The 111,166-nt window shown below is 41.2% G+C and overlaps 1 protein-coding gene and 2 long non-coding RNA genes across 4 annotated transcripts; 2 read left to right on the top strand and 1 right to left on the bottom strand.

Moving 5' to 3' along the window:
* Window positions 1–768: 768 nt before the first annotated feature.
* Window positions 769–106,134, top strand: LOC117516321 (gamma-aminobutyric acid receptor subunit alpha-5-like). Its single transcript, XM_034177310.1, has 10 exons — window positions 769–808; window positions 5,731–5,734; window positions 21,112–21,236; window positions 33,074–33,141; window positions 35,686–35,906; window positions 54,496–54,578; window positions 74,752–74,895; window positions 99,292–99,444; window positions 99,630–99,841; window positions 105,171–106,134. The coding sequence occupies exons 1-10, from the start codon at window positions 769–771 to the stop codon at window positions 105,468–105,470; spliced, it is 1,350 nt and encodes a 449-aa protein (XP_034033201.1). The 3' UTR covers window positions 105,471–106,134.
* LOC117515114 lies at window positions 12,257–12,779 on the bottom strand. The gene is made up of 2 exons (XR_004562059.1): window positions 12,508–12,779; window positions 12,257–12,439 (listed from the first exon to the last, which is right to left on the bottom strand). It is a non-coding gene; the product is annotated as an uncharacterized LOC117515114 (long non-coding RNA).
* A 721-nt stretch (window positions 106,135–106,855) lies between the features above and the next one.
* On the top strand, window positions 106,856–107,293 carry LOC117520586. Of its 2 annotated transcripts, none has more exons than XR_004563696.1 (2): window positions 106,856–106,866; window positions 107,128–107,293. It is a non-coding gene; the product is annotated as an uncharacterized LOC117520586 (long non-coding RNA). The 2 variants fall into 2 exon arrangements; XR_004563694.1 differs by lacking the exon at window positions 106,856–106,866 and adding an exon at window positions 106,874–106,905.
* The last annotated feature ends 3,873 nt before the right edge of the window (window positions 107,294–111,166 follow it).

Raw genomic sequence — 111,166 nt, forward strand, 5'->3', positions numbered from 1 at the left:
TATAGATTTTTATTATTATTATGAATACTGTTTGTTCAGGCATATATTGCAGTTTTATCCATGTAACGAATACATGGCTTTTCAATAAACACAATACCATTTTTGAACCATCCTGTTCATGAAATGCGCAACACAGAAGAAGGTAAATATCCCCCAACCTTCAAAAGTCTAGCCAAAACTAATAAATAGTTCTGTCATTGTAAATTTCAATTTATTAAATTTTATATAGTGCCAAATCACAACAAATCTGTCTCAAGACGAGTAAGGTCTAACTTTACCAACCCCTAGAGCAAGCATACAGACAACAGTGGTAAGGAAAAACTCCCTCTGATGATACTGAGGATGATTAGTGATAATGATAATGATAATTAATAGAATCATCATATAGGCCAAAAAATGCAGAAATAAAATAACTGTCGAAATAGGCTTTTAAACACTTCCTATGGTAACTAACAAAACCATTGTCTGAAATACTGTGGACTAATGTGCTTTTAGATGGTTGCCTTGATCCAATGATCATGAACAATGAAACACTGCCTAAAGTAATGCTGAGGACTATTTAGATAGCTGCCATGGGAACCAAGGAAAACATTGTTAAAAAATAATGACGCTGAAAAATAGTATTTTAAATGGTTGCCATAGTAATCAATCAATACAGCAATATAGGCTTTTAAATTGTTACCATGATAACCAATGACAACATTTCCTAAAGTAAGCAAATAGCCTTTTAGATGGTTGCTGTGGGAACCAACGAAAACAGCAATAAAAATGGTTATGCTGAAAAACATAATTTTAGGTGGTTGCCATGGTATCCATGTAAAATATTGTGAAAAATACAACTGTACTGAGAAACATGCTTTTGAATGGTTGCCATGGTCTAACCAACTCGTGATATTGCCAAAAGCAATGTGGACAAGCTGGCTTTTAAATATTTGCCATGGAAACCAACAAGAGCTTTGCCAAAATAATTTCTCAGAAATGGGCTTTTAGGTGGTTGCCATGGAACAAACAAAAGCATCATTGAACATAATTCAGCAAATTTGCTGTTAGATGCTTGATATGGTAATTATGGAAAACCTTGATAAAATGCAGAGAATGCAGAGAATAAGGCATTTGGTGTTTTGTAAAAACACAACAGATTAGGACAAATGATGACAATAACAATGACATCAACAATAACAACAATAATACTACTAATAAAATACATCAGGCCTCTAAGAAATCATCTCTTTCTGTGAGTGCTGTCAGATTTGTTGGCCTTCATCATCATTTAACATGAAACTCAAACTTAAAGGCATCGGTGAGACATCTGCATCAATTTGACCACTTAACGATTAGCCTAGGCTCGTGTGTTATACATCATACAGACAAAGTGAGGAACCTTGGGGTAATTTTTGATCCTATGTTGTCCTTTCATCTCCACGTTAGAGATATTACGAGGACTGATTTCTTCCACCTGCAAAATATAGCGAAGATTTGTCCCATCCTGTGTATGGCTGATGCTGAGATCCTGATTCATGTGTTTGTCTCTTCTAGATTGGATTATTGCAATGTTCTATTTTATGGGTTGCAGTCCAGCATTAGGGCTCTCCAATTGGTTCAGAATGCTGCTACCAGACTTTTGACACAAAGCACAAAGTTTGACCACATTACACCCATTTTGGCATCTCTTCACTGGCTTCCTGTCCCAGTGAGATCAGATTTGAAGGTTCTACTACTAGCCAATAAAATTGTTCATGGACTGGCACCTCCCTACCTAGCTAGCTGAATTAATTAAACCCTATGTACCTGCCCGGGTTTTGCGTTCGCAGGATGCAGGACTACTTTGTGTCCCTAGGGTGAATAAAAGGTCTGTGGGTCATAGAGCCTTTTCTTATTGTGCCCCTGTTCTGTGGACTGATCTCCCTGTATCAATAAAGGAGTCAGACTTGGTGGAGACTTTTAAGTCCAGACTCAAGATGCATTTGTTTTCTCTTTATATGGTTAGCTTCTTGAGTTACTATGTTTTTATGCTTTTTATGCTTTTTTCTTTTTCTTTTATTCTTTTATTGTGCTTTTTAATCTTTAATTGTGCTTTCTTGATCTTTCTGTTCATTAATTTTGTTTCTGAATTGTTTTTGTGAAGTGCCTTGAGGTGACGCTGTTGTGATTTGGCACTCTATAAGTTAAATTGAAGTGATCAAGTGATAAAATAGTACAGTATAGTTACGTGTCAACTTAACTTGTTGGATCAGCACAAATTATTCATGTAACTGTATTATTTAAAAAAGTAGTTGTAACTACCCTATTAAATTAAGCAGCTCATAATCATATCAAACAAGTTTAAATGGTCCAAGAAAATTAGGCAGAGGTGGGTTAGGGTTAGTGGTGGCCAAGTGGTTAGTGCACTTGTTTTCAGTGCTGAAGGTTCCCGGTTTAAATCCCACCCCTGCCACATTTCTCCATGTAATGTGGAGTTGCGCCAGGAAGGGCATTCGGTGTAAAATCTGTGCCAAATCAACATGCAGATCCACCTTGGATTTGCTGTGGCGACCCTGACTGCAAACAAGAGAGCAACTAAAGGGACTTACTTTTTTGTTACACTTACCCTTACAAATCTAGCTGACCTGAACCTGGCCTGAAGTAAAGGTAACACAAATTCATCATGTTGACTCAATAAATTTACATTTAGATCACTCGACAAAATTGCTTCTGGATAATTTGACTCATTTTACTTGGGTGGAAATACTTTCCAGAATTTTATTAAATTCACTGAGCAAGTTTTTTTTTTTTTTTTTTGAGTGTGCAAATTTGGAAAATAGATCCTTCAAGCTCCACCCTAGAATTGCTTATACAAAAAGTTCTCCAGTTCTATGAATATGCAGATGGAAACTTCACTGCTAAAATTGACAGAATTCCATATGTTTGCTGCGTGTGACACGTCCCCAAGCCACCCTGCCCCCTGTGTGACATGTTGTACTGTCTGATGGAGAGATGGAAGAAATATGCTTTTGGATGAAGATGGGGTGTGACAAACATCAACTCCTTTCCATTTAAAGATTCTGGCCAGTTCTTGGAAACATAACAGTGTTTTGTATCACCTGAACACCTATAGGATAATTTATGGCTTTAAAATGTCATATAGTATCTGTTTTTAAAACCTGTATTAGCTTGCACAAAATGCATCTAACAGTATGACTGTGTGATGCTGTGTGAGGCTCATTTCAAGCTGTAATTTCATGCACTGATTCATGGGAAACGCTGCGAGGCTGACACATACAGGGGTCGAAAACTGTGAGAGCAAATTTGCTGACGTGTGAGTGGAAGGTGAACGCACGGGCGCACGCTGTCAGACGTGACGTTTCGCTCCGACTTGTGGCAACGATCATGAAACTGATTTGCCTTGTATGCTGCCACGGCACAGCAAATCAAGCGAGCTGTCCTCGGCGTGGTGTGAGTTCGCTGCACTGTGCTGGTTTATTCACTCTCCTCACCGTGGCAACAGAAGATAACCTTGAAACTCAGATTTCTATTCAAAGGAGATATTTTTTCTTTCTTTCTTTTTTTTTTTTTTTTTTGCTATTGGAATTCATGTTTTTTATTATTATTATTCATTTTTTCCAATCCCTGCCTCTGCAGTGCTTTTTAGCTGCTTTCATTTTATGCCTTTATTTGGCCCCGTGTCACATTCGCCTCATCATTTCATTTTATGATCGATGTAACACATTGTGTTGTCCTGTAAGTAACCCCCCCCCCCCCCCCCCCAGCTGAAAGCCTCCTCTCACATCCTGGTAACTGTTGCTACCCTTGACAACTGGCTTTCAGAGCAAAAAAATAAATAAAAAACATGTCTTTATTCACCATTCAACAAGCTGTTCGCCAGTCACTGCCCACCAGGACCATATTTCCATGCGTAGCGGAGATTTATTGCTCTGCCAATGCAAATGATAGAAACAAAGTCAAACTTTGCTATTCTTTTGTCTTTTATTGAACAAATATGTGGCTTTTTATGAAGCGTAGTTTCATTCTGCACCCAAAGCATTGTTTATGGTGCAGGTTTGTGAAGAAAAAGTAGTTGTTAACACCATGATTTTTTTAATTGGTGGGTTCTATGTCACATGACATTCATTATTTGTCCCATTGGACAGTGAAATATTCCCTTGTATGAATCACATCATGTCCCGTGCATTTTGTTTCTATTTGCTGTGCATTTTTCACTCTATTGAAAGACACTGTTAGCTTTCCTCAAAATGCGCCCGTGTTATTGATTCATTTCATCCATTTTCTGCGTTGTCTGGATCCAGGTTGCAGACTAAACAGCTCAACCCACACTTCCCTATCCTTGTCCAAGTCCTGTGACTGTTCTCATTTCCAAGACATCTGGGAAATATAATCCCTCCAGCATGTCCTGGGGCCCCCCATTCCAGTTAGACATGCCTAGAAGACCTCCTAGGGAGACAACCAGGAGGCATCCTCACCAGATAACTGAATCACCTCAACTGGATCCTTTCGATGCGAAGAAGCAGCAAGCTCTACTCTGAGTCCCTTCTGGATAGTCACTCTCTCCTGGAGTGGAACTCAGATACCCAGCGGAGGAATGTCATTTCCGCCACTTGTATCCGCAACCTTATGCTTCAGTCATTACGCAGAGCTCATGGCCAAATGTGAGGATAGGAGCATAAACTGACTGTAAGTTCAGATCATCACCTTCTGGCTCAGCTCCCTCTTCACTATGAGGGTTTGTTACAACATCCTTAAAACATCAGACACAATCTGTCTATTGATCTCACGCGCCAACTTACATCCACTCATGAACAAGTCCCTGAGATACTTAAACTCCTCCACCTGGGGCAGATCTCTCCCCTGACCCAGAGGGGACAATACACCCTTTTCCCGACAGAGGACCATGCTCTCAGATTTGGAGGTGCTGATTCTCATCCCAGTCACTTCAGACTCAGCCTCAAACGCTCACTGCACATCGGAGGTCACTGCTCCGATGAAGCCAAAAGAACACATCACCAATCAATGAGCAGAGATGCAGCTCTTATGTCACCAAACTGGACATCTTCCAGTCCTTCACTGCCTTGTAATTCCAACCATGAACATCATGAACAGGACTGATGACAAGGGGGGTGCCCTGGCAGGAGTCCAACACTCAGCTCCTACTTTGGTCATATAGATACCGGATCATGTGTTGCACAGGTTCCGGTACCACATGCTCCCACAGTGTCCCCGACTGGACACTCCGAGAGACCCTTCTCTCACATCCCGAGGGATATGGAAGCGGAGTGGTCCACGTTCTCGGCCTCCATTGCTGAGGTGGCTGCTTTGAGCTGTGGCCAGGCGGTTGTCTGTGCTTGACATGGTGGCAGCCCAAAAACATGAAGAAGGAGGCACAGAGGTCTCCGGAATCAGAGAACAGGTACCAGCAGACCAGAAGGACTGCCACATCAGTGGTGCTAAGGCAAATACTGGGGTATGGGAGGAGGAGAGGCCAAGGAGAATGACTTTAAATCAGTCTCAAAGCAGAACACATCCTGAGCCCAGGATGAGTTCAGCAGGAGAGACGAGCTGCTCAGCTGGACTGAGAATATCCTCAGGTGGTGGAAAGAACTCCTTGAGGATCTCCTCAACCCTACTATTGAGGAGGGCAGGGATGGAAAACTCAGGTGGATCTGGTGCCATCACCCTAGTGGAAGTCATCAAGGTAGTTAAAAACTCTTCGGCGGTGAGTCGCAGGGGGCAGACGAGATTGGTCCAGAGATGCTGAAGTCTCTGGATGTTGTTGAGCTGTCATTCTTGACATGTTTATGCAATGTTGCATGGAAGTTGGGGACAGTACCTCTGATTAGCAAACTGGGGTGGTAGTCCCCATCTTTATAAAAATGGGCTGGAAAGTGTGTTCCAATTATAGAAGCCTCCTGGAAAGGCCTATACCAGGATACTAGACAGGAGGCTTTGACCATTAGTCGACCCTCAGATTGGGATGAGCAATGCGGGTTCCGTCCTAGTCTGAACGGTGACCCTTCCTAATCCTGATATGAGGAAGCTAAATCCAATACACCATAAACTGATTAGCTTGATTTACTTTTTATATTTAAATGGCATAAACACTTAAAATGTGTGAAATACCAAGGGCTGAATACTTTTGCAAGCCATCTATAAAAACAAATAATAAACAAAAACAAAAAAAATTATAAATGTTAAAAAAAAATTGGTTCAAATGAATGTAAATGCATGTTTTATGTGGTACAAGTGCACTTGACTCTCACTGTATCTCAATATGTCTGCAGCAAGGAGCGCAAATTTAGACCTTAATTAATCAGTTAACATGAGTTTCTGTTTTTTCAGTTCTGCATGATGATTGGCCTAAAAATTACTTTTGATTCCAAGTTCTATTTGAGCCAAATTAATATTTTTGCTGAAAATGAAAAATATGTTTCCTTTTTAAATTACAGCAATTATACATAGTGCAATTTATATGACACCTAAATACAGTGGCTTGCAAAAGTATTCAGCCCCTGGGTATTTCACGCATTTGAGCTTGTTTATGGCATTTCAAATACAAAAGTAAATCAGGCTTCTCAATATAAAAATTTATAAAATTATCTTCCTTAGACTCAAACTGAAAGTTTGAAGTTTGAAGGTTCCATAAATAATTAGCCTCTTTGTATAATACCTGTAAATAATCAGCTTTATTGCCAGTTTTTCTCAGACAAGTCAGGGGAGGATACATGAACATTTCCAAGTCACTGAATATGTCTTGAAGTTTATTGTACATCAGTTTATGAAGAAATACAAACAGTATGGCACTCTGTGGTAAATCAGTATGAAGCAGACAGTTCTCAAAAACTGAGTGACTGTCCAAGAAGGAGAAGAGTGAGGAAAGCCACCATGACACCCAGACAACCCAGAAGAAGTTATAGGCTTCTCTGGCTGTGACTGGAGAAATTGCGCATGGTGCAAGTTTTGTATTTTGTATCCCCAGTTATACAGCTTCATGATGAAGTGATCTAGAGGAGGGTCTTCTTTCACTAAAACATCAAATGTAGGCTTGCATCTCATATGTACCTTCTGGCAATTTGTAGCTAAAATTTCAGGTCTTCTTTTTACAAAAATCCTCCTCTGTATGTTTATGTATCCATCCCCAGACTTGTCTGAAGAAACTGGCAATTAAACTGATTATTTACAGGTATTATACTTATGCAACCTATCATCTTTGACTTTTATATTTTTAATTAATTTATATCAAGTTGGAGAGATTTTTTTCAGTTTGAGTCTAAGAAAATTATTTTAGAATTTTTTATATTGAGAAGCTTGATTTACTTTTTGTATTTTAAATGCCATAAACAAATTAAAATGCGTGAAATACCAAGGGGCTGAATACTTTTGCAAGCCAATGTAGATCTTTGTCATTTGACTGGTAGTTTTATGTCACATGACATTCACTGCCTGCATAGCACCAGCCCATGCTCCCAGACTTAACTTGACTTGAACATGACGACAAATTTCAGTTTTGACTTTTGGACCCTATGAAAAAGCCGATGGCTCTATCTTAGTAATCACTGACGCTAGAGAACAGTTTTCGAGGTTAAAATAAATGAGGGAACCCAACTTGACTTGATCCAATTTTTTTCTGAAATTACTTCAGACACCAGCTCTTTGATTTCAGTAGCATGGCCTATTGCAGTATCTTAGTAACAGCTGAGTCTAGATAGGACATTTTGTGCTTAAATTACTTAGGGACCCCAAGTATCTTTGAGTCAATTGAGCAGGATTCCTGAAAATAACTAGAAACATGTTTTGACATTCGACTTTGACAACACAGCCTACAGCTGTACTATATCAATAACAACCACGATAAGACAGGAGATTTTGAGCCTAAATTATTTGGGCACCCCAAGTATCTACTTCAGCCAATTCAATCACAAACAACTGTTTTGAGCTTTGACTTTGATAACATGGCCTGCAGCTGTATATTGATAACAGCTGAACCCAGAGGGGAGGTTTTGAGGCTGAATTTCTTAGGGACCTCAAATTTCTATTTGATCCAATTGAACAGTTTCTTTTTCCTGAAAATAACCAGATACACCTGTTTTGTGCTTTGACTTTGATAACATGGCCTGCAGCTATATATTGGTAAAAAGAAAATTTTGTGCTTATATGACTTGGGGACCCCAGGTGTCTATTTGAGCCAATTGAGCAGGATTCCTGAAAATAACCATAAACAACTGTTTTGAACTTTGACTTTTGCAGCGCCCTTCCCTTTCTTTTATCCCAGCTTTCTGCTTAGGGAACGACTTTGACATCACAATCAACATGTTCACTGATGGATGAAACCACATTTTCATCATTGCTGCTCCGGCTCTCTTGGGAGTCATGTGGCAAACGCAGCTGTATCTTGATAAAAACCAAGGCCAGAGTTGATATTGATCCAGAATTCCTCAGTGACCCCATGTTTCTGTTTGAACTAATTTAACAGGTTCCTTTTTACTCGAAATAATCAGATACACCTGTTTTGAGCTTTGACTTTGATAATATGGCCTGCAGCTGTTTATTGATAACAGCTGAATCCAGAGAGGAGATTTTGAGGCTGAATTTCTTAGGGACCCCAAGTTTCTATTTGATCCAATTGAACAGTTTCTTTGGCCTGAAAATAACCAGATACACCTGTTTTGAGCTTTGACTTTGATAACATGGCCTGCAACTATACCTTGATAACAACCAAGGCCAGAGGAGATTTTGAGCCAGAATTTCTTAGGGACCCTAAGTGTCTGTTTGATCCAATTGAACAGGTGCCCCCCGAAATAATCAGATACACCTTTTTTGAGCTTTGACTTTGATAACATGGCCTGCAGCTGTATATTAATAACAGCTGAACCCAGAGAGGAGATTTTGAGGCTGAATTTCTTAGGGACCTCAAGCTTCTTTTTGATCTAATTGAGCAGTTTCTTTTTTCCTGAAATAACCAGATACACCTGTTTTGAGATTTGACTTTGAACATGGCCTGCAACTATACCTTGATAAACACCAAGGCCAGAGGATTTTGAGCCAGAATTTCTTAGGGACCCTAAGTGTCTGTTTGATCCAATTGAACAGGTGCCCCCCGAAATAATCAGATACACCTGTTTTGAGCTTTGACTTTGATAACATGGCCTGCAGCTGTATTTAATAACAGCTGAACCCAGAGAGGAGATTTTGAGGCTGAATTTCTTAGGGACCTCAAGCTTCTTTTTGATCTAATTGAGCAGTTTCTTTTTTCCTGAAAATAACCAGATACACCTGTTTTGAGATTTGACTTTGATAACATAGCCTGCAGCTATATACTGGTTAAAAAAAAACAAAACAAATTTAGTGCTTATATGACTTGGGGACCCCAAGTGTCTATTTGAGCCAATTGAGCAGGATTCCTGAAAATAAACATATGCAACTGTTTTGAGTTTTGACTTTGACAACATGGCCTGCAGCTGTATCTTGATAAAAACCAAGGCCAGAGGAGATTTTGATCAAGAATTTCTTAGGGACCCCAAGCTTCTGTTTGATCTAATTGAACAGGTTCCTTTTTACCCGAAATAATCAGATACACCTGTTTTGAGCTTTGACTTTGATAACATGGCCTGCAGCTGTTTATTGATAACAGCTGAACCCAGAGAGGAGATTTTGAGCCAGAATTTCTTAGGGACCCCAAGTTTCTGTTTGAACCAATTGAACGGGTTCTTTTTTTACCCAAAATAACCAGATACACCTGTTTTGAGCTTTGACTTTGACAACATGGCCTGCAGCTGTATATTGGTAACAAATAAAATGTTATGCTTATATCACGACTTGGGGACCCCAAGTCTCTACTTGAGCCAATTGAGCAAGATTTCTCAAAATAGCCGTATACACTTGTTTTGAAATTTCACTTTGATAACATGGCCTGCAGCTGCGTAACAGTATCCACTGATGCGAGGGAGCATACGTTGAGATTAAATTACTCTTGAACTTCAACTTGCATTTGAAAAAATTTGCATAAATGAACTTTAATGTCTGTTTTGACCATTCCTGTGATGCCATGGTGCTCGATGTACCTCAGTAAATATGGCAGCAACACAGCAGGTCTTGTATTACTCAGGAAGCCAAGTTACTACATAATGTCATTTAATATTTTTCCTTAAAATGTCAGATATAATTCCAAATGTCTATCTTCCCATGTATAAGAGATAAATGTAGCAGAATGCTTAAGAAGGCCTCATACTTATAGTTCAGTTTCTGTTGATGTAATGTAGATGGGAAATGGTTTTGTTTGATGGGGATAAAGTGACTCCAAAGTCAAGAATGTAAATCCAGTCCCAAAATATGATTCTGGAAGCAGTGTTGGATATAATATCTTGTGCAGTCCAGAGCAAATATGCAACCATAATATCTTGAAATTGGGTTGTTTTAACTGACCATTTTATCATCTGTGGTGTATCTCTCACTCTCTCTTTCTTCCTCTGCAGAGAATGTCACAGAAATCAAGACGAATATTTTCGTTACCAGCTTTGGCCCGGTTTCCGACACAGAGATGGTGAGTTTGTGCTGACGAACGCTGATATAAGCCGCTACAAAAATAAAATAAAATTAAATTAAATTAAAACGAAAGATCCCAGCCAGATGTTTATTAACATTACATCAAGGTTGTAAAAGGGCTCCAGAGAGCTGCAGGCATACATTCATGTCCCAGTTACGTCTTTAGAGGTTGGCAATAATTTTTAAATGAGCTGGAATAAATGTGGATGATTTGCAGCTTGTAAGAATTTAATGCGACCTGGCTGGCCCTTCCCAACCTTTCCCAATCTATTCTTCTGTGAAGGATAACTTTCCACCTGGATGGCATAAGACATCCAAACCTCTTCTTTCATGATATCAGCTGTCACATCCAAGCACACTTCATTGCTGATGCAATCAAAACTGCCACTTTCTTATAATTGACTGGAAAAAAGATATTGACAAGACTGCGTGATTGATGAATGAAATGTGGCAAGAGATTTAGATGGTTTTGCAGTTCATAAAAGCTTATGCCACTCTGTTAATCATGTTATTACTCTGTTTTCCTTTGTTATTTATTCTTTTGAGCTCAATGCTACAAGGTCAATATGTTGCTGAGTGGGATGGATGATGTATTTTTGGACTGTAAACCCGAATGTTCAAATTAATTAAAAAGATTAAGTCCTGCAAACTCAAAGGTTTAAGAAATGTTCTATCTACTTAAATATTTCAAGTTTGTGTAGCGTGGTCTTGCTTTTTCAGTAAATTAAACTCAGAATTTTTGATTGATTAGACTAATTGTATATTAAGTAAGAAAAGCACAACTTAAAAGAATTAAGTAATCATATTTGAAAATATTTGAGTTGACTTAATGAACTTAGTGTGCTTGGTTTCAGTGCAGAAGGTTCCCAGTTCAAACCCCACCCTGCCACATTTCTCCATGTAATGTGGAGTTTGCATCAGGAAGGGCATCTGGTGTAAAACTTGTGCCAATTAAAAAAATGCAGATCCACCTCAGAGCTGCTGCAGCGATCCCGAGTGAAAAACAAGGGAGCAGCTGAAGGGACTTATTTTACTAATTCAATTAAATTGAATCACGAGGTACAAGTAGCACATATTCAAAACTTTTCAGTTCCAGGAACAACTGACTTTTAAGCTTATGAACTCAAAAATTTTGTGGCAATTGATTGCCTCAATATTTTTGAGTTGTGCTAACGTTTTCGGATTTACAGTGTATGTTTCACTGGATCCTCAAATTAATACTGGAATTAGGCAAAAAAGAATGAAAGTCCAACAAGCAAGTGCAAACTGTAAAGAAACAAGGTAAATTAGGATATATATATTATAAATAGTAATAGTAATCGGCATTGGCCAATAATCCCTCTAGGTACTCAGTAGGGATACACCAAATTGGCTGGGCTGATAATTGCATTGCCCGATAATCCCTCTGGGTGCTCTGTAGGGACAGAGCAATAATCGGTTGGGTGACAATCGACATTGGCCGATAATCCCTCTGGGTGCTCTGTAGGGATAGACCGATAATCGGCATTGGCTGATAATCCCTCTGGGTACTCTGTAGGGATAGACCGATAATCAGTTGGGTGACAATCAAAATTGGCCGATAATCCCTCTGGGTGCTCTGTAGGGATAGACCGATAATCGGTTGGGTGATAATCACAATTGGCCAATAATCCCTCTGGGTGCTCTGTAGGGATAGACGGATAATTGTTTGGGTGATAATCGACCAATAAGTCCTCTGGGTACTCTGTAGTGATACACTGATACTCAGTTGGGTGACAATCGACATTGGCCGATAATCCCTCTGGGTGCTCTGTAGGGATAGACCGATCGGTTGGGTGATAATCGACATTGGCCAATAATCCCTCTGGGTGCTCTGTAGGGATAGACCGATAATTGGTTGGGTGATAATCGACATTGGCCAATAATCCCTCTGGGTGCTCTGTAGGGATAGACCGATAATCGGTTGGGTGATAATCGACCGATAAATCCTCTGGGTACTCTGTAGGGATAGACCGATAATCAGTTGGGTGATAATCGACATTGGCTTACAATCCCTCTTGGTGCTCTGTAGGGATAGACTGATAATCAGTTGGGTGATAATCGACATTGGCTTACAATCCCTCTTGGTGCTCTGTAGGGATAGACTGATAATCGGCTAGGCCGATAATTGGCCAGGGGTGATTATAGGCCCCAGCTGATTATCGGCCAATGCCAATAATTGGAATGGCCGATACACAGCCAGTATCGGCCCAGCTGATTATCAGCCTATCTCTAGTATACAGTATACATTTATTATAAATGTATTTACCCTACCACTAAATAATCATACCTCCACCTGGTGTCACCCACAAACAAATCTACAGAGATGCTGCTAAATGGAAGAATGAATGTAACCTGTGAAATGGCCCATCTCTTGGACACAAAACATTCTTTAGCATAATTTCAAAATTCATCTTTGCTTTTTGTAACGCTTCATTGTTTAATCTTCCAAGTTTGAGCAAAAATGATACAATGGACCCTGAAGCCAAATCCTTTGTGTTTTGCTGTTGTCTCAGGAATATACCATGGACGTGTTCTTCCGTCAAAGCTGGAAAACGAACGTCTGTGCTTCAAAGGGCCCATGGGGAAGTTATCCTTAAATAACCTCCTGGCAAGCAACATCTGGACCCCTGACACATTCTTTCTTAATGGCAAGAAGTCAATTGCCCACAACATGACCACGCCCAACAAGCTGCTGAGGCTGCAGGACGACGGCACATTACTTTATACCATGAGGTCGGTGTTCAGTCTGGTACCTGAAAATGCCATTGAAAAAAAAAAAGCAGTACAACATTGAAGACCCTCAATGCTTAGCTCTCTCATATTTCAATTCCAGGCTTTTAGACCTAGTAGTTACCACACATTATTTTAGCAAAAGTCAGCCTGATGTGAAGACTGATTCACAGTAACCACTTCAATATCTGGATATGCATTGACATGCACATTAAGATTCTAATTATTCCATTTTTACCCCCGTTTTATTAAATACACGACTTAACAGATAAACTGCGACCGTGAGGCAGTCTGAGTCTGTGGACATTTTAAGTCAAGACTAAAAACCTATTTTTATTCTCTTTCTTATGGATAGGTTTTATTTTTATTTGTTTTATTCTTTTACTTCTGTTTTTATTATGTATTGAATTTTGTATTCATTTTTAATTATTTATTCAATTTTATGTTGACTTGTTTTATGTAAGGTGCCTTGAGATGGCTTTGCTGTGATTTGGCGCATTATAAGCTAATTAAATTAAATTAAATTAATTAAACCATTCAGACTGTAACATCTTGAATAATTTCAAGTAAGTGTAGCATAAAAAAAGAACTAAGCATTGGAAATTCAACACAATGACAAGTTAATTCATACAAAACGCATTGAGTGGGCTTGTGACAGTGTAACTTGAGTTTTAAAATAACCTCTGGGAAAACACAACAACCATACATCAATCGAAAATAACACTTTATATGACTGATTGAGTAAAGTTTGATGCAAACATGCAAACAGTCACAGGTCTTTCTCTCTCTCTCTCTCTCTCTCTCACCCCATTTACTGTGTACCCTACTTGACTACAAATTTATGGTTTTGGAGATACTGGGTTTTGCATCTGAACTCTTGTGTGTATATATATATATATATATATACACAATATGAACTTCAGGTTTTTTTTAGATTCTGTCAGGCACAGTGTACCTGCGATAAAAATAACAGACCTCTGCATTCTTTGTAGGTGGGAAAACTTGCACAGTGAGGCAAATACGTATTTGCCTCACTATACACACACACACACACACACACACACACACACACACACACACACACACACACACAATGGTCAGCAGCAATGCTGGACCAGGCAGAGGTTGATGTTGCAGGCAATGAGGGACTTCTTTAAGCAGTCTTTATAGCGTTTCATAGGTGCCCCTCTGTTGCGGTGGCCAGTGGACAGCTCTCCATATAGAACAATCTTGGGGAGGCAATGATCCTCCACCCTGGAGACATGACCTGCCCAGAGCTGGGACTTCAGTAGCATTGTACACTGCTAGCCTTCGCCTGTTCCAGCACTTCAGTGTTGGTGATGAAAAACAGAAAACTAAGAAATCACATGTACATAAGTACTCACATTCTTTCCTCAATACGTGTTGATGCACCTTTGGCAGTAATTTCAGCCTCAAGTCTTCTTCAATATGATGCCACAAGCTTGGTGCACCTATCTTTGGGCAGTTTTACCCATTCCTCTTTAGAGCACCTCTCAAGCTCCCTCAGGTTGGAAGGGGACTATCGGTGCACAGCCATTTTCAGATCACTACACAGATGTTCAAGCGGATTCAGGTCTGGGCTCTAGCTGAGCCAGTCAAGGACATTCGCATATTTCTGCTGAAGGCACTCCTTTGATATCTTGGTTGTGTGCGTAGGGTCATTGTCAAAGATGAACCATCAGCCCAGTCTGAGGTCAAGAGCGCTCTGGAGGAGGTTTTCATCCGGATGTCTCTGTATATTGCTGAGTTCATCTGGTGCCTGGTTTCCTCCAAACATGACACCTGCTATTCACACCAAAAAGTTCAGTGTTGTGTCATCAGACCAGAGGATTTTGTTTCTCATGGTCTGAGTGTCCTTCAGGTGCCTTTGGGCAAACTCCAGACAGGCTGCCATGTACCTTTTACTAAGGAGTGGCTTCCATCTGGCCCCTCTACCATACAGGGCATTGCTGGATTGCTGCAGAGATGGTTGTCCTTCTGGAAGGTTCTCCTCTCTCCACAGAGGAATGCTGGTGCTCTTACAGAGTGACCATTGGGTGCTTAGTCACCTCCTTGACTATAAGGTCCTTCTCCCCCGATCACTCAGTTTAGATGGGCAGCCAGCTGTAGGAAGAGTCCTGGTGGATGTGAACTTCTTCCATTCATGGATGATGGAGGCCATTGTGCTCACTGGGACCTTCAAAGCAGCAGAAATGTTTCTGTACCCTTTTCCAGATTTGTGCCTCAAGACAATCCTGTCTCGGAGGTCTACAGACAATTCCTTTGACTTCTTGCCTTTGTTTGTGCTTTGACATGCACTGTCACAGGTGCATGTCACATGTAGATAGGTGTGTGACTTTCCAAGTCATGTCCAATCAATTGAATTTACCCCAGGTGGACTCCAATTAATCTCTAGAAACATCTCAAGGATGACCAGTGGGAACAGGATGCACGTGAGCTCAATTTTGAACTTTATGGCAAAGACTTTGAATACTTAAGTACACGTGATTTCTTTGTTTTTCTTTATTTTTAATAAATTTGCAAAAATCTAAAAAAAAAACAAACTTCATCACATTGTCATTGGGTATTGTGTGCAGAATTGTGAGGGGAAAAAATACATCCAGTTTGATATAAGAAAATGTGGAAAAAGTGCAGCACTGTGAATACTTTCTGGATGCACTATACACACACACACATATATATATATATATGTGTGTGTGTGTGTGTGTGTAGTGTCGTGTAGTATACTATACACATACATATACTACACCACAGTATAGTATTTTTGTCCCATGCACTTTACTCTGCTGGCTCCATTTAGTTTTCCTAAAAATGCTTCATTGATATGAGGAAGCTTAATCTAGTAGCAGCAGTGTTTGTGGGAACATTTTAGGAGTGTACAAGGGCTATTAGATCAAGAATTGGACAAGTTTTCACTGAGCTCCTCAATGGCTCTTGATTAGCTCACATTAAGTCAACACCCAAACTGCCTCCTACTGTGAGTAACGACTGTAAATACAACGTATATGCGTGTGAGAACATGGTGTATTTGGATGAATGTGAGAAAAGATATGTTTGACATTATTATGGCCCATGATTTCTACAGACAGATTTTAAAATATGTTCAGAAATAAATGTGAAATAACAAATTTTGTTTTCTTAATATATTCAAATTATTATACAACAACAACATATTGAGGCCCCATTTATCAGAGTGTACAATGTGTTTAAACTGGTGTTGCAAAAGTTTCAAAAACATTCTGGAGATGTGCTTCAAATGCATAATTGCTAATTTGCAAATACAGATGAAAAGTTTTGGTACCATCCCCAGGCACACATTCTATCTGTTGTTTCTTTCTGGTTTTACTTTCCCGTTCTGGATTATTATTATTATTTTTTTTTTTTGTACTGTTTCTGCATACACAGTGGACACCATGTATCTCCCTATGGTTGCTAACTTGTTCGCTAGGTGGATTGCGTCACATTTTTTCCTGTGGTTGTCACTTTGTTAGTGTCAGGTTCTGTCCCGGCCAGGGCTCATGTCATGGTTTGTCCCCTGTCTGTGTTAATGTCCCCTCTCTGCGTTCCGCTTCTTGCCCCAACCTTGTTGTTATACTTTAGCCATGTGCTGAGTTCCTCTCTAGTTTTTGTTTCAGCCTTTAGTTTCTTGATGATCTCTTTTCAGTTCTTACCTTTTGTTTCCTGGTTTAATTCTTTGTTCTTTTTGTCTGGGTGTTTTATTTGGCCTTTGGTTTTGCTTATCCGTGTTTTAGGTATGTTATTTTGATCACTGTTTGGCTCAGTCACTGTCACGGATTTGTCTTACCTCTGCTCCTGTCTGTCACGCCACCTTTGTCACTGAACTCTCGTCTCCTGCACAGTCTTTCCTCATCTGCGTCTCGTTCGTCTACGCCCCCTTCCTGACATTCCCCGCACCAGTGTCTCATTTACCCACCATGTATTTAAGCCTCATGTGTTTTGTCTTTCACTGCCAGTTCAGTGTTCCTTGCATCTTCGTTCCAGCATTTTTGTCATCTCCCCTTTTTTCCTTACTGTGTGTTAACCTTGCTCTGTTTGTTGGATTCCGCTTTTGTCTGTGTCTCATTGTATTTTGTCTCTCAGTGTTTTTAAACCTTGCTCATTTTTTGGGTCACACCTGTGCCTCACGCCTGTCTGTAAATGCCGCATCACTGTCTTACTGTGTATTGAACCTCTGCCTGTTTACAATATAAAGCTTTTTTTGATTACTCCAACTTCTCAGCCTACAAGTCTGCATTTGTGTTTACCTATTTGGTCTCAGCACCTTGACAGATAGCTGGGTTAACTGCATCATATTTCTCCTCTCAGTTGCTAGCTTGTTAGCTGGGTGAGCACATTATGTTTCTCCTTTCTCTTGCTAAGTTGTTAGCTAGGTGGAGCGCATTTTTTTCTCTTTTCTGTTGCTAAATTGTTAGCTGGGGGGAGCGCATTATTTTTCTCCTTTCAGTTGTTAGTTTGTTAGTTGGGTGGATTGCATTCAGTTTCTCCTCATAGTTTTTAACCTTTTAGCAGGAAGTGACATATTTTCCACCACAGATGCTATCTTTTTTGCTGAGTGGAGTGCAGCGAGGATCACATGCCATGTCCAGTGTTCAGGAAGCAGACAAACATACACATTCTCACTCCAAACTTTTTTATGCTTTGGTGCAGACAACTCTTTGCTTCATTTCCACCTTATTACGTCCTAATTTGCAATGCAGACTGCCCCCCCTACCCCAGATACCCCTACTACGGCCCGTATAACCTCCACCATTTTAAGCATTTTTCTTTATTTGCATCTCACATGTCTGGAAAGTCCTCACCAGCTCATTTAGGTCCTTCAGACTTTATTTCAGCAAATGCTTCTGGGCAGCATTAGCATGGCTAAAAACACTCACCTTCTGGGAAGCTTCGCCCCCAAACACCCCAATTACGGCCCTCATAACCCCCGCCATTTTAAGCATTTTTCTTTATTTGTGTCTCACATGCCTGAAAAGTCCTCACCATCTCATTTAGGTCCTTCACACTTTATTCTCAGTAAATGCTTCTGGTCAGCATTAGCATGGCTAAAATACTTCATGCAATTTACACACTAAATAACCACTCAGGTGCTGTCAAGGTGCGCTGCCTCCCACGTTAGCAGTCCCGGATTCAATGTCGACTCAACATTTAGCATTTCCCGTTTCAGTGTTGGCTGTGCACTGAATGCCCGCAAAATCTCCTCTATTCATGGAGATCTCCTCTTCCCTCTTTTAAAATTTCTTTTCTTTTTTTTTTCTAAATGAGACAAACAAACGTTACACAAAAACTTTACAGAGGATAACATAACAGCGCAAAAACAAACATAATGAACAACAGGTTAATATCCTCTGCTGGTAGTTCAGGAAGTGTTCGACTTTTGACATTTCCGGTTTCACTGTGGCTCCAAGACTTGGCACTTCCTGTTTCAGTGTCAACGTGCACTTAATTGCTGCAAGCTCCCACAAGATCGCATCTATTGACAATCCAGAAAGTGTTCAACATTTGAATTTCCTGTTTCACTGTAGATTCAAAACTTGGCACTTCCTGTTTGTAACATAGTGTAGCACAAGGGAGCGCTGCACTGCTGCATGGTGCATCATTCATATTAATAATAGAATAAACTGTGTGAAAAAGATTCTGTAATACTGGCCATGCCTGCTGATTTTAGATGTGTGTGGTGGGCCTGCATTGGTGTCAAATTAAATATCATGTGATATAAGTTTTGATGCTAGCAGCATTAGCATTTTTTGAAGCTATTGGTATCTTCATAACATCAAGTTATTAATCCCTGATAGTATCATAATTTATGATGTCCACACCAAACCAAAACAGTTATGAGAATCATTGCTCAGCTCCCCAGAATACAATGCAATAAGCAACTGAGGTTAGCTTGTTAGCAGATCTTTGTAGGAAATATGCTAATGGTATTAGCATGTGTATCCAGCTACCGGGAGCTGAGGGTGTTTTTCCAGTTAGTCCATCAGTACTGAGGAAATAAAGCAGGTCATAATTTTTAATGCCAACACCAAGCAAAAACCATGATGAGAACCACTGCTCAGCCCCCAAAAATGTGATGTAATAAACATCCAAACTGATGTCAGCCTGTTCGCTGAGCTTGTTAGTAATTGTTAATATGGGTGCATGTTCGGGGTCTCATTTGTCCCACCATGGTCAGAGACGATTCTCACCCATGCTCTACCTCTTTACCCATAAATGAGCTGCAAGCTCACAAATGCATATGCATGCATGCGCGTGCACGCACACACAGAATGACATAGGCACACACACAAGGCACATTATATAAAGGATTCTGCAATATTCATGCTGTTTAATCATCACATTGACATGCTACACCTGTTAGCTCGATGTATTATCCTGGCAACGGTGACATGTCCACTAGAGGTGCGCAGATCAATCCTAATATCGATAATATTGATACCAACGCTGGTATTGATATGGAACGATCCTCGTGTAAAAAGATACGATACTCAAGCTTTTTCTCTCCCGCACGCACTGACTGCTGCACACTCAGATTCATCAAAGTCTACGCTCTGTCTGTAAGAGCAGCGCTGCGCTGTGTCACACAACACGGTGCAGCGCACCCTCCCCCCTCTGGTCTTTTGTTGTTGCACCATCACATGGCTCAGTGGCGCCAGCCAACAGCCATGCAGGTAGGCTCAGCCTGGCCGCTAAGTTGATTGTGATAATAAAGTATTTTGTTGTCACGTACAATATTTGGCGAAATTCTATCCTAGGTCTTTTGGATCTATGAAGCTTAAATATGAAAAAGTATCGGTATTGGTACTGACGATACTGGGCCTGTATTTACTTGGTATCGGCTCAAGAACAAAATTTCTGGTATTGCCCACCTCTACTGTCCACTTCACATGGATTTTAACAAATTTGTGTACAAAATTCAAGAAAAATAAGCCTTTTGTGTGCACAGAAGAAATCATGGATCTTTTACTTCAATGCATTAAAACATGGAAAGCAAAAATGTTGCATTTGGGGTAATGTTTGACACTGAGACTAAAGAACTGAAAATGCATGAAAGTAGAATGCATATATGTATGTTAAGCATAAGATAATGAATGTTTGGGAGTAAATGCAAAATGACTAAATGTTATTTTTAAACCACAACGTATGTCCGAGAGGCCCACAGCCCCCTTCGATGAATACACACATATACATTCTGTCGTATAGTCAAACATTTGCCATAAATATTAGACTGCCTCATGCTGGTTTGTAAATGAAATCTGGCATATTCATTTTTTTATTTTTGTCGGGGAATGCCGCCAGCTCAGCCTCCTCCCTGTGACTGATTGCACTGTGTTGCAATACTACTGTAGTGCACTTAGGAAATGCACAAAGCTCTTTGACAGGAAATCCACTCTCATCTGAGCAGATCAAACAACAACTTCTGCAGTGTTGCACAGTCAAATCTCGACTGAAGCCTTTACTGTATGTCTCCTATACTGCGTTCTTCGTTGGTAATTTCTGTGCATTACCAGCAAGAGTAGCGGAAGCCTTGTGTTTATATTGAGATAATGTTACCATCCGTAATTATCTCTACTGGTAGTTGTAAGCAGCACTCTTGTTGCATAATTAACGGCAACTAGCCCGTTGTAAAGACAGAAGGCTAATTAATCATAGCACCCCGGCCATTTTTTGACGTCTCGCATCAGGGTTCTTCAGCTTGTGCCAGGATGCTCTGCTATCATTTCTCCTCACTGAATTTATTATCCTTTCTTTCCTTCCTTGCTCTGTCCCCTCCACCTCCCCCCCTACCAGTCTCTGCACCTCCTCCTCAGAGGCTCAAAAGGAGACCAGCGCCAACGACGACAGCATCGTTTTCACCAGGATCCTGGACGGGCTCCTCGACGGTTATGATAACAGGCTGCGACCGGGCCTGGGAGGTTTGCATGGTTTGGGAGGGACACAGAAACTGAATGTCGACTGACGCATCATTAAAAAAAAAATGACAACAATCAAACATGAGTCATAAAATAAAATTTTCTTTCAAATGTTACGTCTGCTGCTATTACACTGTCAAAGTCATATTCCACTGCTCCCTTTTAAAGAGGACATATTGGCAAGCTAACAATGCCAGGTGTCCTCGAGGTGAGTCATCCCACAAAACAATAATAGTTTTCCTCGTGCACTGCGCTGAACAATTTGCTTGCAAGAGGTTTCAGTCTCAATGGAATTCTACCTGGTTGAACAAATCATGTGCAATAACAACTCGTTTACAAATCCCTGCACTAATGTCACCTTACCACACCTAAACTCCATTTCACATATTGTAAAGAAGATGCTCCTTTTCAATCCCAATCACGTTTATATATATATGCATATGTATGTGTATGTATATGTGTATATGCATACACACACACACACACACACACACACACACACACACACACACACACACATATATATATATATATATATATATATATATATATATATATATATATATATATATATATATATATATATATATATATATATATAATTCTATTTCTACCTCATTTCTTATGTCTTGTACTGTTACAAGTATTATTATTATTGCTTATCCTTGTACACACTGTTTGATGAACATTTTCCTCTACTTGCACCCGTCTTGTGTGTTTTTTAAGAGCTGACGTAACATGTGAATTTCTCTTCTGTGAGATCAATAAAGTTTATCTTTATCTTTATCTTTACAGGTTATTATTATAAATTTTTGTAAAGAACATGTAGAGAATGATGCTGTTTATTTGTGAAGATGTCCAAATGAAAGAGAATTTGGATTTGGATACACATAATAAATGAAATAATGAATTGACTCGTGCACTAATGTGCAACAATAATCATATTCACAAACAAATTGAAATACAACAAGAACCAAAGTCATCTGCTTGTGATCTTCAATCTGTTGCACCAAGACACTATTTTCTCATTTAACAGGTGCCTTGAAAAGACCAGAGCTAAGGGTCATGACTGAAACGTACATGACTATTAAATATGTTATATTTTATTGAAAATAAACATCCTAATTTTAAAAAAGAAATTTAAAAATGGGAAAAACACTACTCTTGTGTCTGCTTAATAGTGAGTTAGTAATTTGCATAGTGCTTGTTACTTGCCATGGCAGACCAAATCTAGGTAAAATGTAAGCTCATGGGAATACCTGGTTTCAAACCTGTTTGTATATTTCTTTTTCTAAAGAAAGAAATATTCATCCATTTGTATTATAGATTTTTTATTATTATTATGAATACTGTTTGTTCAGGCATATATTGCAGTTTTATCCCATGTAACGAATACATGGCTTTTCAATAAACACAATACCATTTTTGAACCATCCTGTTCATGAAATGCGCAAACACAGAAGAAGGTAAATATCCCCCAACCTTCAAAAAGTCTAGCCAAAACTAATAAATAGTTCTGTCATTGTAAATTTCAATTTATTAAATTTTATATAGTGCCAAATCACAACAAATCTGTCTCAAGACGAGTAAGGTCTAACTTTACCAACCCCTAGAGCAAGCATACAGACAACAGTGGTAAGGAAAAACTCCCTCTGATGATACTGAGGATGATTAGTGATAATGATAAATGATAATTAATAGAATTCATCATATAGGCCAAAAAATGCAGAAATAAAATAACTGTCGAAATAGGCTTTTAAACACTTCCTATGGTAACTAACAAAACCATTGTCTGAAATACTGTGGACTAATGTGCTTTTAGATGGTTGCCTTGATCCAATGATCATGAACAATGAAACACTGCCTAAAGTAATGCTGAGGACTATTTAGATAGCTGCCATGGGAACCAAGGAAAACATTGTTAAAAAATAATGACGCTGAAAAATAGTATTTTAAATGGTTGCCATAGTAATCAATCAATACAGCAATATAGGCTTTTAAATTGTTACCATGATAACCAATGACAACATTTCCTAAAGTAAGCAAATAGCCTTTTAGATGGTTGCTGTGGGAACCAACGAAAACAGCAATAAAAATGGTTATGCTGAAAAACATAATTTTAGGTGGTTGCCATGGTATCCATGTAAAATATTGTGAAAAATACAACTGTACTGAGAAACATGCTTTTGAATGGTTGCCATGGTCTAACCAACTCGTGATATTGCCAAAAGCAATGTGGACAAGCTGGCTTTTAAATATTTGCCATGGAAACCAACAAGAGCTTTGCCAAAAATAATTTCTCAGAAATGGGCTTTTAGGTGGTTGCCATGGTAACAAACAAAAGCATCATTGAACATAATTCAGCAAAATTTGCTGTTAGATGCTTGATATGGTAATTATGGAAAACCTTGATAAAATGCAGAGAATGCAGAGAATAAGGCATTTGGTGTTTTGTAAAAACACAACAGATTAGGACAAATGATGACAATAACAATGACATCAACAATAACAACAATAATACTACTAATAAAATACATCAGGCCTCTAAGAAATCATCTCTTTCTGTGAGTGCTGTCAGATTTGTTGGCCTTCATCATCATTTAACATGAAACTCAAACTTAAAGGCATCGGTGAGACATCTGCATCAATTTGACCACTTAACGATTAGCCTAGGCTCGTGTGTTATACATCATACAGACAAAGTGAGGAACCTTGGGGTAATTTTTGATCCTATGTTGTCCTTTCATCTCCACGTTAGAGATATTACGAGGACTGATTTCTTCCACCTGCAAAATATAGCGAAGATTTGTCCCATCCTGTGTATGGCTGATGCTGAGATCCTGATTCATGTGTTTGTCTCTTCTAGATTGGATTATTGCAATGTTCTATTTTATGGGTTGCAGTCCAGCATTAGGGCTCTCCAATTGGTTCAGAATGCTGCTACCAGACTTTTGACACAAAGCACAAAGTTTGACCACATTACACCCATTTTGGCATCTCTTCACTGGCTTCCTGTCCCAGTGAGATCAGATTTGAAGGTTCTACTACTAGCCAATAAAATTGTTCATGGACTGGCACCTCCCTACCTAGCTAGCTGAATTAATTAAACCCTATGTACCTGCCCGGGTTTTGCGTTCGCAGGATGCAGGACTACTTTGTGTCCCTAGGGTGAATAAAAGGTCTGTGGGTCATAGAGCCTTTTCTTATTGTGCCCCTGTTCTGTGGACTGATCTCCCTGTATCAATAAAGGAGTCAGACTTGGTGGAGACTTTTAAGTCCAGACTCAAGATGCATTTGTTTTCTCTTTTATATGGTTAGCTTCTTGAGTTACTATGTTTTTTATGCTTTTTATGCTTTTTTCTTTTTTCTTTTATTCTTTTATTGTGCTTTTTAATCTTTTAATTGTGCTTTCTTGATCTTTCTGTTCATTAATTTTGTTTTCTGAATTGTTTTTGTGAAGTGCCTTGAGGTGACGCTGTTGTGATTTGGCACTCTATAAGTTAAATTGAAGTGATCAAGTGATAAAATAGTACAGTATAGTTACGTGTCAACTTAACTTGTTGGATCAGCACAAATTATTCATGTAACTGTATTATTTAAAAAAGTAGTTGTAACTACCCTATTAAATTAAGCAGCTCATAATCATATCAAACAAGTTTAAATGGTCCAAGAAAATTAGGCAGAGGTGGGTTAGGGTTAGTGGTGGCCAAGTGGTTAGTGCACTTGTTTTCAGTGCTGAAGGTTCCCGGTTTAAATCCCACCCCTGCCACATTTCTCCATGTAATGTGGAGTTGCGCCAGGAAGGGCATTCGGTGTAAAATCTGTGCCAAATCAACATGCAGATCCACCTTGGATTTGCTGTGGCGACCCTGACTGCAAACAAGAGAGCAACTAAAGGGACTTACTTTTTTGTTACACTTACCCTTACAAATCTAGCTGACCTGAACCTGGCCTGAAGTAAAGGTAACACAAATTCATCATGTTGACTCAATAAATTTACATTTAGATCACTCGACAAAATTGCTTCTGGATAATTTGACTCATTTTACTTGGGTGGAAATACTTTCCAGAATTTTATTAAATTCACTGAGCAAGTTTTTTTTTTTTTTTTTTTGAGTGTGCAAATTTGGAAAATAGATCCTTCAAGCTCCACCCTAGAATTGCTTATACAAAAAGTTCTCCAGTTCTATGAATATGCAGATGGAAACTTCACTGCTAAAATTGACAGAATTCCATATGTTTGCTGCGTGTGACACGTCCCCAAGCCACCCTGCCCCCTGTGTGACATGTTTGTACTGTCTGATGGAGAGATGGAAAGAAATATGCTTTTGGATGAAGATGGGGTGTGACAAACATCAACTCCTTTCCATTTAAAGATTCTGGCCAGTTCTTGGAAACATAACAGTGTTTTGTATCACCTGAACACCTATAGGATAATTTATGGCTTTAAAATGTCATATAGTATCTGTTTTTAAAACCTGTATTAGCTTGCACAAAATGCATCTAACAGTATGACTGTGTGATGCTGTGTGAGGCTCATTTCAAGCTGTAATTTCATGCACTGATTCATGGGAAACGCTGCGAGGCTGACACATACAGGGGTCGAAAACTGTGAGAGCAAATTTGCTGACGTGTGAGTGGAAGGTGAACGCACGGGCGCACGCTGTCAGACGTGACGTTTCGCTCCGACTTGTGGCAACGATCATGTAAACTGATTTGCCTTGTATGCTGCCACGGCACAGCAAATCAAGCGAGCTGTCCTCGGCGTGGTGTGAGTTCGCTGCACTGTGCTGGTTTATTCACTCTCCTCACCGTGGCAACAGAAGATAACCTTGAAACTCAGATTTCTATTCAAAGGAGATATTTTTCTTTCTTTCTTTTTTTTTTTTTTTTGCTATTGGAATTCATGTTTTTTTATTATTATTATTCATTTTTTCCAATCCCTGCCTCTGCAGTGCTTTTTAGCTGCTTTCATTTTATGCCTTTATTTTGGCCCCGTGTCACATTCGCCTCATCATTTCATTTTATGATCGATGTAACACATTGTGTTTGTCCTGTAAAGTAACCCCCCCCCCCCCCCCCCCAGCTGAAAGCCTCCTCTCACATCCTGGTAACTGTTGCTACCCTTGACAACTGGGCTTTCAGAGCAAAAAAATAAATAAAAAACATGTCTTTATTCACCATTCAACAAGCTGTTCTCCAGTCACTGCCCACCAGGACCATATTTCCATGCGTAGCGGAGATTTATTTGCTCTGCCAATGCAAATGATAGAAACAAAGTCAAACTTTGCTATTCTTTTGTCTTTTATTGAACAAATATGTGGCTTTTTATGAAGCGTAGTTTCATTCTGCACCCCAAAGCATTGTTTATGGTGCAGGTTTGTGAAGAAAAAGTAGTTGTTAACACCATGATTTTTTTTAATTGGTGGGTTCTATGTCACATGACATTCATTATTTGTCCCATTGGACAGTGAAATATTCCCTTGTATGAATCACATCATGTCCCGTGCATTTTGTTTCTATTTGCTGTGCATTTTTCACTCTATTGAAAGACACTGTTAGCTTTTCCTCAAAATGCGCCCGTGTTATTGATTCATTTTCATCCATTTTCTGCGTTGTCTGGATCCAGGTTGCAGACTAAACAGCTCAACCCACACTTCCCTATCCTTGTCCAAGTCCTGTGACTGTTCTCATTTCCAAGACATCTGGGAAATATAATCCCTCCAGCATGTCCTGGGGCCCCCCATTCCAGTTAGACATGCCTAGAAGACCTCCCTAGGGAGACAACCAGGAGGCATCCTCACCAGATAACTGAATCACCTCAACTGGATCCTTTCGATGCGAAGAAGCAGCAGCTCTACTCTGAGTCCCTTCTGGATAGTCACTCTCTCCTGGAGTGGAACTCAGATACCCAGCGGAGGAATGTCATTTCCGCCACTTGTATCCGCAACCTTATGCTTCAGTCATTACGCAGAGCTCATGGCCAAATGTGAGGATAGGAGCATAAACTGACTGTAAGTTCAGATCATCACCTTCTGGCTCAGCTCCCTCTTCACTATGAGGGTTTGTTACAACATCCTTAAAACATCAGACACAATCTGTCTATTGATCTCACGCGCCAACTTACATCCACTCATGAACAAGTCCCTGAGATACTTAAACTCCTCCACCTGGGGCAAGATCTCTCCCCTGACCCAGAGGGGACAATACACCCTTTTCCCGACAGAGGACCATGCTCTCAGATTTGGAGGTGCTGATTCTCATCCCAGTCACTTCAGACTCAGCCTCAAACGCTCACTGCACATCGGAGGTCACTGCCCGATGAAGCCAAAAGAACCACATCACCAATCAAATGAGCAGAGATGCAGCTCTTATGTCACCAAACTGGACATCTTCCAGTCCTTCACTGCCTTGTAATTCCAACCATGAACATCATGAACAGGACTGATGACAAGGGGGTGCCCTGGCGGAGTCCAACACTCAGCTCCTACTTTGGTCATATAGATACCGGATCATGTGTTGCACAGGTTCCGGTACCACATGCTCCCACAGTGTCCCCGACTGGACACTCCGAGAGACCCTTCTCTCACATCCCGAGGGATATGGAAGCGGAGTGGTCCACGTTCTCGGCCTCCATTGCTGAGGTGGCTGCTTTGAGCTGTGGCCAGGCGGTTGTCTGTGCTTGACATGGTGGCAGCCCAAAAACATGAAGAAGGAGGCACAGAGGTCTCCGGAATCAGAGAACAGGTACCAGCAGACCAGAAGGACTGCCACATCAGTGGTGGCTAAGGCAAATACTGGGGTATGGGAGGAGGAGAGGCCAAGGAGAATGACTTTAAATCAGTCTCAAAGCAGAACACATCCTGAGCCCAGGATGAGTTCAGCAGGAGAGACGAGCTGCTCAGCTGGACTGAGAATATCCTCAGGTGGTGGAAAGAACTCCTTGAGGATCTCCTCAACCCTACTATTGAGGAGGCAGGGATGGAAAACTCAGGTGGATCTGGTGCCATCACCCTAGTGGAAGTCATCAAGGTAGTTAAAAACTCTTCGGCGGTGAGTCGCAGGGGGCAGACGAGATTGGTCCAGAGATGCTGAAGTCTCTGGATGTTGTTGAGCTGTCATTCTTGACATGTTTATGCAATGTTGCATGGAAGTTGGGGACAGTACCTCTGAATTAGCAAACTGGGGTGGTAGTCCCCATCTTTATAAAAATGGGCTGGAAAGTGTGTTCCAATTATAGAAGCCTCCCTGGAAAGGCCTATACCAGGATACTAGACAGGAGGCTTTGACCATTAGTCGACCCTCAGATTGAGGATGAGCAATGCGGGTTCCGTCCTAGTCTTGAAACGGTGGACCCTTCCTCATCCATGATATGAGGAAGCTAAATCCAATACACCATAAACTGATTAGCTTGATTTACTTTTTATATTTTAAATGGCATAAACACATTAAAATGTGTGAAATACCAAGGGGCTGAATACTTTTGCAAGCCACTATAAAACAAATAATAAAACAAAACAAAAAAATTATAAATGTTAAAAAAAAATTGTTCAAATGAATGGAAATGCATGTTTTGATGTGTTACAATTGCACTTTGACTCTCACTGTATCTCAATAATGTCTGCAGCAAGAGCGCAAATTTAGACCTTAAATTAATCAGTTAACATGAGTTTCTGTTTTTCCAGTTCTGCATGAATGAATTTGGCCTAAAATTACTTTTGGATTCCAAGGTTCTATTTGAGCCAAATTAATATTTTTGCTGAAAATGAAAAATATGTTTCCTTTTTTAAATTACAGCAATTATACATAGTGCAATTTATATGACACCTAAATACAGTGGCTTGCAAAAGTATTCAGCCCCTGGGTATTTCACGCATTTGAGCTTGTTTATGGCATTTCAAATACAAAAGTAAATCAGGCTTCTCAATATAAAAATTTATAAAATTATCTTCCTTAGACTCAAACTGAAAGTTTGAAGTTTGAAGGTTCCATAAATAATTAGCCTCTTTGGTATAATACCTGTAAATAATCAGCTTTATTGCCAGTTTTCTTCAGACAAGTCAGGGGATGGATACATGAACATTTCCAAGTCACTGAATATGTCTTGAAGTTTATTTACATCAGTTATGAAGAAATACAAACAGTATGGCACTCTGTGGTAAATCAGTATGAAGCAGACAGTTCTCAAAAACTGAGTGACTGTCCAAGAAGGAGAAGAGTGAGGAAAGCCACCATGACACCCAGACAACCCAGAAGAAGTTATAGGCTTCTCTGGCTGTGACTGGAGAAATTGCGCATGGTGCAAGTTTTGTATTTTGTATCCCCAGTTATACAGCTTCATGATGAAGTGATCTAGAGGAGGGTCTTCTTTCACTAAAACATCAAATGTAGGCTTGCATCTCATATGTACCTTCTGGCAATTTGTAGCTAAAATTTCAGGTCTTCTTTTTACAAAAATCCTCCTCTGTATGTTTATGTATCCATCCCCAGACTTGTCTGAAGAAACTGGCAATTAAACTGATTATTTACAGGTATTATACTTATGCAACCTATCATCTTTGACTTTTATATTTTTAATTAATTTATATCAAGTTGGAGAGATTTATTTTCAGTTTGAGTCTAAGAAAAATTATTTTAGAATTTTTTATATTGAGAAGCTTGATTTACTTTTTGTATTTTAAATGCCATAAACAAATTAAAATGCGTGAAATACCAAGGGGCTGAATACTTTTGCAAGCCAATGTAGATCTTTGTCATTTGACTGGTAGTTTTATGTCACATGACATTCACTGCCTGCATAGCACCAGCCCATGCTCCCAGACTTAACTTGACTTGAACATGACGACAAATTTCAGTTTTGACTTTTGGACCCTATGAAAAAGCCGATGGCTCTATCTTAGTAATCACTGACGCTAGAGAACAGTTTTCGAGGTTAAAATAAATGAGGGAACCCAACTTGACTTGATCCAATTTTTTTCTGAAAATTACTTCAGACACCAGCTCTTTGATTTCAGTAGCATGGCCTATTGCAGTATCTTAGTAACAGCTGAGTCTAGATAGGACATTTTGTGCTTAAATTACTTAGGGACCCCAAGTATCTTTGAGTCAATTGAGCAGGATTCCTGAAAATAACTAGAAACAACTGTTTTGACATTCGACTTTGACAACACAGCCTACAGCTGTACTATATCAATAACAACCACGATAAGACAGGAGATTTTGAGCCTAAATTATTTGGGCACCCCAAGTATCTACTTCAGCCAATTCAATCACAAACAACTGTTTTGAGCTTTGACTTTGATAACATGGCCTGCAGCTGTATATTGATAACAGCTGAACCCAGAGGGGAGGTTTTGAGGCTGAATTTCTTAGGGACCTCAAATTTCTATTTGATCCAATTGAACAGTTTCTTTTTCCTGAAAATAACCAGATACACCTGTTTTGTGCTTTGACTTTGATAACATGGCCTGCAGCTATATATTGGTAAAAAAGAAAATTTTGTGCTTATATGACTTGGGGACCCCAGGTGTCTATTTGAGCCAATTGAGCAGGATTCCTGAAAATAACCATAAACAACTGTTTTGAACTTTGACTTTTGCAGCGCCCTTCCCTTTCTTTTTATCCCAGCTTTCTGCTTAGGGAACGACTTTGACATCACAATCAACATGTTCACTGATGGATGATGAAACCACATTTTCATCATTGCTGCTCCGGCTCTCTTGGGAGTCATGTGGCAAACGCAGCTGTATCTTGATAAAAACCAAGGCCAGAGTTGATATTGATCCAGAATTCCTCAGTGACCCCATGTTTCTGTTTGAACTAATTTAACAGGTTCCTTTTTACTCGAAATAATCAGATACACCTGTTTTGAGCTTTGACTTTGATAATATGGCCTGCAGCTGTTTATTGATAACAGCTGAATCCAGAGAGGAGATTTTGAGGCTGAATTTCTTAGGGACCCCAAGTTTCTATTTGATCCAATTGAACAGTTTCTTTGGCCTGAAAATAACCAGATACACCTGTTTTGAGCTTTGACTTTGATAACATGGCCTGCAACTATACCTTGATAACAACCAAGGCCAGAGGAGATTTTGAGCCAGAATTTCTTAGGGACCCTAAGTGTCTGTTTGATCCAATTGAACAGGTGCCCCCCGAAATAATCAGATACACCTTTTTTGAGCTTTGACTTTGATAACATGGCCTGCAGCTGTATATTAATAACAGCTGAACCCAGAGAGGAGATTTTGAGGCTGAATTTCTTAGGGACCTCAAGCTTCTTTTTGATCTAATTGAGCAGTTTCTTTTTTCCTGAAAATAACCAGATACACCTGTTTTGAGATTTGACTTTGATAACATGGCCTGCAACTATACCTTGATAACAACCAAGGCCAGAGGAGATTTTGAGCCAGAATTTCTTAGGGACCCTAAGTGTCTGTTTGATCCAATTGAACAGGTGCCCCCCGAAATAATCAGATACACCTTTTTTGAGCTTTGACTTTGATAACATGGCCTGCAGCTGTATATTAATAACAGCTGAACCCAGAGAGGAGATTTTGAGGCTGAATTTCTTAGGGACCTCAAGCTTCTTTTTGATCTAATTGAGCAGTTTCTTTTTTCCTGAAAATAACCAGATACACCTGTTTTGAGATTTGACTTTGATAACATAGCCTGCAGCTATATACTGGTTAAAAAAAAAACAAAAACAAATTTAGTGCTTATATGACTTGGGGACCCCAAGTGTCTATTTGAGCCAATTGAGCAGGATTCCTGAAAATAAACATATGCAACTGTTTTGAGTTTTGACTTTGACAACATGGCCTGCAGCTGTATCTTGATAAAAACCAAGGCCAGAGGAGATTTTGATCAAGAATTTCTTAGGGACCCCAAGCTTCTGTTTGATCTAATTGAACAGGTTCCTTTTTACCCGAAATAATCAGATACACCTGTTTTGAGCTTTGACTTTGATAACATGGCCTGCAGCTGTTTATTGATAACAGCTGAACCCAGAGAGGAGATTTTGAGCCAGAATTTCTTAGGGACCCCAAGTTTCTGTTTGAACCAATTGAACGGGTTCTTTTTTTACCCAAAATAACCAGATACACCTGTTTTGAGCTTTGACTTTGACAACATGGCCTGCAGCTGTATATTGGTAACAAATAAAATGTTATGCTTATATCACGACTTGGGGACCCCAAGTCTCTACTTGAGCCAATTGAGCAAGATTTCTCAAAATAGCCGTATACACTTGTTTTGAAATTTCACTTTGATAACATGGCCTGCAGCTGCGTAACAGTATCCACTGATGCGAGGGAGCATACGTTGAGATTAAATTACTCTTGAACTTCAACTTGCATTTGAAAAAATTTGCATAAATGAACTTTAATGTCTGTTTTGACCATTTCCTGTGATGCCATGGTGCTCGATGTACCTCAGTAAATATGGCAGCAACACAGCAGGTCTTGTATTACTCAGGAAGCCAAGTTACTACATAATGTCATTTAATATTTTTCCTTAAAATGTCAGATATAATTCCAAATGTCTATCTTCCCATGTATAAGAGATAAATGTAGCAGAATGCTTAAGAAGGCCTCATACTTATAGTTCAGTTTCTGTTGATGTAATGTAGATGGGAAATGGTTTTGTTTGATGGGGATAAAGTGACTCCAAAGTCAAGAATGTAAATCCAGTCCCAAAATATGATTCTGGAAGCAGTGTTGGATATAATATCTTGTGCAGTCCAGAGCAAATATGCAACCATAATATCTTGAAATTGGGTTGTTTTTAACTGACCATTTTATCATCTGTGGTGTATCTCTCACTCTCTCTTTCTTCCTCTGCAGAGAATGTCACAGAAATCAAGACGAATATTTTCGTTACCAGCTTTGGCCCGGTTTCCGACACAGAGATGGTGAGTTTGTGCTGACGAACGCTGATATAAGCCGCTACAAAAATAAAATAAAATTAAATTAAATTAAAACGAAAGATCCCAGCCAGATGTTTATTAACATTACATCAAGGTTGTAAAAGGGCTCCAGAGAGCTGCAGGCATACATTCATGTCCCAGTTACGTCTTTAGAGGTTGGCAATAATTTTTAAATGAGCTGGAATAAATGTGGATGATTTGCAGCTTGTAAGAATTTAATGCGACCTGGCTGGCCCTTCCCAACCTTTCCCAATCTATTCTTCTGTGAAGGATAACTTTCCACCTGGATGGCATAAGACATCCAAACCTCTTCTTTCATGATATCAGCTGTCACATCCAAGCACACTTCATTGCTGATGCAATCAAAACTGCCACTTTCTTATAATTGACTGGAAAAAAGATATTGACAAGACTGCGTGATTGATGAATGAAATGTGGCAAGAGATTTAGATGGTTTTGCAGTTCATAAAAGCTTATGCCACTCTGTTAATCATGTTATTACTCTGTTTTCCTTTGTTATTTATTCTTTTGAGCTCAATGCTACAAGGTCAATATGTTGCTGAGTGGGATGGATGATGTATTTTTGGACTGTAAACCCGAATGTTCAAATTAATTAAAAAGATTAAGTCCTGCAAACTCAAAGGTTTAAGAAAATGTTCTATCTACTTAAATATTTCAAGTTTGTGTAGCGTGGTCTTGCTTTTTCAGTAAATTAAACTCAGAATTTTTGATTGATTAGACTAATTGTATATTAAGTAAGAAAAGCACAACTTAAAAGAATTAAGTAATCATATTTGAAAATATTTGAGTTGACTTAATGAACTTAGTGTGCTTGGTTTCAGTGCAGAAGGTTCCCAGTTCAAACCCCACCCCTGCCACATTTCTCCATGTAATGTGGAGTTTGCATCAGGAAGGGCATCTGGTGTAAAACTTGTGCCAATTAAAAAAATGCAGATCCACCTCAGAGCTGCTGCAGCGATCCCGAGTGAAAAACAAGGGAGCAGCTGAAGGGACTTATTTTTACTAATTCAATTAAATTGAATCACGAGGTACAAGTAGCACATATTCAAAACTTTTCAGTTCCAGGAACAACTGACTTTTAAGCTTATGAACTCAAAAATTTTGTGGCAATTGATTGCCTCAATATTTTTGAGTTGTGCTAACGTTTTCGGATTTACAGTGTATGTTGGATCACTGGATCCTCAAATTAATACTGGAATTAGGCAAAAAAGAATGAAAGTCCAACAAGCAAGTGCAAACTGTAAAGAAACAAGGTAAATTAGGATATATATATTATAAATAGTAATAGTAATCGGCATTGGCCAATAATCCCTCTAGGTACTCAGTAGGGATACACCAATAATTGGCTGGGCTGATAATTGCATTGCCCGATAATCCCTCTGGGTGCTCTGTAGGGACAGAGCAATAATCGGTTGGGTGACAATCGACATTGGCCGATAATCCCTCTGGGTGCTCTGTAGGGATAGACCGATAATCGGCATTGGCTGATAATCCCTCTGGGTACTCTGTAGGGATAGACCGATAATCAGTTGGGTGACAATCAAAATTGGCCGATAATCCCTCTGGGTGCTCTGTAGGGATAGACCGATAATCGGTTGGGTGATAATCACAATTGGCCAATAATCCCTCTGGGTGCTCTGTAGGGATAGACGGATAATTGTTTGGGTGATAATCGACCAATAAGTCCTCTGGGTACTCTGTAGTGATACACTGATACTCAGTTGGGTGACAATCGACATTGGCCGATAATCCCTCTGGGTGCTCTGTAGGGATAGACCGATCGGTTGGGTGATAATCGACATTGGCCAATAATCCCTCTGGGTGCTCTGTAGGGATAGACCGATAATTGGTTGGGTGATAATCGACATTGGCCAATAATCCCTCTGGGTGCTCTGTAGGGATAGACCGATAATCGGTTGGGTGATAATCGACCGATAAATCCTCTGGGTACTCTGTAGGGATAGACCGATAATCAGTTGGGTGATAATCGACATTGGCTTACAATCCCTCTTGGTGCTCTGTAGGGATAGACTGATAATCAGTTGGGTGATAATCGACATTGGCTTACAATCCCTCTTGGTGCTCTGTAGGGATAGACTGATAATCGGCTAGGCCGATAATTGGCCAGGGGTGATTATAGGCCCCAGCTGATTATCGGCCAATGCCAATAATTGGAATGGCCGATACACAGCCAGTATCGGCCCAGCTGATTATCAGCCTATCTCTAGTATACAGTATACATTTATTATAAATGTATTTACCCTACCACTAAATAATCATACCTCCACCTGGTGTCACCCACAAACAAATCTACAGAGATGCTGCTAAATGGAAGAATGAATGTAACCTGTGAAATGGCCCATCTCTTGGACACAAAACATTCTTTAGCATAATTTCAAAATTCATCTTTGCTTTTTGTAACGCTTCATTGTTTAATCTTCCAAGTTTGAGCAAAAATGATACAATGGACCCTGAAGCCAAATCCTTTGTGTTTTGCTGTTGTCTCAGGAATATACCATGGACGTGTTCTTCCGTCAAAGCTGGAAAGACGAACGTCTGTGCTTCAAAGGGCCCATGGGGAAGTTATCCTTAAATAACCTCCTGGCAAGCAACATCTGGACCCCTGACACATTCTTTCTTAATGGCAAGAAGTCAATTGCCCACAACATGACCACGCCCAACAAGCTGCTGAGGCTGCAGGACGACGGCACATTACTTTATACCATGAGGTCGGTGTTCAGTCTGGTACCTGAAAATGCCATTGAAAAAAAAAAGCAGTACAACATTGAAGACCCTCAATGCTTAGCTCTCTCATATTTCAATTCCAGGCTTTTAGACCTAGTAGTTACCACACATTATTTTAGCAAAAGTCAGCCTGATGTGAAGACTGATTCACAGTAACCACTTCAATATCTGGATATGCATTGACATGCACATTAAGATTCTAATTATTCCATTTTTACCCCCGTTTTATTAAATACACGACTTAACAGATAAACTGCGACCGTGAGGCAGTCTGAGTCTGTGGACATTTTTAAGTCAAGACTAAAAACCTATTTTTATTCTCTTTCTTATGGATAGGTTTTATTTTTATTTGTTTTATTCTTTTACTTCTGTTTTTATTTATGTATTTGAATTTTGTATTCATTTTTAATTATTTATTCAATTTTATGTTGACTTGTTTTATGTAAGGTGCCTTGAGATGGCTTTTGCTGTGATTTGGCGCATTATAAGCTAATTAAATTAAATTAAATTAAATTAAACCATTCAGACTGTAACATCTTGAATAATTTCAAGTAAGTGTAGCATAAAAAAAGAACTAAGCATTGGAAATTCAACACAATGACAAGTTAATTCATACAAAACGCATTGAGTGGGCTTGTGACAGTGTAACTTGAGTTTTAAAACATAACCTCTGGGAAAACACAACAACCATACATCAATCGAAAATAACACTTTATATGACTGATTGAGTAAAGTTTGATGCAAACATGCAAACAGTCACAGGTCTTTCTCTCTCTCTCTCTCTCTCTCACCCCATTTACTGTGTACCCTACTTGACTACAAATTTATGGTTTTGGAGATACTGGGTTTTGCATCTGAACTCTTGTGTGTATATATATATATATATATATATATACACAATATGAACTTCAGGTTTTTTTTAGATTCTGTCAGGCACAGTGTACCTGCGATAAAAATAACAGACCTCTGCATTCTTTGTAGGTGGGAAAACTTGCACAGTGAGGCAAATACGTATTTGCCTCACTATACACACACACACACACACACACACACACACACACACACACACACACACACACACACACACACACACACACACACACACACATATATTGTTGTGTGGGCCGCTGAAGAGGAGGTACTGCTGGCCCACCACCACCAGAGGGCGCCCTGCCTGGAGTGCGGGCTCCAGGCACCAGAGGGCACCGCCGCCTCACGGGAGCAGCCAAGGTGACAGCTGTCACCCATCACCTGAGACAGCTGACAGCAATCATCAGTGGGGTATATCAGCAGGACGGCATCTCTACCTCATTGCCGAGATATCGTTTCTACCTGAGAGGTAACGTATCAAAGCTGACGGAGTGTATCCTTTTGGATTTGTGCTTAGTTTGTGGATTACTGTTCCAACGAGAGGTGGAGGTAACTTCCCTGCTGTTCGGAGTCCTGGGTGCAAACGCGCCCCCATTTAACTGTTCTTTGTTCCTCGCCAGCAGTACCAGGTCCGACACGCGGAGGCAGTGGCCACCTGGGAGTTCGGGACTTGGCGGCTCCAGTATTCCCGGGGTCCTGTGGCGGAGGAAGCCGTGTGGTTCCGGTCTTACCTTGGAGAGGCGTCTCCTATCTTCGAGCCTGCCCACACGACACTTTTGTGAATTGACTGTTGTCCATTTCTGTGATTGGTTGTATTCGTTGTGCACATTCACAACAGTAAAGCGTTGTTATTTTGACTTACTCCATTGTCCGTTCATTTGCGCCCCCTGTTGTGGGTCCGTGTTCCTACACTTTCACAACAGGATATCTCGGCCAGCGTCATGGATCCCGAGGGGCGTCAACCGGCTGTTGAACGGCCAATGGAAGAACAGGGCGCACAGGCGTCCGCAGGAGGGGTAATCGGTGAGTTGCAGCGGATCCTCACCGCTTTCACGACTCGGTTGGATTTGATGACCGAGCAGAACGTCCTCCTGAACCGCAGGGTGGAGGCTCTCGCCGCGCAGGTGGAAGCGCGCCCTCCGGGCGCCGCTGCGGCTCTCCCTCCCGTCGACCCTGTGCGTAACAGCGATGTTCCACTGGTTGTCCAACGACCCCTCCCACCTTCCCCTGAAGCATACATAAGCCCCCCAGAGCCGTACGGAGGCTGTGTGGAGACGTGCGCGGATTTTCTTATGCAGTGTTCGCTCGTCTTCGCACAGCGTCCCGTCATGTACGCGACCGACGCTAGCAAAGTAGCTTATGTGATAAATCTGCTTCATGGTGAGGCACGCGCTTGGGCTACAGCGCTCTGGGAGCAAAGTTCACGGCTCCTTCTGACATATGATGGGTTTGTGAGGGAGCTCAGAACAGTGTTCAATCACCCTAATAGAGGAGAGACCGCTTCAGCCGTGCTGCTGTCAATGAGACAGGGGCGCCGGAGCGCAGCTGCCTATGCAGTCGACTTCCGCATCGCGGCTGCGAGGTCCGGCTGGAATAGCGCTGCCCTCCGCGCCGCCTTCGTAAACGGACTGTCGTTGGTCCTCAAGGAGCACCTGGTGGCTAAGGACGAACCGCGGGATTTAGATGGGCTCATCGATCTTGTCATACGATTAGACAATCGGTTAGATGAGCGCCGTCGGGAACGAGACGAAGGGCGTGGCCAGGCACGCGTCGTCCCTCTCCCTTCCGGTTCCGACCGCGTTCCGCCCTCCCCACGCTCCACGGCCCCTGCGCTCCGTGCGGTTACAGCCCCCCCTGCTGACGAAGCTATGGACACGAGTAGGGCAACATTTAGGGCACCGGGTACACAAAGGAGGCTGGCCCGCGGGGCGTGTTTTGTTTGTGGCTTGATTGAGCATCAATTAAGAGACTGCCCCGAGCGGTTAAACACCAACGCCCGCCCCTAGAAACTGGGCTAGGGGTGGGCCGAGACATTCACGTGGGACACACCCACATCGCCACACGACTCCCAGTTACAATCGTTTATGAGGATTTAACCCTGAAGGCCCCAGCACTGGTGGACACGGGCTCAGAAGGGAATTTGCTAGACAGCCAATGGGCCAGGGAGATAGGGTTCCCTCTGGTGGCGCTTACCTCGCCTGTGCAGGTACGGGCGCTAGATGGCTCCCTACTCCCTCCAATCACTCACAAGACACCACCAGTAACTCTGGTGGTGTCGGGGAATCACCGGGAGGAGATCGAGTTTTTCGTGACTCCGGCCACCTCCCGTGTGATTTTAGGTTTCCCCTGGATGTTGAAACACAATCCCCGGATCGATTGGCCGTCCGGGGTAGTGGTTCAGTGGAGCGAAACCTGCCATCGGGTATGTTTAGGTTCCTCGGTTCCTCCCGGTTCCCAGGCCAGGGAGGAGGTCAGAGTCCCGCCCAATCTAGGGACGGTGCCGGTGCAGTACCATGACCTTGCAGAGGTGTTTAGCAAGGATCTGGCGCTCACCCTTCCCCCGCACCGCCCGTATGATTGTGCCATTGATTTGGTTCCAGGCGTTGAGTTCCCGTCCAGTAGGCTGTACAACCTCTCACGACCTGAACGCGAATCAATGGAGACCTACATCCGGGACTCTTTGGCTGCCGGGTTGATCCGGAATTCCACCTCCCCGATGGGTGCGGGTTTCTTTTTTGTGGGGAAAAAGGATGGCGGATTACGTCCATGCATCGATTTCAGGGGGCTGAACAAAATCACGGTTCGTAACCGATACCCCTTACCCTTGTTGGATTCGGTGTTCACGCCCCTGCATGGAGCCAAGATATTCACCAAGCTTGATCTTAGGAATGCGTATCACCTGGTTCGGATCTGGAAGGGAGACGAGTGGAAGACGGCATTTAACACCCCGTTAGGTCATTTTGAGTACCTGGTCATGCCGTTCGGTCTTACCAACGCTCCCGCGACGTTCCAAGCATTAGTTAATGATGTCTTGCGGGACTTCCTGCACCGATTCGTCTTCGTATATCTAGACGACATACTCATCTTTTCTCCGGATCCTGAGACCCATGTCCGACATGTACGTCAGGTCCTGCAGCGGTTATTAGAGAACCGGCTGTTTGTTAAGGGCGAGAAGTGTGAGTTTCACCGCACCTCTTTGTCCTTCCTGGGGTTCATCATCTCCCCCAACTCCGTCGCTCCTGATCCGGCCAAGGTTGCGGCGGTGAGAGACTGGCCCCAACCCACAAGCCGTAGGAAGCTGCAACAGTTCCTCGGCTTTGCGAATTTCTACAGGAGGTTCATTAAGGGCTACAGTCAGGTTGTTAGCCCCCTGACAGCCCTGACCTCACCAAAAGTCCCCTTCACCTGGTCGGATCGTTGCGATGCCGCGTTCAAGGAGTTGAAACGGCGCTTCTCGTCTGCACCCGTTCTGGTGCAGCCCGATCCTAGTCGCCAGTTAGTGGTTGAAGTGGACGCCTCGGACTCAGGGATAGGAGCTGTGCTGTCCCAGAGTGGGAAGACCGATAAGGTCCTTCATCCGTGTGCCTATTTTTCCCGCAGGTTGACCCCGGCTGAACGGAACTATGACGTCGGCAACCGAGAACTCCTTGCGGTGAAAGAGGCTCTTGAAGAGTGGAGACACCTGTTGGAGGGAACGTCCGTGCCATTCACGGTTTTCACTGACCACCGGAACCTGGAATATATCAGGACCGCCAAGCGGCTGAATCCCAGGCAAGTCCGCTGGTCACTGTTCTTCGGCCGTTTTGACTTCCGCATCACCTACCGGCCCGGGACCAAGAACCAGAAATCGGATGCCTTGTCCCGGGTACACGAAGATGAGGTCAAAACGGAGTTGTCGGATCCACCGGAACCCATCATCCCGGAGTCCACTATCGTGGCCACCCTCACCTGGGACATAGAGAGAACCGTCCGGGAGGCCCTGGCACGAAGCCCGGACCCCGGGACTGGACCAAAGAACAGACTTTACGTCCCACCAGAAGCAAGGGCTGCAGTCCTGGACTTCTGTCACGGCTCTAAGCTCTCCTGTCATCCAGGGGTGCGAAGAACCGTGGCAGTTGTCCGGCAGCGCTTCTGGTGGGCGTCCCTGGAGGCCGATGTCCGAGACTATATCCAGGCCTGTACCACCTGCGCCAGGGGCAAGGCCGACCATCGCAAGGCTCCGGGACTGCTACAGCCGCTGCCCGTGCCTCATCGCCCCTGGTCCCACATCGGCCTGGATTTTGTCACGGGCCTCCCGCCGTCCCAGGGAAACACCGTCATCCTCACGATAGTGGACCGATTCTCCAAGGCGGCCCACTTCGTGGCCCTCCCGAAGCTCCCAACGGCCCAGGAGACAGCGGACCTCCTGGTCCACCACGTCGTCCGCCTGCATGGGATACCATCAGACATTGTCTCCGATTGCGGTCCCCAGTTCTCCTCGCACGTCTGGAGGAGCTTTTGCCGGGAACTGGGGGCCACGGTCAGTCTCTCATCCGGGTATCACCCCCAGACCAACGGGCAAGCAGAGCGGGCCAATCAAGAAATGGAGCAAACACTACGTTGTGTGACAGCCGCGCACCCGGCGGCCTGGAGTACTCATCTGGCCTGGATCGAGTACGCCCACAACAGTCAAGTGTCATCAGCCACCGGCCTCTCCCCCTTTGAGGTGTGTTTGGGGTATCAGTCCCCATTATTCCCGGTGGTTGAGGGAGAGGTCGGTGTGCCCTCGGTCCAGGCCCACCTGCGGAAGTGCCGTCGGGTGTGGCGTGCCGCCCGTTCTGCTTTGTTGAAGGCCCGGATGAGGGCGAAGACCCATGCAGACCGGCGGCGGACCCCGGCCCCTACGTATCGCCCCGGGCACAAAGTGTGGTTGTCCACCAAGGACATTCCGCTGCAAGTGGCCTCCCCAAAACTGCAAGACAGATACATAGGTCCATTTAAGATTCTCAAGGTCATCAATCCCGCCGCAGTGAGGCTTCGGCTTCCAGCCTCACTGCGGATCCATCCAGTATTTCATGTGTCAAAGATCAAGCCCCATCACACCTCGCCCCTCTGTACACCCGGTCCAGCACCACCTCCTGCCCGGATCATCGATGGCGAGCCGGCTTGGACAGTGCGCCGGTTGTTGGACGTCCGACGGATGGGCCGGGGCTTTCAATATCTGGTGGACTGGGAGGGGTACAGTCCCGAAGAACGCTCCTGGGTGAAGAAGAGCTTCATCCTGGACCCGGCCCTCCTGGCCGACTTCTACCGTCGCCACCCGGACAAGCCCGGGGGGTCCTGTTGTGTGGGCCGCTGAAGAGGAGGTACTGCTGGCCCACCACCACCAGAGGGCGCCCTGCCTGGAGTGCGGGCTCCAGGCACCAGAGGGCGCCGCCGCCTCACGGGAGCAGCCAAGGTGACAGCTGTCACCCATCACCTGAGACAGCTGACAGCAATCATCAGTGGGGTATATCAGCAGGACGGCATCTCTACCTCATTGCCGAGATATCGTTTCTACCTGAGAGGTAACGTATCAAAGCTGGCGGAGTGTATCCTTTTGGATTTGTGCTTAGTTTGTGGATTACTGTTCCAACGAGAGGTGGAGGTAACTTCCCTGCTGTTCGGAGTCCTGGGTGCAAACGCGCCCCCATTTAACTGTTCTTTGTTCCTCGCCAGCAGTACCAGGTCTGACACGCGGAGGCAGTGGCCACCTGGGAGTTCGGGACTTGGCGGCTCCAGTATTCCCGGGGTCCTGTGGCGGAGGAAGCCGTGTGGTTCCGGTCTTACCTTGGAGAGGCGTCTCCTATCTTCGAGCCTGCCCACACGACACTTTTGTGAATTGACTGTTGTCCATTTCCGTGATTGGTTGTATTCGTTGTGCACATTCACAACAGTAAAGCGTTGTTATTTTGACTTACTCCATTGTCCGTTCATTTGCGCCCCCTGTTGTGGGTCCGTGTTCCTACACTTTCACAACATATATATATATATATATATATATATATATATATATATATATATATATATATATGCCTAATTTTTTCATGTACTATTTATTGATAAATTGATAAATTGATAAATTGTCTTTAAAAAATCATTTTAATCCTTCTAATCCTGCTAAAAATCAACACCTCTCCATCAAAGGTAAATAAATCCCTTTTATGTAAATACAACCCCTGGCAAAAATTATGGAATCACCGGCCTCGGAGGATGTTCATTCAGTTGTTTAATTTTGTAGAAAAAAAAGCAGATCACAGACATGACACAAAACTAAAATCATTTCAAATGGCAGCTTTCTGGCTTTAAGAAACACTATAAGAAATCAGGAAAAAAAAAAGTTGTGGCAGTCAGTAACGGTTACTTTTTTAGACCAAGCAGAGGAAAAAAATATGGACTCACTCAATTCTGAGGAATAAATTATGGAATCACCCTGTAAATTTTCATCCTCAAAACTAACACCTGCATCAAATCAGATCTGCTTGTTAGTCTGCATCTAAAAAGGAGTGATCTCACCTTGGAGAGCTGTTGCACCAAGTGGACTGACATGAATCATGGCTCCAACACGAGAGATGTCAATTGAAACAAAGGAGAGGATTATCAAACTCTTAAAAGAAGGTAAATCATCAACCTAAAGCAATATGTCTCAAAAATCGAAAATGCACAACAAAACAAATGAGGAACGAATGGGAGGAAACTGGAGTCAACGTCTGTGACCGAACTGTAACAAACCGCCTAAAGGAAATGGGATTTACATACAGAAAAGCTAAACGAAAGCCATCATTAACACCTAAACAGAAAAAAACAAGGTTACAATGGGCTAAAGAAAAGCAATTGTGGACTGTGGATGACTGGATGAAAGTCATATTCAGTGATGAATCTGGAATCTGCATTGGGCAAGGTGATGATGCTGGAACTTTTGTTTGGTGCCGTTCCAATGAGATTTATAAAGATGACTGCCTGAAGAGAACATGTAAATTTCCACAGTCATTGATGATATGGGGCTGCATGTCAGGTAAAGACACTGGGGAGATGGCTGTCATTACATCATCAATAAATGCACAAGTTTACGTTGATATTTTGGACACTTTTCTTATCCCATCAATTGAAAGGATGTTTGGGGATGATGAAATCATTTTTCAAGATGATAATGCATCTTGCCATAGAGCAAAAACTGTGAAAACATTCCTTGCAAAAAGACACATAGGGTCAATGTCATGGCCTGCAAATAGTCCAGATCTGAATCCAGTTGAAAATCTTTGGTGGAAGTTGAAGAAAATGGTCCATGACAAGGTTCCAACCTGCAAAGCTGATCTGGCAACAGCAATCAGAGAAAGTTGGAGCCAGATTGATGAAGAGTACTGTTTGTCACTCATTAAGTCCGTGCCTCAGAGACTGCAAGCTGTTATAAAAGCAAGAGGTGGTGCAACAAAATACTAGTGATGTGTTGGAGCGTTCTTTTGTTTTTCATGATTCCATAATTTATTCCTCAGAATTGAGTGATTCCATATTTTTTTCCTCTGCTTGGTCTAAAAAAGTAACCGTTACTGACTGCCACAATTTTTTTTCCTGATTTCTTATAGTGTTTCTTAAAGCCAGAAAGTTGCCATTTTAAATGACTTTAGTTTTGTGTCATGTCTGTGATCTGCTTTTTTTCTAAAAAATTAAACAACTGAATGAACATCCTCCGAGGCCGGTGATTCCATAATTTTTGCCAGGGGTTTTAGTAACAGAGACACTTCTGATCATTCAAAGGATGGAATCAAAAGATTCTTATTTGAATCAATGTTTTGTTTACTGATTTATTACAAAACTGGAGTCATTGAATCAAACACAAACCCTTAAAATCTCATTCATACAATAGAAGAATTTAATTTATTTATTTCAATTATATAGCGCCAGTTACAACAAAGCTGCCTGAAGGCGCTTCACGCGAGTCAGGTCTAACCTTACCAACAGCAACAGCGACGTCTAGTGGCCAATCATAATTATTAGACTTGTCCAACAGAATCCATATTCAAAGCAAATATGTTCCTTTAATTTGTGTGTGTGTGTGTGTGTGTGTGTGTGTGTGTGTGTGTGTGTGTGTGTGTGTGTGTGTGTGTGTGTGTGTGTGTGTGTGTGTGTGTGTGTGTGTGTGTGCGTGTGTGTTTGTGTGTCCAAGGACATTTGTTATATCTCAGTATTTCTGGTTCATAAGGTTTTAATTTTGGTGTGAAATTATTTGTAAGACATACGTTTGTAGCGTATGTTCCAGAAAATGACCTGAAATGTATATCTTAGCCCTCAACTAGTGGGAAATCACACTTCACGCTATATCAGAAACCTCTGAGGCTTGGAAACAGATTTAGGTCTGCATGAAACATTATTCCTGAAAATGACCTGAAATGCTTGTTTTAACCTTCAGCGAAATCCAGCCTCACTGTCACAGTGACCTGAGGGTAGAGAAGATTTTGTGCATCAATGACTCACAGATGACTGGTTTCAAGTAATCTAATTCAAAGTGACTGTACATGCATGGTTGATGTCTTGTTACAATCATGATTCTTCCTGTAGCTCAGTAACCACTGAGGAAAGACCAGATATTTGGGGGTCACATTAATCAGGGACCCCAAGTTACCAGTTGTTGAAAGCAACCAGTTAAAAAAGGGAATACACAGTGCATCCAGAAAGTATTCACAGTGCTATGCTTTTTCCACATTTTGCTATGTAAAAGCCTTATTAAAAAGAGTAAATTCATTTTTTTTCGCTCAAAATTCTTCTCACAACACCCCATAATGACAACATGGAAAAAGTTTTTTTTTTTTTTAATTTTTGCAAATTTATTAAAAACAAAAAACTATGCATATACCTATTAGCACCCAATGGTCAATACTTTGTTGATGCACCTTTGGCAGCAATTACAGCCTCAAATCTTTAATATAATGCCACAAGCTTGGTGCACCTATCTTTGTGCTGTTTTGCCCATTCGTCTTTGCAGCACCTCTCTCTACTTTATCTGCATTAATGGTACATGTCCACCAGATGGAGATATTGCTCCATTTCAAGAACCTTGAGTACAGGCTGCTGTGGGACACATTGACAAACCTATTGCTTATAGCAGTAGATACACAAGACTTCTCAATCACAACACCATGACTACATCAGATTATATAGTCATCAAAAAGGAACTATGCACACTCTGTATGGTGTCTGAATACTCAGTAAGAATTTAGTAGTAGGCAGACAGTATGTGGATGGTGTACTACCTCCATAGTTTGCAAACGGACTACACTATGCTATCCTATGTTGCAGCTGGAGTCTGGTAAGAGAACAAAAACATCCCATGAGAATTCAATGAAGACAGTGGACATACATTAAAATGTAAGCATCTGACGAGCCATGGGATTATACAAAAGTACATCAGGTGCCATTTTAAAAAGTCTACCATTGCAAAATAGAAATTTTCACCGCATACTTATGCATATGCATCATCTGCAAACATGCAGTGCGTTCAGGAAATACAAGTTCTATTAGAAAAGTATCCGACCTTATTTTTTTTTTTCAAAAACCATATGGATTTGAATCACGTGTGATTACATCAGACATGCTTGAACCCTCGTGGGCATGCGAGAGTTTTTTCACGCCTGTAGGTTACGTCATTCGCCTGTGGGCAGTCTTTGAGTAAGGAGTCGCCTCGTCGATGTTTTCATTGTTTAGGAATGGCTCAGAGAATGCTGCTTTGTTTGATCAAAATTTTTTCAAAACTGTAAGGCACAACTGAGTGGACACCATTCGATAAATTCAGCTGGTTTTCGGTAAAAAATTTTAACAGCTGATGAGAGATTTTGGTCTGGTAGTGTCGCCGTAAGGACGGCCCACGGTGCCTGAGGGCGATCTGCGCTTCGAGGTGGCAGCATCTCGCCGTTTCAAGTTGAAAACTTCCACATTTCAGGCTCTGTTGACCCAGTAAGTCATCAGAGAACAGAGAACTTTCAGAAGAAGTCGGCATGAGGAGTTTATTCGGACATTCCATTGTTAACAGACAATTTGTAATGAAAGAACGTGCGGGCAGAGTCGCATGTCGGGCCGGATCCAACCACGGGGGGTCGCGACAGGAAAAACACCTCCGTTGGAAACCTTAACGGGCAAGTTGGAACATGCCCAAGCTGTTAAACAATTTCTCAGTTACTCACTTGTTGAAAGCCATCAAAAGCTGCCTGAATTTTACAAATGGTTTTCAACATGGAGGTGTTTTTCCTGTCGTGGTGCACACAGATTTGCCGAGTCATCACGGAAACGACTCGGCGAATTTGCGCGCACGTCTTTCATTAAAAAATGTCCTTAAACAGTGGAATGTCCGCATAAAGTCCTCATGCCGGCCTCTTCTGAATCTTCTCTGTTCTCTCACGATGTCCTGGGTGAATTAAGCCTTAAATTAGGATGTTTTCAGGTCGAAACAGGCCGACGACGGCGCCTGGAAGCGCTGCAGGACGTCCCGCTCCATGGGAAGTCCTTACACCGACAGAAACACCCCATAATCTCTCATCAGCTGTTAAACTTTTCACCGAAAACTAGCTTAATTTCTCGAATAGTGTCCACTCGGATATTCCTCACAGGTCCAGAAAAAAATTTGATAAAGCAACGCGCGCCGTCTCGAGCAGCGTGTGAAACAAAGGAATTCAGCCGAGAGGGCTGAACCACATCTTACTCAAGGCCTGCCCACAGGGAAATGACGTCACCGACACGCGTGAAAAAACTCACGCATGCGCACGAGGGTTCAAGCATGATTGGTGTAATCGCACGTCATTCAAATCCATATAGTTTTTAAAAAAATAAAAAGGTAGGATAGTTTTCTAAGAGACCTCATATTCACAGCGCTTCAGTTTTTCCCAAAAATTGTTATGTTACAGCCTCATTCCGAAATGTAGTAAATTAATTTTTCCCTCAAAATTCTACTCACAACACCCCATAATGACAACATGAAAAAAGTTTTTTGTTTTTAATTTTTGTAAATTTATTAAAAAGCTCTGGGGTTGTGGAACATCACCTCCTCGCTCTGGTGGAAGGAGCCAGAGCTGGTTCTGGAGGTGGAGCACCACCAGTTAGATCTGGTGAGCTTCGCCTCCACACACAGGCTCGAATCCGGAACCACTCTCCCTGATAGGGGCTGGACCTTATTCTTCTCTGGAGTTGCCCAGGGTGTGAGGCGTCGGGTGAGTGTGGGATACTCACGAGTCCCCGACTAAACATCGCTATGTTGGAGGTTACCCTGATAGATGAGAGGGCCACCTTCCTGAGCCTTTGGGTGGCCGGGGGGAAAACTCTGACTGTTGTTTGTGCGTATGCACCAAACAACAGTTCATAGTATTTGGCCTTCTTGGAGTCCCTGAATAGAGTCCTCTCTGGGGCTCCAGTGGGAGCCCCATTGTTCTGCTGGAGGACTTCAACGCACATGTGGCAATGACAGAGACACCTGAAGAGGTGTGACTGGAAAGAACGGCCTCCCTGATCTAAACCCGTTTGTTATTGGATTTCTGTGCTAGTCATGGGCTATCTTTAACAAACACCACATTCGAACATATGGATGCTCATCAGTGTACATTGTACCAGAGCACCCTAGGCTGAAGGTTGATGACTGATTGTGTGATTGTATCATCTGAATCAGATGATACAATCACACAATCAGTCATCAACCTTGCCATGCCACGTAACACCAGATGATCTGATGTTAGGTGGCATGTTCTGGACAATCGGGTAAAGAGAGGGGCAGAGCTGTCAACTGATCACATCTGGTGGTGAGTTGGATCAGAGGGTGGGTGGGGACTTTGGACAGACCTGGTAAGCCCAAACAGGTAGTGCAGTTGAACTGGGAATGCCTGGAGGAGCCTACGGTCCGACAGATCTTCAACTTACACCTCCAGCGGAGCTTTTCTGGCATTCCTGTGGAGGTTGGGGTCATTGAACCAGAATTGACAATGTTCAAAGGTTCCTTTGCTGAAGCTGCAGTGGGAAGCTCTGGGCTGAAGGTCTTAGGTGTTTCATTGGGCGACAAGCCATGAATGCCATGGTGGACACCAGTGGTCAAGGAAGCCATCTGACTAAAGGAATCCTTCCAGTATATGTTATCTCGGAGGACTCAGGATAAGTTGCAAAGTACCAACAGGCCAGAAGGGTGGGAGCATCTGCTGTGAGACAGGCAAAGTAGTGGGTGTTGGAGGAGTGCAGAGTAACCATGTACAAGGACTTTTGGTCTGCACCAGGCAGACTGTGAGGCACCTCAGGTGAAGAAAACAGGGAGACATTAAAGCTGTGTACAGTAAGGACGACACTCTGTTGACCTCAATTGAGGAAGTAATCGGTCACCGGAAGGAACACTTTGAGGAACTACAGCATCAGACTGGGGTGCCCTCTCTTTTTTGTCCATGCGCACATGCTGGAAGCATATGGGGGATGATCATAAATTTCCCTGGTGGAAGTCACTGAGGTAGTCAAACAACTCCACAGTGGCAACGCCCCGGGGGTTGGTGAGATCCATCCAGAAATGCTGAAGGCTCTGGGTATGGACAGTCTGTCTTGGATGAGACGTCTCTTCAACATTGTGAGGAGGTCTGAGACAGTGCCTAAGGAGTAGCAAACTACGTGGTGGTCCCCATATTTTATAAAGGGGGACCAAAGAGTGTGTGTCACTTACTGTGGCATCACACTACTCAGCCTCCCTGGTAAAGTGTAATCCAGGGTACTGGAAAGGAGGGTTCGGCCAATAGTCGAACCTGAGATTGAAGAGGAAAATGCGGGTTCCATCCTGGCCATGGAACAACCGACCAACTCTTCACTCTCACAAGGATCCTGGAAGGAGCCTGGGAGTATGCCCATCCAGTCTACATGTGTTTTGTGGACTTGGAGAAGGCATATGATTGGGTACCCTGGGAGATAGGGAGATACTGTGGGAGGTGCTGCGGGAGTATGGAGTGAGGGTGTCTCTTCTCAGGGCCATCCAATTTCTGTACTCACAAAACAAAAGCTGTGTTTGGGTTCTCTACAGTAAATCTGACTCATTTTTGGTGGGGGTTGGCCTTGGCCAGGGTTGAACCTTGTCACTAATCCTGTTTGTGATATTCATGGATAGGACATCAAAGAGTAATTGGGGGGTGAGGGGTTTCCAGTTTGGTGGGCTCAGGGTCTCATCACTGCTTTTTGCAGATGATGTGGTCCTGTTGGCTTAATCGGCCTGTGACCTCCAACACTCACTGGATCGATTTGCAGTGTGAAGCGGTTGGGATGAGGATCAGCACCTCTAAATCTGAGGCCATGGTTCTCAGCAGGAAACCAATAGATTGCCTACTCCAGGTAGGGAATGAGGTCTTGCCCTAAGTGAAGGAGTTCAGGTACCTTGGGGTCTTGTTCACGAGTGAGGGGACAATGGAGCATGAGATTGGCCGGAGAATCGGCACAACAGGGGTTGTTCGCTCTGCCATACTGTGGTGACGAAAAGGGAGCTGAGTCAAATGGCAAAACTCTCGATCGACTGGTCAGTCTTCGTTCCTACTCTCACCCATGGTCATGAGGGTTGGGTCAAGACAGAAAGAACTTGGTTGCGGGTACAAGGGGCCAAAATGGGCTTCCTCAGGAGGGTGGCTCGTGTCTCCCTTAGAGATGGGGTGAGATATGGTGACAATCTCCAGGCACGTCCATCTGGGAAGACCTACGATTAGGGCGAGAGATTATATCTCCACACTGGCCTGGGAATGCTTTGAGATCCCCCAGTCAGAGGTGATCAATGTGGCCCAGGCAAGGGAAGTTTGGGGTCCCCTGCTGGAGCTGTTGCCCCTGTGACCTGATCCTGGATAAGCAGTTAAAAATGAGTGATGAGTGTAGAAATTGTTTTCACAATGAGTTCAAAGGGCATAATATGAGAATAATCAAGCAAGCCCATGCATGCTGCTGCATATGTGCAAGAATTCACACGTATGCATGATTATGCATGAGAAGGAACTGTAGTTTTGTATTTTAAAAAAATCCAGTGCATTCCCTGTTGCTGCAGTGATGACGCAGCGCTCAGCTGCTTTTAATCTCCTGATTGTTACTGTGCTCGTCATTACCAGCACAGCTTAACCATGGCACTGATTTTATCTTCTGCATGCACAAACCATCTGTATACTTACAGGATCCACAGCACCGTCAGCACTATTGGTTCAGTAGTTAACGCAGCACAAGGCCTCAGGATTTGACACTAAACTTTTTGTGTTTATTGTATCACCTGACTTGAACAGGAAATTTCCCATAGGTTTGGATGCGAGTGCACATTATTTCTCCTGGATTGCAGGTACAAGCCAAAGAGCACATAAATGATACACTGCACCTTTAGTTCAGCCAATACTGCAACAAACGCTGCTTTTGCTTCAAATTTTTACCCCGATGGAGCACAACAAACAAGTATCATGACTACAAACACCGGGAAGTGGCTGTGTAATGACGCCGATTTGTAAAATGGGGTCGAAAATTTTGAACACCTTGAAAATTTCACCCTGCTTTCAAAACTGGTGCTGATGACAGCTGTAATTACTGCGTATACCAAGTTTGTTCAAGATTGACAAAAAATGAATCAAGGACTTCCTGTGATGGTATAAAACATACTCTCATTTGCTGTTCAGGATGAAATGGGAAGGAACCCCACTCAGTGCAACAGAGGTATTAAAAACTATATAAATGCTGTCATCTTGTAACTTAACAATTTAAAAGAACATACGAGGCGTATTAGAAAAGTATCCGACCTTATTATTTTTTTCAAAAACCATATGGATTTGAATCGCGTGTGATTGCGTCAGACAAGCTTGAACCCTAGTGCGCATGCATGACTTTTTCCACGCCTGTCGGTTGCGTCATTCGCCTGTGAGCAGGCTTGATTGATTTGGGCTTTTTTTCCATCAGAATTTTTTCAGAAACTGTTAGAGACTGGCAGCTGGAAACCATTCGAAAAATTTATCTGGCTTTCGGTGAAAATTTTACGGGCTTCACAGAGAATAAGGACTGTTACTACAGCTTTAAGGGCGGCTTTAAGGATGGCTTTAATGACACTCGGCGCACCGCGCTCCGTGCCACCATCGAGAGCCACAAACCACCGGATCATTTCTAAACAGATGGCTCTGTGGAGCCGGACCGTCATGTGCACTTTCTCTGGTTATCACAAGAGCTGGACATCAACCATTTTCCGGCAGATTTCACTTTTAACAAGAGATTTTGTCAGCGAAAGCCGAGCGGAGGCTTCGTACGTCACGACCGATTTGCTGATGGAGCAAGACAAAGGAACACCTCCATTTTGGTCTCACAGGACGGCTTTGAGATGGCGTTCAGACAGCTGTCGGTGGTTTTTCCATCGAGTGATTATCCAAGAAATTGTGGATGTGCCTGGACATGCCAGAACATGTCCTGTGAGGCTTAATCACGGCGTTGCTTTGCGCCATGCGGCACCAATAGATTAAAATATAGAACGCAATGCTTGCAATTTTTATGCAAATAAAAATTGCATAATTTTATGCAATTTTGAAACATTGTTGCATTTCAGAAATTTCAGAAATTTTGAAACATTGTTGCCCCGTTATGACAAAATCGGTCTGCAATCACTCATAATGTTGCCCGAAATGGTGCAGAATCAGTCAATAATGTGGCTATTGTTAACTTTGCGTGATATATTGTGAAAAGTATTGCAATTATTACACGTGGATCAGTCAATCAGAACAAAGGATTTCAGTCAGATGTATAATAATATTCATTATGTCCACTGTCTGGTGAGTTTTCATGTCATATTTAATTGGCCCATTGAGGATAATAAAGACCTTGATACCTTGATACCTTGGTAGACAAACCCCAATATAAAATGTGTCCTATTATTCCTAAAAGTAGGCCGAGATCAGTTACCTTCAATGTCCTGCAAGATCATTATAATGTGATTACGCCCAGGAAATGTAACATTGTGACAACAAAGAGAATGGATATAATGAATGAGTGTGTAGAAAGAATGTGACCTTTTGACCACTTAAAACAGGTGAAGGTTAGCCATCTTTGAACTTGTCCAAGGTTTGTGTCCCAAGAATGCTCCTTGTGAATTTGAAGACACTGGCTGGCAGTAATAAGAACTGACTTATGCTGAGCACAGACAGACAGACAGGCAGACAGACAGACGGACAGAAGGACGGATGGATGGATGGATGGACGGAAAGTCTTTGCAATACCCGATAGCCATATTTTAGTCTTGGGTAAAAATGGTACTTTCCACTTTAGTTGTGCTTGAAATTATATTACAAGATTATTCCAGACACGAATACAGGAAACATATTTTAATATTTAAAATTACAGGTTCTTTTTGGACTTCAAATTTAAAAATCTATCATCATTGGTGGGTCTGTGAATGCATTCAAATGAGCATCACTTTAAAAGAAACTGTAATTGCAATTTGAATAAGAGATTGTGAATTTAAAGACGCTTATTTTGGTTTGCGGTCGAAATTCCAAAGTCAAAGCAACTCTATCTTGACAAGGCCGCACAAATAATTAGAACAAGGCGTAGCAGCCAAGAGGCACGTTCTAATTTGTTTCTCCCAAATATATCTTTCTTCTCAAAAAAAGAAAAAGAAAAAAAATCCTTCAGCTGTTTTAGATGCAGTAATTCAGTTGGATAATTATGACTGACACAGAAAGCAAACTGAGCTCTGAAAACAGTTCTCTCACGGGACTAGAGGTGGCCTATTAACCCACTTTGTTCTGCCTCATTTCCTCTAATGATATAAATGGGGAATACTCTTGCAGTAAATACATGCAGGAGGTTTTGGAGGGGGGAAAAAAAAAGACATAACCCGGGAGGCGGCATCATTGCATCACAGCTGTCATTATCCCTGGAATGTGTTTGCATCTTTGCATCACTCAGATGATTTAATGGAGCGTCATGTATTATTGTTTGAAAACTAATAACCACGTGCACGTGATTCGTAAGCTCGATTTACAGAAACATTCATTTCTGTGAAGATGAATGAGGGATTGCCATCAGCTTTATATTGGAGGTTATTTGCATTACATTTTCTGTCACCCTGCCTTGGATTGTGTTGCAGGCCGGGGCCTGTCAATCATCTACTTAATTCTGATTTATTCAATCAGCCTTGTCACTCACTTTAAACAGGTGGTTTGAGTCTGAAGGGTTATTTTTCTTAGCAGCTTATTTTTCTTAGCATTTCAAATACTTATTAGAACAAACAGTGTGGGCGATATTGCAATGCATGACCACCAGATGGGAGTGTTGTCACTGTAATATCAATGTAATTTCCGCTTTCTGAATAAAATCTCTTTAATTCCAACTTTGCTGTAATGAAAGTGCTCAGTTCAACAAAATAATAATCTAAAATCAGCCTGCAGGAGTAAAGAAATGATTTGCACTCATGTTTCTAATGTCAGTTTTAGACATCATGTGCTTTGATTATGTTATTTTCCTTGCAGATTGTTTAAGTGTAGTGACTGTAAACATAAATCCTCATCTTTGACGATAATTGTTTTTGCTCAGTTTTAATTTTAGTCATTTAGATCAGCTTTTGTCCCAGTAATTGTAAGGTGTTCTACATCTGAGCGTTAAATGTACAACTTAATGATGAATCTCAGTTACAACTGCAGATGGAACAGATATGTTATATTGCTTCTTTTTTTTTTCTTTTAAACACAGGTTGACTATATCAGCAGAATGCCCCATGCAGCTGGAGGATTTCCCCATGGATGCACATGCCTGCCCTCTCAAGTTTGGCAGCTGTAAGTAAAACTGCCAATGTTGAGTAATTAATCCATGTGGTTTTGAGCACCAAACTGCCTACATTTGAATGCAAACATTAAAGGGAAATTGTGGAAGAGGTGGACATCATTTTTCGGAGTCCAGCATGTCCTGTGAGGCTTCAACACGAAGGTGCTTTTGCTCCGTCGGCAGAAGCAGCATGAATTTCACCGCCACTCTTTTCATGGCCAAATCTTCTGATACAGTGGAATGCACTGAAAAAGTGCTGATGTCCACCTCTTCCGCAATTTCTCGGATAGTCACACGACGGTCCCGCATCACCACAGCGTTCACTTTGGAAATGATCTGGTCATTTCAGCATGTTGATGGCCAACCGGAGCGTGGCTCGCTCTCCACCGTTGTGCGGACGACGTCTTTAAACCGGTTGTATTGCTCCTTAATTTGTGTGATGCCCATAGGATTGTCACCGAAAGCAGTCTGAATATTCCGAATGGTTTCCACGTGGCTGTCGCCCAGTTTCTGGCAAAATTTGATGCAGTAGCGCTGCTCCAGTCGTTCCACCATTTTCCTTGTAATGAAAATCTGCCGAGTGCACTACACACGTCCTCACACAAATGTTGCTTGCCAGCAAATGACGCAATAGACAGGCGTGAACAAATTCACGCCTGTGCACGAAGGTTCAAGGTTTGCTCATGCAAGCACACGTGATTCAAATTCATCAGGTTTTTGAAAAAATAAAAAGGTTGGACACTTTTCTAACAGACCTCGTATTTTATGCTATATAACATGCAGCCCAGTCTCATGTTTTTTTTTTTCGTGCTCCCGTGACGAAATGAGTCAAATTTTTGTGACAGAGCTTTTTTTTAACTCACTATTCCTAACCCTACTCCCACCTCCAACCCTAACCTTAACCATAACCTAATCTTATTCCTTCCCCCCACTCTAAACGTAACCACCCCGACCCCTCACTTCACTTTTAATTTCGTGCAGCCATTATGGAATGAATCAGAATGAATTCGTGCTGCCGTGACGAAAATGAGGCGCTTTTTGTCACAATATCACGAACCAATAGATTAATGTATATTTTGTGCTGCTGAAGCACGACTTGCCGTGAGACCAGGTTGATAATATGCCAGTATGCATATTCTGATGTAGTCATGGCATTGTGATTGAGAAGTATTGTGTATCTACTATTATAAGCAACAGGTTTGTCACTGTGCCCCACAGCAGCCAGTACTCAAGGTTCTTAAAATAGAGCAATATCTCCACCTGGTGGACATTTACCATTAATGCAGGTATAGTAGAATTTACCAAGAGCTCTGGCAAAGAAAATGGCCAAGATTAGCACGCACAATCACTGGCAGCAATCAGCCGAAGAAGTCAGAGTTTAGTGTTTGCTTGTTGCAAATGTGATGAGTTTCTGTGCTGACAAACTGGGTGCAGGTCAAACGTAATTGTGTCGCAGTTAAAGTTAGAAATGTAAGTGTGTCACACATTTCAAATGTGGTTCTGCCAGAGACGAAGACAAAGTTTCTGGACAAACACTGAAGGGATTCCCTTGCAGCATGAGGAGAAGAGAAGGAGGAGGTATTTAAAGACAGATCTGGCTAAAAGCCACACCTCAGGAGCCTCATGGGCTAAAAGGATGAGACTCTTATCCCCAGATTTGTGAGAGGCACAGTCCGCCCACGCTCGGTCTGAAAGAGGAGCACATTTGTCTGCAATCCAATTAGACTGTGAGGAGCTGCTGGCTTTCTAACCTGATCACTACGGTGCAATGCCCTGCAGGTGAGAAGTGGGAGAAGTGCACAATAGGATGGACGTGACAGTGGCATGAGGAGAAGTGGCCTTTTTCTTTCCATCTTCTAGCAGCTCCGAGATGAGCAGAATGTCTTTGTGCGACCTCACCATCTCCCGATTTAGCCTTTGAGCTCAAGGGACGCAACACAGCCCACATTCTTCAACCTCTGAAAGCCAAACCTCAATTATGCAGCAGAAAAAGTGCAGCCGATGTTTTGGAAAACCAAATTGAAATCGTCTGGAGTTCCCATCACGCATCCACATCTAGTCAGGATTACTTTTCTTTTGGGCTGCAACTGATCATTAATCAATTAATCTAACTTTATTTTTTATTAGTCTGTTGATTATTATCAAATTAGTCAGTTATCCTTAAACAATAAACAATAAACATAAATTCTACCAATAACCATCAACCTTGCATTCAAATTTTTGTCATAAAAAAATTATAAATTTTACAATAAAAAAAAATACCATGATATAATACCATCAAACAAAGTGTCAAAAATGAAAAGGCTTTTTTTGTTTGGGGGGGGTCAAAACGAGAGAATATATTGCACACAACTTTGCTTTTTCCCTCACAAAAAAGCAACAACAACAAAAAACCTAACAAATTAAAAGCCTATTATATTTCATGAGGCTGCAACAAACAGTTATTTTCATGATCAATAATTTGGGTGATCATTTTCTTGATTAATCGGTTCCTTGTTTGTTCCACAAAATGTCAGAAAACGGTGAAAAATATCAATCTGCATTTGTGAATTCAGTTTACAGTCAAAGAGCAATAAAGAAACCAGAAAAATTCATATTTAAGTTGTTCATATAAGACAGTTTGGACACTTTATAAATGAAAATGATTAATCAGTTAGTGAAATTGTGAACAATTCCTTTGATATTTGACTATTATTAATTAAATGCTTAATTGTTGCACCTCTGCTTTTCTTGAACACAATAGCTGTCACACAATCAGCTTTCATGCAGTAACCAATGGAAACGAAACAATGGAACTTGTCTTTGGAAATAAGTTATAAGGCCTATGTGTGTGTGTGTTTTTTTTTTTTTTGTGGTATTTTTTATTTATTTATTTATTTATTTTGGTATTTTTGGCCTTTTAGTTTAGTTTTGCCCTAGAGCATGACAGAGTCGAGTGTCAAAGCCGGCCTAAATTATTTGTTAGTTATTTTGAATTTTTATAGCTGCATAGAAAAACCTAGAATTCTACAGGCTTTTACATTTAATTTTGCTTTTAGTACTTCAAATTTAACAAAACTAAACAAAACTGAGAGGCACATCCAACTGGGAGAAAGCCCAAGGGAACACCTAGGACATGCTGGAGGGATTATATCTCCCAGCTGTTTTAGGAATCCCTCGGAATCTCCAGGAAGAGTCGGCAGTGGTTAAGTGTGGGCTGAACTGCTGTCTGCTGCCACCGCGACTCGGATCCAGATATGTGATAGAACATTAAAATTTAAATAAATAACTAATACATTAAATGAAAAAACTAACAAACAAACAAACAGAATTCAAGCTCCTCTGTGTTGGCATTTCTAAAAATATACCCTTTAAAGTCAGGGAAATACAAATATTAAAGTCAAACGAATGGGTCGCTTAAACTCAGTCACCACTTAGCCAGCTAGGTTTTTTATTTATTTATTTATTTACTTTTTTTTATCATTATTTCTTAAGTAAAAAATTAGGCAGGCTTTCTCAAAGACTGGTCCATGATCGACCCCTAGTGGTCTGTGAGTATATTGGTAAAATATTAAATTAATATCTGACTTTAAAAAAATGTCTCAAACTGTTTAAAAATAACTCTAATGTCTAATAGATAGTAATATACTGTTGTCATATACTGGTGGAGTGGTAAACAGACCTATTGTTTTTGGATATTTAAGGAGTTAAGTGGGCCACAAGATTTTTTTATTGTTTAAGTGGCCTTTGGTCTGAAATCATTTGAGAAACACTGAACTAGGGGATGAATAATTAACATTTCTAAGTCAATAAATACATCTTTAATTTCATTTATGACCATCTTTCATGAATACAAGCAGTACACAGTACAGTACTGTGTGGTAAATTTGTTTGGAGTGGATAGTTCTCAAAAACTATGTGACCATCAGTGATGCCGGTAATGTGTTTCTTTCAGTAATGAGTAATCTTACGAGTAATTGATCTTTCCAAATCAGTAATCAGATTAAAGTTACTTGTCTAAGTCACTGTGCATTACTATTATTTTTGTATTGTGTGTCAGTCGCAGCATTAAAACTGGCCCGTGGGCAGGGGGTTCAGCTGAACCGCTCACTTCACCCATTTTCAGCAAGCTGCGAGCTATTCATCTGCGCCTCCGAGTTGAAAAAACAGTTGTCGCCTGTCAAAGTGCGGTGACGGCAGCACACCTGCACTGGGCTTTACAAAAACATTTTTACGCTTTTTTTCTTTAAAACTCTGTGCCTCTCTGTGAGTGTCCTCGCTAAAAACAGCTGATCCACGATGCATTAACAACAAATACTAACGTTTTTTTCCCACCCAACTGCACCAAGTCTTTCTGAGGATGACACAACGTAAAAAACGCTGATAAAACTTTCTTACCTGTCAGTCTAAAACAATAAAAACAATACCACTGCATGTGCTGTGCACAGAGGTGTGATATATAATTAAATAAACCCTGCATGTGCTGTGCACAGAGGTGTGATATATAATTAAATAAACCCTGCATTCTGCCTCTTGCCACATTTTGTGAACCAGCTGTCATACTGTTGTAGTTTTGATGTCAAATTACTTACACGATAGAACTTTTTATTGGTTGTAGTGAAAATATTTTGGGGCAGCACGGTGGCTTAGTGGTTAGCACTGTTGCCTCACAGCGAGAAGGTTGTGGGTTCAATTCCCGTGGCCTTTCTGTGTGGAGTTTGCATGGTCTCCGGGTGCTCCGGTTTCCTCCCACATCCAAAGACATGTGGGTTAGGTGGATTGGAATCTTTAAAATTGTCCGTAGGTGTGTGTGTGGGTGTGTCTGTGTTTGTTTGTCTATTTGTGGCCATGCGACAGACTAGCGTCCTGTCCTGGGTGTACCCCGCCTCGCGCTCTATGACTGCTGGGATAGGCTCCAGCCCCCTGCAACCCTTAATTGGACTAAGTGGTAGAAGATGGATGGATGGATGGATGAAAATATTTTGTCAGAAGCCGAAGTATTACCATGATAAAACCCAAAAACAACAAAATTAATCTTTTATCCAGATCTCAGCAACCAGTGAGACCACACAAACCACACATGCTGAATTTAAATTACTCTGAGACCCCTCATTTCTATTAGATCTAATTGAATACTTTCATCCAAAAATGACTTAAATTGCCTGTTCTGGCTTTTGACTGCAATGAAACGATCACTCACTGTCAGTAACAAGTCAGCAAAATTACACCACTAGGGTGCACCATTAATCATTAAGCTTGAGATTGTATCTGTTGGTGGTGGTTGGTTTATGCAGTTTAAGTGATTAAGATATCCCTAATTTAGTCTATTGCGTATCTGTTTTAGAATGATGTACAAAGCAGGGCAAGATAAGTCAAAGGTTAATGCGTTGGATTTAGGGTAATTTATTAGTAGAAATGGAATATGGCATTCATAACCTCATCATCAGTGTTTATATAACAGCTGAGTGGATCCTTGTCATTTGATTGGTGCTTTGTATGTCACGTGACATGCAGAAGAAGACAGCCACTCCCATCTCTGGATGGAGTTGTGATAGCAGAATGCCTATTGCCTATATAAATGCCTACTGAGTGTTCAGACACCATACAGAGTGTGCATAATTGCTTTTTGCTGACTATATAATATGTTCGAATGGATATTCTGATGTAGTCAGTGTTTTGATTGAGAAATCTTGTGTATCTACTACTATAAGCAACAGGTTGTCATCATGTCTCATGGCAGCCTGTACTCAAGGTTCTTGAAATAGAGCAGTATCTCCACCTGGTGGACACTTACCATTAATGTAGGTATAGTAGAATTTACCAAGAGCTCTGGCACAGAAAATGGCCAAGATTCACAACAACATGGATATGATATATTTTATGCTATATAATATGCTAGTATGCATATTCTGATGTAGTCATGGCATTGTGATTGAGAAGTCTTGTGTATCTACTATTATAAGCAACAGGTTTGTCATTGTGCCCCACAGCAGCCTGTGGGGCACAATGACATGGCCTGACATGGATTATTCGTCCCATTTGTGTTGCGTTGGAGTGAGCGTGCAAATTTGGTTCCATTTAACGTGCAAATTTGGTTCCATATGTTCTGCACGCTGCAACCACCACCCACTAGCGGGGGTGGCATTTAGCTAAACATGGCGGAGTTTGTTTTGCTGATGGACGACGATTTGAAGGAGCCAATTGATGGTGCTAATTCTTTTAACACAAAAAACAAATCCGTCAGCATCACGGGCTACATCGTCAGAATTATTTTGGATCTATGTAATTCTTTTTCCAAGTTGATTGAGAACAATTTTGGACTCCTATGTAAAGTTGGTGTTGGACTGTTGCTGTCAAAGCGCCAGTGGTGCACACCAAAATGTAAGTCCCTTTTCTGTTGTTTATAAATTAATAAAATATCAAATGACAAGGATCTATTTTAGCCATTATATAAAACAAATAATGAATGTTTTTTTTTCCATTCTTTCAATGGAGTGTTATTCCCCTATACACTATTGGCTGGATGCTCATTTATTCTAACAACTTTGAGAACCCTCATTTTTGTAAAATAGCAGTTTATACATATTCCTTATCACAAGCAAAGGCAAGGGAGCATGAATGCGTATTGACAAAGATGTGAAAACATGAAAAGAAAAAAAATCATGGGTAATGACAGCATAATGCAATCTGCAAGCTCACCACTAGATGGCAATAAATCCTACACACTGTAGCTTTAAAAAAATGAAAAAAAAAAAAAAAATCAGTAAGTGAGCCACATTCACATTAAATTTTACTTATGAATAGATTTACAGTACAGCAGAGAGCCATTTACAGAAGCTCAGCTTTTAGTGGTTGAATTGTTGGCATATCCCACCTGCATGTTTGCAGAACACTTTGCAAATTCGTGACAGGTTTACACAATAAATCTATGAAAAAGTGCATATGTTTGTACTTTGAAACCAGCTCAGCTGCTCAACTAAACTATAGTCAACATTTAAAAACATAGAATCTGGTGTGCAGAAAGCACAACCTTGATGCCCACAGCAGTAAGAAGCCAATTAAATTTGGTTTAATGAGATGTCTTTGCACCCTGCTGTTCCTTCAACTTACAGTGTCTTTAGTAAAGTATTCCAGTAAGCACAATGCTGTAACAGCAGTGCATGATATATCAGGAGCACAGTCAATAGTAGACAAGTAAATAAAGCTCATTTAATACGCATACACACAATATTGATGGAAATATAAGATGGTATTTTGCTTTTGTTTGTTGTTATTATTATTTTTTTAACCCCCTTGGGTGTGTGTCTGAAAAACTTGGGATCATCTTATCATCACCACACTCGCCTTTACGTGTTATACATCTGCAGCAGTAGGTGGCGCCACTTACAAGGGAACGCTAGTGTACTGCCCTGGTTGCCAGTCCCTGCATTGATATACTTAGTATGTGCTTAATGTTGGTAAGTGAATACATACTACCCAACTGTTACTGGAGAACATACTCTGATTTAGCGAGTGAGTATTAGGAACACACTTCAGATGCACTACACTGCTGCCATTTCACCTGCCCTTTGACCTGGATGATAACAGATGTCACCAGTAGATTCAGTAGATTCTCACAAATCCAACAAGACCAAGCATTCATGATATGCACACTCTTAAGGCTATGAAATTGGGCTATTAGTAAAAAAAAAAGTAGAAAAGGGGGTGTTCACAATAATAGTAGTGTGGCATTCAGTCAGTGAGTTCATCAGTTTTGTGGAACAAACAGGTGTGAATCAGATGTCCCCTATTTAAGGATGAAGCCAGCACCTGTTGAACATGCTTTTCTCTTTGAAAGCCTGAGGAAAATGGGACGTTCAAGACATTGTTCAGAAGAACAGCGTAGTTTGATTAAAAAGTTGATTGGAGAGGGGAAAACTTATACGCAGGTGCAAAAAATTATAGGCTGTTCATCTACAATGATCTCCAATGCTTTAAAATGGACAAAAACAAAACAAAACAAACAAAAACAAAACAGAGATGCGTGGAAGAAAACGGAAAACAACCATCAAAATGGATAGAAGAATAACCAGAATGGCAAAGGCTCACCCATTGATCAGCTCCAGGATCATCAAAGACAGTCTGGAGTTATCTGTAAGTGCTGTGACAGTTAGAAGACGCCTGTGTGAAGCTAATTTATTTGCAAGAATCACGCGCAAAGTCCCTCTGTTAAATAAAAGACATGTGCAGAGGAGGTTACAATTTGCCAAAGAACACATCAACTGGCCTAAAGAGAAATGGAGGAATATTTTGTGGACTGATGAGAGTAAAATTGTTCTTTTTGGGTCCAAGGGCTGCAGACAGTTTGTGAGATGACCCCCAAACTCTGAATTCAAGCCACAGTTCACAGTGAAGACAGTGAAGCATGGTGGTGCAAGCATCATGATATGGGCATGTTTCTCCTACTATGGTGTTGGTCCTATATATCGCATACCAGGTATTATGGATCAGTTTGGATATGTCATAATACTTGAAGAGGTCATGTTGCCTTATACTGAAGAGGACATGTCCTTGAAATGGGTGTTTCAACAAGACAATGACCCCATGCACACGAGTAAACAAGCAAAATCTTGGTTCCAAACCAACAAAATTAATGCCTTGCAGATGTGAAGAAATCATGAAAAACTGTGGTTATACAACTAAATACTAGTTTAGTGATTCACAGGATTGCTAAAAAAGCAGTTTGAACATAATAGTTTTGAGTTTGTAGCATCAACAGCAGATGCTACTATTATTGTGAACACCCCCTTTTCTACTTTTTTTTACTAACAGCCCAATTTCTTAGCCTTAAGAGTGTGCATATCATGAATGCTTCGTCTTGTTGGATTTGTGAAAATCTACTGAATCTACTGGTACCTTGTTTCCCATGTAACAATAAGAAATACGAGGTCTGTCCAAAAAGTATCGTACCTTTTTATTTTTTTCAAAAACTATATGGATTTGAATCACGTGTGATTACATCAGCCAAGTTTGAACCTTCGTGCGCATGTGTGAGTTTTTCCACGCCTGTCGGTTGCGTCATTCGCCTGTGGGCAGGCTTTGAGTGAGCACTGGTCCACCCCTCCCTGAGAGACTGCCGCTTTGCTCCATGAATTTTTTTTCAGAAACGGTTACAGACAGCCAGTTGGAAACCATTCAAAAGATTCAGTTGGATATTGGTGAAGATTCTGTCAGTGTCACACGGATTATGGACTGTTAAAACCTTTTTAAAGACGGCCCACAGCGGCGGAGGACGTGTGGCGCGCCGAGCGGCCATTCGCAGGCTGGATCGACCAGATCATTTCTAAACTGAACGCTGTGTTGATCCGGGACATCATGTGACTACCACAGAAATAGCAACAGAGCTGGACATAGCACTTTTGCGGCACATTCCACTGTTACAGGAGATTTTGTAATGAAAGACGTGCAGAGGATTTCGCATGTCGGCACGAAGCAGCTCAGGACGCGCAGCAAAAAAAAAAAACACCTCCGTGTTGGAAGTCTCACAGGACATGTTGGGGCATGTCCAGCTGTTACACAATTTCTCGGATACTCACTCGACTAAAAGCCATCGAAAGCCGTCTGAATCTTCTGAATGGTTTCCAGTAGAAAAAAAATCTGTACGTTTATGACTTCTTTTCAGTTACTTGAGTCAATGGCTTGACGTAGTATATCTTGCTCCAAGTGCATAATAAGTGTTAGTACTTTGTGGCAGAAAGACATAAAAAGTATACTAAACTACAAGTTTTAGTATTAAAGTATAAGTGTAAGTCTTAGTATTAATGTACTTAGACTTAGACTTTTGTTTATACTTTTCAGTATAAACCAAGTATACTTCACTATACTATTCTTAAGTATATAAAATATAGTTTATAAAAAGTCACCTTCAAGTATACTTCCTCAATTTTAGTAAAAAATAAGTATGCTCATAGTCAAGGTTGGGTAGGATTACTTTGAAATGTAATCCAAAAGTAATCAGATTACAAGTAATCCAAATGTATGTACATACATACATGTAATCCACATGTATTCTTTCAAAGTAATCCTACCCAACCTTGCTCATAGTACACTTGAATAAACTTCTTTTTGCTAAGGAATGCAAATTTCTATTTTGCAATAGCCGACATTTGAAAATGTTTTCTGATGTATACTTATAAAATGCTACAACCCCTTGGACTTGCTACCATTTTCAAATATGTCTGCTGTCTTTGCTGAATTTGCCAGAGAAGTTCTTCTTTAGTTATCAGGCTCCAGCTGCATCATGGGATAGGGTACTGTTGTCCCTTTGCACAATATGGAGGTAGTAGACCATCCTGGTACACTTCGCCAATGATACAATGCATACTGAGTATTCAAACACCCTACAGATTGTGACATACTACTTTTTGCATACTACATAGCATGCTAGTGTACATATTCATATGTAGCCTTTGATTCTTGAGCCTGTTACAGGCAAGTGCTATGCCATCGGGTGTTATTTACACTCATGGAGCATCTCTGCATTCTAACACTACAATCACTTATTGACACAACTTTAACAAAATCACCACAAGAACCAGCATATAGCACAAAAAATCCCATCTATTTACAGTTCTTCCAGGTGTTCTTACATTCCCAATCCCACATCAGAGTGAAGTCTTCCTCTGGCTGATACAATGTTGGTATTTTCACATGCGCACAAAGTAGCTCTTTTTGTCCAGACCCATTTTACTTTTGCTGCGCAAATTGCATCAGAAGACATTTTATCTTAATAAAGAGGGCAGCAAAATCATACCACATTGCACGTTTTTGTTGTGTGTTGGGGGGTTTGGCTGGATGTTTTTGTGTTGTTTTCTTTTCTTTGCTCTCCAGGTGGTATGCAAACTGGTTTTTGTCTGTGGAGACGGTGCTGGCAGAAGAGTCCTTCACCCTCATCAGCTTTATTAGCTGCACCTGTGGAGGATGTTCACGTGCAGGCCTACTGACTTGCAGCACCTGTGGATGATGCTCACGTGTAAACTTAAAGACTTTCAGCTGAAGCAGATAATGAGATGGCGTTCTGCATTTAAGCCATGAGTTGTTCAAGCAGAATTGCCGGGAACTCGACCTTGTGACGTTCGTTTGTGAGACGCTGAGGACCGCGCCAGGGTTTGACACATCGTGCCTGTGAAGGAGGACGGGTGAGGGACACATGCTGTCAGCACACGTCAGAGGTGATTATTGTCTGAATGATCGTTAATAGTAATTTGGCATTTTGTTACGCAGTATATTTGAACATTGATGAGAATTGTGCAGTTTGCTTCTCACTGCCGTGGCGTACGGACTGATGATCCTCCACCTGTTGTGAGAAGCTGCTCATTTACATAAAGCTTAAATTCAGACCTGAATGTGTTGCTGATAGTGTGTGCCTCTGAAAGATATTTGCTGTAGCTCTGTTGACTTACCTCACCTTTTCCATCCTTCACAGAGTCAGTTTGTCTTGTCCACCTGGGGGGTGTTTGGCGGTGATTCTGAGTCCAGAAGCGCCGAGGCTTCGATCCTTTTGGGCGCTGGAGAGCGCGCCGTCCTTCACTCCGCTAGACAAACCTAATATTTATGTTATACACTAATTATTGCACTGGAGGGGAAATAAAATCGTTTTGTTTGTGGAACCACTTTCTGGTTATTTAGCGCTGGGTTCGGTCAGACGTTAGTCCGCTCCTCAACCTGCGTCTGCACATAACAGTTTTGCTTCCATCTTTCTTCCCCTCAACCCAGTCTTCCCACATGGACTCTGCTGGTTCATGCACATTATAGAAAAATTCCTCGTTCTGTTTATTTCTAGCTATTGAAGCAGCTAAAAGATTGTTTAATTTCCCTCAAATGTCCCTTCACTGGAATTTCTGGGCATTTATCCATCTGAAAAGTCTTTTGAGTATGTCACTGATCTTATGTCATTACATAAGTGATGACCATTCACAGAATGTTTGGCCTGTGGAGAATTAACAGAGTGACATGTCATGACATGACAATCTGAGGAGCCTAGGTACTGCTCATTGCACCACTTTTTTTTTTTTTTTTTTGTATTTTTGGTGTGTTTTTTTCTGCACAACTTCATTTTTTCCAGTCTTGCCTGTTTTCTCTCTCTCATGGCATTTTTTTTTAATTGAGAGTATTTTTAAATGAAAGTATCTTCTTTTTAAGAAACAAGATTTGGCCTTGATGATGTATTTTTTCCAAAAATATGTGTTGGGGGGATTTCTTATATTCAGGACTGTTATGTGTTTGAGCCAATACGGTTTTGCAGGATCACCCTGCCTGTCTGTCCATGTTTACTATGGCTCAAACAATTGATGATGGATTTCAACACAATTCTGTGAAGATTCAATGTGCTCATAACTTTTTGAGATGTGCGGCTGACAAACCATCCCCTCTCTGAATTATCCAATAAGCAACTCAGCGATGACTGACAGGATCCACTGAATATTAATTTGATCTTGATGCCAACAGAAATACCTATATGTTTTGCTGCAAACCTCTCTGCATTTATTGCCTTGAGTATTTCAGCAGCCTCCCTCATCCCCGTTGGAGTTCATCGCTATACGTGAAGATTTTGAACAGTTTTCACTCCTTTACACTCACATATGAGGCGAGAGTAATAATTGTGGACTAATTGTGGACTAGTAATTTCTGACAGTCCGGTAGGTTGTGAGTACGTGAAATTACAAAAGCAACATCATTCTTTTGCTGTTTGGTTTTTCTGCCTGTTTTTGGTTGGTTTGTTTGTTTCCTGTCTACCTGTAATACAGAGATGCACTGCTTCAAAAACCCCACATGAATAGTTTGTAGTTTAACGTTTTTTGCACATTTCCAAAACTCAACAATACTCTTGCACCTGATCCACAGTGATGGTAAGCACTGGCTTGCACAGGTGACAGCATTGATAGTGTCTGCTCAGAGAATTTGTAGCTATTCTCCATCTTTAATATTGAATCGTTGCATTTGGGGAAAATCTGAATGAATAATTGAGAATAAATCAATAAACCATGCATCTGAGTATGTACAGCACTCCAACGCAGCCCTCTATTTTCTCATTAAGATTAATCTCAGAAGATTATTTTTTTTCAGGCCCATTTTCCACATGACTCTGCTTCAGAGTCTCACAGGTCTTTAAAGACTTCAAACGTAATGTGCCGCAGTCGCACACTGTGGTGTGCGCATCCTCACTGTTCTTGTCCTTTGAGAATTCTTTAGTTTGTGGCAAATTTTCTAAAATAACTACATTGAAACACCTTCATTTCGGATTGTGTTGGAAACAGCACCAGTAACCACAAACAAAAGTCCTTCCCTGTGTGCCAGTGTAATTGCTCGTGTGCCTGTTTGACTTTGTACAAAATAACTCAGAAACATGTGAGCAGATTGTTACCAAATTGAGTAGGAATATGCCTTGGATGAGTGTTTTGAGATGACTGACTTTTGGAGAAGATTGGCCACAGGTCATTGTCACGGTTGTCAAAAATATCTTCTGAAAAACACATTTTCTGAATATCTCAACAACCAATATGGCTGGATAGGCAATACAAAAACATTATCTGAAGCCTTGAGCATATATATATATATATATATATATATATATATATATATATATATATATATATATATATATATATCGTTTTTAAAGATGAACATAGCCATTGTCATTGTAAAATGTGTTTACTATAACAGTGCATAATCCAGTCTGTAGGTATCAGTGGCTCATGATCTCAGGAGGCTTCAAACGTATGGACAAGGGGGTTCTTATGGGAATAATACGAGGTCTATTAGAAAAGTATCCGACCTTATTATTTTTTTCAAAAACCATATGGATTTGAATCACGTGTGATTACATCAGACATGCTTGAACCCTCGTGGGCATGCGAGAGTTTTTTCACGCCTGTCGGTTACGTCATTTGCCTGTGGGCAGTCTTTGAGTGAGGAGTGGCCCACCCTCTCGTCGATTTTTTTCATTGTTTAGGAATGGCTCAGAGACTGCTGCTTTGTTTGATCACATTTTTTTCAAAACTGTAAGGCACAACTGAGTGGACATCATTCGATAAATTCAGCTGGTTTTCGGTAAATTTTAACGGCTGATCAGAAATTTTGGTCTGGTAGTGTCGTCGTAAGGACGGCCCACGGTGCCTGACGGCGATCTGCGCTTCGAGGCGGCAGCGTCTCGCCGTTTCAAGTTGAAAACTTCCACATTTCAGGCTCTGTTGACCCAGTAAGTCGTCAGAGAACAAAGAACTTTCAGAAGTCGGCATGAGGAGTTTATTCGGACATTCCATTGTTAACGGACATTTTGTAATGAAAGAACATGCGGGCAGAGTCGCATGTTGGGCCGGACCCGACCGCGGGGGGTCGCGACAGGAAAAACACCTCCGTTGGAAACCTTAACGGGTAAGTTGGAACATGCACAAGCTGTTAAACAATTTCTCAGTTACTCACTTGTTGAAAGCCATCAAAAGCCGCCTGAATTTTACAAATGGTTTTCAACACAGAGGTGTTTTTCCTGTCGCGGCGCAGATTCGTCGAGTCGTCACGGAAACGACTCGGCGAATTTGCGCGCACGTCTTTCATTAAAAAATGTCCTTAAACAGTGGAATGTCCGCATAAAGTCCTCATGCCGGCCTCTTCTGAATCTTCTCTGTTCTCTCACGATGTCCTGGGTGAATTAAGCCTTAAATTAGGATGTTTTCAGCTCGAAACAGTAACTGTAACATTATTCATTTCTAATATCAGCTAAGGGTCTGTTCAAAATGATCAAAATATGACTGATCTTGACTTCAATATCAAATCCAGTCATCTATTTTTAAAGCTAATATATAATTTCCTATTCATGTCTAATACTAACCACAAGTATCAGCTCTGATACAGGTGTTACAAGCTTTGGAAAAGTTTCCTCCCATCTTTTTGCATTGGGCCTAAATTTTGACTATGACCTTGACCTTTGACCCCCAAGCGTCAACGTGATCATCCCTGGGTGGAAAGTGGCTCATCTGCAACATTTAGTTGAGATCCACCCATTGGTTCTCCACATATTTTGTCAAACACACACACACACACACACACACACACACACACACACACACACACACACACACACACACACACACACACACACACCACTGCAAACTAAAAAAAAAGTGAAATATTAGTATTTTTAACAAAAAGCTGTGTTTTCAGTGTTTTTAACTGTCATGATCAATCATGATTAAAGCTGCGATCAATATGCAGTATTAGTTATTCATCATAATGAAAGCTGGTACTAAGTGTGTGTGTGTTTTGTCTCCCGCATGAGTTCCTTTGGTTCTTCCTGTTTTGTTCATCTGGTCCGGTTACTCTGCCACTTTTCAGTTCCACGTTATTTTTGTGATTTTGTTTCTGGACGTCGTTTTTGGATGTGGTTCAGTTCTCTTTGTTGTTAGATTCATGATTGATCCTTTTCATGTGTTAGTTTGTTCCTATGTTGCTAGTTCTGCACTTCTGAGTCCCACTTTGCTTTCCTGTTGAGTTCAGTGGTTTTTGTTCAGTTCTTATTGTTTTTGATTGCCTCTTTATGTGTTTGTTTATTTAAGATGTTAATCTTGTAAGTATTCCCTTATGTTACACTGTTTGCACTTTTGAGTCCCACAATTATTTTATTCTTTTCGCACCTTTCTATACTGTTTTTTTGCCACCTTTTTGTTGTCTGTTGACCTTTGGCTTTTCACACACCTGTCTTTATGTTTATCTTTTACTCACTTGCCGATGATGTTAGTTTTTTGCCACTTTCTTTTTGTCTTTTGACCTTTACTTTTTCACACACCTGTCTTTCATTTACTCATCAGTTCATTTTGCATTTAAGTCACACCTCGGTTCCTGTTAGTTTGCCAGTTGTTTCGTGTTGCTCTTTGAGAGTATTCAGAATTTGCCTGCTTATCTTTTTGTGTTCTTGTGTGCTCCCTTGAGTGACTCATTTTCCCAGTGACTCTCTTTGAACTCTGCTTGTGTGCTTATTTTGGACGCTTTAGTCACACCTCGTTTTTGTCCTTGTTTGGAAGTTTGGTCACTATTTGGACAATAAATCCCCTGTGTGTTTGCACCTACCACTTGCTTCATTGCTGCCTGCGTTATGGGGTCAACTGTCCGTAGTTACACAGAGTGATGCAGCATATTTGGGTTAATCTGACTCCGCATGGTTCCTGCTGACATTGCACCCACCTCTGACCCAAAAGCATGGTTTAAACAAAAATAAAGCGCCCCCCCCCCCCCCCCCCCACACACACACACACACACACATGCACAAGCAAGCAAAGTCAAAAGTGTGTTTGGTTCTTAACCCTGTGATGTCACACATAAAAAAAATGCAGTTAGGCTACTTTCCTCACAGTTTTTTGAAAATGTCTCTGCATATTCACGGTTTTAGAGTATCCCAGAATCCTTTGTGTGCTGGGGAGGGAGGCTTGATAATGGCTTAAGTTGGTTCCACTCCTCCAGCCAAGGCAAAGGAGTCGGTATCGGGTTATTTGGTCACGTGACTTTTAGTCAGGATTCTGACATTTTGCTGATTGGCTGAGACACGCCGTTGTCTGATTGGCTGCAGCCTTTGTTTACAACGTAGCACTGGTACTACAGTCTCTGGAAGAGTGGAACCAACTTACATTTTCGGCGGTTACTCCATAGCTAATCACAGAGCGTGGCGTTATAGCCAGTAGCGGCGACGTATCAGATGGACCAATCACAGCCATGTAATCAAAAACACGCTACCAGTCTCTTTGTATAAGAGACGGTGGTACCAGTGCTAGATAATGGCTCAGCTTAATGCTAACTCTAACATTGAAAATGCCATAGACATGCTAACGCGTTAACATTGGTCCCCTTTTTAAGTTATAAAATACATCTATCAACTGTTTCAGAAGACCATAACAGGTCGGTTTAACATAAAAAAGGTAAATATTACTCAGACATATGCTCCTTAGGGTTTTAGCAGGGAAAAATTAAGATAAAATGAAATAAAACAAAGAACCAACGAAGTAGCAGATCGAAAATCGAAGCACTGCTTCATTGCTTCAAGGTTCAAAGCAAAGCCGCGCTGCAGAAACAGTTCATTATACAGACCTGCTGCAGGGTCAATGCAGAGAAATGGTCATTTTCCTGACAAACACCCCCAAAAACAATGGCCACTATGAAGGACCGATAAGGGAATCGTTAAGCAAAAAGGTTCAGTGGCAAGGGGGGGCTTGGGGGGCTTAAGCCCCCCAATAATGAGCCAAGCTCCCCCTCAGCTACCCCAATAATTCTGCCAATAATGTGAATAGCGACTGACATATTTGTGGATTTCAAATGCAGTTTTGTGCTGAGAATGTCTCAATATTGCGTCATCAGAGGACAAGTTGGGACATGTCTATCTCGGCTTTCAGTGCTTACCAGTCGAGTGAGTATAAGAGAAATTGTGGAGAGCTGGGCTTGTCCTCTAGCACTCCGAAACGGAGGTGTTCCTTTGTCTCGCTTCATCAGCGAATCGGTCGTGACGCGCGAAGCCTCCACGTGGCTTTCCATGACAAAATCTCTTGTTAAAAGTGAAATCTGCCGGAAAATGGCTGATGTCCAGCTCTTGTGATAACCAGAGAAATTGCACACGATGGTCCCGGCTCCACACAGCCATCCGTTTAGAAATGATGTGGTGGTTTCTGCCTCTCGATGGTGGCTCGGAGCGCGGCGCGCCGTGCGCCATTGTGGGCCGTCCTTAAAGCTGTAGTAACACTCCTTATTCTCTGTGAAACCCGTAAAATTTTCACCGAAAGCCAGAAAAATTTTTCGAATGGTTTCCAGCTGCCAGTCTCTAACACTTTCTGAAAAAATTCTGATGGAAAAACGCCCAAATCATTCCGCCATTTCCTCGCAATGAAATAACGACGAGAGGGGTGGAGCAGTACTCACTCAAAGCCTGCCCACAGGTGAATGACGCAACCCACAGGCGTGGAAAAACTCACGCATGCGCACGAAGGTTCAAGCTTGGCTGACGTAAAAACATATGAATCAAATCCATATAGTTTTTGAAAAAAATAAAAAGGTCCTTTACTTTTCTCACAGACCTCGTATATATTAGAAAAATATCCGACCGTATTATTTTTTTCAAAACGCAACACTTTTGGTTTTGCTCCCATTTTGTATGAGATGAACTCAAAGATCTAAAACTTTTTCCACATACACAGTATCACCATTTCCCTCAAATATTGTTCACAAACCAGTCTAAATCTGTGATAGTGAGCACTTCTCCTTTGCTGAGATAATCCATCCCACCTCACAGGTGTGCCATATCAAGATGCTGATTAGACACCATGATTAGTGCACAGGTGTGCCTTAGACTGCCCACAATAAAAGGCCACTCTGAAAGGTGCAGTTTTGTTTTATTGGGGGGGATACCAGTCAGTATATGGTGTGACCACCATTTGCCTCATGCAGTCCAACACATCTCCTTTGCATAGAGTTGATCAGGTTGTCAATTGTGGCCTGTGGAATGTTGGTCCACTCCTCTTCAATGGCTGTGCGAAGTTGCTGGATATTGGCAGGAACTGGTACACGCTGTCGTATACGCCAGTCCAGAGCATCTCAAACATGCTCAATGGGTGACATGTCCGGTGAGTATGCCGGCCATGCAAGAACTGGGACATTTTCAGCTTCCAAGAATTGTGTACAGATCCTTGCAACATGGGGCCGTGCATTATCCTGCTGCAACATGAGGTGATGTTCTTGGATGTATGGCACAACAATGGGCCTCAGGATCTCATCACGGTATCTCTGTGCATTCAAAATGCCATCAATAAAATGCAGCTGTGTTCTTCGTCCATAACAGACGCCTGCCCATACCATAACCCCACCGCCACCATGGGCCACTCGATCCACAACATTGACATCAGAAAACCGCTCACCCACACGATGGCACACACACTGTCTGCCATCTTCCCTGGACAGTGTGAACCGGGATTCATCCATGAAGAGAACACCTCTCCAACGTGCCAAACGCCAGCGAATGTGAGCATTTGCCCACTCAAGTCAGTTACGACGACGAACTGGAGTCAAGTCAAGACCCCGATGAGGACGATGAGCATGCAGATGAGCTTCCCTGAGATGGTTTCTGACAGTTTGTGCAGAAATTCTTTGGTTATGCAAACCGATTGTTTCAGCAGCTGTCCGAGTGGCTGGTCTCAGACGATCTTGGAGGTGAACATGCTGGATGTGGAGGTCCTGGGCTGGTCTGGTTACACGTGGTCTGCGGTTGTGAGGCTGGTTGGATGTACTGCCAAATTCTCTGAAACGCCTTTGGAGACGGCTATGGTAGAGAAATGAACATTCAATACACGAGCAACAGCTCTGGTTGACATTCCTGCTGTCAGCATGCCAATTGCACGCTCCCTCAAATCTTGCGACATCTGTGGCATTGTGCTGTGTGATAAAACTGCACCTTTCAGAGTGGCCTTTTATTGTGGGCAGTCTAAGGCACACCTGTGCACTAATCATGGTGTCTAATCAGCATCTCGATATGGCACACCTGTGAGGTGGGATGGATTATCTCAGCAAAGGAAAAGTGCTCACTATCACAGATTTAGACTGGTTTGTGAACAATATTTGAGGGAAATGGTGATATTGTGTATGTGGAAAAAGTTTTAGATCTTTGAGTTCATCTCATACAAAATGGGAGCAAAACCAAAAGTGTTGCGTTTATATTTTTGTTGAGTGTATATATATATATATATATCAAATCAATTTTATTTATATAGCGCCAAATCACAATAAATAGTTGCCCCAAGGCCCTTTATATTGTAAGGCAAAGCCATACAATAATTACGGAAAAACCCCAACGGTCAAAACGACCCCCTGTGAGCAAGCACTTGGCGACAGTGGGAAGGAAAAACTCCCTTTTAACAAGAAGAAACCTCCAGCAGAACCAGGCTCAGGGAGGGGCAGTCTTCTGCTGGGACTGGTTGGGGCTGAGGGAGAGAATCAGGAAAAAGACATGCTGTGGAGGGGAGCAGAGATCAATCACTAATGATTAAATGCAGAGTGGTGCATACAGAGCAAAAAGAGAATGAAACACTCAGTGCATCATGGGAACCCCCCAGCAGTCTAAGTCTATAGCATATATATATATATATATATATATAAAATTCCAATTAATAAACTGGCCTTTCTCTGGTTCCGTTTTCTCAGATGCCTATCCTGTGTCAGAGGTCGTGTATACCTGGACTCAGGGAGCGGCTAAATCCGTGGTTGTGGCGGAGGATGGTTCCAGACTAAACCAGTACCATCTTATTGGGCAGACTGCTGGTACAGAGGATATACACACAAGCAGAGGTAAGCTTTCAACTATTTAGCATCCTGGCCAGCAGTATACATCATGCCAGCATAAACGATACACTACCAACAAGGTTGGGTAGGATTACTTTGAAAGAATACATGTGGATTACATGTATGTATGTATGTACATTTGGATTACTTCTAATCTGATTACTTTTGGATTACATTTCAAAGTAATCCTACCCAACACTGACTACCAATCAGGATACGATATGACTCAGATATGATACTTTTTATTACCTCCGCCAAGGAGGTTATGTTTTCAGTCGCGTTTGTTTGTTTGTCTGTCTGTCAGCAGGATAAGTCAAAAAGTTTTGAACGGATTTTGATGAAATTTTGTGGAGTCAATCAATCAATCAGCATTTATTTATAAAGCACTTTACAGCACCAACTGGTGTCCAAAGTGCTTAACATTAAAAACACAAATTCACAAAAATAAAACACATATAGAATAAAATTTTAAAACAACACATGAAAAAGAACATCAATTTAACAGAACATGTCACCTCCCCACTAAGTGTTAAAGGCCAGTTTAAATAAATAAGTCTTTAACTTAGATTTAAAAAGTGCTAGGTCAGGAATAGTACGTAACTCAAGAGGTAGCCTGTTCCACAGTCTGGGGCCAGCTACCGTGAAAGCATGATCACCCCAGCGTTTATATCTTGACCTTGGAACATCTAAGTAAAGCTGGCCAGACGCCCTTAATGTCCTACTGTAGGTGCGCAAAGTTAACATTTCAGACAAGTAGGGAGGTGCAAGGCCATAAATAGCTTTAAAAACAAACATTAAAATTTTTAAATCAATTCTAAAATGAACTGGAAGCCAGTGGAGTGAGTACAGGACGGGCGTAATATGCTCATGTCTAAAAGTGTTTGTTAAAAGACGAGCAGCAGCATTCTGCACCAACTGGAGACGTGCAAGAGATGACTGATTAATGCCCGAATAAAGTGCATTACAATAATCAAGTCTGGAGCTGATGAAAGCATGAATGGCCATCTCAAGATCACATCTACTAAGAAAGTGCTTTATTTTAGCCAAAAGGCGAAGTTGGAAAAAAATAGCTTTGACAACAGAGTTTATCTGTTGATCAAACCTCAAACAACAGTGGAGTGGTTGGAAATTGATTGAAACAAGTGATCACGATCCGGATCCAGGAATTTTTTAAAGGATTTTTCACCATTGCGGGATAGGGGGACATTCTAGTTTCTAACTCCACAAAATCAAGGCAGAAAGGCTTGAAAAAAATTAGGGTGTAACATAGTCAGATGTTCTATCAAATAACAAAGTTTGGTGATGATCGGATCCGGATTCAGGATCTGGTGATCCGGAATATACAAAAATATAGGGAAAATAGAAAATGTGCCAGTGTGAGGTGACAAATGAAGCTAGAGATGCACAACTAACACCAAATTGTAGCTGAATCTGTACTGATTCAGTAAGGTGTCATCAGATTTGATGTAGCTTCAAATGTTATGGAGCTAGATCCAGAAGAAAACCGCCATTACCGAAAAATCGTTTTTATACAATAACTTTTGAACTAATAAAGACATAAAAGTGATTCCAAGTTCTAGTGGTATGTTTTCATGGTCAAGGATGTCAAATATAAAATAAAGAAAAGTGTATGTATCATAGTTTTGGTTGTAACACTGAACTGTTGAATGGATCACTGTGCCAAGGAGGGAATCTCTTTAGGGTCAGCAACCCTATGGCCTTGTTTAGAGAAGTGTTTCATAAATGTTAAAAAATTCATATATTTGCAGTTTAGTTGAATAATAAATTGAATTTTGTCTCTTATTTGTTTTTGTCTATAAGCACATGCAATATCAATATCAGTGCTCAGATGACAGTAGCTTCTAGGAAAGGTGCAAGTTGCAATAAACTGTGATGCCAAGCGTTAAGGATACATGCTATCAGGGCTGCAGCTATCGAATATTTTTGGAATCGAGTATTCTATCGATTATTTTATCGATTAACCGAGTAATCAGATAAGAAGTACTTTTGTATTTTTAAACAATATCAGTAGTGGCAGGGCTCTCCCTGTTATGTGTCGACGCGGGTTGAGGAGCGGACCTGCGTCCGACGGAACCCAGCGCTAAAAAACCAGAAAGCGGTTCCAATAACAAAAACAATTTATTTGTTCACCCTCTGGTGCATAATGAAGTGTAGAAACTAAAACAGTGTCATTCTGGTGGAGTGAAGGCTGGCACGCTCTCCAGCGCCCAAAAGGATCGAAGCCCGGCGCTTCTGGACTCACTTTACCGCCAAACACCCCCCAGGTGGACACGACAAACCGACTCTCTGCGAAGGATAGAAGAGGTGAGGTAAGTCAGCAGTTACAAGCAATATCCTTCAAAAGGCACACACTATCAGCAACACATTCAGGTCTGTATTTAAGCTTTATGTAAATGAGCAGCTTCTCACAACAGGTGGAGGATCAGTTGTCCGCACGCCACCGCAGTGAGAAGCGAGCTGCACAATTCTCATCACAATTCAAATATACTGCGTAACAAAATACCAAGTTACTATCAACAAGTAGTCAAACAATTAATCACCTCTGATGTGTGCTGACAGCATGTGTCCCTCACCCTTCCTGCTTCACAGGCACGATGTGTCAAACCCAGGCGCGGTCCTCAGCGTCTCACAAACGAACATCACAAGGTCGAGTTCCCGGCAATTCTGCTTGAATCACACATGGCTTAAATGCAGAACGCCATCTCATTATCTGCTTCAGCTGAAAGTCTTTAAGGTTGCATGTGAGCACCATCCACAGGTGCTGCACATACTGTTGATGAGGGTGAAGGACTCTTCTGCCAGCACCTTCTCCACAGAAGAATCAGTTTTCATACCACCTGGAGAGCAAAGAAAAGAAAAGAACACCAAAATGTCCAGCCACACCCCCCCAACACACAACACTCCCTAAGCAATGGCACAATGTCGCTGTGCCATCATGCAGATTTTTAAGTTTAGGATGTTCCCTCTCTCTGTTTTCCCAGGTAATTTTTTTTTTTTTCCACATTGAGTTTTGGAGCTTTGCCAAACCATATGCCCAGGCGCTCTGTGAAATCTTCAGTCTGCGGACAGGACATTCTTTTTTTTTCCTTATTGCACATTTCATTTGCACTTGTTATTGTTGTGATTTATTCAGTGTTTAGTGTATATTTATACATGCCGTACAGAGCAGCTCAAACCAAAGTCAAATTCCTTGTTTTCTGTGGATACTTGGCGAATAACAAAGCGTTTGTAAAAACGGCTGTGGAGTGCAACATTTCCACAACAGCTGCACTGATAAATTGACTCTACAGCCTGTTGATAAAAACTCTTATCAAATCAAATCAAATTTTTTTTTAATAGTTAAACATGATTAATTTAAAGTGCGCTTCCTTTCGCTTCATCTGCGGAGGTGGAGAACAGCCAGTGGAGCAAACCACGTTTTAAAAAATATATATATAAACACACTGCTTCACTTTAAATGTATAATAAGTCCGTTTCAGACGATCGGCACAGACCCTTTCTCTTAAAAGGCTTTATTTTACTCAGCATGCGACTTTGTAAACTTGTAGCATCGCCTGCTACATTGATTAGCACTTACATTAGTTATGGGCATGCTCTGCGGTCGTCTGCTCGGTTTTTTGTGGGAGCGTTACAGTGCCACCTACAGGCCTGGCATATGTACTACAGCTTTAAACGAAGCTTCGAGGCAAAGAATTTGCCTCGAACATTTTTTGTAATCGAATTATTCGAATTACTCGATTAATTGTTTCAGCCCTACATGCTATCCAGTCACAGCAGATGAAACTTTTTTACTACTGAGCGAACATCGTTAGACTTTTTTTAGGTTCAATGATTCCACAGCGTGTAGATGTTATGGCGTCAGTGACCCCATGGCCTTGGTGGAGGTTTGCATTCTCTGAGTGCTTCTAGTTTGTTAGGGAATGATTTGATTTGATATGATGTTAACACAATAAAGTACAATTCTTTATTTAATATAATTATTTATTTAAAAAAACAAAACAAAAACAAAACAGGAACCTCCTTCAGATTTTTACTGTTATGGAGCAGCACACTGACTTTGCTTCTGCTTGCCTTTTGTCCACCACTGGGCGCAGCACCATATAAAGTAGCAGAAAGTGCAGCACAGAAGAAGAAAATTGAACCCTAGAAAGTGCAGCCAAAAAAGAAGCAGCCAGCTCTTTTAAGCCTGTTAGCATAGCACAAGTTTTCTTGTACTGAACTGGTATGACAGTATTAACCTTCTTGAGTCCATGGAAATTTTCTCGATTTTACCATACTTTCAATAATTCTCCTTTTAAGCTACTTTCCTTTTGTATAATACCACTGTACTGCACAAAATATTCAGAAAAATCTCATGTTTCTTAATGTGAGACATACGAGGTCTATTAGATAAGAAACTGACACTTTTATTTTTTTTAACTATATGGATTTGAATGACGTGCGATTACACCAATCATGCTTGAACCCTCGTGCACATGCGTGAGTTTTTTCACGCGTGTCGGTGACATCATTTCCCTGTGGGCAGGCCTTGAGTGAGATGTGGTCCCACCCTCTCGGCTGAATTCCTTTGTTTCACACGCTGCTCGAGACGGCGCGCGTTGCTTTATCAAAATTTTTTCTGGACCTGTGAGGAATATCCAAGTGGACACTATTTGAGAAATTTAGCTGGTTTTCGGTGAAAAGTTTAACGGCTGATGAGAGATTATGGGGTGTTTCTGTCGCTGAAAGGACTTCCCACGGAGCGGGACGTCGCGCAGCCGTCCAGGTGCCGTCGGCGGCCTGTTTCCACCTGAAAACATCCTAATTTAAGGCTTAATTCACCGAGGACGTCGTGAGCGAACAGAGAAGATCCAGAAGAGGCCGGCATGAGGACTTTATGCGGACATTCCACTTTTTAAGGACATTTTTTAATGAAAGACATGCGCGCAAATTCGCCGAGTCGTTTCCGTGACGACTCGACGAATCTGCGCCGCGACAGGAAAAACACCTCCGTGTTGAAAGCCATTTGTAAAATTCAGGCGGCTTTTGATGGCTTTCAACAAGTGAGTAACTGAGAAATTGTTTAACAGCTTGGGCATGTTCCAACTTGCCCATTAAGGTTTCCAACGGAGGTGTTTTTCCTGTTGCGACCCCCCGCGGTCAGGTCCGGCCCGACATGCGACTCTGCCCACACGTTCTTTCATTACAAAATGTCCATTAACAATGGAATGTCCGAATAAACTCCTCATGCCGACTTCTTCTGAAAGTTCTCTGTTCTCTGATGACTTACTGGGTCAACAGAGCCTGAAATGTGGAAGTTTTCAACTTGAAACGGCGAGACGCTGCCGCCTTGAAGCGCAGATCGCCGTCAGGCACCGTGGGCTGTCCTTACGGCGACACTACCAGACCAAAATCTCTCATCAGCCGTTAATGCTTTTGTCTTTGAAAGCCTGAGGAAAATGGGACGTTCAAGACATTGTTCAGAAGAACAGCGTAGTTTGATTAAAAAGTTGATTGGAGAGGGGAAAACTTATACGCAGGTGCAAAAAATTATATTATAGCTTTAAAATGGACAAAAACCCCAGAGACGTGTGGAAGAAAATGGAAAACAACCATCAAAATGGATAGAAGAATAACCAGAATGGCAAAGGCTCACCCACTGATCAGCTCCAGGATGATCAAAGACAGTCTGGAGTTATCTGTAAGTGCTGTGACAGTTAGAAGACGCCTGTGTGAAGCTAATTTATTTGCAAGAATCATCCGCAAAGTCCCTCTGTTAAATAAAAGACATGTGCAGAAGAGGTTACAATTTGCCAAAGAACACATCAACTGGCCTAAAGAGAAATGGAGGAATATTTTGTGGACTGATGAGAGTAAAATTGTTCTTTTTGGGTCCAAGGGCCACAACAGTTTGTGAGATGACCCCCAAACTCTGAATTCAAGCTACAATTCACAGTGAAGACAGTGACGCATGGTGGTGCAAGCATCATGATATGGGCATGTTTCTCCTACTATGGTGTTGGGCATATATATCGCATACCAGGTATCATGGATCAGTTTGGATATGTCAAAATACTTGAAGAGGTCATGTTGCCTTATGCTGAAGAGGACATGCCCTTGAAATGGGTGTTTCAACAAGACAATGACCCCAAGCACACTAGTAACCGAGCAAAATCTTGGTTCCAAACCAACAAAATTAATGCCTCGCAGATGTGAAGAAATCATGAAAAACTGTGGTTATATAACTGAATACTAGTTTTGTGATTCACAGGATTGCTAAAAAAGCAGTTTGAACATAATAGTTTTGAGTTTGTAGCATCAACAGCAGATGCTACTATTATTGTGAACACCCCCTTTTCTACTTTTGTTTTTACTAATAGCCCAATTTCATTGCCTTAAGAGTGTGCATATCATGAATGCTTGGTCTTGTTGGATTTGTGAGAATCTATTGAATCTACTGGTACCTTGTTTCCCATATAACAATAAGAAATACACTCAAAACCTGGATTAATATTTTTAGTCACATAGCACTACTATTATTCTGAACACTACTGTACCTACATGTATTCCTTGCCTTTATATTCCTTTGTTACATGTGCTGCACATTGACAGCATGAATAGAAATGCCACTGAACAGATAATAAAGTATGTCGAAAATAGTGCTGGCTCTCATATTAGCAAAAGATTTTATAAATTCAGCCTGGCTGAAACATAAATGCTCCTACACACAGAATATAGTTTCTCAAATGTTTTCAGTCCAAGGAGAACTTAAACAATCAACAAATCTTGCGAACCACCTAACTTTCCAGATAACAAATTACTGTACAAAATAAACAGTTGCAAAATAGTGACAAAACATGCAATTCAGATTCACATTTTTGGATTTACATACAAGTTAAACATAAAAAATAATACATATATGCAACTGTCTATTACACACTGGAGTCTATTTTAAAATCTTTGAGAAACACTTTTAAGTCAGAATATGTGATTTATTTAAAATGTCATATTTTAACAATATGTTCTTGGACCACTATGGGTCACTCATGGAACACCAGTGGTCCATGAACCACTCTTTGAGAAAGACTGACATAAAGCAATACAGTTTTTCTCAGTTGGAAGAAAATACTGAATATTACAAATACATTTATTCATGCAATTGATTGATTGTTATTGGTTAGTGGCTGCACTAGCTACCTAGCATGGCCTATTTTATGGCAGTGAGCTTGCCATCACATGACTCTATAAAATTCTGTATGACCAAAGTATAAACCTTTCTAAAAACAGGCCGCCATAATTTGCAGAAAATTGTCAAAAAATGTTGCATGCAGACATGGGGTCAAATACTTTGCAATGTATTTAAATACAAATACTTTAGATTTTCGAATTCCAAATACAAATACAAATACTTTATATTTTGAGTATTTCAAATACAAATACAAATACTTTCTATGAACTATAAACAACAAATGAACACAAAAACTGATAAACCGGTGACAATTTATTGTGAAAATAGCATGACCAAATACTATTGATAAGTAAAGGATTGAATGTTTTATCACAAATTCACTATTATAATATCACAGGCAATAATCAAACTATCACAATATACAAGTATATTCTGTTTCCATCAATATTGCATCCTTTTGTATCCACCATATCACAGAACATTAATAAAATGTCATATCTTCTCATCTCAGCATATTGTATTATTGTATCTCAATCACAATAACATGGAGCTTATAGTTTTCTGGTGTGTCTCAACACGGTGTCACAGAGATTCACAAGTTTGAAAAGTATTTGGAAATACTTGGGATCGGCGATGTATTTGAAATACAAATACTTTGAATTCAAAATCAGAAAATACAAATACAAATACTCCGAAAAATGTATTTAAGTATTTTCAAATACAAATATTTTTGTATTTGGCCCCATGTCTGGTTGTATGTTCAACTCACATTCTGTAAATGAAACTGTATTTTGGTTAGCATGTGAACAATCAACCTTCCTTGCCTACTTTGTGGTTGGAATACTGGCACATTTGCCATCTGATTGGAAAAAATAAATTCTGCCATGCCAGTGCATGAAGTTCTCATAGAAATACATTCCATTCCTAAAGTTATTATTTGGCAAATAGCTCTGGTAACTAGCTAATATGTAGGTACCCCAGAAATAGTATGTTTTAGCAGCGAAACCTACAGCTTGTGCCAATTTATAGGTTTTTATTAAATTGGTGAAGTTATAGCCTTACATATTTGTGTATAGCTAGCTCCATGCTAATAACAGAAAACCTGGAGCACCAAGCTAACACCCTCTTACAACTTAGCAACTTTAAAAAAAGGTTTAACTCTGTCAATCTCAAATGTTACAGCAGCATTAATCAAATACTGAAAGTACTTAAAGAGTATTAATGAAAAATGAGAAGAAAAATGTAAAAATGCAATGTTTTAGTTTGTAAACTTCCATGCAAAAGCTAATTTTATCACTGAGATACTTAAATGCGTTCATATCAGAGTATTTTATGTTGGTTGGTTTGTTTGTTTTTAGATGCCTTGATGCTATTTATTCAGTCTTCATGACATTAACTTTGAAAACATTAATTAATAACATCAGATAATGGACTTTCAGTGTCACTGTGCAAGTATTTAATTTCTATAAATAATAAGATGTAACATATTCTAGCTTGGGAGAGATAAATGCTGAGAGATGGGCGTACGAGGCAGACAGTAAATGTAGCCAACGCTATCGAGAGATCAGAGTTGGCAGTTGGAAGCTAGTGGAGGAAAGTAGCCTATCCCTCACACAGCCAGCTGTCTGCAGGCCTGGTCGGCCCTGTCAAACAACACTTATCTCTCCATGAGCACATGCATGCGCACACATAGAGCTAGAGCTTGCGAGAGAGAGAGTCTGAGGGTTAATCCCCTATCCAACCACCCATCAGCTTTTGCATAAGTAGATGACATCACACAGATCAGTGACAGATAGTTGGCTGTCACTACTGGCGTGTTTGTTGGTTACAGTATACTCTCTTGTACGTTGGTGTTGTGATTGCAAAACGTGTGCACAATCACGTCAAAATCCTACATCTTTTTAAATGTATTTGTACAGATTGTCCAGATTAGTTGTGATTTATTGCTGGGCTACAGTTATTTTCAGAGGGGTGGAAAGTGGGTTTCAGAGGTAGGGTTCAATTCTCAAGTTTAATGTTGTTGAAAAATTTAGTTTGACCCTTAGAATTAAATTGCTAACCTCATAAAGGCAGGGAAAAAAAATGTTTGTACGGTCAGAGTGGACAGCCTCACTGTGCCACATGGGTATCCAATAGGAACAGGGTCACTGAAAGGCATGTACTTAATACTCTTATGTAAAAGGAACTGTTAAAGCACTTCCATCCAGTTTCTACAATCATTATTAAAAGTGTGGATTTCCCCTGTTGCTTCCATGACTGACACATCAACATTGCTGGCAGAATCAAAGACTTTGGGGCTCAGTAGCCGAGGGACCGAGTGCCTAAGTAGATGTTAGAAAATCTGATGATGTGGTTGAAATGCCATGCTTGTTAAACAGGTTGTGGGTTACTTATCCAACTGCTCATAAAAGAGAAAAAAAAAAGTCACTCATGGCTTAGATATATTATGTCCATTTCCACTGCTGGAACTCAACCCAATGCCCAGATATTGCCAATGTTGAGAACAATGACCCCATAATTGGCTTTCTCAGATGTTGATTCTCCATTGTGGTGATGACCCCTGGACTCAGGCAGGTACATACACAAAATTCTGAGACAGTTTCAGTTCTTCTTGTCTTGCTCCCATTTTGCAACTTCGGATTGATGCTTGTTGTCATGTTTTCCTCCATTTGCCCGATTGAGGTTTCAAATCCCTCAAAATCTTGTAAACGTCAGAGAGTTTGCCGTGCTGCGAGATGTCATTAACACTGAGGCTGCACTTTAATCGCTGCACACGGACAACAGCAATAACCCTCTGGGGTCTAAGGGCAGTTTTTGGACAGTTCACTCGCCTGGCATAAATGTTTTATTATTGCCGTTAACAGCTCTCCCTGCATCCCACAATCAAGTTTTATGTCTCTTTTTTTTCTGGACAACCTGTGCTTTCAATATATATATATATATATATATATATATATATATATATATATATATATATATATATATATATATAAATGTAATAAAGGTTTACAATCACAAATAAGAAAGGAAAAAGTAAAGCGGAAATATTTTTCCACACACATTTATTCAAAACACACAGCAAACTATAATAAACTAGTAACACATCACTCCTAAAAACAAACTTTGGTGTGTCAAGTGAGGTGAATCTGCCCTACGATTGGATTTTGGAAAACCATGTGACTGTGAACCAATTCCAATTGCACACTCACATTGCTTACGTCATCACACAGCTTCTATGAGGAGTACAAAGATGGTGGCTTGAAAGTCTGCGGAGTTACCTTTTCAGCAAAAAAAGTAAGCTTCTATCTCATTAAAAAGTTATTTATAATTTAGTAAAGCCTGGTCTCAGCCGTCATATACGACGGCGTCAGCCCCAGAGGGTTAACATCGCAACATAAAACTCTTTGTATATTGTGCCTAAAACTCTCGTGAATATATTATCTGGGTTTTTAGACGTTGTTGCTTTTTTTTTTGTAAACTTGTGAGAAGCTCAGGTTGTTTCTCCGTTATTTTTAATGGGAATCGCCGTGAGCCGCGATCACTTCCTGTTCATGTCATTCTGGGGGAAAGTGAAGTTTGCTCTTTAACGTCTTGCTTATTGTCCTTTACAACGCTGCTTGTCCAGTTTGTTAAATGGTAAATGGACTGCATATATATAGCGCTTTTCCATCTGCATCAGGTGCTCAAAGCGCTTTACAAAATAATGCATCACATTCACCCTGATGAGAGGTTTGCTGCCATACAAGGTACTCACTACACGCCAGGAACAACTAGGGAATTAAGGACCTTGCCCAAAGACCCTTAGTGATTTTCCAGTCAGGCTGGGATTTGAACCAAGGATCCTCTGGTCTCAAGCCCAGTGCTTTAACCACTAGACTATCACCTCCCCTACCACTAGACTATCACCTCCCCTTTGTTCCAGAGTAATATATATAAAATGTCTGAAATTCGGTTTGTGTTTATGATGATCCACGCAAATTAAATGTATCAGACACAGATTATTTGGAATATTTGTTTTAGCAAGTTTTCAGGGCCTCATTCATGCAGTCTCTTAATAACGTGATGAAAAGCATAAAAAAATTTACAATTTTGCAGTTTAATGTTCATTTGCAATTGTCATAAACAACAATGTTGTTTAGAGTGCAGCGACTCTCTGGTGCGCAAGGGATTATGGGATAGCTCAATCGGGGGAATGGGTTAACAACCAATCAGAGTTGAATTCCACCCAAGAGTTTTTCAGGGCTGCTCAGAAGTACCCACACCAGACCAGGGACTTATCACACACCCAAAGTAGACCTTGAAAATCACCTTTTCAGGAGAGATCCCGGCGGTGTCTTGTCTACTGATACACTGCCTTATATTTCAGGTGCCTTAAGAGTATTATATTATAGACTTATGTTTTAAAAAAATTTAAAAAGGAATTTGCATGTTGGTTAAACTCAAATCCACAAGGGCTGTGATCATAGCTTATAGAGGTGATAGCCTAGAGATTAGAATTACAGGCTTTTGACGAGAGGATCCTTGGTTCAATTTCCTCATCCCCAAGTTGTTTACAGTTGTGCATATTGGTGAACATAAGGCATAGTTGTAAAATGCTTTGAACATCTACATCAGGCTGAAATGTCCCAAGGCATCTACTCAGGAACGATTTCAACATTGCCTTTATTGACAGTGTGGGTTTGGCATAGATTCAGAGGGAGGGTGAGGGAAATTTGTTTGCTGTGTAGAACAATGCTGTTATGAAACTTACCCAAAATGCCTTGTAGAACATTTTCACCTCCTCTGTCTTGTTTGCTATATACATACTCATTGGAAAGGCTTCCCACTTCAATCTTGCCTGGTTAACACGGCAAGATTTTAAAATTGTCAGTGGGTCTTCAGTACCTGAGAGACCCCACAAATGGTGATAAAATGTCATAGATATAACAGTTTTGGTCATAGAGAGTGTGGTGTGCAGCCACATGGTAGGTCAGATGGGAAATCTAGAAAAATGTCTCAAGATCACAATTTTGGATTCCTCTCCTTGCTTCCGTCACCTTGCTTTCTGATTGGCTACACGTCACATTCAACAGACTGCGTGCTCGTTTGTGCTCGGGGCACACCCAACACGCTGGGATATCAGGCCAAGACAATCCAACATGTTCAATATTCACGATATGAGGTCTGAGCGGTCCCAGCATCCTTCCGAGCAGACTAGAGCACTCTTTACACACCACACTCAGCAGGAATATCTGATGAGATTATCTTTAGAGCTGTCACGATAGTCTGGGCGTCCTTAAGATTGTCGGAATGGGAAGATTGGGTCAGAAATGGGCATAATTACCAGCCATGTCAACCAGGTGTAACTCTGACTCTTCATTTGACCAATCTTCAGCTAGCTAGTTGCCTTCATCCAGCAATGTTCAACATTGTCAAATAATTTTATGAGGTTTCTTGGTATTTGCCCAAGCGGCCGAGGACGTAATAAAATCACCAGCCCTTATTTAGTTGTCTGTCTGTCTGTTAGCACTATTGCACAGATTTTGATGAAATTTTCACAACAGATACATATTAGGCCATGGAAGAATCCATAAAATTTTGGAGGTGATCTGGATCCAGATCTGGATTCTGGATCGTTTCCCTTTATAGGCTTTGAAGGATTACTGTTAGCAGAATTATGTCAAAACTACTGCACCGATTTTGAATACATTTACAACACACATAGATATTAGGCCATTAAATTTTGGAGGTGATCCGGATTCCGATTCTGGATCAAGTTTCCCTTTATGTAGGCTTTGAAGGACTTTGTCAAAACTACTTCAAGAATTCTCACCAAATATGCACCACAGATACATATTAGGGCATGGAAGACTCCACTGAATTTTGGAGGTGATTCAGATCTGGACTGGCGAACGTCAGAAACCTCTGATTGTGCTTGTTATCACTGCTGTTATCCACATCCATGTGTAGTTTGATCTGAGAGTAGGCATCACGAGTCCTTTTTCTAGAGATCACCTGTCCTGCATACAAGTCAGGTGTGCTCAGCCTATCAAAAGCTGAGAAACATCATTTGATGAATCAGCTGATATTGTATTAGCTGATGAATCAGCTAATACCATAATACCGGACATCCTTATCCCCAAGTTATCCAACCTGGGGATCCCACTGCCCACCTGCTCCTGGATCAAAGACTTCCTGGTCAACCGACCACAGCAGGTGAAGCTTGGTCATCACTTCTCCTCCTTCCGTACTCTCAGTACCGGCTCCCCCCAGGGCTGTGTGCTGAGCCCACTTCTCTACTCGCTCTACACATCTGACTGCACCCCCACCCACTCGGAGAACATCATCATTAAATTTGCTGATGACACAACAGTGGTGGGGCTGATAACAGGGGGAAACGAAGCGGCCTACAGAGATGAGGTCCAAAAACTGGTCGAGTGGAGTACAGCCAACAACTTGGCACTAAACATCACAAAGACTAAGGAACTCATCCTGGACTTCCGTCAAAAGAAAACTGCCCCTGCCCCGCTGTACATCAATGGCGAATGCGTGGAGCGAGTGGAGTCCTTCAAGTTCCTAGGGGTTCACATCTCTGCTGACCTCTCCTGGTCAGTCAACACCGCAGCACTGGTCAAGAAGGCCCAGCAGTGACTACACTTCTTCAGGGTGCTTAGGAAAGAGCAATTAAGCACACTCCTGTTGGTGACCTTCTATCGCTCCACTATAGAGAGCCTGCTGACCTACGCAGTGTCAGTGTGGCACTCCAGCTGCACTGAAGCTGACAGGAAGAGACTGCAGAGGGTAGCAAACACTGCCCAAAAAAATCATTGGCTGTCTTCTGCCCCCCATTTCCACCATCTACACCTCCCGCTGTCTTAGTAGGGCCAAGAACATTCTCAAGGACAATACACACCCCAGCTTTCACCTCTTCAACCTGTTGCCCTCTGGCAGGCGCTACAGGTCCATACAGGCCAGGACAAATAGACTCAGAGACAGTTTCTTCCCCAAAACCATCACCATGTTGAACAATAATCTGCACTAAAAATGGACTATATTAGGTACTAAGTCGCACCATATCTATCTCATTTGTAGCACAGGACGTTTGCACATTTTTCAGTTGTTCCATTGTTTATTATATCGCCTATAGTTGTCATACAGTTTTACATTTCCTTTGGCACTCTCTCAATTGCTACACTGTTTACACTGTCCACAAGTTGGCTCTCACTGCGGTATTGTATCACTTCCTGTTCCGGAGCACAGCGGTGTTTTTCTGTATCTGTTAGCTGTTTAATCTGCGCAGTTAGATTGATCTAGTTATCTAGATTACGATTTGTTTCACAGTGTAATCTTTACGTGCCTTAACTAAAGCACTCCCTCTGCTGAATCACCTCTAAATTATTTACACATTATTCACTTTGCGTGTTTTTAGGAATCCGCTAGCTTAGCGTAGCTACTAGCTCTTAGCCGATTTAGCATGGCGGCTTCTCCTGTCTCTCCTGCACTTTTCTGCTCTGGGTGTGAAATGTTTAGTTATTCCTCAGCCTCCTTTAGCAGTAACGGTACTTGTAATAAGTGTAGCTTATTCGTAGCTTTGGAGGCCAGGCTGGGCGAATTGGAGACTCGGCTCCGCACCGTGGAAAATTCTACAGCTAGCCAGGCCCCTGTAGTCGGTGCGGACCAAGGTAGCTTAGCCGCCGTTAGTTACCCCCTGGCAGATCCCGAGCAGCCGGGAAAGCAGGCTGACTGGGTGACTGTGAGGAGGAAGCGTAGCCCTAAACAGAAGCCCCGTGTACACCGCCAACCCGTTCACATCTCTAACCGTTTTTCCCCACTCGGCGACACACCCGCCGAGGATCAAACTCTGGTTATTGGCGACTCTGTTTTGCGAAATGTGAAGTTAGCGACACCAGCAACCATAGTCAATTGTCTTCCGGGGGCCAGAGCAGGCGACATTGAAGGAAATTTGAAACTGCTGGCTAAGGCTAAGCGTAAATTTGGTAAGATTGTAATTCACGTCGGCAGTAATGACACCCGGTTACGCCAATCGGAGGTCACTAAAATTAACATTAAATCGGTGTGTAACTTTGCAAAAACAATGTCGGACTCTGTAGTTTTCTCTGGGCCCCTCCCCAATCAGACCGGGAGTGACATGTTTAGCCGCATGTTCTCCTTGAATTGCTGGCTGTCTGAGTGGTGTCCAAAAAATGAGGTGGGCTTCATAGATAATTGGCAAAGCTTCTGGGGAAAACCTGGTCTTGTTAGGAGAGACGGCATCCATCCCACTTTGGATGGAGCAGCTCTCATTTCTAGAAATCTGGCCAATTTTCTTAAATCCTCCAAACCGTGACTATCCAGGGTTGGGACCAGGAAGCAGAGTTGTAGTCTTACACACCTCTCTGCAGCTTCTCTCCCCCTGCCATCCCCTCATTACCCCATCCCGTAGAGACGGTGCCTGCTCCCAGACTACCAATAACCAGCAAAAATCTATTTAAGCATAAAAATTCAAAAAGAAAAAATAATATAGCACCTTCAACTGCACCACAGACTAAAACAGTTAAATGTGGTCTATTAAACATTAGGTCTCTCTCTTCTAAGTCCCTGTTGGTAAATGATATAATAATTGATCAACATATTGATTTATTCTGCCTTACAGAAACCTGGTTACAGCAGGATGAATATGTTAGTTTAAATGAGTCAACACCCCTGAGTCACACTAACTGTCAGAATGCTCGTAGCACGGGCCGGGGCGGAGGATTAGCAGCAATCTTCCATTCCAGCTTATTAATTAATCAAAAACCCAGACAGAGCTTTAATTCATTTGAAAGCTTGACTCTTAGTCTTGTCCATCCAAATTGGAAGTCCCAAAAACCAGTTTTATTTGTTATTATCTATCGTCCACCTGGTCGTTACTGTGAGTTTCTCTGTGAATTTTCAGACCTTTTGTCTGACTTAGTGCTTAGCTCAGATAAGATAATTATAGTGGGCAATTTTAACATCCACACAGATGCTGAGAATGACAGCCTTAACACTGCATTTAATCTATTATTAGACTCTATTGGCTTTGCTCAAAAAGTAAATGAGTCCACCCACCACTTTAATCATATCTTAGATCTTGTTCTGACTTATGGTATGGAAATAGAAGACTTAACAGTATTCCCTGAAAACTCCCTTCTGTCTGATCATTTCTTAATAACATTTACATTTACTCTGATGGACTACCCAGCAGTGGGGAATAAGTTTCATTACACTAGAAGTCTTTCAGAAAGCACTGTAACTAGGTTTAAGGATATGATTCCTTCTTTATGTTCTCTAATGCCATATACCAACACAGTGCAGAGTAGCTACCTAAACTCTGTAAGTGAGATAGAGTATCTCGTCAATAGTTTTACATCCTCATTGAAGACAACTTTGGATGCTGTAGCTCCTCTAAAAAAGAGAGCTTTAAATCAGAAGTGCCTGACTCCGTGGTATAACTCACAAACTCGTAGCTTAAAGCAGATAACCCGTAAGTTGGAGAGGAAATGGCGTCTCACTAATTTAGAAGATCTTCACTTAGCCTGGAAAAAGAGTCTGTTGCTCTATAAAAAAGCCCTCCGTAAAGCTAGGACATCTTTCTACTCATCACTAATTGAAGAAAATAAGAACAACCCCAGGTTTCTTTTCAGCACTGTAGCCAGGCTGACAAAGAGTCAGAGCTCTATTGAGCTGAGTATTCCATTAACTTTAACTAGTAATGACTTCATGACTTTCTTTGCTAACAAAATTTTAACTATTAGAGAAAAAATTACTCATAACCATTCCAAAGACGTATCGTTATCTTTGGCTACTTTCAGTGATGCCGGTATTTGGTTAGACTCTTTCTCTCCAATTGTTCTGTCTGAGTTATTTTCATTAGTTACTTCATCCAAACCATCAACATGTTTATTAGACCCCATTCCTACCAGGCTGCTCAAGGAAGCCCTACCATTATTTAATGCTTCGATCTTAAATATGATCAATCTATCTTTGTTAGTTGGCTATGTACCACAGGCTTTTAAGGTGGCAGTAATTAAACCATTACTTAAAAAGCCATCACTTGACCCAGCTATCTTAGCTAATTATAGGCCAATCTCCAACCTTCCTTTTCTCTCAAAAATTCTTGAAAGCGTAGTTGTAAAACAGCTAACTGATCATCTGCAGAGGAATGGTCTATTTGAAGAGTTTCAGTCAGGTTTTAGAATTCATCATAGTACAGAAACAGCATTAGTGAAGGTTACAAATGATCTTCTTATGGCCTCGGACAGTGGACTCATCTCTGTGCTTGTTCTGTTAGACCTCAGTGCTGCTTTTGATACTGTTGACCATAAAATTTTATTACAGAGATTAGAGCATGCCATAGGTATTAAAGGCACTGCGCTGCGGTGGTTTGAATCATATTTGTCTAATAGATTACAATTTGTTCATGTAAATGGGGAATCGTCTTCACAGACTAAAGTTAATTATGGAGTTCCACAAGGTTCTGTGCTAGGACCAATTTTATTCACTTTATACATGCTTCCCTTAGGCAGTATTATTAGACGGTATTGCTTAAATTTTCATTGTTACGCAGATGATACCCAGCTTTATCTATCCATGAAGCCAGAGGACACACACCAATTAGCTAAACTGCAGGATTGTCTTACAGACATAAAGACATGGATGACCTCTAATTTCCTGCTTTTAAACTCAGATAAAACTGAAGTTATTGTACTTGGCCCCACAAATCTTAGAAACATGGTGTCTAACCAGATCCTTACTCTGGATGGCATTACCCTGACCTCTAGTAATACTGTGAGAAATCTTGGAGTCATTTTTGATCAGGATATGTCATTCAAAGCGCATATTAAACAAATATGTAGGACTGCTTTTTTGCATTTACGCAATATCTCTAAAATCAGAAAGGTCTTGTCTCAGAGTGATGCTGAAAAACTAATTCATGCATTTATTTCCTCTAGGCTGGACTATTGTAATTCATTATTATCAGGTTGTCCTAAAAGTTCCCTAAAAGCCTTCAGTTAATTCAAAATGCTGCAGCTAGAGTACTGACGGGGACTAGAAGGAGAGAGCATATCTCACCCATATTGGCCTCTCTTCATTGGCTTCCTGTTAATTCTAGAATAGAATTTAAAATTCTTCTTCTTACTTATAAGGTTTTGAATAATCAGGTCCCATCTTATCTTAGGGACCTCGTAGTACCATATCACCCCAATAGAGCGCTTCGCTCTCAGACTGCAGGCTTACTTGTAGTTCCTAGGGTTTGTAAGAGTAGAATGGGAGGCAGAGCCTTCAGCTTTCAGGCTCCTCTCCTGTGGAACCAGCTCCCAATTCAGATCAGGGAGACAGACACCCTCTCTACTTTTAAGATTAGGCTTAAAACTTTCCTTTTTGCTAAAGCTTATAGTTAGGGCTGGATCAGGTGACCCTGAACCATCCCTTAGTTATGCTGCTATAGACGTAGACTGCTGGGGGGTTCCCATGATGCACTGTTTCTTTCTCTTTTTGCTCTGTATGCACCACTCTGCATTTAATCATTAGTGATCGATCTCTGCTCCCCTTCACAGCATGTCTTTTTCCTGGTTCTCTCCCTCAGCCCCAACCAGTCCCAGCAGAAGACTGCCCCTCCCTGAGCCTGGTTCTGCTGGAGGTTTCTTCCTGTTAAAAGGGAGTTTTTCCTTCCCACTGTAGCCAAGTGCTTGCTCACAGGGGGTCGTTTTGACCGTTGGGGTTTTACATAATTATTGTATGGCCTTGCCTTACTATATAAAGCGCCTTGGGGCAACTGTTTGTTGTGATTTGGCGCTATATAAAAAAAAAATTGATTGATTGATTGATGTTACACAATTTTACATTTCAGCAAAGGACTTCACGTGTTTCTTTATGTGATATTGTTGTTTATTCATGTTATATTGTCTGGTATTGCACTGCGTGCACATTTTAAGAAGCATCCCCCTAATCTCGTTGTACTATGCAGACTGTGTTTGCTGTGTATAATGACAATAAAGGCTTTCTATTCTATTCTATTCTGTGGTTGCAGTCCTGAAAGGCACTTTCACTTTGGTGCTGACACAGAAAATACCACAAAAAATGCCTTCACATATGTCCAGTTAAATCATTATCCTGATGATTTCCTCCACACAAATACAGACAGTTTTGTTTAACCTATTAACACATTTTGATTGATACTCATTTTCTTTAATAGATTGTTTTCCCCCAAAAAAAGTCATAGATATTATAGAGCTTACACAGCTGTTTGGGCTGCATTAGGAATTACATAGTGAAGTATAAGGTACACATTACATTCACATGAAAGCAGAGGATCATGGAAGCAAATATTTATGACTTTACATATATTCAACACAAAATGAAAACATTCTGTCATGCTATAGATTTACAAATACAATATTGATTGAATGCATGTGCATGATGTAATGATTAATGCTACGCTGAGGCTCTGAGCTTCCAAATACCTGGGGCCACTACCTTGGACCAGGAGGACCAGTAACATTGGTGCTACTGGTCCTGACCAGTAGGCTCAAAAATATTTCCCTAACCCCGAGGGATTGTCTTACCAATGTTGTGAGATAATGTGGTTGATGTGGTACTGCTGCAGCCTTCACCTATGCAAACAATTAAACCCGTTTTGTTCCCAGATTGTAGAATATGGCTCCCGTCCATGTAGCTACTTTGCATAATCAAAAATATTAACTGTGGATTTCTCAAGCAGAAAGGGTGAAAATAATGGAAGCCAATGCATATCCCTACATTGTGCAGCAAATAACTGAAGCAATACTTCACATGGTGATACAAGCACCAAATCCAGCACAAATTCTCCTTAGATGTTGCTCTTTTGAAAAAAAAAAAAAAAATGACAGGCCACTTGAATTTTCAGTAGGCGGCCATGTAGGGGTCAATTGAAGAATTACACAGAGGTTAAAATATAAAAATGCTCTAATCATATTGAAAACTATACCACATTATTTGTCTGATCATAAAGATTCCAAAAAAGTATAGTTTGGACTATCTATGACTGAACGTTATGGAGTTATGGGGTAAAAACTTTAAGAATGGTGACAAAGGTCAATTTCAGTTTGTACAGATGTCAAAAGTTAAAGTTGCTCCAATTTTAGTAAAAAAAAATGGTCCAAATTGTTGATTGAGCTACTTGGATTAATAAATGGAATAGTTTTGACTGTGCTGAGTGCTTGGTCTCTAAAGTAAAGGTCAAATAATGTTGACGCCCATTGAATTCTATAACATGTGACAGATGTTACCCCGTAACGTGATAACTAAGCATGATACATGGTGCAAACTATTCCTTTTTGAAACCCTGTTAACCAATAATTTGCATCACCTTTGAACAAAATTGGAGCAACTCTCATTTTTGACCCCTGTACAAACTGAAACTGAACTTTGTCACCATTCTTGTTGTTTTTACCCCGTAACTCTATAGAACTCAGTCATAGATAGTCCAAACTATACCTTTTTGGACTCTTTACAATCAGTAAAATACTGTGGTATAATTTTCAATATGACTGGAGCATTTTTATATTTTGACCCCATGTAATGCTTTAATTGACCCCTACGTGGCTGAGACATGTGTATACATAACTGTTGAAATTGCTATTTGCATTCCTTGTGGGGTGATGATGGATTTTGCATGCTAAGTTTTAAATAGAACTTGACACTTTCAGTTCTGTGACGTGATGTCAGTCTTCAATTGGCACATCTAATGTTCTGCAGCATTCCTGTTTGAGCTACAGTACACCAAATTAGTCAACGGATGCTTCCTTCAAAATCTCAACACCTTCTGTTCCCTCACACACTTCTTTCTTCCCCAAAATATTGTATGGAGTCTGCAAGAAAGTAAGATGTACCAGCAACAGATCCATCTAAAGTTTGAGGAAAAAGGTTCAGGGTAAAGAGCTTAATATTCTGGATTTAGTCCTTGTTTTTGAAGCAAAAAAAAAAAAAAAACTATCCAAATTTATCATCACTACGCATCCTAAGAAATATGTTTGTTTGAAGATCCTGGTTGTTCTACAGCTGTAGGGGCACTGAGGAACACAGTGCTGACTTGTAGATGTTGACCATTGCATTCCATTTGACAGTTTACTGTGCAACATTACTGCCATGTTTGGAATTGTGAGAGCCTGAGGTCCTATCTGTTTCTAAATTCAGACAGCCTGGCAGTTCAATACAATTACCTGTACTGGAGGAGCTTAAAGGTCTTGCCAATATCTCCACTTGAGGAGGTCTGAGTGGTCCATCGCTGACTATTAGATGTTTCAACTACATTCCAATTAAGTTGATGTTGACCACAAAGGAAAACAACTTTGATGTTCTCAAGCCATCCAAGGGACTGGTAATACTGCAAGTACAAGAACTCCAAAATCACCCTTTAACCATCTTACTGCCTCTGATGCACAAGTTTTATGCTCTGGCAGTTACTCAAAGGGACGGGCCTGAGGTACTAGATGTTTCTACAGCTGTTTAGCTGTTTGGGAACTGTGACAGATCAGTACGCCTACTGGAGGATGTTAATGGTATTGCCAATTCCTCTACTTGGGGAGGTCAGCGTGGTCCATGGCTTACTTGTAAATGCTGAAACTGCATTTCAATTACATTATCTTAACGTGGTAAGGAATTCAATTCAATGTTTTGAAGGCACCCAAGAGCCTGACAATATTACAAATACAGGAACTCCAAAATCAAGAGTTTAAACATCTTGCCGCTTCAACTGGATGAGCTTGATGCCCTGATGAACTGGGAGAGCCTGAGAAACATAGCTCTGGTGAGTTGAGGGTTGGTGGAGGTGTTTTGAGGCTTTGTAACTTTCTTAACTAGACACTGAGGTGGGGTGGGCTAGGGTTTTTTTTTTGGGGGGGGGGGGGGGGGGGTGCCAAATTGTAAGACCTACCTTTTTTCCACTACTGGAAGTAACTGGTATTTACAGATGTTTAATCTCCACTAAACAGTCATCTTTCTTTATTTTTTTAACATGTTATAAGACATTGTCCATAATTCCATCAGACACACAGTGGGGATTCAAACAACAAACTGCTCTTCTACTTACCAGTTGATCAGCATGGCAGCATTGTTCTCTGACATAAAAGGAAGTTCCCCTTGGATGGTCTGAAATAAAAATCCTTGGTAGAAAAGCAGTAACATCCACCAGAGGACCATTTTACCCCACGTGTCTTTGCCCCCAGTCCTGTCGGGATCCATGCATTAAGGTAAAAGATGATCCCGGGGTGTCCCAGGTCAGCAGTTCCTGGTGTCTGGACACCTCCGACAGCAGTAGAAGTTGATGGAATAGTTGTGTGTCACACAGCTTGGAGTCATGGGGGCATCAGTGGTCCCAGGCGATGGGTACAACCTAAGAACTAATGGTGCTGGTAATGTCCCGCCTGATGCATGTGGTGGCCGCAGCAGCAGTAGTGTCGAAAAGTGTCATTGATACCAGTTGTTTGCCCACAAAATCCAGTGCCTGCAGAACATATTTACCTCAGGTTCAGGCTGGTGTCAGGTGCAGCTTCCAAACTGCTTTGCGTCCTCTTTCCTTTGTCAGTCCCATCAAGAGTTTGTAAAGGGTTTGACAACCAATAAATGTCATTCCACAAAGCACTTCCATGCAACAAACAACATATAAAACATAATGAATAGAAAATGTCCACCACAAAGTGAACCTCGATCTATCTCACCAGTGATTAGTGGCGTCACGACGTGTTTGTGTAGCTGTCAGCAGTTAAAAGTCTTGCTATGTGAGGATGTGTGTGTCTGTGTGTGTGTGTGTACCCGGATTGGCAGATGAGGGCAGGGCATAATGTTTGATCCCAGGACAGGGAACACCCCCCTCCTCCCTTCATCTTCTCTCTCTCTCTCTCCCTCTCTGTCTCTCTGATGGCAGGATGCAGATTGTAACCAGGGATTAGTGAGGTTGAAAAATCCGATTTTGCTTACAGAAAACCTTGTGCCCGTTTCTGTATACTTGCGCACACATTTGATGGAGAGTGAATGCATGTGTGCATTAGGAATATGTTCGCTGGATTGTCATATATTTATTTTTTAAATCCTCAAATTCATTGTTAAACTTCATGTTACATTGCCTCTCTCAGACCTCTTTCTCTCTTTTCTGTCTCTCAATTCACCACAACCTGTCATCACCTATTGTCGAGTCCCAGGCTCCAGCTGCATAATATCTTACCTCTAAGCTCAATAATATAATTCCTTGTTCTTATTTTCCAGTTAAGTACTGGATTTGTGATCATGTCCATTCTACCATTAGTTTGTTTTCCACTACGTGTGACCTCTGCGAAGGACACTGCTGGGTTTTTTTGTTTGTTTGTTTTGTTTTTTGCTTCATTTTTAATTGAATTAACTCAAAAATTGCAAAACTGAATTTCAAGAAACTTGGGGTGAGTGGTGGTGGTGGGGTTGGGGGCAATTATGGGCCAAGACAGATCTCAGTATTGTGTGAAACCATTGTTCCAGCCATCTTCCCCAACATGTCAACCAAGGAAAAGACATTTTGCCTGAAGACGTATTTCACCAACAAATCCTACCATTTGGAGCATATTTTGGAATGAACATAACTTTTATGCAATGCGACCAAGATCACTGAAACTTTGGGGAATGATCGTAAACAGACTGAAGTTTAAGTCCAGCAAATTTCAAAGAATTTGCTGGACCTTTGTAGGATTTATTACAATTTTTATGGGTTCTGTTTTTGGGGGGTCACCCTGTGTGTGTGTGTGTGTGTGTGTGTGTGTGTGTGTGTGTGTGTGTGTGTGTGTGTGTGTGTGTGTGTGTGTGTGTGTGTGTGTGTGTGTGTGTGTGTGTGTGTGTGTGTGTGTGTGTGTGAAAAAATAACGAACTTAAAAAGTTGTTTCAATTGGTAACATCTAAATGAATTAAGTTGTTTGAACTTAAGTTACTAAGTTAGATCAACTCTAACTTACAAACTTAAGTTCAAACAACTTAAGTCATTTAGATGTTACCAATCGAAATAACTCATTTAAGTTGGTTCAACTATTCTCTTTATTTAACCTATCTATCTAGATATATAGTAGTGCTTAACCCAGGTCAAGCCACACATTAATAATGACCCTGGTATAGCTTTTATGAGCTTTATTCTGAGGCTGATAAGAGATACGAGTCCCCTCATTTTGTCTGTTGGCCCTGTCTGATATCCTTTTTATTTGTTTGCTTCCCCTCAGGACAGTATACCGTGATGATGGCCCACTTCTACCTGAAGAGGAAGATTGGATATTTTGTCATCCAGACATATATGCCCTGTTTCATGACAGTAATCCTGTCCCAAGTGTCATTTTGGCTAAATCGAGAATCAGTTCCTGCACGGACCGTCTTCGGTGAGCGGCTTGTAATCGGATCTACTTGTGTTTTTATTTTTAAAATTATATTTATCTGGGTAATATTGGTTCATGCACATTCACACCAGAGAGAAAACTAGTGGAGAAATATTGGGTAGCTGGCAGTTAAGTGGCTTATTTGAGAAACACAATTTAAACTGTTTGGGATATTTGTTTGGACCTAGGGGTAACCACTGTTCTGACCATGACGACCCTCAGCATCAGTGCCAGGAACTCCCTCCCAAAGGTGGCCTATGCTACAGCCATGGACTGGTTCATTGCTGTCTGCTACGCTTTTGTCTTCTCTGCCCTCATTGAGTTTGCCACAGTAAACTACTTCACCAAGAGGAGTTGGGCTTGGGATGGCAAGAAAGCCCTTGAAGCACAGCACCCGAAGGTACCATTGAGATTCTTTATGTTTTAGCACAAATAACCATTGCTACATAGCACTTGAATCTGAGTTTGTGCAGGTGCCCACTTTGGTTTAATGACTGTTTTACAGCAGATGTATTATGTGCACATGGAGGATGAATTTGCACCAATGGCATTTCTGCTGCCATTCATTTGTGGTGTTGCTATGGCCAGCTCAGTCTTTCTACATACTTTTTCTTTGTAACTGATTTTAGTAACAGCTTTGCCCCATACTCTCTATCTTCTTTGAAGCAACTATTTTTTGGAAGTGATTTTTACGAGGTGCTAGTTGGCTTGTTTTGTTGTTGATGATGTTTGCTTTGGTTGATTTTAACCAGCACAAAACACTGATCTTACTGTCAGATGACAGTCCATCCCTAAAAGTACACATTGTGCTGAAAGGGTTATAATACATAAACTTAAAAATATAAATCAATAAATACACAAGGCTTACCATCTGAACTAACAGCTTTTCCTTTTTTATTATCTTTATAATTTGGATCTTGTGGGTCATAATGCAAATTTGTTTGAAGAGTGTCTAGAAAGTGATGACTAGAAAAATCCTTTATGTCACCAACTGTGATAAAACATTCACATCAGACCCTAATAAAATTTACTTTTGGCCACCGGATGTTAAGTTATAGTAGGCTGATCATCTAATGCATATTTTGTTAATTGCACCACCTCAAAAATGGTGTATATGCAGAAGTATGACATCAACAAACTTGGATATCCAAGCAAAGCAACAGCATCTAACATGGATTGGGTTTTGCCATGCTAGCTGTTTTTGTATTAGCATGTCATGTTAGTGTTATCATACTCTCTGCTACCAGTTAGTACAATTTGCAGTCAGCTGAGCGAAAATAGGCAGTTGTGTTTTACCAGTGGTGGGCACACTTCCGATAATCCGATAACAGATAATTATCGAAGATAATGTTTTCATTATCGTATTATCTTTATAGATAAATTTAAAAACCATCATCGGACTAATTATCTTCCGATGAATTGCCATCCGATAACTTTTAGACCGATAACGTAGTAAACCAAGCTGAACAGTGAAAAACATTTTTAAAACTTTAAAGCAGTTGAGACCTACCTGTTAAAAGATTTGTAACAGGTATGTTGTTCTACTCTCCGCAAACAGAAGAGAGCTGTTTTCAGAAGAAACCACTCTATCCTCTCTAAGGAAAGGAAAACTGTTGACCAAAAAAAAAAAAAAAAAAATCCATTTCCTTTAACACCATACTGATATAATCGCAAAATCACCTAAGTCATCCAGATGCATACATTTTTAACTTATGGTTCAAATTTTAACCTACTCATTTTGGGCAAGTTATTTAAAATTACTGTCATGTCTGAGTTTTATAAAGTGAAAATATCAGATATATGTTTTCGGTTTAAAGTAATGTGCTAATTTTTAAGGTTTTGTGAGCACATGCTGTGCCAGGCAGCAATGCATTATAGGTAGCATAGGGTAATCTCAGACATTCACGACAGGACAAATGCATTTCAGACACTCTGTTCAGGCTCCACGGATAACAGCATTAAACTCTAGTGCCTAAAACTCTCATGAATATATTCTCTGGGTTTATAGACGTTAGTGTATTTGCGTTTGTTAAATTCCACGCATCTTTAATGTAGCAGACACAGATTATCTGGAATTTTGTTTGGCACGTTTTCAAGGCCGCTACTGCCATCTACTGGCCAGTAGTGTTCATGGCAGTATTCGCCCCAAGTACTAAGCGTGTGGGTACCAGTAGATGGCAGTGTTCTATTTATTTTGACCCGGTTATGGTGGTCAAATCAACTTTTTGGCTTTGCCAAATGGCTTTTTTTTTTTTTTTTTTTTTTACAAATTAAGTTTAAAAACAAAACAGCAACAACAAAAAAACATTACAAGACAGCTCTGCGGTTGGATGCTTGTAGCTTTTAGCAGCAGGAGGTGGTCGTGAGATGTTAAACTCTATCCAAAAATTCTCGCACGAATGCAAATTCATCTGAAAAATGGCCAAAACACGTACAATGTGAAGCCAACATTTATGTGTCAAGATAAGGCTTTTCAGAACTGACCACTTGTTAACCTTGTCCTTTGTTTTATCTGTTTTTATTATTTATTATTGCATTTTAACCTGTGAAGTGCTTTGTGACTTATGTCTTTGAAAGGCACTATATAAATAAATTTACGTACTTACTAATATTGAGTGCACGTTTTACAACATCATAAAACATGCACACATCATCAAACGTGCGCACGGCATTAATAAAACGTGCACATTCTCTCCACATGCAAAACATTTTGTGATGACACTTCCAGGGCTCCGTAAAAATGCCTGTTTTTACAAATAAAAATGGAATATTTTACAAAAGCACATTTATCTTTAAACCAACACACGACACACATCACATTAACGTGTTGGTTTGCATAATGAATGACTGAACCAATCAGTGTTTAGCAGAGGCACCTTTACCCAGAATGCTTTGCGGTCTGTGTTTGTTACAAAACCTCAGAATTAGTGCATTATTCAACATTAAAAGATATACAAGGTCTGTTAGATAAGAAACCGAAACTTTTTTTTTAACTATATGGATTTGAATGACGTGCGATTACACCAATCATGCTTGAACCCTCATGCGCATGCGTGAGTTTTTTCGCGTGTGTCGGTGACGTCATTTCCCTGTGGGCAGGCCTTGAGTGAGATGTGGTCCAGCCCTCTCGGCTGAATTCCTTCACACGCTGCTCGAGACGGCGCGCGTTGCTTTATCAAAATTTTTTCTGGACCTGTGAGGAATATCCGAGTGGACACTATTCGAGAAATTAAGCTGGTTTTCGGTGAAAAGTTTAACGGCTGATGAGAGATTATGGGGTGTTTCTGTCGCTGGAAGGACTTCCCACGGAGCGGGACGTCGCGCAGCGCTTCCATGCGCCATTGTTGGCCTGTTTCGACCTGAAAACATCCTAATTTAAGGCTTAATTCACCCAGGACGTCGTGAGAGAACAGAGAAGATTCAGAAGAGGCCGGCATGAGGACTTTATGAGGACATTCCACTGTTTAAGGACATTTTTTAATGAAAGACGTGCACACAGATTCGCCGAGTCGTCACGGAAATGACTCGGCGAATCTGTGTGCGCCGCGACATGAAAAACACCTCTGTGTTGAAAACCATTTGTAAAATTCAGGCGGCTTTTGATGGCTTTCAACAAGTGAGTATCTGAGATATTGTTTAACAGCTTGGGCATGTTCCAACTTGCCCGTTAAGGTTTCCAACGGAGGTGTTTTTCCTGTCGCGACCCCCCGCGGTCGGGTCCGGCCCGACATGCGACTCTGCCCGCACGTTCTTTCATTACAAAATGTCCGTTAACAATGGAATGTCCGAATAAACTCCTCATGCCGACTTCTTCTGAAAGTTCTCTGTTCTCTGAAGACTTACTGGGTCAACAGAGCCTGAAATGTGGAAGTTTTCAACTTGAAACGGCGAGACACTGCCGCCTTGAAGCGCAGATCGCCGTCAGGCACCATGGGCCGTCCTTACGGCGACACTACCAGACCAAAATCTCTCATCAGCCGAAAACCAGCTGAATTTATCGAATGGTGTCCACTCAGTTGTGCCTTACAGTTTTGAAAAAATTTTGATCAAACAAAGCAGCAGTCTCTGAGCCATTCCTAAACAATGAAAAAAATTGACGAGAGGGTGGGCCACTTCTCACTCAAAGACTGCCCACAGGCGAATGACGTAACCGACAGGCGTGAAAAAACTCTTGCATGCCCTCGAGGGTTCAAGCATGTCTGATGTAATCACACATGATTCAAATCCATATGGTTTTTGAAAAAAATAATGAGGTCGGATACTTTTCTAACAGACCTCGTATGTTATATTTTAACTTTGTACAAATGACAGAATTGACATTAATGGAGTTATTCTATCAGTATTTTCACAAAACCATAAGTTAGTATGACTTTATTTTTCAAGACCTCCGCCTGACCGGAGCATTGCAATTGGCAAAGAGCTGTTTTTGTGGGTGCTCTCAGGATTTGTCTATGCAGCTTCCTACAGGGAGCAGCATGGTCAAACATAGAAATACTGACTCATTCTTTGGGTCTTTTGTCGCTTTCGATGTTTTCAAAAGCGATCATGTTAAAAATCAATTTCAGGTTTCTAGTAATTGCAGATGTACCAGAGACTATTATTGGCTATTGATTATCTGTAACTTCCGATACTGTTGTGTGGGCCGCTGAAGAGGAGGTACTGCTGGCCCACCACCACCAGATGGCGCCCTGCTTGGAGTGTGGGCTTCAAGCACGAGGGGGCGTCACAGCAACCGGGAGTGACAGCTGTCACTCATCATCAGCACCAGCTGTCACTCATTCACAGTTCATCACCACCACCATAAAGGCCGGACTACAACTCCACCTCCCCGCCGAGAAATCAGCCACTAGAGAGGTAATTTCTCTGCTCAACGTGAAACTGCATTATAGTCTGAACTCTTTTTGCAGCCGTATTCCTGTGGTGTTCCTTATCCGTTGGATTGGCGTTAGGTGTGATCAGCGACGGCTTCGCTCCACACTCCTTCCAGATAAGTGGTTAGACAGGAGATGCACGAGTGTGTGATTGGAGGTGGAGGTGCTCCCTCCCAAAAGAACTTATACTGTGGAATTACTGAGTGTGCGAACTCACACTCATCAATACTGTTTCTGTTCTCTGCCAGCAGTACCAGGTCTGACAGCTGGAGGCGGTGGCCACTTGGGGATCCAGGACTTGGCGGCTCCGGTGTTCTTCAGATCCGTTGGCAGTGGAGGCCGTGTGGGATCCGGTTCGGTTCGGGACGGATGTCTCCTATCCTCAAGCCTGCCCACACGTCACGCTACATATAATTATCTGTGGAACCAAAACTGTGATTGTCTGTATTTCGTTGTGCATTACAACATTAAATTGTTACTGTTTGGCTCATCCATTGCCCGTTCATTTAACGCCCCCTGTTGTGGGTCCGTGTCCTTACACTTTCACAACAGATACATTTTTGGGTGCTTTATCGGCTTATCTTTATCAAAGATAACTTTTCAGTTATCTTATTATCTGTTATCCAAGTTAATTTTTTGGTTATTTGTGCCCACCACTGTGTATTACAAATGTACTACTCCCTTCAGTGAATTGTTATTTTAAAACCTGACTAGGTAATAAAATACCCTAGTTGCAGCTAAAGCTTCGTATTCACAGCTGTCTTGTTTCTATTTTCATTTGCTATAAGACTTGTCAGTCTTATAACAAATGTGTTCCTGACTCTTAATCATTGTCCAATGTAATTTTCCCCACTGTAGAAACGTGACCACATGGTGCTGTCAAAAAAGCCAAACAATGTTTGCTCTGCGGGCGTCAATTACACCCCTAACCTCACCAAGGATGTCTCCATCGCCACAATCTCCAACACGACATCGGTGCAGCTCCGAGCCTCTGAGACCAAGATGGTGGACCCCAAGAAGACTTACAACAGCGTCAGCAAGATTGACAAGATGTCGCGGATAGTGTTTCCCATCCTCTTTGGAACCTTCAATCTTGTCTACTGGGCCACCTACCTGAACAGAGAACCGGTGGTCAAAGGTGTCGTCACATCCACATAATCCACCTTTTGTTTTCAGTCCTGAGAGAGAACGTAGTACGTGAGGGAGGAAGTTTTAGGACGTTTTCGTGGGTGGGTGCACAAAAAGGAGGTTTTTTTTTACTGCAGACCAAATACAGAAAGAAAAATTAATAGATATTTGTTCTTGACTAACAAAAACAGCAAACTTACTATTATTCAGGCACTTTGAATGGATGCAATCTCTTTCTTGATATTCGTGGCCAACCGAGTGCTTCGAAGATTTGCTGAATGTGAAAGCAGCTGCTTTGCTTCTTCTCATCTACCCTGCTGCAGTTTGCATGATGCGCTCGGCAAAGGAAGCCACAGCCACTCTTTGTCTTAAACGCAGACCACGTATTTGTCAATGACTGCTTTAAAGTCTGTCACCACACTTCAGCACTATTACTTGACAAGCGGTTTTTAAATTTGCATAATGTAGGCATTTTGAAGAAAATTTAAATGCATTGTATTCTTATCAATGGCCTGAAATGCACTGAGCTAATGTGATGACAAATGTGCAATATGACATGCATTTGAATCTTAAAAATATCTAACTCCCTCCCTCTTGAAAGTAGTGCTGCAAGTGCATTAATAATTCAGTTTTACGTCTCTCTCCTTTTTTTTTCTTTTTTTGCTAGCAGCTTATGCTCTTTGTGCATCTTTACTTGAAGAAACAAAGGCTGCTGCTGAAAATCTGATTTCCAATACATGCTCATTGTTTCAATGAAGAATGGAAAAAAAAAACAGTGGAAGGTCTTTCTGAATATTGAAGTCAATGTCGAAGATGAAAACATTTGAACTTTAAAGGAGGTTTTTTTGTCTGCAAAATTGTTTAGTTTTTACATTGAAATGTGGTTGGCAACCTGTGATTCTTTGATTTCTTTCTTGTAGAAAATTAAGACTAGAAAGCATTAAGACTAGAATAAGTCCATTTTAGACTTTTGTGGCATATGTCACAAACGTCCATATCTGAACTGTTCCTGTTTTGGTTGAGTCTCTGCAGAGTTCAGCTCAGCAGTTCCGTTGTGTATTTTTATGACATAGACTGTGGATCAGATAACATGAGCTCAGTTCTTGGTGACAAGCTCTATTATTTTTATGAAAAAGAAAAGCTGGTTTAAGGTTATGTTATGTCAAGCTAAAGTTTAGGCTGAGTTTAAAGTTAGGTTAAAATTGGGGTTTGGGTAAGGTTCCAATTATGTTAAAGATGTTGTTACATTAGTGTCAGTTTTATGTTAGGTTTAGAGTTACAATAATGTTAAAGTAAGGTTATGATTAGGTTAAAGTAATGCTAGGTTACTGTTAAGGTTAGGTTTAGGTTAAGATCAGGGTTAGGGTTTCAGTTGGGCTAAGGTAGGGTGAGGTCAAGGTTAGGGTTTGGGTAGAGTTTCAGTTGGGTTAAGGTAAGGTGAGGGTAAGGTTAGGGTTTCAGTTGGGTTAAGGTAGGGTGATGGTTTGATTAGGGTTTCAGTTGAGTTACGGTAGGAAAAGGGTAAAGGTTGGGTTAAGGTGGGGTGAGGGTAAAGTTAGGGTTTCAGTTGGGTTAAGGTAGGGTGAGGGTTTGATTAGGGTTTCAGTTGAGTTACAGTAGGATGAGGGTAAAGGTTGGGTTAAGGTAGGGTGAGGGTAAAGTTAGGGTTTCAGTTGGGTTAAGGTAGGGTGATGGTAACGTTAGGGTTAGGTTAAGGTTATACTGTTGTATATTAGTAACTTTCACAGACTTTGGGCCTGATTTACTCAATGTTTGTGTGAGTAAAAATGTGCATAAGCACCATTACACTCACAAATACACCTGCATGCTGATTTACTAACATTGCACAACAAGGATTGTGTCAAATGTGCAAAATAGTAAGTATTATCAATTTAGCACATTTGTCTTCATGAAAATGTAATTTGAGGTTTGTCCACATGAGTGCGCAAAATTCTAGGAGAGAACATGCAAATTGGTGACGTTTGAGATCTGGATAAAGAGATGCCTTGCACCTGCATCAGTAATTGAACTCATGTAGCTAATTTCATTTCATTTTATACATGGCATAAACACACAAAAATCCTGATTGACATACTACTTTCTATGTTACTTTACAGCCTGCTATCAATTGCGCATTTACTCTTCGTAAATCACCTGCAAAACTGTCTCCACCTCAACATGCAAACGTTTAGAATTGCCCACGCAACTTCACACTCGTTGTAAGGGATCTTAGTAAATCAGCCCGTTGTGGCCGGAGGCTTACCATTGATGATGGGCAGAGTTCCAAGGGAAGTCTGTTTCAGTCTGGTGCAGCCATAGAACTGCTTCCATCCATTTTATTTGATAAACATTTACTGAGCCAATTCATTGAGACAGAAAGAAGCTTGAGTTGGGGCGTTGCAAGCAGCAGTTCCTTAACATTTAAAGCTACAGGCTCTATCTCAGAGACCTGATTTTTTTTTTCTTTTTGTTGAACTCTATATACTCTACAACCTGTAACATGTCTTTGTAAGATGTCTGCTGACCTACTTTGCAACAAATGTATATACTTTTTCCTCTCAGGATGCTGACAAGAACACTAGGTGGTGAAAAACAGAACATATTTTTAGCCCTCTTACACTCCGGGACCAGATGGTGTTAGATGGCAGGATCAGAACAAATTTAGAATGACCTGAACTTTTCAGCCCAGGTCACTCAGCAAGAAATCTAATATTTACGGTTGAGAGGCCGATGTTGCATATCCAACGCGGGTCACACACAAATCAGCAGACTATCATTCAGTCAGAGGACCTCGTTCAAGCCTTTATTTTAGTACACACACACAAAAAAAACCACTACCAGTCACATGATCCTGACCTTTGACCTCCTTATATGAGAGAGGAGAATTACTTCCTTGCAGGGATCAAAGGAAAACTGTATTATTTCTCCTTGGAAAACCTTCTTTTTACTAAAATACTTTGTGATGTTAATCTAAAGTGTGTTTTGTTTGTTTATATCGCAGAGAGAATTGAATAAAATGAATGAGTTCAGAAAAAACAAGATTTGACTGAAGGGAATTGTGTAAATAGAGTTTTACTTTTAATTTGCCTTGTTTGATGTTTGTGTGCGAGGTTGAAACAATTTGACTTTCAGTGCATTAACTTTTTGCCTCGAGCATCTTTATTCGTGTACATGTGTACGGTTATTCCTTTGTTTTTATCCTATTTGATTCCTCAGTCTGATTTGTACTGAATGAAACGGGATGATGTGGACATTTTGACACACAACAGTGAATATATGTGATTGATTGGTTGTTTTGGACGGTGTTGGGACACACTCAGGAACAAACGGACTCGTGCTCCCAGCAAAAACAGTTGCCTCTGCGTTTTCGGTTTTAATCGATTGTATAAGGGTCCCACCCCCTGCTGCTGGGAGTTTTGTCCCACAAAAACCCTTTGCCGCTGGAGAGATGTTTGCTACACCTACGCCGAAAATCCATATAAATAAAGATGACATCAGCTGCTAATTGTTTTTCTTTTTGAATCTGCTTCCTACCATGAGTCAGAGTATAATTTGAGAAGGTGTGTGTGTGTGTGTGTGTGTGTGTGTGTGTGTGTGTGTGTGTGTGTGTGTGTGTGTGTGTGTGTGTGTCTCACTACTTGGAGGAGTAAATTTTTTACCAGAATTGTTATTAGTTTGCTTTAGTAAAGGTTAAGGTAACTGGGTCATAGGTCAAAGTTTTGATTTATCTTTGTTCCTGTGCTCCTTCCAGGTCCCAATTTCCACCCAAGGAAAAGGTCAAGGTTACTGGGGTTAAAGGTCAAATTGATCATTTTCACTCCGCTGTCCGCCATGTTTGGCAGGCATATGTTGGTGGGTTCTGGAACTGTCCAGGCAAAATCAAATTTAACACAGGTCCTTGGGGACAATGTTGTTGGGGTCAAAGCTCAAAATAAAGTGTTTCACTTGGGATTTGCACCAAATTTTGTGCAGATATGCAGATGGGTTCTGCAATAGTCAAGGTGATTGTTAAATTTTACAAAGGTCAACGACTAGGGTCAAGGTCAATGGAGTCAAAAGACAAAAAACTTTTAACGCTAATTTGCCTCTATCTTGGCGTACATATGGGGGAGGGTCCTGGAATTGATATAAGTGCATAGCAAAGCCTATTAAATAATAATGATGATAATAGTACCCCCCACTCCCCAAAGTGTCTGATGAGCTCTTCCGGCCCAAACTGTCTGGTGTTGGGTCACGGTTTACGTTGGTGGGCATCTTAATGCAATTTACCACAGGAACAGCAGCTTTTTTGGGACTTTTTCTGGAGCTGCACTTATTTATATGATCATCAACCTCCAAACCAATGTTGCAGTACATGTAATTTCGCTCCATGAATTGCAGGTCATTTGAATGTCTTTTTCACACTCGGTGTTGTAAAGTTGGTCAAAACATTCCTCTGTTTGGTCTGTGATCAAAATGTAATCGCTGTGTGCACTGAAAAAAACAATTAAAATATGATGGGAGAGGAAGGAGTGAAAACGTAAAAGTGACAAATCACAGCCCTTGCTGTCTCTAATATTTCGATCAGGCTACAGAGTGGGTTCACAGAGGACTCTGATCTAAAGTGGTTGTCTTTGTTTTGCCATACCCAGAAACTTAACACCAAATTACAGCACAGGCAGCAAATGATTTGTTAACAGTCACCAGCAATGAATTACAGCCTCACCTGTCTCAGTAGGTGACGTGTCGCAGACTGAACGATTTACCCCTAAAAATCCGTCCGCCTTTTGCATCAGCACGTGTCATTTCGGACCACAGCGGCACATCTGAGATGCCGTCTCTTCACCCACATAACTCAAATGGATTAATGGGATTATTAACTATCAGATGATAAAGGTAAAACCTCTTAAATCATTCTGAAGTCAGTTTTTAGCAGAAACGAGGCCATTTTAAGCAGAAACTGTGAAATTCCGTGATGCATTGAAATGTCCAATGCGCGGGGAACGCATCAGCTAGCAGCTCGTTTAGCCGCGGCACTCTGATCGCTTCTGCCGCCTTTTATGATGAAATAATGCTGAATTTATGTAGAAATGCTTCAGACATCTGTCGTTGAGATAGATGATGACTGGAGTGCAGTTTGAAGCAGAAATGACGTGTTAATCTGTGAACCGCATCATCGGGGGACTGATTTTTAGGGGGACCGTTCGGTCTGCGACACTGGATCCAGATCAACTCGAAAATTTAATGGAGTCTTCCATGGTGTTATATGTATCTGTGGTGAAATTCAGTTGTTTTGACATAATCTTGCTGACAGACAGACATGAATAAATAAATGCCTATGATTTTATTACGTCCTTGGCGGACACCAGATCTGATCACGAATGGAAAAAAATTAACAGCCAGGCTTTTAATCAAGGAAATATAGTCCCACTTTCATCAGTTTAATTTCGTACCTCTGTTGTGACTGGACACATCCACACACGCAAGGGATTTTTAATGGAAACACATTGCAATCGGACGTTTTGTCCAATGTGTGCAAAAATCCGTTATACAAAATCCAGTACATACGGTGTTTATTTAATGGAAAATCGTACAAAAACATTGGGACTTTTGCTTTTGTCCGGTGAGTGTGAATTTATAGTTTAGTTTATACAATGATGGTTTAGGTGAGTTTTACTGTGGACCATTAGTCAGATTTATTTCATTCTTTTACATTTGTGCATGTTTCAGCGTTCTAAAGAGCTAAT

The sequence above is a fragment of the Thalassophryne amazonica genome, chromosome 1, assembly GCF_902500255.1.
Source record: "Thalassophryne amazonica chromosome 1, fThaAma1.1, whole genome shotgun sequence".
Classification (NCBI taxonomy): Eukaryota; Metazoa; Chordata; class Actinopteri; order Batrachoidiformes; family Batrachoididae; genus Thalassophryne; species Thalassophryne amazonica.

Excerpts from the sequence above, each read along its gene's own strand:
- LOC117516321 (XM_034177310.1), top strand. The coding sequence starts at position 769 with ATGGTTATGCTGAAAAACATAATTTTAGGTGGTTGCCATG. Across the intron at positions 54,579-74,751 it reads CCCTCTCAAGTTTGGCAGCT|ATGCCTATCCTGTGTCAGAG; the intron begins GTAAGTAAAACT and ends CCGTTTTCTCAG. Across the intron at positions 99,445-99,629 it reads TCCTGCACGGACCGTCTTCG|GGGTAACCACTGTTCTGACC; the intron begins GTGAGCGGCTTG and ends GTTTGGACCTAG.